Here is a 144,179-nt window from a genome sequence, read left to right on the forward strand (position 1 = left end):
AATGCTTGTTTAAAAATAATTTTTATAGGGACGCCTGGGTGGCTCAGTTGGTTGAGCGGCTGCCTTCAGCTCAGGTCATGATCCCAGTGTCCTGGGATCGAGTCCCACATCGGGCTCCTTGCTCGGCAGGGAACCTGCTTCTCTCTCTGCCTCTGCCTGCCTCTCTGTCTGCCTGTGCTCGCTCGCTCTCTCCCTCTGTCCCTGACAAATAAAAAAAAAATAATAATAATAATAATAATAATTTTTATATTCACTACCATTTTGCTGACCAACACAGGCACAAGTGCAATAATAAAGCAACTGTTTTCTTCTCCCACATTTCCGTGAAACCCGATTTGCGGATTTGTCCTTCTGGGGACCATGGATGAAATCTCAGGCAGTTCTCAGTATTTCTGGTCTCTTGCAGTCAGGTAGGCAGTCTTACTTTGAGAATTAAAACATCCAGTCCAATCTGAACTTCTCTCTACTCGAAGGGAGTCTTCTCCTTTAGGCTGAACTGCTCTGAGCTCAGAATCATGGAAGGGTTTCTTCTCAGAGTCGCTCCTCTTCCCTTTGCCTTTGACCCCTCCACGGTGGGGGGTGGGGTTAGGGAGGTGGAGCCTGGGGGAGGTTGGGGGAAGGGCAGCCTTCAATAGCAGGCAGAGTCCTGGACCATCATTGGCTCCTGTAGTTGGCCACACAGATCTTTGCAGCCTCTTTTATCTGACAGGTGCTTTTGCAGGCTGCTCCCAAGATTTTCTGTGGACAATGTTATCCCTCTCATAGCTGGAAGCTTCCCATTCTCTTCTCAGCCCATGTGGTCTCCAGCATTCTTCCTTATGCTGACTTTTTCCTTTGGGCCCTTTGTCCTCCCACTCAGGAGTCCTGCAGTGTGGTTCCCCTTTCCAGCAACCCAGGCCTGCTCCCTCCTCAGAGTCCTACAGCCTCTGGTAAAGGTTACACATCTTTGCCCTCCACTGAGGAGGGCAGTCCTTCTTTCTCCTTGTTGTTGGGCAGACTGAGGCACAGCTACAGTCTCTTACCTGTGGGCATCTCTTGGCAAAAGGCAGGCACCAATCCCCAAACTCAAGGAGGCACACATTCTCCCTGCTCTCTGACCTTCAAGGGTTGGAATTTGAACTTGAACCTTCAAGTTCCCTCACTTGCCTTGGAGTTAGGGACCACCCTCCTCTCCCGCTGGGAAGTGGCATGGGATCCAGTCCATCAACAACGTTCTTGGCAGAATTTTCTCTCACTGCTTTTCAGACCTCACTGTGAGACTAGAGGGGGGATTGCTCTAAGCTGGCAGAACCCGTTTCATAATCTCTCAGTTTACCCTGTGTCGGTTGAATAGAAGTCATAACACCTTAATTAGGATATTTGGGACATGGGGTCCTTGGCTACTTATTGTAGTATAATCGACTTTAGGGCTTCAGACAGAAGTGTGCACAAGGAGCCCCATTTTAACCTCCCGTGACATTCCTGCAGACATGCACATGTCTGAAGTTTTCACAGCAAAACCGTATCCATTATCTTTAGGTCATAGGGTTGTTTTCCTCTTTTGTGCTTATCAGTACTTTGTCTGTACCAGCACTGAACACATTAAAAAAAAAAAAACTCTTCTTAAAAGGAAAATATTCTTCCATGTGTGAAACAAAACAAAACAACCTAGACACAGATACCACACCCTTCACAAAAATAAACTCAAAATGGGTCACAGGTCTAAATGTGAAACACAAAACTGTAAAACTCCTAGAAGAAAACACAGGAGAGGATGTGGGTAGCCTTGGGGACTGTGATGATTTTTGGATACAACCCCAAAGCCATGATCAGTGAAAGAAATAACTGACAAGCTGGACTTCACTAAAATGAACACCGTCTGCTCTGCAAAAGACGACTTCAAGAGAATGAGAAGACCAGCCACAGAGAGAGAGAAAACAATGGCAAAAGACACCCCTGATAAAGGACTATTATCCAAAATACACAGAAAATTTTTAAAACTCAGTAAGAAAACAACTGATTAAAAAAATGGGCCAAAGACCTTAAGAGATACCTCATCTAAGAAGGTAGCAAAGAAGCATATGAAAAGATTCTCAACATCATAGGTCATCAGGAAATGCAAATTATTATTTTTTAAAGAGAATAGCAATTCACTTTTTTAAAAGATTTTATTTATTTATTTATTTGAGAACAAGAGAGAGAGCACGAGCAGGGGAGAGGAGAAGCAAGTTCCCTGCAGAGCAGGGAGCCCCACATGGGGCTCAATCCCAGGACCCAGGGATCATGACCTGCGGCTAAGGCAGCTGTTTAACTGACTGAGCCACCCAGGCACCCCAGGAAATGCAAATTAAATCACAGTAATACCAGCAGTCTTGGGCGAATGCCAGTGTGGATCTAGGGGCACCACCCTCTTCCGTGGTGGAGGCAGTTGCAGTCACCCTGACCCACGTGGCCATGCGGTGGCTGCTGGCTTGTGCCAGGGCACCATTCCTGTAAGCACCGCTGTCTGATCTGGGGGCAGCCCTGCCCACCAGCACTGGCCTAATGTCGCTGCTCCTGCTGCCAACTTTTGAGGATGCTTCCATTCCTCAAAAGCCCATGCTTAGATTTGTTGAAAGGGCACCACCGTGCCAAAAGGAAGACGAGAACCTCAATACTTGAGTGCCATTGGCAACCTTCTGCTAAAGCTCCTGAGTTCACAGAAGGCAGTTTTGCCATCTTGGCACTGGGTGTGGTTACCTCCACAGGGGACAGTTTGAAAGGCTGCACCTGACAGTCCACTGCTCTCTGGACACCGAGAACATGTTTGCCTGATAGAGAGTACCAGTACCTTTCAAGTTCATCACCTGCAAGGGTGTGGGGCAGCCCATGGTAGGGAGACCAAAGTGCCATTGGTCACTGCATGGCTCCCATGAAGAAAGGCTGGCAGTCTTACAGTAGAGATGGGTGGGGATGGTGAACTCAGAGATAACAATGTTTCCTCATCAAGCTTGTTGGCCTGCCTGGCAAGGGCCATGAACCATGAGACTCTAGAGAAGCTGCAAAAAGATTAAGAGAAATAAAAACAGAACAACCAAACCCCTGGACCTTTGTTTGAGTGGAGAGCCACTGCCAATACGCTGGGGATACAGAAATTCCCGAGCCCATATGACTTGACCCAGAAGAGGCAGGACAGGGGAAAGCCCTGGATGTCTACACATGGGTAGTGAGAACGTGAGAAATACATGTAAAGAGGCTACTGAGAAAGAATATACCTTTTTCTTCCCCTTGCCCTACCCTTAAAGTCTGCGGGTAGCTCTAAAAATCTAACCAAGGTGGTGGTTCAGTGGGTTAAAGCCTCTGCCTTCAGCTCGGGTCATGATCCCAGGGTCCTGGGATGGAAACCCCATTGGGTTCTGCACTCAAAAGGGAGTCTGCTTGAGGATTCTCTCCCTCTCTCTCCCTGCTTCTCCCCCAGCTCTCTCTCTCTCTCTCTCAATCAAATAAATAAATTGTAAAAAAAAAAAAAAAATCAATGTTACTGGGGGTCAGTGTGGAATAAAGGAATTATTAAGCAGACCACAGAGGATTTGGGGACAGTGAAGATACTCTGCATGATACTATCATGATGGATACATATTGTTATAAATTTGTCCAACCCTAGAGAATGTACAACTCCAAGAGTGATAATATAAACTACATATTTTGGGTGATTATGACCTGTTAGTGTAACTCATCAGTTCTCACAAATGTCCCACTCTGGGGGAATGTTGATGACAGGGGAAGCATGTGTAGGGACAGAGGGTATGTGGGAAGTCTCTGGCCCTTCCTCTCTATTTTGCTGTTAAACCTAAAACTGCTCTAAAAAATATTCTTCCAGAAAAAAAAAATGTTAATGTACACACATTTATTTTCTATATTCTTCTCTTTTTAAAAAAAGATTGTATTTATTCATTTGCCAGAGGGAGAGAGAGAGAACATACAAGTAGGCAGAGTAGGAGGCAGAGGGAGAGGAAAAATCAGACTTCTGGCTGAGCAGGGAGCCCAGTGTGGGGCTTGATCCCAGGACACTGGGATCATGACCTGAGCCAAAAGCAGATGCTTAACCATCTGAGCCACCCAGGGACCCCTTTCCGTTTTCTTCTTGAGTGAGTTTCAGTAATTCATGTCTCTCTAGGGAAGTTTCCATTTCATCTGGGTTAACTAATTTATTGGCATACTGTTGTTCAAGTATTTCCTTATAATTCTTTTCGTTTCTGTAAAGTTGGTAATAATGTTCCTATTTTATTCCTGATTTCAATAATTTGTGTCTTTTCTCTTTCTTTCTTCTCTTGGCCAGTCAAGCTATAAGTTTGTCTATTTTTTTAATCTTTTCAAAGAAACAATGTTCCATTTGTTACATTTTTCTATTGGATTTCTACTTTATTTCCACTCATATCTTTATGATTTCATCTTCTGCTTCCGTTGGGCTTAGTTCCTTTTTTTTCCCTTACTTTCTTAAAGTGAAAGTTCAGGTAATTGATTTGAGATCTTCCTTCTTATCTAATATAGGCATTTAGCTATAAATTTCCCCTTTGGGGGCGCCTGGATGGCTCAGTTGTTAAGTGTCTGTCTTTGCCTCATGTCACGATCCCAGGGTCCAGGAATCGAGCCCTGCATGGGACTCCCTGATCAGTGGGAAGCCTGCTTCTCCCTCTCCCACTCCCCTTGCTTCTGTTCCCTCTCTCACTATGTCTCTCTCTGTCCACAAAATAAATAAAACCTTAAACAAACAAACAAACAAACAAAAAAAACACATAGCTTTGGGCCCTGGGTGGCTCAGTGTAAAGATTAAGTCTCTGCCTTCAGCTCAGGTCATGATCTCAGGGGCCTGGGATCAAGCCTCACCTCGGGCTCTGCTCAGCAGGGAGCCTGCTTCGTCCCCTCTCTGTGCCTGCCTCTCTGCCTAGTTGTGATCTGTCTCTCTCTGTGTGTCAAATAAATAAATATAATCTTTAAAATAAATAAATAAATAAATTTCCCCTTTGGCAGTCCTACCCTGTCACGATATTTGGGTTGTCCAGGTTCCCCTTGGGATTGGTTTGAACATTGAGTGTTGCTTCACACCAAACCAAGTTAGACAATTTGTCAGTTGTTTTCCACATAATACTTTCTTTTGGCTATCCAAGGGTGAAAAGTTTCATTAGGTATTTTATAAGTAATCTCAACACTATACAGCTATACAAAGAACATCACATTCAGACTCATTCGGTACACCAATTCACAACAGTTAAATGCAAACAGGGGGGCACACGGACCAGGAAATGGGCCACTACATCACACTATGATAGTGCCGTGTCCACAGGCTAAGGAAGCACATGACAGGGACATGTACATAGAGTTCTGGGGTCAGAGAAGAAATAAAATCTCCTGAGATCTGAATGTTACTTGGAAGTCAGCCCCTGGAAGAGGCCAGGGCTGTGCAACACCCTCCCATGGCCACAAAAAGCATCATCCAGAGAACAAAGCTCTGTTCAGCAACTGGACTTGTCTAAGAAATATACAGGCCATTTGAGGAGGAGCAGGATGGCAGAGGAGTAGATCTAAATATCATCCGGTCCCAGGAGTTCAGCTAGTTATCAAACCATTCTGAACACTTAAAAACTGAAAAGGAGACAGAAGAGAAGAAGAGCAGCAATTCTAGGAACTGAAAAATTAACCAGTTTCCAGAAGGTAGGACATGCAAAGTAGTGAATCTGAAGCAATATACGGGAAGAGAGACCACGGGGGAGGTCTCCTTCCTATCTCTTGTTCCTGGCAAGTGATAGAGCAGCAGAGCACAAAATTGGAACTTTTAGCAGTCTGCTCCACTGAGGGACGTCACTCCAGAGGCTAAGTGGGGGGGGTGGTGGTGGTGGAGCACTCATGGGGACAGTGTGGCCTCAGGACCCATGGGGTCCCAGAAAGACCAGGGTTGTTGAGTGTGGCAGAGCTCCCAGGTATTGGAAGAGGGAAGCCACCTGCAGAGACAGAGCAGAGCAGTGGGCTCTCAGCTCAGGGTTACCTTAAACTGTGATATAAGGCACAGTCAGGACACTGCACTTTGAGCAGGGTCCCCACAAGTAGCAGATCTGGGGAGACTCACCTTCCTCATTGGGGAGGAGTGGTGCAGGAGTACGTGGTAGGAATCTGCTGGGCTTGGAGACTCCTAACGGGCCATGCAGCAGGGATAGAAATGCTCGGTCATAGGCTGGGTAAGCACGGAGTGCGGCTGGAGGTGAGGAAGACAGGAGGGATTAACTGCTTTTCTCTGATGGCTCTCTGAACAGTGGGGCACTGAACACTCCGTTCCTATGGAGCCGGAGATGGGGAGGCCACCATTTTCACTTCCATCCACAAAGCTCTACGGAAAGCGTTCAGGGAACAAAACTCCCGAGACCGAAACTGCACAGATTACTTAGACTTGCCCCAGGCAAAGATGGTGCAATTCCGCCTTGGACAAAGACAACTGAGAATCTCACAAACAAGCCCCTCCCCCAGAAGATCAGCAGGAACATCCAGCCAAGACCAAGTTAACCAATCAGTGAGAACTGCAGAACTCCAAAGCTAGGGGAAAGCAACATATAGAATTAATGGCTTTTTTCCCATAATCCATTAGTCTTTCAAAGTTAATTTTTTTAAATTTTTTTTTCCTTATTCCATTTTTAAAATTTTTCCTTTCCTATTTTGACATTTTTAAACTATTTCATCTTATCAATACCTTTTTAAAAAATCTTTTAAAATTTCAATTTTTATAGTCATATTTTATTCCTTCAGTGTATTTAACCTTATTTTTTTTAATATACATATAGGGTTGTTTTTTTTTCTTTAAAATTTTGGGATACGGGGGTGCCTGAGTGTCTCAGTCATTGAGTGTCTGCCTTTGGCTCAGGTCATCTTCCTGGGGTCCTGGGATTGAGCCCTGCATCGGACTTCCTGCTCCATGGGAAGTCTGCTTCTCCTTCTCCCACTCCCACTGCTTGTGCTCCCTCTCTCACTGTGTCTCTTTCTGTCAAATAAATAAATAAAATCTTTTAAAAAATAAATGAATAAATAAATAATAAAACTATTTTTTAAAAAATTTTGGGATACAATTTCTTCTAATAGATCAAAAATATACCCTAAATCTAGCACATGGCTTTGTTCTAGTCTCCAGCCTGATCACATTCTTTCCTCTCTCTCTTTTTTTTTCAACCAACTTCTTATCAATTCCTTTTTAAGAATCTTTTTAAGTTTCATCTTTACAGTCATACTTCATCCCTTCATCGTGTTTACCCTTATTTTTGTATATATGTAAGTTTTTCTTTCTTTAAAATTTTGGGAGGTAGTTTCTTCTAACAGACGAAAATACATCCAAAATCAAGTGTGTGGCTCTATTTTATTCACCAATCTAATATATATATATATATATATATTTTCTTTCCTTTTTTGTCCCCTATCTTCTCCCCCTGGTTTTGTGTCTCTTCTGATTTGGGTAGTATATATTTTTCTGGGATCATTGCTACCCTTTTAGTATTTTGTTCTCTCATTCATCTACTTTTATCTGGGTAAAATGACAAGGTAGAAAAACTCACCACAAAAAAAAAAAAAAAGAAGAAGAAAGAAAGAAAAAAAAGAACGAGAGGCAGTATCAACAGCTAGGGACCTAATCAATACGGACATTAGTAATATGCCAGAACTAGAGTTCAGAATGACAATTATCGAGGCACCTAGGTGGCTCAGAGGGTTAAAGCCTCTGCTTTCAGCTCGGGTCATGATCCCAGGGTCCTGGGATCGAGCCCTGCATAGGGCTCTCTGCTCAGCGGGGAGCCTGCTTCCCTTCTTCTCTCTCTGCCTGCCTCTCTGCCTACTTGTGATCTCTGTCAAATAAATAAATGAAATCTTAAAAAAAAATTCAGAATGACGATTATCAAGGTTCTAGCTGGGCTTGAAAAAAGCATGGAAGATATTAGAGAATCCCTTTCTGGAGAAATAAAATCCTTTTCTGGAGAACTAAAAGAACTAAAATCTAACCTCATTGAAATTTAAAAAAAAAAAGCTACTAATGAGGTTCAATTAAAAAATGGAGGCTCTTACTACTAGGATAAGTGAGGCAGAAGAGAGAATTAGTGATATAGAAGACCAAATGATGGAGAATAAAGAAGCTGAGAAAAAGAGAGACAACTACTGGACCACAAGGGGAGAATTCAAGAGATAAGTGATACCATAAGATGAAACAATATTAGAATAATTGGGATCCCAGAAGAAGAAGAAAGAGAGAGGGGGGGCAGAAGATATATTGGAGCAAATTATAGCAGAGAATTTCCTTAATTTGGCAAAGGGAACAAGCATCAAAATCCAGGAGGCACAGAGAATCCCCCTCAAAAATCAGTAAAAATAGGTCCACACCCCATCATCTAATAGTAAAACTTACAAGTCTCAGTGACAAAGAGAAAATCTTGAAAGCAGCTTGGAACAAGAGGTTTATAACATACAAGAGGTCTGTAACATATACTTCTATCCACAGAGACCTGGCAGGCCATAAAGGACTGGCATGATATATTCACAGCACCAAATGAGAAAAATATACAGCCAAGAATACTATATCCAGCTAGGCTGTCATTGAAAATAGAAGGAGAGATAAAAAACCTTCCAGGACAAACAAAAATTAAAAGAATTTGCAAACACCAAACCAGCCCTACAGGAAATGTCGAAAGGGGTCCTCTAAGCAAAGAGAGAGCCTCAAAGTAACAGACCTGAAAAGAACAGAGACAATATACGGTAACAGTCACCTTACAGGCAAAAAAAAAAAAAAAGGCAGCAAATTCATATCTTTGAATAGTTACCCTGAATGTAAATGGGCTAAAAAGCCCCAGTCAGAAGACACATGGTATCAGAATGGATCAAAAACAAAACAAAAACAAACAAACAAAAAAACTAAGACCCATTGATATGCTGTCTGCAAGAGACTCATTTTAGACCCAAAGATACCTCCAAATTTAACGTAAGGGGGTGGAAAACAATTTCCCATGCTAATGGACATCAAAAGAAAGCTAGGATCGCAATCCTTATATCAGATAAATTAGATTTTAAGCCAAAGACCATTGTAAGAGATGAGGAAGGACACTATATCATACTTAAAGGGTCTGTCCAACAAGAAGATCTAACAATTTTAAATATCTATGCCCATAACATGGGAGCAGCCAATATATAAACCAATTTATAGCAAAATGAAAGAAACACATCAACTATAATACAATAATGGTAGGGGACTTTAGCACCCCCACCCCCCCGAAATGGACAGATCATGTAAGCAAAAGATCAATAAGGGAATAAAGGTTTTAAATGACTGGACCAGATGGACATCACAGATATATTTAGAACATTCCATCCCAAAGCAACAGAATACACATTCTTCTCTAGTGCACATAGAACATTTTCCAGACTAGATTACATCCTCGGTCACAAATTAGGTCTCAACTGGTACCAAAATATTGGGATCATTCCATACATATTTTCAGACCACAATGGTCTGAAGCTAGAACTCAATCACAAGAGGAAAGTTGGAAAGAACTCAAATACATGGAGGTTAAAGAGCATCCTATTAAATAGTGGATGGGTCAGCCAGGAAATTAAAGAACTAAAAAAATTCATGGAAACAAATGAAAATGAAAGCACAACTGTTCAAAATCGTTGGGACACAGCAAAGACGGTACTGAGAGAAAAGCATATAGCAACATAAGACTTTCTCAAGAAACAAGACAGGTCTCAAGTACACAACCTAACCCTACACCTAAATTTAGGAGCTGGAAAAAGAACCGCAAAAAAAGCCTAAACCCAGCAGGAGAAGAGAAATAATTAAGATAAGAGCAGAAATCAATGAAATAGAAACCAAAAGAACAGTAGAAAAAATCAATGAAACTAGGAGCTGGTCCTTAGAAATAATTAATAAAGACTTATCAAAAAGTCTTTATTAATTAATAAAAATCATGAATCAAAGAGGAGAGATCACAAACAACACCAAAGAAATACAAACAATGATAAGAGCATATTATGAGCAACCATACACTAGCAAATTTGACAATCCTGAAGAAATGGATGCATTCTAGAGACATATAAACTACCAAAACTGAACCAGGATTAAATAGAAAACCTGAACAGACCCATAACCAGTAAGGAGATTGAAGCAGTCATCAAAAATCTACCAACAAACAAGAGCCCAGGGCCAGATGGCTTCCCAGGGAAAATCTACCAAACAGTTAAAGAATTAATACCTATTCTCCTGAAGCCATTCCAAAAAATAGAAATGGAAAGGAAACTTCCAAACTCATTTCATGAGGCCAGCATTACCTTGACCCCAAAACCAGACAAAGACCCCATCAAAAAGGAGAATTACAGACCAATAGGGTAGATGAACATGGACACAAAAATTCTCGCCAAAATGCTAGCCAATAATATCCAACAGTCCATTAAAAGGATTATTCACCACAACCAAGTGGCATTTATCCCTGGGCTGCAAGGTTGATTCAATATCTGCAAATCAATCAATATGATACAATACATTGATAAAAGAAAGAACAAGAACATATGATACTCTCAATAGATGTTGAAAAAGCATTTGACAAAGTGCAGCATCCTTCCTTGATCAAAACTCTTCAAAGTGTAGGGATAGAGGATACATACCTCAATATCATCAAAGCCATCTATGAAAACCCCACAGCAAATATCATTCTCAATGGGAAAAAACAGAGCTTTCCCCCTAAGGTCAGGAAATGGCGGGGATGTCCATCATCACCAATGCTTTTCAACATAGTACTACAAGTCCTAGCCTCAGCAATCAGACAACAAAAAGAAATAAAAGGCATCTGAATCAGCAAAGAAGAAGTCAAACTCTCCCTCTTTGCAGATGATATGATACTTTATGTGGAAAACCCAAAAGACTCCACTCCAAAACTGCTAGAACTCAGACAGGAATTCAGTAAAGTGTCAGGATATAAAATCAATGCACAGAAATCAGTTGCATTTCTACACACCAGCAACAAGACAGAAGAAAGAGAAATTAAGGAGTTGATCCCATTTACAATTGCACCCAAAACCATAAGATACCTAGGAATAAAACTAACCAAAGAGGCAAAGAATTTGTACTCAGAAAACTATAAGGTACTCGTGAGAGAAATTGAGGAAGACACAAAGAAATGGAAAAACATTCCATGCTCATGGATTGGAAGAACAAATATTGTGAAAATGTCTATGCTACCTAAAGCAATCTATACCTTTAACGCAATCCCTATCAAAATACCATCAATTTTTTTTCAAAGAAATGGAACAAATAATCCTAAAATGTATATGGAACAAGACCCCGAATAGGCAGAAGAATGTTGAAAACGAAAACCAAAGTTGGCAGCATCACAACGCTAGACTTTAAGCTCTGTCACAAAGCTGTCATCATCAAGACAGTATGGTACTGGCACAAAAACAGACACATAGATCAATGGAACAGAATAGAACCCAGGAATGGACCCTCAACTCTACGGTCAACTAATCTTCAACAAAGCAGGAAAGAATGTCCGATGGAAAAAAGATGGTCTCTTCAACAAATGGTGTTGGGAAAATTGGACAGCCACATGCAGAAGAAGGAAACTGGACCATTTCCTTACACCACACATACACAAATAGACCCAAAATGGATAACAGACCTCAATGTGAAAGAGGAATCCATCAAAATCCTTGAGAACACAAGCAGCAACCTATTTGACCTCAGCCGCAGCAACTTTTTCCTAGAAATATTGCCAAAAGCAAGGGAAGCAAGGGCAAAAATGAACGATTGGGACTTCATCAAGAGCTTTTGCACAGCAAAGGAAACAGTCAACAAACGCAAAAGACAACTGACAGAATGGGAGAAGGTATTCATGTATGACATCAGATAAAGGAATAGTATCCAAAATATATAAAGAACCTATCAAACTCCACACCCAAAGAACAAATAATCCAATCAAGAAATGGGCAGAAGATAGGAACAGACATTTCTGCAAAGGAGACATCCAAATGGCCAACAGACACATGAAAAAGTGCTCAATATCACTGGGCATCAGGGAAATACAAATCAAAACCACATTAAGATACCACCTCACTCCAGTCAGAATAGCTAAAATTAACCAGTCAGGAAATGACAGATATTGGCATGGATGCAGAGAAAGGGGAACCCTCCTATACTGTTGGTTGGAATGCAAGCTGGTGCAGCCACTCTGGAAAAAAGTATGGAGGTTTCTCAAAAAGTTGAAAATAGAGCTACCCTACGACCCAGCATTCACACTACTGGGTATTTACCCTAAAGATACAAAGCTAAAGATCACTCCTAGTGATCTGAAGGGGCACATGCACCTGAATGTTTATAGCAGCAATGTACACAATAGCCAACTATGGAAAGAACCATCCATCAACAGATGAATGGATAAAGAAGATGTTGTATATATATACAAGGGAATACTATGTAGCCATCAAAAGAAATGAAATCTTGGGGTGCCTGGGTGGCTCAATGAGTTAAAGCCTCTGCCTTTAGCTCAGGTCATGATCCCAGGGTCCTGGGATCAAGCCCCGCATGGGGCTTTCTGCTCATCAGGGAGCCTGCTTCCCTTCCTCTCTCTGCCTACTGGTGATCTATCAAATAAATAAAATCTTTAAAAAAAAAGAAAAGAAATGAAATCTTGCCATTTGCAACAACATGGATGGAACTAGAGGGTATTATGCTGAGTGAAATAAGTCAATCAGAGAAAGACAATTATCATATAATATCTCTGATATAAGGAATTTGAGAGGCAGTGCAGGGGGTCATGGGGAATAGGGAGGGAAAAAAATGAAACAAGATGGGATCAGGAGGGAGATAAACCATAAGAGACTCTTAATCTCATGAAACAAACTGAGGGTTGCTGGGGGTGGAGGGGTAGGGATAGGGTGGTTGGGGTATGGACATTGTGGAGGGTAGGTGCTATGGTGAGTGCTGTGAAATGTGTAAGCCTGATGATTCACACACCTGTACCCCTAGGGAAAATAATACATTATATGTTAAAAAAAGAAAGAAAGAAAGAAAGAAACATACAGGCCATTTGAGAACTCACATCATTTGATGCACTGAAATCCCTGACCTTGCAGGAATTCTATCTTTATCCTATAACCTCTGGAACTCCTGCCTACAGGTTCATTCCCACCATCTCCACTCTACGCTCCAGAACCAAGCATCCAAGGCCAAGGCATGATGACCAGGAGCCCTGGTCTGAGGCTGACTGATTCAGTGTGGAGCAGGCCTGGAAGCTTTCTCTTTTTTCATTTTATACTCCATGTTTTCTTGTGACCTAGTCCTTGTCTGATGAAGGCACAGCTCTTCAGCCCCAGCTCTGCCATAATCCCTTGTAAATCAAGCTTCTGATTCACCTTGGTGTGTTCCTCCTGATATTTTTTGTGCCCGGATTTTGGCGGATTGCTTGCCTGTTGATCCCCTACCAACCAACCACTGCTCCTGACTCAGCGAGGGTAGACTCTCAGTCCTCACCTGGACCTGCACCTCTTTGTGAGGATGAGTAAAGGGGGAGCATGGCCTTCAACAAAGTTAGTCCTCAGAGGACAATTTGGATGTTCCTTGTAGCTTATTAATTCTGCCTGTAAGTTAACTGATTACCGATCTCATTTGGGTGAATTGGCAGACACACCGCCATACATCTGTCCATCTCTCCACTAACTACCCCTTTGTGTTTGTCTTAGAATCCCAGTCTTTACCTTGCCTAATCTGACCCACCTTCCCAAACCCCTAACCCTGATCCTGACAGGTCCGGGGGCTTCCCAGAAGAGCCCATTTCACCACAGGTTAAAGTACTTAACTCAAGTACCGGTTGTGCGGCTTTATGTTCCAGGATTCTGACCACGGGGATCTGGTTGCAGGCTCAGCCAAAGCAGGGTACATTTTAAAAATAAGCAAACTCTGTCATTGAATCTTTTTGATCATCCTCTTAGCATCTCGATCTCACCTCTAAGTGCCTCGCTCCAAAGAGCTGGAGCCCCAGGACACCCCCATGCCCGGCTCCCCGGGCCTGCCCAATTCAAGTTGCCCATCCTTGTTACCACCTCTCACACCTCCACCCCAGCCCCCCATTCCTCCAGTGCACAGGATCCCTGCCCAGTTGCATGAGGGCATTGGTCTGCCTTTGGAGCCTCTCCACCTTCTCAAGGGTCTGCTGTGTGCTATTGTGGGGCTAGTCATGACAGACACAGCATTAACATGATGGTATCTGCCTGCCAGGAGCTCCCAGCAAACAGTGGGTGTGTTCCACTCAGCAGGACTGCTTCGACTTCCCGTGTGCTGCATCTGGCCAGTTTTGCAGGAGGTAAAGTAGCCTTGACCTTCTCTGAAGACAGCTGGTTCTGCTGGCCTTCTTTGCACAGCTTTTTTCCTCCTAAAGGCACAGATTTTCTAAGAGTTCAAAGTTCTTTCCCTGCTGTTGAGTGACAGATGGCCCCGGCCAGAAGGCCTTGTATATGATTAAGTTGTTCATTGGTTAGTTGCTTGTAAGGATGAGCCTGCTTATGGAGCAAACCAAAAATGCCATTCAACTAGCCTAGAGAATAGAACACCATTCTAGAGATGTCTTACTTCAGAAACAAGAAAAAACCTAAAAACAAAAAGAAAACCAAAGCTGGACTAGTCTTGAAACAATCTTTCTTTTTTTAAATATTTTATTTATTTATTTGTCAGAGAGAGCACAAGCAGGGGGAGCAGCCCACAGAGCAGACAGAAGCAGGCTTCCTGCTGAGCAAGGAGCCCAATTCAGGACTCGATCCCAGGACTCTGGGATCATGATCTGAGCCGAAGGCAGCCACCCAACTGACTGAACCACCCGGGCGTCCCTCTTTTTTTTTTTTTTTTTTTTTAAGATTTTATTTATTTGAGAGAGAGAGAGAGAACAAGCACTGGGGAGGGCCAGAGGGAGAGGGAGACAGAAGCAGACTCCCCGCTGAGCAGAGAGCTCAACCGTTGGACCCAGATCACAACTTGAGTGGAAGGCAGACGCTTAACCACTGAGCCACCCAGGTGCCCAGAAACAATATGTCCTTTTCCTTACTAAGTGGCAACTACTCTCATGCAAGCACTTGAGAGGTACGTGCATTTGTGGATTGTAACAGGGACAAGGTTTGGACCCAGCGCTTCTCAACAACTGTAAAAAGGCTTCTATGAGGTGCCTGGGGACATTTGAACACTGTCTAGATAATTGTCCTTATTTTTTAGATACACATAATGACGTTATTTATGGATAGAATAGGATGTATGCAATTCATTCAAAAATAATCCAGTGTGGGAGGGGGTGGTATATCTGAGAATGATGGGGGTATATCGGAGACAAGATTGGTATATGATGAGGGCCACCAGTTAAATGTCTAACTTGGCTCATGTCATGATCTCGGGGCTCTGGGACTGAGTCCCACATGAGGCTCCCCGCTCAGTGGCGAGTCTGCTTCTCCCTATTCCTCCCCTTGCTTGTGCTCTCTCTAATAAATAAAATCTTTAAAAAAAAAAAAAAGATTTGCCATATGTTGATAATTATTGAAGCTGGGTTATAAATATATGAAAATTCATTATCCTCTTTTTTTGTGACCTACTTTTGTGTTTGCTTGAAAATTTTTATTATGAAAAAAGTGAAGTAGAAGACCAGTGCTTTTTAAATTTCCACGTGTGTACCTCAGAACGCAAAGGAAAGCAACAGTACTCATGCCCTAGGAGAGAGAATTTGGAGGATATGGTGCAAAGGACCTCCAATACAATAAAGATATTTGAGTTTCCTGTTTTACTTCAAACATTCAGATGGATTTTATAGTTGGCTAAATTGACATTTATTTTAAATGAGAAAGTTGTAAATTACTTGGACAGGAGAGAAAACAAGTGTTGCGCAAGCTGACAAAGAGTTCCTCTCAGCCAGAGAGATCTGTCTTATCCTGGCATGCCCCTTCTTGGCACAGTATGGTTAAAAAGACAAGGCTCTTCTAGGGTAGCTGCATGGCCCCACGGGGACAGAGACATAGGAAAACTACTCTCCCAGAAAACTGGGCAGTAGGTTTGGGGCTTGGGAGCTTTTGAATTAAAGAGGAAAAAGAGAAGCACCTGGGTGGCTCAATCGGGTAAGCATCCAACTCTTGATTTGGGCTCAGGTCATAATCTCAGGGTTGTGAGATCGAGCCCCACGTCGGGCTCTCAGCAGGGTGTGGAGCCTGCTTATGATTCTCTCTCTCCCTCTGCCCATCCGCACCAGTGCACTCTCTTAAATAAATAAAGCTTTAAAAATAAAGAGGAAAAAGAGGATCAAGGAAGAAGAGAGGAAACCCCGAATCACAGAAGGACAAGCAAAAGTGATGAGATGTTCCACCGTCTTGAAAACAGGCCAATATGCATTTAAAGATAAGGCATTCTGCTGGAGAGGAAACATGGCCACAGCCGTGGGGGGCTCACACGTGGGTGCAGGGAAAAAGCTGAAAAATTCGCTGAAGAAGAAGAAGATGAAAATGGTAGCTAGGGCAGTAGCTTCGGAGTTGGAAGATGAGGGCAAAGACGCTACTGACAGTGGAGGTTCTGTAGGAAGTTGTGAATCAGAAAAGGATCACTTTTCTTCAGATGATGAATCAGTGGGAGCTGACAATGAAGATGAAGTTGAACCCTGTGGCAATGGAAATGAACATACAGCCGAAGTTAGAGTTGGAATTAACGTGGGCTGGGCGGATGCCATGGCTAAAATTCTTAAAAAGAAAACTCCTAAAAGTAAGTCTACTATTCTGGTCAAAAACAGAGAGCTGGAAAAGGAAAAAGAAAAGTTAAAGCAAGAGAGACTAGAGAAGAGAAAACAGCTTGGTAAGAAGCGGGAATGGGAAATGTGCAGAGTAAAGCCAGATGTTGTCAAAGACAAAGAAACAGAGAGAAATCTTCAGAGAATTGCAACAAGGGGTGTGGTACAGTTATTTAACGCCATGCAGAAGCACCAAAAGAACGTTGATGAAAAGGTTAAAGAAGCTGGAAGTTCTATTAGAAAACGTGCTAAGTTGATATCAACTGTTTCCAAGAAAGATTTCATCAGTGTTCTGAGAGGGATGGATACAAGTACAAATGAGAAAAGTTCGACTGGAAAGAACTTGAAAGCCAAACAGACTGAAGTGAAATCAGAAGAGGGCCCTGGATGGACAATCTTACATGATGATTTCATGATGGGAGCATCCATGAAAGACTGGGACAAAAAGAGTGATGACGCGGATAACCAGTGAGCCAGGGTCTGGGAGCGACTTGGATACATAAGGCCGTAGAGGAAACACAGCATACAGTCATTGTATTTTTCCTAGCGAAATGCTCTGTGCTCTCAGAGTTATGTGGCTGTGAAGCTATCATTTGTAAGAAAGCCCAAAGACTTTTACTATTACCAACTTGGGTGTTTTCTCTTTTCGTGAAAACTTCGTTAAATTAAGTTTTTCAAACCTTGTATGATTTTAAGCATTGTTTCTCAAACATGTAAAAAGGAGTATTTCTGCTTAACTAGCGAGATGCACATTTTGCCCAGATCATTATAAGTTTACGTATTGGTCATGGATATTGGTATTTTGTTCCGGTATCAGCAGTTTCTAGAAATGCAGTGCTTTTCATAATTAAAATGAACTCCCTGAAGTTAAAAAAAAAAAAAAAAAAGATAAGGCATTCTAATATTCAGCATTAAGTAGTTGTCTATACAACCCCTCCTTTGCTCCAAACTATTAAAAAAGACTTCTCTGGCCATTGCCTTGAGTCATAATAATATTTGGGAGAATGAAGGGGTTGGAAAGAAAATATCTAGCTGGGTCCCATGGTATATAAAATAGGGGACGGCTGTGGGAGGTAAAATGCAAAGTGGGGATCAAGAAAAGTCAGTAGAAATTTGGAGATGGATATTTCTAGCAACAAGAGCATTCCTTTACAACATATGATGGACTCAGCATCTCTGGAAATCTTTGCAAGGATGTTGCTTTCCCATCAGGTATTTCAGTAGAAGTGAGCCCAATTCTACTTCAGCACTAACAACTTTATTAAAATAAGATGATCTCAGAAAAACTGGGTGACTGAAGGACATCCGCACAGCCAGCACTGGGGTTACAATTACCACCTGGCAAGGGGAGGGGATCTGCACCCTGTCATTGGTTAATGGGCAAGATGCTGATGCAGGAAAGTTATTCATTTCGGAAATTCAGGAAAAACTGAGGATGTTCAACATGCAAGTAATTTTCCTTGATGCCATAATATGTTTTAAAGGCCAGACTCACAGAAATATATTAAATAGATTATTACAGATAAGAGGCATTTAGTCTTTGCTAGGGAAATGCTCAGAGTATCACTAAGGAAGTCATCCCGTCCCATACTTTCAGACTACTCTTGAGGTCTGTCTTAGAAAATGCATTTTTAGGGGTGCCTGGGTGGCTCAGTGGGTTAAGCCTCTGACTTTGGCTCAGGTCATCATCCTAGGGTCCTGGGATCAAGCCCCGCATTGGGCTCTCTGCTCAGCAGGGAGCCTGTTTCCTCTACTCTCTCTGCCTGCCTCTCTGCCTACTTGTGATCTCTGTCTGTCAAAAAAAAAGTGCATTTAAAAAAAAAAGAGTATTTATTTATTTATTTGACAAAGAGAGAGAGATCACGAGTAGCAGAGAGGCAGGCAGAGAGAGGGGGAAGCAGTTTCCTGCTGAGCAGAGAGCCCAGTACGGGGCTCCATCCCAGGACCCTGAGACCATGACCTGAGCCAAAGGCAGACGCTTTACCCACTGGGCCATCCAGGCACCCCTTAGAAAAATGCATTTTTGGGATGCCTGAGTGGTTCAGTTGGGTAAGTGTCTGCCTTGGGCTCAGGTCATGAATCCGTGGGTCCTGGGATCGAGCCCCATATCGAGCTCCCTGCTCTGAAAGGAGTCTGCTTCTCCCTCACACCTCTGCTGCTCACCCTACTTGTGCTCTTTCTCAAATAAATAAAATCTTAAAAAATGGAAAAAGAAAGAAAATGGCGTTTTCTTACCGATAGATCAAATAATCTATTATTATTCATTTCCATCACTATTACAACAAATTACCACAAATTTAATGACTTCACACCAATTTATTATCTGGTGGTTCGTAAGTTTAAAAGAGGTCTCCCTGGGCTGAAATCAAAGTATCCACACACAGAGCTGTTTACCTGCTGAAGGCTCTGGAGAGAGTCCCTTGCCTTGCCCTTTCCACCTTGGACAGACTGCTGCATTCCTTGGCTCACCGGCCCCCAGCCTTCTGTGAAGCCAACAACCAGCAAGCCCTTCTCCCATCACACCATTCTGATGCAGATTCTTCTGTCTTCCTCTTCCGTATAAAGACCTGGTAATTACACTCGGCCCACCTGGATAACCCAGGATAATCATAGTTTGAAGTCAGCTGATTAGCAAACTTAATTACCTTTTCTCATCTGATGGTAACAACAGGTTCCAGGGATCAGAACAGAGATGTCTTTGGGAAGGCATACACCTTCCTCATACACCTCATACACCTATGTTTCATGACAGACCCAAAGAGTTCCTGAATCCCTGGTTGGACTCTTTCATGTCTCTAGGAACAACTAACTGATCAATGAATTTTCTCCACAAGGAAAGACTGCTGACATTATTTTTTTAACTACTGTTTTCATAATTTCAATGGATACACATACTCTACAAATCTCATAACTCAATCCCAACAAGCAACCATGTTCATCCAGCTCTGAAAATTCATTGTTAGTGTAGCAAATTTCACATAGAGTAAAATAAGTCAATTTTGTTTTTTGGTTATTGTTTGCGATGATGCAACTGTAAACATACCTACAAAAGAAGTCCAACTTGCGAACCATTATTTTTGTTGTGTGTGTTAATAACCCTCAGCACTGTTCAGGGTTTTGTTGTAAGAAATAGAATCCATTCTAATGGCTGAAACAAAAAGAATGTATTACAGGGTATTAAATGACTTTAAAATAATTGGAAAACTGAAGAAACAGAAAGAAATTTCAGGAAGAACTTTGAGGATCACATCTCAGAATTGGGCCATCAGATGAGCTATTTCTTCTTCCTTTCTGTCCCTAAGAAGAAGAATCAAGAAAAGGAAGAGAAAAAGCAAGGGTATTGGTATAATGATAATAGTGGAAATTATAAAGTCAAAAGTTGTATTTGATCTCAAGGGGTAAGAGCAAGAAAGATAGGAACACTTTATCTAACACCTTTATTTATCTATTTATATATTCATGTGTTCATTTTTTACCGACTTGCCTACCTACCTACCTATCTACTTATCTATTTACAAAAGTGGTAATCTTGTGTTTACTTCTTTATACTCAGGGCAAAGTTCAAACAATACATAACTACATAAAGTAGCTTCTTGTCAATTAAACTCACACTTAAGAAATAACCTCTCACATTATTTTTAGGAATCCTTTAGACTTCTTTGAATGTATTTAAGCACACATATATAAACATAGTGGCTTAATTTACATTAAAAAAATAAGTGCTACACATTCTGTTCTGTAATCTCCTTTTTGCACTTAACAATAGACCACGGATGTTTTTCCATGACAATACATATATTTGATCCCTATCGAAAATCTCATAGTATTTTATTGTAATCAATATAATTGATCTTAACATTCCCAGTTGACAGCCATTAGAGTTATTTCCAAATTTCCTCAATTGTAAACTATGTCATAATGAACTTTTAAAAATACTTATACATCTTTGCACACTTATCCTATTATTTTCTTGGAATAAATTCCTTAAAATTCAATTTCCAGATTAAATAGGAACATTGAGTTGTAATGAGAGCTCTCCATAAATGTTATACCAATGTATATACCTATTAACACCAAGCCAACCTTGAGTTACATCAGCCTTGTAAATCTTTACCAGTTTTATTACTATTCTGAAGATTGATCTATGGCAGTTTCGTGACATTTTTTGCTGGTTTTGGTTTCGGGGCTTTATAACTTTGTAAAATAATTAAGACACTTTCTTTCCCTCCTTTCCCTATTGTTTGAAACAGCTGAAATAAGAAATTATCTGCTTCTTGAAAGACTGGTAAAATTCATCTGGTAAACCATCAGACTGGTACTCTTTTGAGGAATGGAGGTGAGGAGGTGTTCAATAAACTTTTCTATTAATTTCTGGTAAAATGGCCTTTTTGGATTTTCAATTTTTCTGTTAAATTCTTCATTTTATCTAAATATTCAGAATTTTTTTCTTTAAGTAGGCTCCATGCCCAGTGTGGGGCTTGAACTCACTACCCCAAGATCAAGAGTCATATGCTCTATTGACTGAATCAGCCAGGTGCCCCTCAAAATGTCCAGATTAACTGGTATAAAACTGCATGTATTCTTATGAAAAATTTGTTGTGCCTCTAGTTGTCTCCCTTTTATACTTCTAGTGTTTTATATTTGTGGTTTCACTTATTTCCATAATCAGACTTGCAAGAAGTTTCTGTTTCATTGACCTTCAAAGTAATAACTCTTGTTTTTATATTTTAAACCTATTTTTTATTTTTTCTAATAAATTAGATTCTGCTTTTATTTTTTATTAATTCTTACTTTTGCCTTCATATTATTTTGTTGTTCTTTCTACTTTCTTTATTTCAACATTTCATGTTTATTAATAAAGGCATTTAATCTTATGACTTTCCCCTGAATACATCTTTTACTGTGTATTTTCACATATTAATGTCTCAATTATCTATAATTTCAGTTTTGATTTCCTCTTTGATTTAAATTTGCATGAATAATTCTGAATAATATAATTTGATGTGAGGAAAGTTTTTTCTTAATAATTCTTGTTTTATTTTATTGTGGTCAGAAAATGACAGTCTAATTCTTACCTTTCAAATATCTACTTAATAAGGAAAAAGATTTTTGTTGCATATGAAGTCCTACATGTATCTATTAATTCAAGCTTTCTAACTATATATTAGCCAAACTTTATCTCAATTTTGTTCTTTCTATTATGTAAATCCAGAGTGATATTTATTAAAATTTTCATTATAGCTGTGATTTTGTCAAATTATATATTTCCACCAATTTTTACTTTGTCCACAAATACTTGCAACTATTGCAATTAAAACTGTATGTGTAACTATACATTCGTAAATATAAAATATCCCCCTTTATCTTACTTTTTTGCCTCAAACTCTATCTTATCTGATACTAATTTTGCCACTTTTTTCTTTCTTGTTCCCTATGTTTGTCCAGCTCTTTATTTTTATTTATTTTTAAGATTTTATTTATTTATTTGACAGAGAGAGACACAGCAAGAGAGTGAACACATACAGGGGAGCACAGGGGCTCTCTCAAGCAGAGAGCCCAAAGTGGAGCTCGATCCCAGAACCCTGGGATCATGAACTGAGCAGAAGGCAGATGCTTAACAACTGAGCCACCCAGGCACCCCCAGCTCTTTCTTTTTAGTTTGTGTGGTGTTTGTTTTTCACCGTGGAGCTTGAACTCATGATCCTGAGATAAAGACCTGAGCTGAAACCAAGAGTTGGATGCTCAACGGACTGAGCCACACAGAAACCCCAGTGTTTTTGTTTTTAAGGATGTTTTATTGGGACACCTGGTTGGCTCAGTCAGTAGAGCATGTGACTCTCAAACTCAGGGTTGTGAGTTCAAGCCCCACATTGGGCATGGAGCCTACATTAAAAAAAAAAAAAAATTCAGGGGTGCCTGGGTGGCTCAGTGGGTTAAAGCCTCTGCCTTCAGCTCAGGTCATGATCTTAGGGTCCTGGGATCGAGCCCCGCATCAGGCTCTCTGCTCAGTAGGGAGCCTGCTTCCTCCTCTCTCTCTGCCTGCTTGTGATCTCTGTCTGTCAAATAAATAAATAAAATCTTTTAAAAAAGTTCAAATTAAGGACGTCTCATTAACATACATAATTTTGCCCTTTTCAAAAAAATCATTTGAAAGTCTCCAATAAGGAATTTAATATGTTCACATTTACTGTGGTCACTGTTTCCATTACATTATATAGATCTCCCTATATGCAGAGCTCTTCCTTCTGGAAGGAGTAATAATGAATGCAGATGATTTTAGCTCATAGAATGCTGGCCTTCTGAGTTCATCTAATCCAATCTGCTCTAGGACAGATGAGGAAATAGACCAGTACAAGGTACACCATTTAGGAACAAGGCTCAATCCAGTAGCTAAATTTGAACGCAAGACTGTAATATCTAATATAATTACATGAAGGGTTTGTTAGAATCAGTTTAAATCAGCTGCAGTCAGCCCTGACTTTTCCCCTTTTGGGCAATCCACAGCATTGTTTAGTAGAGCTTCATTGTATTTAATGTCATTGCTCATCTAAAAACATGTAATATTTTCCAAAGAGTGCTACAATTATCACTGAAACCTTAATACAATTTTAGGTGGCACACAGATCAACATTTTTGTATTTTAATAGATGCATATTTATTTTATTCTTTTAATTATTTATTTAACATCTAAATTAGTCTCCTCATTGATCTAATTATAGGGAAATGGAAACCTGCCTATGATTTTAACTAGATATATTGACTAGTTAGTTATTTGGGTCTCGGTGTACTCAACTTCAAAATAAGTGTTGTACTAGATAACGTGGAAGGTTAAAAAATCTGATGTTTTTTTTTTTAAAAAGATTTTTATTTATTCATTTGACAGAGAAAGAGAGCACGAGAAGGGGAGAGAGGCAGAGGAGAAAGCAGACTCTCCCCTGAGCAGAGAGCCAGATGCGGGGCTCGATCCCAGGAACCTGGGATTACGACCCGGGCTGAAGGCAGATGCCCAACCATCTAAGCCATCCAGGCACCCGAGATGTCTGACAATTTTTAACATATATAATTCTCCTCTTGGATCCCCCCAGAAGTGAATACCATTAACTAATCAATTAATTAAACAATTAACTCATTCATGGGAAGATACATGTGCACCTACTACATGCCAAGCACTGTTAGAGAAAACATGGTACCCGATGTCCTTAAGAAGCTCTCTCAAAGTGTCTACTGTAGCTTTTATTCCAGTGACTTCTTCCTTCTAAAACTGGAAGACTGTGTATCCCACTCCCCTTCACCCATCTGGCCCATCGGTCCACCTCTGCCCCTCTGGCACAGGAATAAAAGGTACAGCATAGGGAGTATAGTCGAAAGTATTGTAATAGCGTTGTATGGTGACAGAAGGTAGCTAGATATTCTTGTGGGGAGCACGGCATAACGTATAGAGATGTTGAATCACGATGTTGTACACCTGAAACAAATGCAGCATTGTGCGTCGACTATCCTCAAGCAAAACCAAAAACAAAACACAAAAAGTGAAATAATAAACTATAATGCATCCCCTCAAACCAACCCAAAAACTGTGTACTAAGTCATTTATTATCTGGCTAAAGAAAAAATTAAAAGGATTTCTCTTCTTGAGGAAATCATTATACTACATAACTGTTGGGGTACAGAAAAAATGTTAAACTATTAGATCTTTCAAATCAATAAAAAATTAGCTTTATGAGAAAAATTCTAATTTTTTTCTCAAAACAAACCAAAAGCATCTGACGGAAATGATAGAAATCCAGTGTGGAAACAATACAACCGGGCCACACCTGGGTCTGTCCACACTTGTGCTAAGTTTTCTAACAGACTCAAGTGAAAGAGGACAGACAATCTTGCAGAACTTTCTGACTAGTTGGAAAAATAAGAGGTACTTGTAGCCACACCCCCACCCAAGAGCTCATCAGTAACCTTGTGCAAACTGGGAAAAGCAACCCCTCCCAGCAGACAAATTACAACATGGAGCCTCAAGGCAACACATTTGATAAAGGACCTTTCTGAAGACTGCTCGAATGCGGGTGCATCTTGGCGAATGGAGCACAGGCTGATTTCAGCTCCGCTCACTCCCCTGTGATATGACTTTGCACAGGGCACAGACTACAGGCCTGTGTGACAGCCCAGCATGCAGGGAACAATCGACTAACAGGTCCCAACATACTGAGGAGATAATCATGTATGTCTTAAACTGTAACCTCGTGAAAAGGAGATTGTAAACATATCTACATTTACCAATCTTGTCAAACTGAATAATGTCCTTGGTGTAAGTAGGAAGTATCCTCAAATTGCCTTTAGGAGCACAGCTTTAGAAAAAAGTGGTAGTATTCGTATTAGGCTTTTTGTCCACAGATTATTGCCACGCCGGCAACAGAAAGCCCTGACAGCGTGAGGGTTAAATGTTTTAGAATTCTCTTTCACCGAAGGCTGGATCTTGTTGCCTAGTGACTGCTACATTGCCTGCTGCTGTCACTCACCTTGTCTCCAGAGAGTTCTCCCCCACTCTCATAAGGAAGGTTATGATTGGACAAAGGTGACATCATAGCACATAGAGGAACGGCATCCCTTTGTCAAGACAGCACCAATAAGATGACTCCAGAGTTGATAGCAAAGTGTTGTGGTTCCTTTGTTTTGTTTCTTTAATATAGAGCTAACGCATTTAGGGAAACATTGTCTTCATTTCTTGCAGAGTCCCTTTTGCAAGGGTTAGTCGTGGATTTTTTGCCCATAAAAATATTCCTTGGTAATATGGATTATCCCCAAGTCCATTTAATCAACGGCCAGCCCAGCCAAAGCCTTTTCCCTCCTAGCACTTGGTGAGCACTTGAGAAGCTGAATAGATTACCGACAGAAAAAGACTATCCCGCAGCTCATTATCACACTGTGGGTTGCAGAGTGGAATTTCACACAGGGCAGATTCTTCTGGGTGCTTATCTGAGAATTACCTAGAGTGGTTCCAAAGCATCGGTTTTAAGGACAGCCCTCAAAGATTTCAGGGCACCTACATAAGGCATCAAAAGAGTTAAAAAAATTTTTTTGATTAAAGTTGAATGCACATCTACTTTTAAAATCGAGCAGTTGGAGAGATCTCACGCATTGTAGATAATAAACATAAGTTCTTTGATTACTTTTGAAATTCACATCTCACACATTTGCACGGTTTTGAAAAACAAGACTGATAGTCTTTATTTTATTTTTTTGCACTGACTTGAGCTACTTGTGTTCTCTTGACTATCTCAGCCACTGACAACATTAGCTATGGGTTTGAAGTGTCAGTTGCAGATTCATTATTCCAGGCTGCTATATTAAATCATCTGTTAAATGCGTTCTTTTCTTGGTAAATATTCAGTATACAGCATAGTCACAGCTGGTATAATTGGATAATTGCTTTCCATTAATGCTCTATTTTGAAAGCTACAACTCCATATAAAGCGGATAGTTGAGCTGTAACAAAGGCAATCCCCCCGGGAAACAGGAGAGAGCGAATTCCTTCCTGCAATTCTACTGGAAAGCAATTAGAGAGAGAGAGAGTACTAATAAATTATATATGGCCCTGCTTTTACCTCCACTGATAAGGAACCTGTAGTATGTCAGTTGAAATGTGTAAGTACACCACTGCCTCTCCCAAGAGCTGGCGGCAAATTTATATTGTAATTTCTCATTCGAATAACCAACATTGTTCTTAAAGTGAATTAAAGCTGACCGAACATTTCCTGGGGAAAATTCATCTAAAAGAAAGGAAAGATAGTATTGACACAGAAGTAAGTTACAAGGAAACACTTATTCTCAGAATAATCATCAAACACACTTAGGAAAAATCAATTTCATAAATAATTTCGTTTAAGAATTGAGATTGGTGTGCAAATGAAAGAAAGTGAGTGTGAGTTCTTTTAAATGAAATCTTGATACACGTGAGGGAAAGTTCTGCTGCTGGCATGGTTCTTGCTCATTTGAAAAGAAAGCAAACATCTGTGTTCTTCAAGTGCTTCATAGCAGTAAATTACGGTGATATAGAACTGACAGTACTATAATTTGATCAAGATTCAGTTTTATATTTTCTTTTTTCTTTTAAGATTTTATTTATTTATTCAAGAGAGAGAGCTCAAGTGAGAGAGAGGGTGAGCGGGGGTGGGGGGAGCAGAGAGAGAAACAGACTCCCCACTGAGCAGGGAGCCCAACACGTTGGGCTCCATCCCAGGACCCCTGGGATCGTGACCTGAGCCAAGGCAGACGCTTACCTGACTGAGCCAGCCAGGTGCCCTCACTGTTATCTTTTCTTTTACTCTACGTATTAAGAGATTTAATACTATAAACAAGATCTTAAAGGGAATGCTTGAATTACTTAATGAAACCTGTCAGAGGGCTAATTATAAAATTATTCTTCTCTATTCCCTTAATGCCCTAAAAAACATTTTAAAAAGTAACAAATATTTATTTTAGTAGACTTTTCAATAATGTAGGCTGATCTTTACACTAATAAAAAGCAGTAAGATGGGCGCCTGGGTGGCTCAGTGGGTTAAGCCGCTGCCTTCGGCTCGGGTCATGATCTCAGGGTCCTGGGATCGAGTCCCGCATCGGGCTCTCTGCTCAACAGGGAGCCTGCTTCCCTTCCTCTCTCTCTGCCTGCCTCTCTGCCTACTTGTGATCTCTGTCTGTCAAATAAATAAATAAAAAAAAATCTTTAAAAAAAAAAAAAAGCAGTAAGATTTTTATCCTCTGAAACACCTTGCTCGTATATGTATACCAGCTTAGAGAAAACGACCCCTTCTCTCTTAACTTCCTGGATTATCCACTTCTTGGGTTTGGAAGATTTTGGCTTGAAGGGTAACAGTATCTGGTTACAGGGGACAGTATTTTGTCTGAAGGTATTTGATTAAGAATGTGGATTTAAGATTTGCAGTGAACAATCTCCAAATCTCTAGGTGTAATGGTGATTCTTTGAATATGCACATAAGATTTGATTCCCCCCAGCCTTAGAAACTCATTTCCTACCTTGGCATTCACAGAGCTCTGTCCGGCAAGGCCCCTGCTCAGGTCATCTCCTGCAGCTTTTCCTTTGGGGCGATACTCCAGACACCTATCTATTCCTCTTGCTAAGGCTGTAAAAACATCCCAAGGCTGCAGCCTCTCCCTACTCCATAGCCGTCCCTGTTCCCAACCTGGACGGCCCTTCCTCAGGGTGGTGGTTTGTCTCCCTCCTGCGCATCACTCTAACCCCTGCTCAAAGCTACCTAGTTGAGTGATCTTTCCCATCCACCCTTTCTAAAATAGCAGCTGTCACCCTTCTCCTTCCCATTCCTCGCCTTGGTTCTTTTCATAGCACTTAACACTTCTGAAATTTAATTTCGAATTTTTTGTCTTGTCAGTCTCCTCGCACAAGAATGTAAGGTCCATGAGGGCAGAGACTTCCATCTGTTTTGTCCACTGCCAAACCACCAGGGCCTAGCCCAGTGATGGGCATCTCACAAGTGCTCAGTGAAGATTTGTGGAATCAAAGAATAAAAGGTCAAGCATTCTTGTGCCTGGATATTCCTGTAAACCAGAGCCAGTAACACCTGGTGACATAGGCAGACATTTAAGAATCAGACTTGGTTTTTTAACCATTTACTGGTGCATGTAAACACCAGCACTTTAAGATCCTTGGGTGTGGATTTTTTTCATCTACAAATTTACCTCATTAAGTTCAGAGAGTTCATGTCCAAATGCTTGGCTTAGTGCTCACCATGCGCTGAGCAGAAAACACTCAGTAAGTAATTGTTAGAATATTCCAGATCAGACCCATCACAGATTACTAAACCAGCTTCAGGTAGGTCTACATTTAATTTCATAAAAAGAGCCATTGAAATTCTAGCAGCTGGTCCCCACACCTACCCAAACCTCCCCAAAACTGTTTGATTTCTCTCTCCCCAGTGTGTCTCAGAGTCTATGTGGCAGCCATTGGTCTGACTTCAAGATTTTCGTTCATTTGCTTGTTTTTGTTTTCCAAAGATTTATTTGTTTATTTTTAGAGAGAGAGAGAGAACACAAGTGGGAGGGGCAGAGGGAGAGAGAATCCCAAACAGACTACACACTCAGTGTGGAGCCTGACGCAGAGTTCCATCCCAGGACCCCGAAATCACGACCTGAGCCAAAATCAAAGTTTTTTATTCAGGTCTGAGCTCTGACAGTAACAGAGCTGTCAAATGTATTTCACCTTCTCATCTGTTGCTTACTAACACTTTTTTATTATCTTCCTGATTCTGCCATTCAAAACAGGACACATTATTTTTGTTTCATGAAAAAGAAATTTGAATCCCAAGAAGCTTTATTCTTCTCTGTAGGTGGACAGTTCTTGGCCCTCACCTCTCTCCACACTCATACACCCCAGCCCTGGGCAGTAGATTGATCTGCTTTCTGTCTCTATAGATTCCATTTGTCTATTCTAAAATTCCAGGTAAATGGAATCCCATGGTGGGTATTCTTTTAAGACTGATTTTATTTACATTGTTACTAGCATCAGCAGTTTGTTTCTTTTTACTTCTGAATAGGGCTCTCTTCTCAGAATTCACCATAATGTATTTATTCCCCTGGAGATAGAAGTTACATTGTGTCCATTTTGGAGCCATCTTGAATATGGCTGCTGTGAACATTAAAGCACAAATCTTTCATTTCTCCCGGGTAAATACCTGAGAGTGGAATTTCTGGATGTGCTGGACTAATCTGTCTAGCCCCTCCCCCAAATTTGTATCTTGAAGGCATAACCCCCAGGATCTCAAAATGTGACTGTTTGTGGAGATAGGGCCTTCAAAGAGGAACTTAGGTCAAAATGAGGCCATTAAGAGTGGATCTTAATCCAATCTGACTGGTGTCCTTATGAGAAGAAAGAACTTGGACAGAAAAGAGGCACAAAAGAGATGCTGGGGTGCACAATCACAAAGGAAAGGCCACGTGAGGGCAGAGCTAGACAGCCTTCTTGAAGCCAAGAAACAGTGTCAGGAGAAACCCAAACCTTCCAGACACCTTGATCTTGGGCATCTAGCCTCTACAACTGTGAGAAAATAGATTCTTGGTTTCTAAGCCACCGGGTCAGTGGTATTTGCAGCCCCAGCAAACTAATGCATTGGGCTCTATGACAACTGCATGCTTAACTTCCTAAGAAACTGCCAAACTGTTTTCTAAAGTAATTGTGCCATTTTCCATTCTCACCAGCAATATATGAGATTCATGATTGCTCCACATTAAAAAAAAAATTGGTATTGACTTTTAATTGTCTTTTAACACTTAATTTCAGACTTACCCTTGGATGTGTAGAAGCTCCTCCTTGGGGTTTCAGTATGCCCTTCCCTGATGACTAATGGTGTTGAGCATCTTTCCATGCTCTTATTAGCCATTCATATAACTTCTTTTGTCAATGGTCTGTCTCAATTTTACTGTTTCTGTACTGGGTTTGTGTCTCTTTGATATTGAGATGTAGAAGCTCTTTATATGTTTGTATATACAACTGCTTATCAGAGATATGTGTTGTTTGCCTTTTCATTTTCTTAATGGTGTCTTTTAGAGAGTAGGAGTTTTTAATTTTGATGAAGATCACTTTGTAATTTTTTTCTCTTATGGATTATGCTTTGTGTATTCTAAGAAATCTTTGCTTACTCTGAGGTCAAAAAGATTTTCTTCTATGTTTTCTTTTAAAAGTCTTCCAATGTTAATTTTAACATTTAGGTCTATAATTAATTTCCAGTATATTTTTATGTATTCTGAGAGGTTAAAGTCAAGGTCTGTCATTCCCTACATGTATATCCAGCGGTTCCAACACCATTTGTTTAAAAAAAAAAATTAATTACCCTTAAATCCTTGAGTTAATGTGGGACATTTGGCAAAAATCAATTGCTCATGTATGTGTAGATTTTATTTCCCGACTATGTGTTTCATCCATCTTTATATTTAAACTTATGTTAAATACCATACTGTTTAATTAGTATAGCTGTATAATAAATTTTGAAATCAGGTAGCACAAGACATTCAACCTTTTTTTTTTTTTTAGCAATTATTTAGGCTATTCTAAGCCATTTGCATTTCCATATAAATTTTAGAAAAAGCCTGCCAATTTCCTCAAAGAAGCCTTTTATATTTTGGTTGGGACTGAACTGAATGTATAGATCAATCAGGAGAGAAGTGACATCTTAAAAATATTTAAGTCTTTGAATCCTCATACACAGTGTATCTGTTCATTTATTTAGATCTTCTTATATTCTTCAGCAATGTTTTATAGTTTTCATTGCACAGGTCTGGCACATATTTTGCAACAATTGGATTTTAAAATTTGGTCCTCTGTATTTCATTTTTTTGTATACTTCTGCAAATGGTATTCTTTTTTTAATTTCATGTTCCAAGCTTATTGTTAATATATTGAAGCACAAATGATTTTGAAAATATTGACTTAGTATCCTGAGGTCTTGATAAATTTATTAGTTTTAGTTGCCTTTTGTAGATTCTTTAGGGTTTTTTTTCTTATCGACACAGTCATGCTGTATATAAATAAAAGTGATTTCTTCCTTTCCAAGGAGTATGTCCTTTTGTTATCCCCCTTCTTCTCCTTCTCCTTCTCCTTCTTCTATTTTATTATTATTATTATAATTTTGGCCTTACTGAACTGGTTAGATAATACTAAATAGAAGTGGTGAGAAGGGATACCCTCGGTTTATTCATAATGGAGGTGTGGGGGGGGAGCAGTCAACCCCTCACCATTCAGTATGGCATTAGCTGTAGGGTTTCCATAAACACCTTTTTTTTAAGATTTATTTATTTATTTGTCAGAGAGAGAGGGAGAGAGAGAGATCACAAGTAGGCAGAGAGGCAGGCAGAGGCAGAGAGAGGAGCAGGCTCCTGCTGAGAAAGGAGCCCAGTGTGGGACTCGATCCCAGGACCCTGGGAGCATGACCTGAGCCAAAGGCAGACACTTAATGACTGAGCCACCCGGGCGACCCCATAGATACCTTTTATCAGACAGAAGAATGTCAAGAACTGTGAAGGATGTGAGCTTTTAATAGTACTTTTAATAAGTTAGTCTGCTACAGCTTCATGGATGCTTGCAGCAAACAAGAGACTCCTGGGTCAGAGACAAAGGAATTGATTGCTTACAGCACATCAAGCAACATGAGCTTCACAGTCGCATGAGTTCTCATTATGTCTGGGAGCTCTGCAGAGCAGCCCAGGTGGATGCTTCATGAGAAACCCAAATATTTTATAAAAGGTGTAAGCAAATATGTCTCACCCTTGCCAAAGCGAGCCATTTTCTTTATTATGCTGGACAGAAACCAAACCAGTTCTCTGCTCTTGAAGGAGACACACTCCCTATTCATCCATGGCTGTTCACCATACAATCAAACTTAAAAATGTAGTCAAGAAGAAAAGACTCTCAGTGGCCTGTTTGCAAGACATGAAAAAATGTGAGACACCCTACTTCACCTCCATTAGGATTTTACTATTATTATTAAAAGAAAAAAAGGAAAGAAAAGAACAAGTGTTGGAGAGGATACGGAAAATTTGGACCATTTGTGTGTTGCTGGTGGGAATGCAAAATGTGCAGCCACTGTATAAAATAATATGATGGTTATTTTAAATAAATAAATATTAAAGCTATGATTACCATCTGATCTAACAATTCTACTTCTAAGTATATACCCAAAAGAATTGACCACAGGGATTTAAAGAGATAGCTGTGCACCAATGTTCATAACATTGTCATTCCCAAGAACCCAAAGATGGAAAAAAACCCAAATGTTCATTAACAGGTGAATGAGTAAACAAAATATGGTATATAAATCATTGTATGGATATATACAAATATACACAATGCATATTATTCAAGCTTAAAAAGAAATGGAATTCTGATACATGCTTCCACATGTGAGAACCTAGAAAACATTACTCCAAGTTAAAATAAGTCAGATACAAGAAGACAAGTACTGTATGATTCCACTTTTAGGAGGCACCTAGAGTAGGCAAATTTGTGGAGACTGATTTTTGACAGTTGACGTTGACCAAGGCCACTGCACTAAAGTAGTGGTTGTCAGGCTTCTCCACTGCAAAGTTACCCACCTCCTCCCCTACTCCCAGTCCGGACCGTACTTGGACTTTGGAAGGAAGTATTTTGTGAAGCCCCCATTTAGGAAAAGGAAAAGTGAAGTTCCCCCTCCTTGTAGGTGGAGTATCTGCACCATTTATTGGGAATCCTTCTGTATGGGACATTTGTCTCTTTTCCCTCATTTATTAATTTATTCAATCATTATTTGTAACAATGTGTACTCATGGATATTTATTTTATATTTTGGGCTATAAACCAACACTATTTTGTGTACTTTGTTGCTTAAATGGTTCCAGTTTTGACCATTGGGAGCTCTTGCAGCTGGCAGTTATCTGGGGAGGGGGCTTGTTTTGTTTTTCTTTCACTCTGTTTTAAATTAATAGACTTTACTTTTTAGAGCAGTTTTAGGTTACAGAGAAATAGAGTAGAAAGTACAGAGAGTTCTGATATATTTGCTTCCAGCCCTATTTTTCCCTACCCCAAGTTTCTCCTACTATGAACCTCTTACATCAGTGTGGTACATTTGTGACAATGTCAATATTAATATGTTATTATTTTTTTTAAGATTTTTATTTATTTATTTGACAGACAGACAGCACAAGTAGGCAGAGAGGCAGGCTGAAACAGAGAGGGGAAGCAGGCTCCCCGCTGAGCAGAGAGCCTGATGCGGGGCTCGATCCCAAGACCCCAGGATCATGACCTGAGCCGAAGGCAGAGGCTTTAACCCACTGAGCCACCCAGGTGCCCCTTAATATGTTATTATTAACTGAAATTCATAGTTCACACTAGGGGGTCCCTCTTTATCTCGTACATTCTATGGGTTTCAGCACATGTATAATGACATGGATCCACTGTTACGGTAACAGTAGTTTCAATAAAATCCTAAAAATTCTCTGTGCTTCACCTATTCCCCTCTCTCTCCCTCTGAAGTCCCTGGCAACCACAAATCTTTTTACTGTCTCCATAATTTTGCTTTTCACGGGATGTCATAGAGTTAGAATCACAACATGTAGCTTTTTCAGATTGGCTTCTTTTGCTTAGCAATATGCATTTAATATTCTTCCATGTCTTTTTGTGGCTTGGTAGCTCATTTCTTTTTCTTCTTTGTTTCTAGTTGTGTTGAGTACAACTGATCGTGCAACTAATCTCTAGAATGTTTTTCATTTTGCAAAACTCAAACTCCATGCTCATTAGAAAACAGCTCCCCATTTCCCTTTTCCCACAGCCCCTGGCAACCACCCTTTCACTCTGTATCAATTAAATGACTCCAGGTACCTCACTGAGTGGAATCATATAGTGTCTTTTTGTGACTCGTTTATTTCACTTAAAATAATACCCTCAAGGTTCTTCTGTGTTACCTATCAAAATTTCCTTCCTTTTAAAGGCTGAATAATATTTCATTGTATGTATAATACCACATTTTGTTTAGCCATTCATCTGTCAGTGAACACCCGAGGTGCTTCCTTTATGTTATTGTGAATGGTGCTATGAAGATGGTATACATATACTTCTTTGAGACTTTGCTTTTACTTCTTTTGGGTATAGCCCTGCTTGTGCTCTCTGTCTCTGCCTCTCTCTCAAATGAAAAAATAAAAAAGAATCTTAAAACAAAAAATAAAACAACATTAAGATATCACTACAGGGGCGCCTGGGTGGCTCAGTGGGTTAAGCCTCTGCCTTCGGCTCAGGTCATGATCTCAGGGTCCTGGGATGGAATCCCGCGTCGGGCTCTCTGCTCAGCAGGGAGCCTGCTTCCCTCTCTCTCTCTCTGCCTGCCTCTCTGCTTGTGATCTTTCTCTGTCAAATCAATAAATAAAATCTTTAAAAAAAAAAAGATATCACTACACACCTACTAAAATGACTAAAATGCAAAATACTGACAACACCAAATGCTGACAAGAATGTGGAACAATAGGAACTCATTCATTTCTTCTGGGAATGCAAGACACTGCCACTTTGGAAGACAGGTCAGTGGCTTCCCACAAAATAATCACTTGTACTGTATGATCCAGCAATTATGCTCCATTTTATTTCCCCAAATGAGTTGCAAATATGTCCACAGAAAAACCTGCACACAATTCTTTTTTTTTTTTTTTAAGATTTTATTTATTTATCTGAGCAAGAGAGAAAGCACACAAGCAGTGGGTAGAGGGAGAAGCAGATTCCCCCACTGAGCTGGGAGCCCAACATGGAGCTCAATCCCAGGACCTGGAGATCATGACCTGAGCCAAAGGCAGATGCTTAACTGACTGAGCAACCCAGGTGCCCCTTAATTTTATTTTCATTTTCCTCATGACATGATGTTGAACTGTCTTTGCATATATTTATTTGCTATTTGTTTATCTTCTTTCATTAAGTGTCCAGATATTTTGCTTATTTTAAAAATAAATTTATTTATTTATTTATTTATTTGACAGGCAGAGAAGGCAGACAGAGAGAGACGGAGAAGCAGGCTCCCCACTGAGCAGAAAGCCTGATGCAGGGCTCGATCTCAGGACCCTGAGATCATGACTTGAGCCGAAGGCAGAGGCTTTAACCCACTGAGCCGTTCAGGAACCCCTATTTTGCTCATTTTTGAATTGTTTTCTTATTGTTGATTTTTAAGAGCATTTTATGTATTTTTGATACCAGTTCTTTATTATAAATGTTTTGCAAATACTTTCCCCCAGGCTGTAGCTTGTCTTTCCATTTTCCTTCTTTCTTCTTCTTCTTTTTTTTAAGATTTATTTGACACCGAGATATATATAGAGAGAGAGAACACAACCAGGTGGAGTGGGAGAGGGAGAAGCCAGCTTCCTGCAGAACAGGGAGCCCAATGTGGGGCTTGATCCCAGGACCCTGGGATCATGACCTGAGCTGAAAGCAGACCCTCAATGGCTGAGCCACCCAGGCACCCCGTCTTTCCATTTTCTTAACAGTAACTTTCACAGAACCTAAGTTTTTAATTTTAGTTAAGTCCAACTTACCAATTTTTTCTTTCATTGCTTGTGCTTTTGCTGCTGCATCTTGTTGTAAGGTTTTAATTACTAATAACTATTAATTCAATTACAGATAGGTACAAGATTATTTAGATTTCTATTTCTTCTTGATTTAAGTTTGGTAATTCATGTCTTTTAAGACATTTGTTAATTTCCTCTAAATTGTTGAATTTATTGGCATAAAGTTCTTAATAATGTTTTGTTGTACTTTTAACATCTATAGGATCTGTCCTTATGTCTCCTTTCATCTCTGATTTTGCTAATTTGGGTCCTCATTTTTTTCCATTAATTTATCACTCTTACTGATCTTGTCAGAAAATGTTTCATACTCCCCCCCTCCCCCCCATATAGGGTCTAATTTTCTGGTTGTTTACAGAGGAGCTTAAGTCTGGTCCTGTCAATTATGGATGCAAGTCAAAGTATGAGGATGATTTCTTAAGCTGCCTATCTCCTCAATGGTTTCCCTAAGGTTCTTATAACAGAAGCCCAGATCTTTTGACTCACATGGCTTTGGAAGACCTGGCACCAGCTCTTTTGTTGTGTGGCCACACCGTTAGCCTTTTAATTCACCCCAAATCTCCTGTTTTCTCCTATCCCAGGATCTCAGTGATTGCTGTTGTCCTTGCCCCAACAATAAGCTATGCTTTTAGTTCCAATACCTGTTTCTTTCAGATCGCAGCTTAAATCATTCTTCATGGTAGCCTCTCTTAAAACCCCAGATAAAGGGGCGCCTGGTGGCTCAGTGGTTAAAGCCTCTGCCTTCGGCTCAGGTCATGATCTCAGGGTCCTGGGATCGAGTCCTGCATCGGGCTCTCTGCTCAGCGGGGAGCCTGCCTCCTCCTCCTGTCTCTCTCTGCCTGCCTCTCTGCCTACTTGTGATCTGTCAAAAACAAAAACAAACAAACAAACAAAAAAACCCAGATAAAATATTATGTTTTCATAGCTCCCTATTCTTTTCTATCATGACAATCATCACAATTCATAATTGCATTTACATTTTTGGGGGAGAGGGATTGTCTATTTTTACTTCCTAGTGCACATTGGCTATCCAACAATTAAAGCTCAATGCTTGGGATTAGACATTGAAATACCTCATTGAAAAACTGCTCAGTAAACTGTTTCAAAAAATTGAAGTGGAAAGCAAACTTCCAGACTCTTTTTATGAAGCCAGCATTACCCTGATCGCCAAACCAGGAAAAGACCCCACCAAAAAGGAGAATTTCAGACCAATATCCCTGATGAATATGGATGCTAAGATTCTCAACAAGATCCTAGCAAATAGGATCCAACAGCACATTAAAAAGATTATCCACCATGACAAGCTGGGATTCATCCCTGGGTTTCAAGGATGGTTCAACATTCTCAAATCAATCAATGTGATAGAACAAATCAATAAGAGATGAGAGAAGAATCATATGGTCCTCTCAATTGATGCAGAAAAAGCATTTGACAAAATCCAGCATCCGTTCCTGATTAAAATGCTTCAAAGTATAGGGATAGAGGGAACATTCCTCAACTTCATAAAATCTATGAAAAACCCACAGCAAATATCCTCAATGGGAAAAAGCTCACAGACTTCCTGTTGAGATCAGGACCACGACAAGGATGCCCACTCTCACCACTCTTGTTCAACATAGTATTAGAAGTCCTAGCAACAGCAATCAGACAACAAAGAGAAATAAAAGGTATCCAATTTGGCAATGGAGAAGTCAAACTCTCTCTTTTTGCAGATGACATGATACTTTATATGGAAAACCCAAAAGACTCCACCCCCAAACTACTAGCACTCATACCCCAATTCAGTAATGTGGCAGGATACAAAGTCAAGGCACAGAAGGAAAAACAAAAAAAGGAAAGAAAAAGTGCTCAGTTTACCAAGGGTGTGGAATTTTTTCTCAACTCCTTTCCTGATATACGAGATTATCATATAAATTTAGTTACAATGCAGAGTCCTTTACGCCGGCTGCAGTTTCCACTTAAGAATTCTCAACAATTGGGGCGCCTGTATGCCTTAGTTAACTAACTGTTGGACTCTTGGTTTTGGCTCAGGTTGTGGGATGGAGTCTTGGACTGCACTGTTCTCAGCATGGATTCTCTCCCTCTGCCCAGCATCCCCCCCACCCTGCACTCTCTCAAATAAATAAATAAAATCTTAAAAAACAAACAAACAAACAAAAACTTAAAAAATTTTTTAAACCACTAGGGGCACCTGGGTGGCTCAATTGGAAGGCAGCTATGCTCACCACTATACCACCAATGCCTGGGTGGCTCAGTTGGTTGAGCCGACCAGCTTTTGGTTTTGGTTCAGGTCCATGGTCTTGGGGTCCTGGGATCAAGCCCTGCCTGGAGCCCTGCATGGAGCCCTATGCCCCTGCCCCTTCTACAGTAAATAAATCTTAAAAAAAAAAAAAAAAAAAAAAAAAAAGAACTCGTAAACCATTAGGTAATTATGCTTCAGGTTCTAAAATCTCCCATACGTTACTATTCTTTGCAGTGCCTCCTTTCTGTCCAATTCCTAGTTTCTGCTTTTATTACACTGTCCCCACAAGATTGATTTATAAGTATTTACTTGGACCAAAATCTCAAGGTTGAGGAAAGTTCTATAAGGAAGTAAATCACTTCTACAAAAATTTTGTATAAGAATCACTTTAGTTTAAAAAGGATTGTTTTTATCCGCTACATTATGAGGTAAATAAGGCTTCACGACTTGCCTTGAGTTCACTGAAAAATGCCTCCTCCATGAATATATTTGTAAACAAATTTTTGGAACACAAACTATCAAACACATGTGTAGCACATGGCTATTTCAATTTTTAGTTGACAGCTTTTAACAGTTCTCTATTTATCATTTCATGAAACATAGTAAGTTACTAAGATTAATAATTGTTTTCATTCTTAAAGATTTTCAACAGTTTCACATCTAAATTTTTGCACAATTTTTGAGACCTTTATTTCTAGTTTTGTTTTTTTAACCTGTCAAATCAGCATGTCCCAAAATTCTTGAGGTAAAGACTAGATGTTTTAACCCATTTTTAAGTAAGTTATTTTTCTAAAAATGGCATATATTTCTTTCCCCTTCAGAACTAGTATGAACTAGATGAATGCAATAGTGAGAATACTTTTTTTTAAAAGAATTTATTTATTTGACAGAGACACAGCGAGAGAGGGAACACAAGGAGGGGGAGTGGAAGAAGGAGAAGCAGGCTTCCCACGGAGCCCCCCCCCCCCCCCAAATGCGGGGCTTGATCCCAGGACCCTGGGATCATGACCTGAGCCAAAGGCAGACACTTAACAACTGAACCACCCAGGTGCCCCGAGAATAAAATTCTTAAGGAATAAATACATGAGTCCCGAATGCCTATGTTTGGTAAATAATTTTGTATAACAACAGATGCTTTGGAAGGAGGGCTTAGAGTGTGGTAGTTTTGAATCAATACAGAGGTCTCATTTGACTCATTAAATAAACAACTCCACATAGCTAATACCATTTAAATTACCAATACAGAATTTCAAAGGGAAGTAGGGGGTGGGGGGGGATTAAAATTAAGATGTTGGTTGTCCATTATTTCATTTTATAATGGATGCCCCAATTTTTAAACACACGGTAGTACTGGATATTGTTGAAGTAACAACACTACTATATTTAGAAATAATCTTAATTTCATTATCTGCACAATTTTTCTTATATTTCAAAATATCTCATATGTATATGAAAAAATATATATGAAAAGTTCATCTTCAGGAAGAGAATAATTTACACTTTTAGCTTTCAAAATTACTAAAATGGCCTATAAAAAACAGGAAAAACAATACTTAAAAAAAAGGCAAATATTCTGAAATTAAAACTTCATTTTTCATTTGTATGACTTCAACTTTGTAACACCAAAATGGAAATGGCATGTGTATGTATAAGTATGAGCCACTTATATCTACACTACCCACCCCAAAAGAACAGAGAAAGTACAACAATGTTATAAAACAAGGTTTATTCTGCAATACTTTATCATAATGAATTGCATCTCTTTGGTAAAAATAAACTTTATAAACATTTTAATAATCAGAGATTAGATACAAAAACTAAATATCTGTTAGGTTGCTTTTAATATAAGCGAAGACCGGCAACTGAGAAGTGGTTCACTTGTGACTGGTCATCTACTGGCAGTTGTAACTCAAACTCAGGGCAATTTTTATGCTACATTAGAAAAGAGGATAAGGAAACCAGTTTAATAACTCAAATTTCTTGAATCAGGAAGCATTACACTTTCATTTAAAAATAAATAATAGTTACAGTGAATTTGGCAATTATACATTTTTATACACTATATGATGGCAACATAATACTTTAAGCACTTACTTTAATAAGAAATGTACAACAATTTTAAAAACAAGTTTTGACAATGGCACTGGCAGTTAGATGCAAAAAAAAAATGTGCTTTAAGAAAAAAATGGCAGGTATAACATTAAAATACTCTACTTTGTCTTTCAATAAATATTTTGAGTACATCATTAACCTAGTGAAGTAAACTTTGTTTAAATCAAAGTTTACACATTTCAAACTAACAACAACAAAAAAACCTGTAAAGTATACGTAAATCAGAAAGCCTTTAATTAAATGCTATGGTCTTCACAAATGGTTGTTAAGTTACTGTAGTATTTAAGACAAAAGTCTTTATAGCTTTGTGAAGTATTCACATCTGTTGGTTAAATTGCTAGGAAAGGCCTCCTGGTCTATGGAGACACACACATTCCCTCAACGCTTTCTCTACCTTTGAATTCGTGCTTACATATATTTAACTGACCACCTAGTATGAACCCTTTACATAATGCCTCAGAAAGTAGCAAAAGAAAAAAAATATATATTCTAAACCTTATTATATACAGGGGAATCTATGTTAAGAGAAGTCATGCTGGCTCTAGGGAGAAAAGGAAAGGCTCAAAGGTGGAAAAAGGGAGGCAATCCACCAATAATTAGCTTTTCCATGAATACAAGTAATGTTTTCTTTCTCTGAATTTGAAAGGTAAAATAAAATATCAATTTAGTAATAATATTGCACAAATAAATTTCAAAAATCTATATTCAAGAAACACTGATTCTATTTGGGATGTGAAAGATGAAGATTAATTGTGCTGACTCAAAACTTTCACTAGATATCTATTATAAACTGGAATTGGCTGTAACAATTTGTATTGATGTAAGGCAAATTATGTTAGCTTAAATCACAGTCTTAAAATACGCTGGAACATATATAACCTCTCTGGGACTGCCAAACTGTTTCTATTACAGTATAATTTCTTGTTAATATATTATTAGAAATACAATTTCCAGTCCATAGGACTTGAAATGACTTTCCTTAATTGGGTGGTTATTAGCCATGTTTTTATCTCAACACACCTGAGGAATGGGATCATAATATCTACGGAAGTAATAATGGGGGAATCATAGTTAAAAAGCTACTTCCCCTTGAAAATAACTGCCTTGATAAATCAGCAAATGGAAAGTGATGCACTGAATTCTGTATAAGAATTGTGTAAAATATTATTATTTATATTAAATGAAAATAATTTTGAAGATCCCTCTTAAAGAGAGAACTCTCCCCCTCCTTATCTTAGAACATTTTCCTCTGCTTACGAAGAGTAATTATCTAATGGACAGGAACCAGAGAGAACATCTGTGGTACAGAATTTCAGTAGAACAAAATACACTGGAACCAGATCACTGAAACACACTTTTACTAAGGTCTATCCAAAGAGCCACTGTAAACAGCGTTAAGATATTGTTATTAAAGTGATTTTTATAATCTGTGTGCTGCTTTATAATCTGTGTGCTGGTATAAGCATTTTTTTGTGTGTGTTACAGTCACCGTCTACAGCAAAAGGTACTAACTTGGATTAGCCATTTTCTGTAGCAGATGTGACATGTATGAAGAAGGAAAAAAAAAAACCCCAAATACCTCATCCTGCATACTTAAGAACTATTTTTCATTATCAACAAATTTAAAAATTACTGTATTTCAACAGCACCGATACTATTAACATGGCTATCCAAGTTTAATTACAATGAACATGGAAACAGGACAGGTAATATTAATGTTGTTATCCCTGGCTTAAAGTTTTACCAATTGAAAAAGATGTTTTCCATTATGCTTCTCATTCAACAGTTTTGCTCAAATAAAATTTACAAATGAAAATAAAAGTATCTCTTAAAAAAAAATCCAAGAAAATGCTTTAGTCATAGAAACAGCTGAAGTAACCAACCCAAATCATGAGCCTATGTATCTATGTATGTATGTATGTATGTATATACGAAATTATCAGAAAAATGAAAACAAGGTCATTGTTATAAAACAGAATGTACCATAAGATAAGACTGAACTTTTGGAAAGTTGCTCCCACTACTGTAAAAATATATACATAATGAGTAAGTTTAGTTTTATTAGTATCCTGTGTTCTTTCTAAATAATAAAGTCAAACTATAAAAATGATATGGAAAAATGTCTCACAGAAGCAGATTTGTTCAAATACTTAAAAGCTTTAGTGCACCTTTGGAACAGCAATATAAAATCTTTTAGCATGGAATAAATGGCACATATATTATACTGCCTCCCCCAAAGCGTATACTGTATAAGATTTAATTGTATGTGAATTTTAAAACTCATGAAGGTACTTTGTCTCTATAGTTTTGTTAAATCCTTTTAAATTTAACTAGGAATACATACAGATTTAATTCATACAAACCTCGAACAGAAGCTTTTTCCTAAATGATCTATCTTTATTTAAAAGGACATAAGTAGTAACTATTCAAAATATTTCTATTAGATTACACTCCATTCCTACTACAAAATTCCCAGAATGCAGTCCATTTAACAACACATGAAAGATTCTCTTATTGCAAAAAGTGTGTCAAAATGGGTGCTAACCCTGTAACACACTTTATGGCTATATCCTCTCATTGGATTGTTTCCATTCAACAAAGACAGCTAGTGGCTAAAATTCAAACAATGGTTGCAAAGCACTTTGGGAACAAACAAAAGGCCCCAGTAAATGTTATGCAACATCTGGGAAGAAAAAAAAAATCAAAGATAATATTGTAATAGGAATTGGAGTGTTCTTAGATGAAATTTTACCATAAAACTGCCTTTTCTAAATTTTAGAACTCTTTGCTGTACTTCCTGCCTATGTAACCAAAAGGAGCTTTCTAGACATCTAGGACCTTTTCCAATTTATATTCAAGTATGTCCACGCTTCAACAAAAAATAATTAAAAACAAAAATTAAGACAAAATAAAAAATCCAAATCTCATTCTACTGGGTTGCATGTGTCCAGAGAGAAGTATGTGAGAAAGACATCAGCAACATTTTTGGCTGGATCAGCAACTATAGCTAATTACAAATGATTGGAAAAGAAAATGAGAAAAAGCTACAGAGTTGCCAATTCTTACACTTTAACATATTAATAATAAAAGATACTTCCTACAAGTTTTAAGACACAGGCTGTGGATTTTCCTATAAAAAATTTCCAAATTTTAAAGACACTTATCACAAAAATTATGCTTTTAGGGCTTGGCATCGTATCTATGGTTGGGCATGGTCCTAACAGCAATTATTTAATAAAGATTCAAACAAATGTTTTGAAATAAACAGGTAATTAGCACCCCTCCCCCACCCTAAACCAAAAGAAGTCCATTATGGCTTTGATATCCCTTGTAAAGAATTAAGTAGAAGAGTATTGCCACACTTGAAAATAATTTCACACTAATAAGTATTTCTATTTTTTCCGCTGCTTTTGATTTTGTGTCTTTGCAGTACTTATTAGGGAACCCAGACATGTACGGATTCCAGCAAGGTGGAGCAGAGATCCAGCTGCCTCTTTGAGCTCCTCATCAATTTCTTGACATAACTGTTTACGCATCTTTTTGCCTGGCTGCCCTTTTTCAGAGGTATCTGCACAAGCCTGTGATGCATAGCCACTGTCTCCAAGAGGATCATCTTCATAATCGACATCTGTATCTTCTTCACTGTGAAATCCTTCACTGCCATCACTTCCCACATGGCTGCTCTTTGGGATAAAATCATACGCCTCATCCACAGAGGACAGAGAAGACACGCTAGACCTGGATGCACAGCGCTGTGCTGCCATGCTACTTGCGCTGTAATTGTGGTCTTCTTTTGGATCAATGCTCGTGGCCAAAGAATCACTCTCTTGCAATCTCACAGTACTGGGATGATTAAATGCACTGCTGTGACTCCTCTTTTTTTGCATTGCTGTTTTAAGAGGAAGAGGCTTCTCACCTGTGGAAAAGAACACTTCCATCAATAGGTCAAATGCATTTGATTGCCAAGAATAGACCATTTAAACGAGTAGTGAGTGTTTTAGGGTTAGTAAAGTTCTGTAGGTTTTTGTTCACTTGTTTCTTTTTTTACTTAGACCATATGTATATGTATTAACTTGAAACATTTTAAAATCACTTAATGGTATGTCTTGACCTTTCCAGGAAAATTATAATTATTTTGAGCTGTTTGTAGAGAATGTCTCAATAAGAATGTACCACTGTTGAGCTAACCATTTTCTTATTGATATTTAGGTTTTCCCAAATTTTCACTATGAATAATATTGCAATGTGAATCCTTCTAGATGCCTCTTCTTACACATATGCAAATATTCTTCTAGAATAGCAAGAAACAGATTTATTAAGTAAAAGAATATATACATTTTAAATTGTAATTGGTATTATTTTTTAACAGAAGTATAGCTGACATACAATCTTACATTAGTTTTAGGAGTACAATATAGGGATTTGACGATTCTAAACATTATGTAAGTAAAGTCACCATACAAAGTTTTACAATATTATTGACTCTATTCCCTATGCTGTACTTTTCATCCCCCTGTGATTTATAACTGGAATTTTGTAACCTCTTAACTGCCTTCACTTATTTCACTTATACCTCCACCTTCCTTGCCCCTGGCAAGCACCAGTTTGTTCTCTTGTAAGTCTGTTTCTGTTCTTTCTTTCTTTCCTTCTTTCTTGATTTTACTTATTTGACAGAGCATGCACACACACACAAGTGTACAAACAGGAGTGGCAGGTTCCCCGCTGTGCAAAGAGCGTGACATGGGGCTCGATCCCAGGACTCTGGGATCATGCCCTGAGCCAAAGGTAGATGCTTAACTGACTGAGTCACCCAGGTGCCCATTTTTTTTGTTTTTAGGATTTTTATTAATTTGAGAGACAGAGAGGAGTGAGGGGAGGGGTGGAGGGGGAGGGAGAGGGACAAGCACACTCCACATGAGCATGGAGCCTACTCGGGGCTCAATCTAGGACCCCAAGATCATGACATGAGCTGAAACCAAGAGTCAGGCACGTAATGGACTGAGCCACCCAGGCATCTGCTTCTGTTTTTTGTTTGTTCATTTGTTTTGTTTTTTAGATTCCATATATGAGTGAAATCATATGCAGTTTGTCTTTCTCTGGCTTTCTTTCACTTGGCATAAAACTCTCTAGGTCCATTTATGTTGTCAAGAATGGCAAAATTTCATTCCTTTTTTATGGTGGAGTAATATTCCATTGTGTATATATATCACATTTTATCCATTCATCTATTGATGATGGACAGAGGTTGTTTGCTTCCATACCTTGGCTATGCAAATAACGCTGCAATAAACACAGCGGTGCAGGAATCCTTTCAAATTAAGTGTTTGTTTTTTCAGGTAAATACCCAGATGTGGAATTACAGGATGGTATGGTACTTCTATTTTCAGTTTTTTGAGGAATCTCCATCCTGTTTTTCATAGTGGCTGCACCTACTTGCATTCCCATCAATAGCAGGTTCCCTTTTTCTCTATGTTCTCATCAACACTTGTTATTTCTTATCTTTTTGATACTAGACATTCTAATTAGTAGGAGATTTCGCTGTGGTTGATTTGTATTTATAGCTGGTATTTTCAAATTGTGCTCCAAAATGGTTGTACTAAATTTACATCCTACAGTGTTCGACAATATCCAGTTCTCACAATTAAAACCTAGTATTGTCATTTTAATTTTTCATAATCTCATGGACAAAAAAAAGTAGTATCTCAATATTGTTTCATTTGGCATTTCCCTGTCTTCTAGAGAAGTTGCATATCTTTTCAAATGTGTGTTGTCCACTTTATTTCCTTCCCTGAGACTCGCCTAATTCATATATTGGCTTTTCTGAATATTTTTCTTATTTCTTACTTGTAGAGTCCTTTTACATATACTCAATATTAACCCTTTGTTTATCATATACATAGTAAAAAAAATGTTCTCTCAAGTGTTTTCCTTGTGTGACTTTTCTTAAGAATACCTTTTGTTGTGAGAACTACAGAATTTTGATGTTTAAATTTACCCATGTTTTCTTTTATGGATTTTGCACTTAGTATCTAAAGGTTTTCCAATTCCAAGGTTATAAATATACTTTCTTATATTTTGTTATTTATAACTTTCATTTTTACTTTTAAATTCTCAACTTTAATTTCTACACATGCTATTTATTTCCTTGTTTCCTGGTCCATGTAAAAATATCACAGTATTAACTTCAATCTCATAACTGCTCACATATATTAATGGAAATACAATAAAATGGAAACTAAGTAATTCAAATGAAAACACAATTTAGTTAGAAAAAACAATTCTGCCTATAACATTTAAATATTTTACATTCTAAATTACATTTGAAAAAGCACTCACAAAAATGTATTTTAGGAAGAATGGCATGATTGCTTACATTCTAAAATTCCTTGTTCTATAGAAGTATTTAAAAGCATCATTGCAGTGGCAGCATCAATATCAGATTCTGAAAAAGGAAGAGAGTAACAATATTAATGTTCTTTATAAAAGAGAGGCTATTATAAGTATTTGTAAAGGTAACCAGTGTTAAGATTTGGTTTATATTCTTTTACTTAAATACACACACACACACACACACACACACACACACAACAAAATGAGACATATTATTCTGCAATCTGTTTTTGTTCACTTAAAATTATGAATAGTTTTATGGGTTCATAAACTGGGTGGCTCAGTGCGTTAAGCCTCTGCCTTCGGCTCAGGTCATGATCTCAGGGTCCTGGGATTGAGCCCCGCATTGGGCTCTCTACTCTGCAGGGAGACTACTTCCCCCACCCCGCCCCTGCCTGTCTCTCTGGCTACTTGTGAGCTCTCTCTCTCTGTCAAATAAATAAATAAAAATCTTTAATAAAAAAATTATTAACAGTTTTGTGGATAGTATCGAATAAAGGAGAATTGAGAAGTACCAGATAATAAAATTTCTTATGATTTTCTTAGTAACATTTTTTTCTCTAGCTTACTTTAGTGTAAGAAAACAGTATGTTATTCATAAAACATACAAAATGTGTGTTCACAACTGTGTATGTCATCACTAAGGCTTCCAGTTAACAGTAGACTATTAATAGTTAAGTTTTTGGGGAATCAAGTTATACATGGATTTTCAACTGTATAGGGGAAGGAGGCAGGGGTTAGCACTCCTAACCCCTGCATTGTTCAGCACAGTTCAGTCAACTGTACTTGACTAAAAATGTACACTAAGGCATTATTACTTTTTAGAATTTTTACCTTTTAAGAAAAAGATTATTTGAGAGAGAATGAGACAGAAAAAGAGAGGGAAAGAGGGAGAGAGCGCAAGCAGGTGGAGGGACAGAGGGAGAGAATATCGAAGCAGACTTCCACTGGCAGGGCTCAATCCCACGGCCCATGAGATCAGGACCTGAGCCGAAACCAAAGGTCAGACATCCAACCAACTGAGCCACTGAGGTTCCCCTACCCTTTTTAGCATGTAAAAAAATCTTTATCTGTGCGTATCTGCAGTTGTGAAGTACTGCATTAATTTCATACTAATTATAGGAGTTAGAAATATGTATATTTGGTCAGTCTAGATCATGTGAATTTACAAATGCTAAATAAATAATTACTGCTGGCACAAAAGTATTAGTCATGTTTTTAATCATAATTATCTATGAGCCCACAAGTACTACAGACTTCGTAAGAGGTCAAACATAATTATGGATATTCCATAAGAAAAACAAACTTTAAAAGGCTGGTAAAATCAGCAGGTTCTACTCCAGATAAAGTTATTATGCTCTCATATCACTTTTCTGCTAGAAGTTCCTCTCCATCTTGGTGATTTATTATTCTGAATAACTGTAATTAAATAAAAGTAATATGGTATAACAGAATGTGAAGGGAAAGTTAGAAAATATTGAGAAATCTTAGATCATAAAGGATGTTTAAAATAAGATTATGAAACCTCCCATTTCTATCTCAAAGCTAGAAAATTTTTATTATCCTAATATTTTCCATTTTATTTGTAATACCTAATTATAAAGTTATTTTAGACAGCAAAGCCATAAAAATATTGACTTCTCTTCTCCCCAACTTGACCATAAACTCTGTGAAGACAGAAAAAGTTACTGTTACTGACTTTACCAAATAGACTTAAGTAAATCAGAAGATGGTTGTTATGAAGTACATAATACTACTACTCTTTCCCCTTCAATAAACTGTGACCTCATGAAACAAGAATCTCTATGAATGCCTTCCCAATTAAGGTAGGAACCTGTCTTATCTCCTATGTTCCACAATGCTTGGAACAATAGTGGGTCCTTGATAAATGTGTAAATAATAAAGTATATGACTTCCTTGCCCTCCTTTCCTTAGATTAAGCTAATTAGCACCAAATTACTGATGTTGGGTATCAATGGGCTTGGCATGTTCTGACTATTATTAACTCATCTAATCCTCACAACTTTATGATGTGGGTACTATTAGTATTTCCATCTTAAAAATGAAAAAAAAACAGACGGACAGGTCTTTAGGGGAGGCGGGACTTGAACCTCTCTATAGCCTACTTCTAGAACCTAGGCCTTCAATTTGTACTCTATCAATTATCAATCATTAATACTTGTATCCATGTATCCATGACTAGAGTAGGAAATTCTGCGGGATTTACAGAATATACTGGAAATTCTGTATTCTGTTACTCACTCAATAAAATGAGTATCCTCTTATGAGCTAGACATCATTCCAGGTTGTGGGAATACAGCAAAAAACAAAACAGGAAAACCCCTAACCTCTCAGAATACAAAGGAATAATTAAAACACAGTATGTTACAAGATGACAAATATAAGGGAGAGGAACTAAGTGGAAAGGGGGATAGAGAGTGTTGGGAAAGGGACTGCACTTTAAATACAGAGGTTAGAGAAGGCTTCAAGAAGCAAGTGTTGAGCACAGATTCAGGGAGATGAGAAAAAGAAGCCATGTAGTTATCTGAAGGAAAGTATTTCAAGGCAGGAAGAACAGTAAGTAAAAAGAATATGAATCACTGTTTCTCATGTCATGGCCAAGAAAAGATCTCTTTTAGAGATCTCTTCTTTTAGAATGAGACCTGACTATAATTTGATAGAGTTCAGTATTCCAACATGTCTTTGAAGAAGAAAAGGTGCAGACTCCAGCCCATATTGTAGCTCTGTGTGAACTGGAAAAAAGCAAGTCTGCCTCCAGGTGAATGCTTCCCTGTGTGAAGGCACACAGCTTGAAGACTGGAGCGTGGGCTGAATTTCAGACCCCACTCATTGCCTCAGCCAAGTGGCCTTGCACAGGGGACATCTTGCCTGGCGTTATGTAAAAGCCTTGACAGAGAGTTTCCTGTTCCAGGAAATAATTTGTCTTTTAATAAAAAAAAGGGCTACCTTGATACCAATTTCATTAAAGGAAAAAAAAGGAAGTGATGCTGAGGGAGAATCTAACTCTGAAAAGCATTATAATGAGGAAACAATTTCAAAAAATTTATAATCTTACAAATGAAGTACCTATAAAATCTTAACAAAAAGATTAGTGTATCTCTAGCTTAACTTCCTTTAGAAACTTCCATTAGAATTCAAGGAGTCATGTTTCTTAAAAATAAGATCTAAAACTAAAGAAAATTGGTGAGCCTTAACTGGACAACATAAAAAAGCTTCATGAACACCACTTCTCTTCTTAGTTTCCAAATATTTAATATGATAACACAATTAGATACTATTTTTGTAACAGTAGGAGGACAGGAAAAGTGTACCTTAAATGCATTTATTTCTTGTAATAGATTTATTATAACCAAATTAATTTGAACTCTCCCACATGAAATTAACTTTATGAAACCAAAAACTTCCCTGCAAAACGATTTGATCTATGTGTAATTTGTTTGGTTTCAAGCATTTTAAGGATGCTTCCCATAATGACTTGCCAATTAACTCTAGAAAAATGTCTTAACTGCAAGAAAAATGACCCCAAACACTCAGTAATCAAGAATACCTGATTACCAATTATTTGTCCAAGGTACAATCTTGAACATTTTAGAACAAAAAAAAAACAAAAACTCTCTGTATAGACTTTACAATTTTTATTTAGAGTACTCCATCTGTTTTGGTATTAAACTGAATACTTAGTTGTTTATTGTCACAATTGAAAATACTTCATGCTATTTTTTCACTGATAATACTTTAAGCTATTTAAAATGTAGCTCTGTGTTTTTAAAGACATACTATTACCTAGCATATCCAGTTCATAAAGAATAAAAATTTGGTTCTTTTATAAAGTCTTTTATAAACATTTTCTCTGACACTATTTAGGTTAAACAAATAATTCACTTCTAGTTGAAAGTCATTTGTCATTAAGATTCATGAGAGCCATCCAAATAGTGATTAAAAAAGCCGACTTAGCTCAAAGTCATATTATTTCTCTTTTTTCCTTCATAGTTCTGACTGGAGTTGAAAACATGCTACTGATTTAATATCTGATTCCAACAAATCTCTGTCATAAGTGTTAATTTGTATGTCCTGGTTTATAGTTTCTTAGCCTTGATGCTGGGAAATTACTAACAATAACTGAGAAAAAAATTCTAAGACACTAGGTTCACCTATGTGAAACTAAGGGTTATGACACAAACTGACAGGTCTCCATTACTGATTCTCAATCCATTTGCTTAAGGAATGATATGAGAACCATAGAGGCAGAATTTAAATGGTTATAAGCTCAGTAATAACTATAAGGACTTCCTAGCTCTATCAAAGCTAACATATACATTTATAAAGCATCCAAACAGAGAAGCTGTCTCGTGATTCTTTAATAGAGGAGAGCAATTTTGATAAACTGTCAATACTGTAAGCTGCTTGGACCACTGGTTTAGTTTCATTTCTATTAAGATAACAATTATGTTGGGGTGCCTGGGTGGCTCAGTGGGTTAAGTATCTGCCTTCGGCTCAGGTCATGGTCTCAGGGTCCTGGGATCGAGCCTGCTTCCCCTTCTCTCTGCCTGCCTGCCTTCTCTTTCTACCAAATAAATAAAAATAAAAATAGATTAAAATTATGCTAATTTAGAATCTTAAAATTGGAATCTAGATTTGCACTTAGCCCCTAACATCATCATTAACCATCTAAAGTTTATATTTATATATATAAATATGTATATTTCTATATATGTAAATATGCACACATTTATATATGTAGATATATATTTATATTTGCAGTATACTATGACTTCAGTATAAATACTACAATTCAGTAAAGTTCCATTTTTGTCATCTTTGTTAACTGATGTATCCTTGTGCCTAGCCCACAGGTATGCTCCATAAATATTTATTAAGCAGATGAATTTATTCTAAATCCAAACCAAACCAAAATACTGACAAAAAGATTTTGTTTTGCTATCTCAGTAAGAGATCCCTGTGCCTCCTGCCCTCTGTTATAAACTACTGTAACATATACATTGGCACATAAAATTTGTCATTGTAAGGTGAGCAAGAGAGACAACTAGACTTTAAACAAACTGCTATACCTACTTTGGGTGATAGTAACTATTTCTGGAGTTTCTACGCCTAAATAAGTTCTCCTGTTGCTCTTATGTGTTTAAACGTAGCTTTATTATAATGATTAGTAAAGATGAGTCTGTGAAGTGAGAGATAAATCTAATACTGGATTCTAATACTGGAACTCAATGACACCTAAGTGACCTTTACAAAACACAAAACTGACAATGTTGCCTCCTTCTTTAATGCGCTTCAGTAGCTCCCCCAGTGCCTCATACCTAGTAGGAGTACAGGTTCTGATATCAGAGTTTCTGCATTCCTTGTATGCTTTTTACTAGTGATGTGGCCTTGAGAAAGTTACTTAATCACTCCAATCTTCTCCAACTTTATTTGTAAAAGTAGGTAACAATACCTCAAAGAATTATAAGGATTAAATAAGATAATGCATTCAAAGCACCGTAGTAAGGAACTCAATGCTAACTAATGTTGTAATTATATAGAAGGAGTTCAACTCATAATGCTAAATAAGTTCTCCTTGACTTGACTAATGCTCGCTTAAACTTCTTCATTTGGCTTGCAACATGCTAAATGATCACATCTACAGTCAGTGGGCCAACGCTGCCAAATCCTCTTCTATAATCCTAGGCTACAACCATACTCACTGGCTTGCAGTTCCTAGCAAATACCCTCCAACAAGGTCAAGTATTTCCCCAACTTCTGAGGTCCAGCTCAAGCACCACTTTCTTTTCTAAGGGGCCTTTCCTGATCTACCTCTAAGCTTACTTTGCCAACTTACTTCCTTTTTTTTTTTTTAAGATTTTTATTTATTTATTAGACAGAGATCACAAGTAGGCAGAGAGAGAGGAAGGGAAGCAGGCTCCCTGCTGAGCAGAGAGCCCGTTGCGGGGCTCGATCCCAGGACCCTGGGATCATGACCTGAACCAAAGGCAGAGGTTTTAACCCACTGAGCCACCCAGGCGCCCCACCAACTTACTTTTTCCCCAAAGTACTCTGCATAACCTTGCCAACCTTTTTCAACTAAACTGTATGGTTTTTGAGAACAGGGCCCGGGTCACTTTTATCTCTGCATATCCCAAAGTACCCACACATTGTTCGGCACTATGTGGGAAGTCACCAATTACTTGTAGAATAAATAGTTGAATGTTTAGTCCATTTACCATTGTTTTTTCCCAAATTTTTCTCTAGAAATAACATTGAGAGAAGAAAAAGCAAATTTCCTCTTAAATCTAGGCCCTAAAGCAACCTGATTTAAATATAAAATTTTCTGAAGTTTTTGTGCAGTTTTGTATTTTCTGCTAAAATTCATGAGAACTGCATATTCTATTTCACAACAGGCCTGCATTTGTTTTAACCTGGGACTCCAAGCCCCCATGTCCCCAAGCTTAAGACTCACCAGTATAGAGATGGAGGGAAGTAAGCTATTAGCAGCACTGGAGAGGTGACGCACCATATGTCTAAGTCATTAGATGAAGGAGAAGGCTATGCTCTAGTTATAAAAAACTGCGGCTAAAACTAGCAGGAGAGGGGTGCCCGGGTGGCTCAGTCCCTTAAGCAGCTGCCTTTAGCTCAGATCTTGATCCTGATCCTGGAGTCTCAGGATCGAGCCCCGTTTCAGGGTCCCTGCTTGGTGGGGAGTCTGCTTGTCCCTCTCCCTCTACCCTAGCCCCCAGCTCTCTCTCTCTCTCTCTCAAATAAATAAATAAAATCTTTTTTAAAAAATTAAAAAAATAAAACTAGCAGGAGAAAAAATTGTAGAAGTGTCTGCTCACCAAAAGCAGCAGCAGAATCAGGATAGAATGGAGTAAGAGCAAGAACAGATTCTAAATAAACCCAGAATTCACAAAGAAAATGTTCTCAAAATCTGTGTATGAATGGAGCTTGAAAGACTAAAGGTCAGAACTTATTGAGATAATAAAAATATGTAGTTTCCGCATGCCTAAATGTAGAGAAACCACATCTACCCATGCAGGAAGGAGAAAATGGATAAATTCATTATGTTAAGCCAGAACATAATCTGAACATACGCTCAATACACTTAACTTCTTTGCAGAATTCTCTTCAGCTTTTTCACGCCCCTTCTCTCCCTCATTTTTACAGACCATCATCACACCGCTTCCTAGGCTTGGCTTTGTGTAGTTCCAAAGAGCCAAAATGTATCTGATATGCAGAAAAGACCTCTGGTCTGAGGATTTCTGTTTTTAAAGGTCACAGAAGTGTTTCTAGGCCCAAAAGCAAACAATGCTAGAAAACCTTATGTTACTACATCACTAACTTACAATATTAATTATGAGTAGGGGGAAAAAACTACTAATTCAGAATTTTTATATACTTCAGAAAAGTCACCTATGAAATTCTGAAAGTTAACTTGTTCCCTCCTTAAAGTTCTTTACACTTAACCTATAAAAGAAATACTCTAAACTATATTTTGATCCAAACTTCTTCTGTAAAGGGTCAGTAAGTATTTTAGGTTTTGTCAGAGAAGAGGCACAAACAAGTATACCATAGAGATCTCTGTTGCAACTACTTAACTCTGTTCTTACAGGGAATTTTCACATCCCTTGAGATATTATTTTTATTATTTTTCAACTATTTATAAGTATAAACTCACAGACCACATAAAAACACACGGCGGGCTAGATATAGCCCAAGGCATACTTTACCAATCTCTATTCTAGACTAAGACAGGCTTGAAAAGACAGCTCTATACTGACAGTATTACTAAGAAATAATTTCTTATTTTCAAGGAGAAATACACAAAAGGAAATTAAAAAACAGAATATACAACAGTATACACAGTATTAGCCTAGCATTTGGGAAAAAATGTGTGTGTGTTTATGTGTGTGCATGCAGGCAGACACATCTACTTATGTATAAGGTGTAAGAAGAATCAAAGTAACTAAAAACATGGACGATAATAAAGAGTAAGCTTTAGTTTCTTTTTTGGGGGGGTATTTAAATTCAAGTTAGTTAACATATAGTCTATCATTAATTTTGGGGTAGAATTTAGTGATTCATCACTTAACATTTAACACCCAGTGCTCATCGCATCAAGTGCCCTCCTTAATACCCATCAACTCCACTCCCCAACCGTCCACCTACCCTCAGTTTGTTCTCTAGATCTAAGAGTATCTTAAGGTTTGTCTCTCTGTTTTTAACCTTTTTATTTTTCCTTCCCTTCTCCTATGTTCATCAGTTTTGTTTCTTAAAATTTAGATTCTTTTCTATGTTTTTATTTTCCAAATCTTCTACAATGAACATGTAATACTTTTATAATTAGAAAAATATTAAATAGACCAAACGTCCTGATTTTTGACCTGAGCTGTTACAATTTAAAATAAAGTTTTTAGACACATACCTTTGAGGGTTCGCACCTGGTTCTGCTTGAGTACAGAGTTTAAGAAGTGAGGTGATAAAGAGCCACTGAAAAATAAAGACAAGATAAATATGCTTGTACAAATCTTTGTTTCACTTTTTATAGAACTTAGTCACAAATACAACCAATTTATACAATAAAAAACACAAACTATTTTTACCTTGTTTGCTTTGCTAATACTATTCAGTTTAGGAAGAGTCTGCCAAAGCAGAAAGAGCATTAGATCCAAGATTAAATCACAACTATTTGGACGTTCTTAGGCAAAATAATTAATTTCTTAGTTTCTTCATCTGTAAAATAGGAATAATTAAACCTCCCACATAGGGCTGCTGTGATGAATAATAATAATGCATTTAAAATGCCTGTAACAATAGACAATACATAATAGTTACTATTTGGTTTTGTATTGGATGCTTTTAAGTTTGATATGATATCATATAGGTCTTACCACAGAAATGAAAACGTTTATCAAAACAAGTATGTGAAGAGAATGTATGGTAATGATGCAAAACAGATAAAGTTCCTGATTTTATTAAGAAATATCAGTATCAAATTAAACTTGTTATAGTCATAAAGAGATTAGGACTTTAGGCTTTTTTTAAAAAAAGATTTTAGTTTTAAGCAATTTCTACACCCAGCATGGGGCTTGAACTCACAACCCTGAAATCAAGAGTCATATGCTCTTCTGACTGAGCTAGCCAGGTGTCCCGTTTTGGCTTTTTTTTTTTTTTCCATTCCAAAAATTAAATCATTTTTGGGACACACTACTTCTGTTCTTTGAAATTTGTGAAAGCATAAAAAATCTGTTTTGCTAACTAAATTATAAGTCTATTTTGCATTAATAGTTTTACAAATACTACATTTCATGCTTTTTCTCAATTTACCAATTATGACATGAAAGTGCTACACAAAGGTGTGTTAGATGGAACTATCATTTTGCCAAACAATGAAAAAGAGAAAATGTTTCCAGAAATATTAAGGCAATGTCTTAAAGTCAAAAATTATCTTTATCTGTCATTTATCTATCTATTTTTAAACCACAAAATCATTTTTATTTAACATATGATAAAGCTAAAAGATATAATCATGAAAATACAACTTATCAAAGGCACAGTGAAGTGCATATTTGATGGTATACAAGAGTGTCAATTCCCTCATTTAATCTTTAAAAAAAAGTATAGCTAAATAAAACACATAAATGACAATAAGCAGAACTTACCATTAGTTTCTAAATTTTTTTAAACTGTTTTTTAAACTAGGATATCTCACAAGCACCAACATTAACTGATAAAGAAGATACCAAGTTTCAAACAATGAAGATACAAACTCTGATAAGTTTTCTAGGTTTCATTTCATAAAGATAAACCACTCAATCATTCTTGTGACAATAATCCTTCCAATCTAACAGTAAACAAGCTTAAGATCTCACTGAGTAGATATATATTATTAATTTCAACTTTAGCCTAATTTATTGTATTTCAGCTACAGACACTCCACTTAAAGTTATTTAATAGCAACTTTATTATTATTATTAACTAAGTTATTTAATAATAGTTTAAGAAATTAAACACTGTATGGAAATATTAATAATTATTGCAGTTGAAGAGTTCGTTATAGTTTTCTCCCTCCTTTTGTGTATGTTTGAAATTCTCCATCTAGTATTCTATTTAAAAGCTTTTTAACCATTATAAGGCCACCCTCAAAAGTATCTCAACAAAATCTGGCATTTTCAAATGAATTTACATAAGAGGATTAAAAAAAAAAGATTCTGAAGGCTTTTTAGGAAATGGAAACAAAACCAGATTTGAAGTATTTTCAGCTTTCACTTAAAATGGGAAAGCTGTAAGATCAATAGGAGTCACTGAGTTTGAAAACAAGAGTTAAGGAAATACATTACAATATTTACCAGCAGAAACAAAACAAATAAAAAAGTCAAAGCATTATTTTACTTGTCAGACATTTTAAAATTTGAGACTGTGAACATAATTTTCAAATATTTAATGTGCTGTGAAAGAAAACCAACTTAAAATAGAAAAAGGAGGGCGCCTGGGTGGCTCAGTGGCTTAAGCCTCTGCCTTCAGCTCAGGTCATGATCTGAGTCCTGGGATCGAGGCTGGCATTGGGGCTCTCTGCTCAGCAGCGAGCCTGTTTCCCCTCTCTGTCTGTCTCCCTACTCGTGACCTCTCTCTGTCAAATAAATAAATAAAATCTTAAAAAAAAAAAAAAAAGAAAAAGGAATAAATACATACATAAAAATGTTATAAAGACAAACTTAATCATCTTATTTTAAAAAGTTCAAATATACTTTTAATTTCCCATTTCATTAGTCTGCATTAGTACTGTAGGCAATTAAAATAATTTAAACCTTTTGTACCGGAAATCATTATTATAACTTTCTTTAGGGTTTACTTATAATATACTCAGGAGTGACTATATTTCCCAAAATTTATGTTCTCACCTATCAAATATCCTGTTTCCTAATAACACAAGTTAAGACTATAAGTTAAAATGCCTTAGGCTAATTTCTTACCCATAAATTATTCTCAATGCAATAAACCCCTCCTCCCCCAAACCATACAACTTTGTTAGGTTTTTCCATGTCATACAATGAAATCCTTTAAGTCACCACTGACACTTATATAGAAGATCCTGTACCTTTGTGGAGATGCAGGAGGGGTGTAAAATGTCAATGCTGAGGAAAAAGGTTGCTTCTTCAGTGCCTGCATAAGGTTGGGTTTATATTCTGGATCAACACACCATAAGGAACCTTTCCCATTAACCTAAAATAAAATACACAAGAATTATTAACCTGCAACTTTAAGACATACACAATCAGTGCCTGAATGTTTTTACTAAATGTGTGTGGGGAAAAAAGAACCCTACAGTACCCTTTTGAGTACAATGCAAAGGTTGAATTAAGACTGCTGTAGGGGCGCCTGGGTGGCTCAGTGGTTTAAAGCCTCTGCCTTCGGCTCAGGTCGTGATCTCAGGGTCCTGGGATCAAGCCCTGCTTGGGGAATCTCTGCTCAGCAGGGAGCCTGCTTCCCCCCTCTCTCTCTGCCTACTTGTGAACTCTGTCAAATAACTAAGTAAAAATCTTTTTAAAAAAGGGGTGGGTGGGTGCCTGGGTGGCTCAGTCGGTTAAGCAGCTGCCTTCAGCTCATATCATGATCCCGGATTCCTGGGATCCTGGGATCCTGGGCTCGAGCCCCACATCAGGCTCCCTGTTCAGTGCACAGCCTGCTTCTCCCTCTCTCTCTGCCTGCTGCTCTGCCTACCTGTGCTCTCTGTGTCAAATAAATAAATAAAATCTTTAAAAAAAAAAAAAAAAAAAGACAGACTGCGGTAAATACATTGTAGTTCAAAGGCCCTGGAAGCAGCTACCTGGGTTCTTATCTCCAGCTCTGTTATTTACCTATTGTGTGATCTTGAAAGTTAATCAACCTCTATCTCTCCAGGCCATTACTCCTTCTTCTGGAAAGCAGGAATGATAACACTACCTATCTCACAGGGCTGTCATGTGGATTAAATTATGCCTAAAGCACTCTGCATGGTGCCTGGCACATAGGGCCACAGAACATGCCAACCACTTCATAGTCTGTGAGAATGGTACAACCTCAAGATGTACAGTGAACAGCATGGAGAGCTGTACAATGTGGTCTTCCACATAGTAAAATGTAACAAATACAGCCAATAGTGTTACTGTTATAGAAAAACCAGAAAGAAAAGGAAAAATTAAGCTTTCTATGCAGCAGCATTTCCCCTAAAGTGATAAGCAGTATGAGATCAAGCGATATACCAAAAAACAATTTTTTTTTTTAATGGCATTAACAGTACTGCTTAAGTTCTCATTTAAGGTTAAGTTTAATTTTCAAAAGCAAATGATTTCAAGGGCTCCTGGGTGACTCAGTAAGTTAAACAACCAACTCTTGATTTAAGCTTGGGTGTGGAACTCAGGGTTGTGGGACTGAGTCCAGCACCCAGCTCTGTACTAGGTGCAAGTCTGCTAGAGATTCTCTCCCTTTCCCCTCTGCCCCTCCCTGTGCTCAGTCGCTCATGCACTCTCTCTCTAAATGAATAAATAAACTCTTAAAAAAAAAGGCAAATGGTTTCATGAAAAGCATAGCAAACGTCTCAAAGAGGGGTAAATCAACAACTGAGGTATGGAAAAAGGCTCCTGTAAAAGATAACAAAGAGGAAGGAAGAATCTTTGTGTAAGATGATTAAGTTACAACATTTGAGAGACTTTTAGATAATATGGCAATGAGCACACAAACCCAGATTCCACTGAAATAATCAACAGAATCTAAAAATTATGGAATTTTTATGATTTTAGAAACTAGAGAAACCGTTAACGAAAGTGCCTGCTTGGGGTGCCTGGGTGGCTCAGGTGGATGAGTATCTGCCTTCGGCTCAGGTCCTGATCCTGTGGTCCTGGGATCCAGGCCCATGTCTGGCTCCCTGCCCAGTGGGGAGCCCGCTTCTCCCTCTCCTCCCAGCTCCTGGTCCCTCTTGCTATCCCTGTCTCTCCCCCCGCTCAACTAAATAAATAAAATCTTAAGTTAAAGAAAAAAAAAAAATGCCTGCTAAATTTCAAATGGAAGGGGCCTGAAAGAACGGCTTATGTGATCCACGGTTTCCTCACTAGGAAGGAACAGCAAGTGGACAAGATACATGGAAAACTTCACTAGTATTATCTAACACGCAGGGAAGAAGGCTAGGTTATGAGCTACTAACTCCTTCAAATAGGTTTGAAAAACGCTACACATTTTACTTCCCCTTCTTCTTAGAAGGTCACACTACCTACCAGCAGGTTAAGGGATCTAAATAGTCTTGCTATCATTATACCTGTTTTATATGGTTTCCTAAAGTTATCTGATCAGAACCTCCTTCTCCCAGGTAGTATTTGAGGAAGCTAGTGTTCTGTGGAACACTTATGAGAAAAACTGATGTAATTAATCAATTCTGGTAGAATATACTTTCCCAATATTAATGGAAAAAGCTACAAACATTGATTAGGCCATGAAGAAAAATAAATTCCCTCTTAAAGTTCACAATTTTAAGACTCCAGTGCAAAAAAAAACAAACAAACAAAAAACAAACCCCAACAACAAAATTCTATGACCACTTGGAAATTTATAATTCTCTTAGATTAAAAAGATATCCAAACTACAATTATAGATTATCTGGTAAATAAAGGGTATAAACAGTTATATGAAAACTAAGAGAATGTAGCCAAAGGCAAATTTATATCCACTTTCATTCATTTTTTAAAACTTATTTATTTGGGGGGGGGGGGTGCACACGTGTGCACGAGGGGGAGAGGGAGAGAGAATCTCAAGCAGACTCTATGCTGGGTGTGGAGCCCTCCTGGTGGCTCCATCTTACGACCCTGAGACTTTGACCTCAGCTGAAACCAAGAGTCAAGACACTTAAAAACTGAGCCACCCAGGTGTCCCTATCCATTTTCATTCTTAAACAACTGAAATATCTGAAATAAGCTTTTAGCATATCTGGAGAAGGGGAGAGAGAAAATTAGGGGGGAGAGAAAATTATATAATTTATATAATGTAAATATATCATATGAAAAATGATAAGTTGTTAAACTGGAAATCAGGTGGGGTGCCTGGGTGTCTCAGTGGGTTAAAGTCTCTGCCTTCGGCTCAGGCCATGATCTCAGGGTCCTGGGATCGAGCCCTGCTTGGGGCTCTCTGCTCAGCAGGGAGCCTGTTTCTCCCCCTCTCTCTGCCTGCCTCTCTGCCTACTTGTGATCTCTCTCTGTCAAATAAATAAATAAAATCTTAAAAAATAAATAAATAAACTGGAAATCAGGAAAAGAATGGAACTGAGAAATCAAGAGAGTATTCTTAAAAAAACCATCAATATGTTACACACCCTAGTTGAGGTAGTCAAAGGAAATGACTGAAGAACTTTAGGAGCTGTGATACCTATCACCTGCTAACTCTTTCTTCCTTCAGGATAAACCTTTTCTACTTCCTTAGCTGAACATCCTTAACTGCACATCTTGAAAAGAAGCTGGACTATAAGTATATCCTAGCACATGTACCACATCCATACACAGCCTACATACAGAACTCCACAGCCATGCAAGGAAATCCAAACTCAATCTCTTCTCACTTCTCCAGAGCTAAACACTACTTGTACAGTGGTTAAGAGGGTGAACCTAAAAGCATTTTTGCCTCCTTGGGAATCCTAGCTGTCACTTAAGAGCTGTGTAATCTTCAGAAAAATGTGTTTGTTTCCTACGTATTAGTATACTCAAAATAGAACTATATTAAAAATAGTACCTACTTCACTTTAAGAATTACTATATTATAAGAGTTAATTCACATAAAGTGCTTAGAGCACTGACAGACAATAAACACTCAATAAACATTGGCTGCTGCTGTTGATATATGTTCATTTTCTTTGTAGTTTCAAAAACAGTTCCTGTTTCCTCCAGTCTAATAGCATGCAAATTTGTTTTTCTGTTTCTATTCCACCAGATATTGGCATTACATTTTAACAAATATTTCTGAAGATTTTTTTTCTTTTTCTCTACAAATACTAAAAACCAACTATAAGGTATAACTTTCCTCCTCTCCCACCATGTGATGTACAAAACTTCCTCAGAACTCGTAAGATTAGTGAGATCCAAACTGTTAATTTTTGTTTTATATTATACTTTTTCTACTTCAAAAATCCTTTCTTAAAATTTTAATAACACTTCATGATTCATTAAGAATTACTTGGACAACAATAAAATTTATGTGTGTTCTATTTCTCTGGTTCCTTTTTGTTCATATAAAATTCTATGCGATGTAAAAGCTATTATGATGGCTTAAGTTTAACGTGATGAATTTGAGTGCTTCCATTTCCCAAACTCTTTTTCAAGGCAATATTATTCTATTACTGAGGCTCTTTTATCTTCTGAACATCATGTCATAGTTATTACAGCACAATGGCATAATATAAGAATATTTCCACTGGTATAAAAACAGGTCCTAATCATTGCTTATGTGATACTGGACAAATCATGTAATCTGTAAGAGTCAGTGTTCTTATTCATATTCTATTCGTAAAATTAAAAAAAAAAAGTCCACTTCATTGAGTTTTGATTAGATTCAAATAAGGTAATTCTGGACACCTGGGTGGCTCAGTCAGTTAAGTGCATGCCTTTGGTTCAGGTCATAATCCCAGGATCCCGGGATTCCAGGACCCTAGGATCACAGGATAGAGCCAAGCATTAGGCTTCTTGCTCAGCAGGGAACCTACTTCTTCCTCTCCTCCCTGCCACTCCCCCTGCTTGTGCACACTCTCTCTGTCAAATAAATAAATAAAATCTTTAAACAAGAACAACAAAAATAAGGTAATTTATGTGTAAGTGATATAGAGCTGCAAAATAAATGGATACTTGCCTATTTCTGGGGGTTATTCTGAAATTGGCATAAGGTTAGAGTTTACATGTTCTTTTTTTTAAGATTTTATTATTTGACAGAGAGAGAGAGTGAACAAGAGATTGAACACGAGCACAGAGAGAGAGAGAAGCAGGCTCCTGGATGAACAGGCAGCCTGACATGGGGCTCCATCCCAGGACCCAGGGATCATAACCTGAGCCAAAGGCAGACACTTAACCGACTGAGCCACCCAGGTCCCCGTTGTCGGTTTTTTGTTGTTGTTGTTTTGTAGTTTTTTGTTTTGTTTTGCTTTTTTTAAAGATTTATTCAGAGAGAGCTCAAGTGAGTAAGTGGGGAGGGGGCAGAGGAGAGAGAATCCTGAACATGACTTCCCACTGAGCGCCAAGGACCCTGAGCCAAAATCAAGAGTCAGCTGCTTAATGGACTGAGCCACCAATGTGCCCCAAGTTTATATGGTTTAGTAACAGCATATTCCTACTCCTTTACCTCTAAGATGGAACTTCGAAAAAATGAAAAATACGAAGAAAATCAATTAATTCTGAGTAAGAGATAAAAGGTAATAAAGAACAAGAAATAAACTAAATTTAGAAAGGAAAATAGCTCGTTTTAGAAAAAGTATGCTATCAGTGTAAGCAGTTTTTAACATCCTAGCAACCTAAATATATCAGAAAAGAAAAGCTATAGCTGTCATATTATGCTGTAATATAAGAAGAAACATACCATACTATTAGGTGAAACTTTTTTCTGGCCTTCAGCAGCAAAATATCATATGAACTATATACTAAGTAAGTATTTGAAATTTTGATTTGTTTTTTAAAGGAAGTTAAATTTTACAAATGTATTTTTGGATGAAATTACTTAAATTAGGTATGTTTTCTGTCAGTTGGCTTAAGAGATAAATGTATTTTTTAATGATAGGGAAATAAAACTTTAAAACATTACCAGCCACAACATCCTTTGCCCCAACCCACTTCAGTTTCATATAGAAAAGATATGTATGTATTATTTTTCATATATTGACTAAGACAATTATTTTAACAATTATTTAACAAGCCGTGTTCTATCTTAGTATTCCTGACATGACACTCCTAGAAACTGGTTAAATAGTCTACTTTTTAAATTCTATCGTGAGAATTACAAATTGTTTTGATCATAGTAGAATTGCTATTTCCTTGAAATAGTAAATTGGAAGAACTAGTACCGAAAACCTGCTGTTCAGGGCAGTTAAGTATCTTGAGTAAGGTCTCCAAATAACAGTCTGGTTATGTTACCATGGCAGCATTTCCTTTCACTTGGGTCTGTTCACAAACTATCAGTAACAAGAGATAAAATTATGTATTTGCTAACACTATGTTTTAGAGTCTTCAGCAAAGAGGAATTTATTTTAAACTCTCACTTAAAAACCTTGCCCCTTTATTATTGTGCTTAGATGACAGAACACAAATAATGAAGAGTTTTAGACATTAGGTATTGTTTTAAACTAAATTTGCCTAAAACAAAATAAATCTGTGCAATGGAAACAAGAAATGTGCACTCTCTCATTCACTATTTTGCATTTTGGAATTACAAGGCTTCTGGACTTACTTGGTAGAGAACCACTGAAGGTTTTTAAGAAACAAGGAATATACTAAGAAATGAACTTAAAAAGGTCTTAAGATTGGTTGTAAAGAACAGTTTAGGAGAAAAGGCAAATAATATTCACTATTCCTGAAATGTTTTTATGTATTTGCCCTATATATTTTAACAGTTTCTCCCCAACTATCTTTTCTGTGGTTTTTAGAATGACTGAATTAAAAAGAGTTAACTGATTAAAAAGGGCATTCATAAGTGCAGTTTACAGCTTAAAGCATGAACTTTTACAGTGGTCGGCGTGACTTCTTTTCCTGGAATATTCAGCTATTGAAGCAAGTCATCACTATGCAAATGTACAGACTAAAAACTGTACTAACCCAGGCAAAATTTCTAATTCTGTGTTTCCCAGCTCAAGTCTCACAGTTATAGTGTCTTGGTTTGGCTTTATAAAAATTAAGAGAAGTAGATATAAGACCTGGATGTTTAAATATTTAAAATATGAAACCCAAAGCAAAACAAACAAAAAAAGACAATGTCTAACTTTTATAATTTTAAAATACTGAGGTAGATAAATACCAAGCCAAGATTTTTAGATCTGTCTATTCAGAGTAATAACTACGGTATGGATGATAGGGGAGAAAATCTAATCAGCAGCTATCCAGCTGGCTGCGTATCATTATCACTTTGTAGTTTGACCCAGACCTTGCCATCTTGCCATTTTTTTTAGATTATCACCTATAGATAAGAGATATTCATCAGAAAAGTGCTGGCAAGGTTGCCAAATTCAATTCCAACATTTATTCAAAGTATAACTTACTTGCCTTCTGCAGATTACAAGAGAAGTACTATTATTCTGAAACACTGATTCTAGAAGTATTTCATAAACTAAAAAACAAACAAACAAACAAAAAAACGCACAACAAACCCACAAGCAACCCCAGTTCTACCTGAATGTATCATTTTCTGTCCAAACTTCAGACATTTAAGCAGAGTGGCTATTGATTCTGCCAATTTCTTTCCTCCTACCCTGACCTGTTGTAATTGCTGACTAATTTTTATCCCAATATATTACAATTTCTATATTTATCCTCATATATTTTATTCTCTCCTAAGATGATTTCTTTATCACACTCTCCCTGTACTCTGGACTGTATGCTTTCTTATTAGCTAGCTCTCACTTCTTTAATTTCTTTCTTTCTCTGAGCATTTAAAAATGCTCAGGTTAATTATGTAAATAATGCACACATTTAAAAATCAAGGATAAAAACAAATCCCTTTGATCACTACCACAAATTAAACTACACTGGACATATTATTCGCAATTTTTATTACAAACAATATCACAATGGATATATACCTCCTTGTATGCAAGTATGAATGTTACTCTAAGGGAGAAATCAGAATCTAATCCATTAGATCAAAAGATATGCACATTTCTAATTTTAATAATTGTAGCCAAGGTACCCTGAAAAATGGTCATACTAATTTACACTCTTATTAGTGGTATGAAAATGCTGGTATTATTTCTCCTATTCTTATCTAAATTGATATTATCAAGCATTTAAAATTTTTGCATTCTCATGGGGTACAACGATTTTTGTGGGTTCTTATAATTTGTATGTCCCTGATTTCTAGTGAGGATGAACATCTCTGCATGCTTATTGGCCATTTGTATTTCCTCCTCTGTTAACTGCCTGTTCATATTCTTATCCATTTTTTAAATAATTTTCTTTCTCTTATTGAATTAGATGAATTCTTTACACACAGTGTGTACTGCTCATTGTAAACATCTCCTATCAACTTCACATTTAATGATGGAATGCTAATAGTTTGAAACTGGCCATGATGAAATATTTATACTGTGAAAATCTATAAAAGCTGTATCCGCACCCCTACTTAATCCCTACCCCACATATACCAGCACACCATATTTTGAATCCTAATCTGTTGGCAGCTAGTTGTCTCAATCACTTCTTAACCAATCATTTTCAAGATTTCTGCAACATTTGATACTGTTGCTCATTCACACTTAAACTTACCCTCCTACAACTGAATTTTTCAGTTGTTTCAGTTGTTTAGTTCAATTTCAGATTTTTCAACTGAAAAATCAGTGCTGATGACTTCCAAACTTGGAGCTTTAATCTAACGTTACCACTATATACCGTATTTCTAAGTACCTAGTAGACAGTTCCAGTTCTAGGTCCCAACATAAGCATAAACACAATAGGTATAAAACTAGAAAATAAAGAAGTGATATAATTCAAAATAAGATCTAATAATACATGTTGGAAAGAACATGTCCAACATTCCTAAAACTTTTAGTCATCTGAAAGGAAAGTTTGAGGCTGGGGGAATCTGCTTCCAAGATGGCTTATTCACATGACTGTTGGCAGAAGGCCATATTTCCTTGACACATAAGCCTCTCCATAAGGCTGCTTAAACGTCCTTATGATATGGCATCTGGCTTCCCCTACAGCTAGTTATCTAAGAGCCCAAGATGGAAGCTATAGTGCTTTTTATGACCTCGCCTCAAAAGGCATGATGCATCATTTCCACAATATCCTCGTAGTTATACAGGTCAACCCTATTCATTACTGAAGGGAATTCTACAAGGGCAAGAATAGTGGAAGGTAGAGCTCATTTGGAGGCTTCTTGGAGGCTATGACAGAGATTGATCCTTTGACATTACTGAGGCTTTTTTAATGGCCTAACACTTAGTTGGTCTTCATAAATATCCCATGTGTAGTAGACAATGTGCTAGATAGCAATATGTTATGAAAGATAACTAATACAACCTCCTTTAAGTTAGCTGTAAGATGATGATGGATGATGATATATCCTAATGTCTTGCTACTTATGGACTAATGGCACCAGGATCAATGGGGCACCGGTTAGAAAAGAGAGCCTCATCTCCACTCTAGATTTCCTGAGTCGGAATCTGCATTTTAACAAGAGCCCCAGATATCAGTGTATACACTTAAACTTGAACAGCACTACCTTAGAAAAATCCTTCAGTCATTTAAAAACATAATTATTTGCTCATAATTTTTATTCAAAACAAGAATAGGAGAGTTCTGCTACCGCTTGGGGACAGAAAGCCATTAGAGAACATTGTTCCCAGCCTAACAAGAAAAAAACAAAATAATCCATAAAATCGTAATATTTTATGAGCTCATCTGAGAGCTAAGACCACAGACAACTGAAAGAACTAAATTCTAAAGTGTGACAGGCCCCTGTTAGGAGAGATGGAATACATGAATTGTTTTACCTCTGGAAGAGCATAGAAATAGTGGCTGTCATAAAATAAGGTTAAAAAAAAACAAAAAACAAAAAACATGGGGCACCTGAGTGGCTCAGTTGTTAAGCGTCTGCCTTCAGCTCAGGTCATGATACCAGGGTCCTGGGTTCAAGCCCCACATCGGGCTTCGGGCTCTCTGCTTGGCAGGAAGCCTGCTTCTCCCTCTCCCACTCCCCCTGCCTGTGTTCTCTCTCTTGCTGTCTTTCTCTCTCTCTCTCTCAAATAAATAAATAAAATTTCAAAAAAAAAAAAAAAAAAGACTTAAATTTTAACAAATCCTTTTTTTTTCCCCCCCCATTTTAACAAATTCTTAAAAGCAGGGTGCCTGGGTGGCTCAGTCAGGTAAGTGTCTGTCTTCAGCTCAGGTCATGGTCCCAGGGTCCCAGGATCAACCCCTGAGCTGGCTCCCTGCTCAGCAAGGAGCCCGCTTCTCCCTCTCCTCCCTGCTGGTGTTCTCTCTCACTATCTCTGCCATGATCTCTCTCTCAAGAATAAATAAATAAATAAAATGTTCAAACAACAACAAATTTTTAAAACCTAAGTGTGAGCTAGCAAGATAATTTAGCATCCTTGCCATTCCCATATAAAAAGGTCTGCATCTATTAGCCAGCATTTTTCTACAGGCCTCCATCCAGTGCTCCATAGGAAGACTTTAGACAGGACAAGAGACCTAACAGAGACACCCATGGAGATGGTGATGGATGTGCAGAACATACTAAGGTTTAAGGCTGAACAAGGATATCAGGCAAACCTCATCCATATTCTGGGCTTTACATGACCATAAGATGAGATCAGGTGTCACTGTGGGAGAGAAACACAATCTGCCTTACATACTGGACAAAGCTCTGCTATGAAGCAAAAGCTGCCTGCCACTCAGAGAGAGGCAAGACACTCTCCTCACCCCAGTCCCAGGTAAGGGATGGTTATTGCTGGAGAAAAATACAACACTCGACTATCCTCACACTTTAGTGACACTAGGCAATGGCCATCTGTCATAGGTAAGGGGCAAGAAATCCGCTCATGCCCAGATGATACAAAGCAGAGATCTGCTGCCCTGAGAAAGGGAATGGTAACTTACTTGTACCAGGACCTCTCATTGATACTAGGCAGAGTTTATTTACCTTGAAGGGAATGAGCAGGAAACTGGCCCGAGCTCTGGAGCAGTGCTGTCCAATAGGACTTTCTACAGTGAAAGGAGTATCATGTATCTGTACTGTCCAATATGCTAACCACTCGCCACATGAAGAAATCACCACTAGACTTCACTCTGAGTAGATGGGAGAGACCGTCTGCTCCAAGGGAAGGTAAGGAAAGTCCTACTTTTGAGACACAGGCATACAAAGCCTGCTTAATACTAAAACTAGAGCAGAAAAATCAAGAAACTCATGCTCCTACCCCAAGAGCCTCATACCAAGTAACAGCAATTGCTATGGGAGGGGCAAGAGCACAGAGCAAAATATGTAATTCCCTTCTTGCCCCCAAATGTATCACAAGCTGAAAGATCAAGGTAGGGCAGAAATGCTAAGAAAAATCATCTGGCACTCCAGGACTCACATTAAGCCCAAGTATTAGCAGTCCATCTCTGTATGAATTTGAAGCCTGTGGTACTCAGAAGGTTAACTATGACAATCACAAAAGCCAAACCCAGCCCAGTTATTACCGAAATTGACCTATACCTGTTTCACGCTAACAACCTGATAAAAGTAGAGGCATGTTTATTTCTGGACAGAAATATTATCTATCTCAGTCTCTACCATTCTTTTACAATGTTTGACATTTAATCCAAAATTATGAAACACACACAGAACAGGTTAAAACAGTCAGCAAAATCAGACCCAGAGATGGAGGAGATATTAAAATTATTAGACAGAAACCATATTTATAATTAAATATGTTTATGGATCTGGTGAGAAATTTTAGCAGAAAGATGGGAAACTACTTTTAAAAAGGCAAATGAAGGGCAACCCTCTTGAGTTCCCTCCCACTTTGGGACCTTTGTATTATCACTTTATTATCACTCAATAAACCTTGCTTTGCTGCCAAACAAAAAAAAGGCAAATGAAAATGCTACAGATGATAAATATGCAGAAGTCCTTTATCAGGTTTATCGACAGAATGAACATACGAGAGGGAAGACTAAACCAAAAAAGATTGAAAGAAATGATCCAAACTGAAACAAAGAGACAAAAGACTAGAAACTAGGGCAGAGCAACTAAGAGGTGAGACAATAGCAAATGGTCTAACATATTTTTACTTGGAGTCCCAGAAGTGGGAAGTGAGCCACAGAAATATCTGAATAGCTAGTGAGCAAAACTTTTCTAAATTAAATAAATGACCACAAATCACAGATCCAAGAACCTCCAAAAAACCAAAGCAGGATAAAAATAAAGAAACACACACCTCAGTGCACCACAGCCAAACTGCTGAAGTAATGACATAAAGAGAAAAGTCTTGGAAATCAGACAGAAAAAGAAGAAACATTACAGAGGAACAAAGATAAGAATGGCAGCAGACTTCTTATGAGACACTATTATATGCCAGAACACAAGACAGTACCATCTTTAAAATACTTCAAGAAAAAAAAAAAAATTTTTTTCTTAACATCCACAAAAAGATTCTTATAAATTCATTGCTAGATTTCAACTATAAGAAATATTACATATACTTATCCATGAAAAAGGAATTGATCCTGATAAACATCAGGATTAGCCAACTTTTTCTGTGTAAAGCCATATAATAAGTGGTATAATAGTATAATGATGAGGGGCGCCTGGGTGGCTCAGTGGGTTTTGCCTTCGGCTCAGGCCATGATCCCTGGGTCCTGGGATCGAGCCCCGCAACGGGCTCTCTGCTTGGCAGGGAGCCTGCTTCCCTTCCTCTCTCTCTGCCTGTCTCTCTGCCTACTTGTGATCTCTGTCTGTCAAAAAAGAAAAAAAAAAAAAAAAAAACCTATTAAAAAAATAGTATAATGATGATATTATTTGAAGATAGGCTGTGATAAATTAAAGATAAATACTGAAAAGTAGAGAGCAACCACCACCATCACCAGCAGCCCCCCAAAAGGGAAGAGCTGATAAGCCAATAGTAGAGATAAGAGTGAATCATAAAAAAAATACTCAATCCTTAAAAAGACAGGAAAAGTGGGGGAAAAGAATAGAGCAAACAAAAAATAGCACAATGACAGATTTAGAGCCAACCATATCCATTACATTAATGTAAATGGTCTACGTTCCAATTAGAAGTCTGAGACTGTCATACTGAATAAATAACATACTGAGAGTGGCAGAACACTATAGAAACTAAGCATAGAAAATTAGAACATTAGAAAACTAATTTATGTCCTATAGTAGACTGAAATTGTTAGATTTATATCAATATTTAAGAAATTTAAAAACATCTCAATGAAAGCAAGTGATGAATATAATTAGGCTCAAACTGAAGTAATTATGAGTTGACAATTTTTTGTCTTCCTTTAGTTTCCTCATATTTTAAGGTCTCGAAGTTAATTCTCCCCCACCCTCACTAAATACAGCAATGTTCATAAACACTGACCTTGCCATGGCTTCTTTCCACTTTCTGAAAACATTTATTCAGGGACAGATTATGTCGAACAGAATTCTTCCAGCCTGTTGGTGCAGTAGCAAAATATGGGAAGCGGTCCAAAATCCAGCTATAAATTTCTTTGACAGGCAAACATTTATTTGGAGAGTGTTCAATAGCCATGTAAATGAGAAGACTAAAGGAGTATGGGGGCTTTGCAGTTGCTGATTTTTTTTCTGGGTTCTGATAGCAAGATGGTCCTAAGGATGGCACATCATCTCCCTCTATGTCATACAATGGACTAACGATTGGAAGACCCTCACTTCCAAAGCTGAAGTTTGTTAGAAGATTAGTACTTTCATGAAGCCAGTTCAAGTTTGTGAGTTCATCATCTGCTGACTCACTGTCCACTACAGTGGCCTTTGGCCTGGCAGCATCAACAGCTTCAGGCAAGCTTCCCATTTTGTAAATCTGGCTTAATCCTGCAACCTTTTCAGCTCCTGGAGTTTCAGCTCTCTTTTCTGGAGTCATTCCAATTACTGGACCCATTTACTCTTACAGTTCTGCAATAAAGAAAACAATTGTCAATCAATATAATACTTAAGACTCGTAAGCTCACGGAAAATGAAAATACATATTTAAATATCACAAATCGGAAATTTTGCAATCAATTATCCCACATAATATTGAAGCACAACATTTGTACAACAAAGACATTAAAGGTTACATCCAAGGAAGAGAATTTATTTCATATTATTTGAAATGGCTGTAAATAAAATACAGCATTGTAACACCATATGTGAGTGGTATTAATACAAATAAATAATCTATTTTGAATACTTATTAAAGTCCCCAGCCTACAGTAACAGCCTCGTAATGGTTATTGTTATTAAAAATGAGCAGACTTTCTGGGACACCTGGGTGGCTCAGTGGGTTAAGCAGCTCCCTTCGGCTCAGGTCATGATCCCAGTGTCCTGGGATAGAGTCCCACATCTGGCTCCTTGCTCAGCAGGGAGCCTGCTTCTCCCTCTGCCTCTGCCTGCTGCTCTGTCTGCCTGTGCTCGCACTCTCTCTTTCTATCTCTAACAAATAAATAAATAAAATCTTTAAAAAAAAAAAATGAGCAGACTTTCTTTGAATTATAAGACTAGATAATCCATGCATTTTAAGGATATATGACCTTACTCGATATAGAAAATAACCAAATTTAAATTTAATACATTGAAATTCAAATAAATATTTATTTAATAAATTTAAATTCAATATTAAGCCAAATTTAAAATATTGCTTAAACAATAATTCCAAACAAACCCTTTCCTCAAATTGAAATATTTACTACAAAGAGATAAATAACTAATATTTTTATAGATTATACTAAAAAGATAACATTTCTTACTAAATTCACTATCAGCAAAATTATTACTATAAATGTATTACATTCAATATTTTATTATATATATTTAAATATATATAAATTTATATATGTAACATATAAAAATTTATATATAGCATATATAAATTTATATATATATATTTATATTAATTCTATACCATCTCATCAAGTATTGACAACGAAAGGCTGGCATTCTCTAAGTAAACTTTGAATTATCACCATAATTTTCCAGGAGAAGGGAAAAAAAGCTATTTCTAAACTATCCTTTTTCATTTCTATTTTCTTAAATGTCTTTTGTTTTGCCTTTGAAACATACTTCAAGGCAAAAAACCTATCATGGGAAAATAAGTGACCAAAGAGAAAAGTGATACAAGTAATGTACTATTAAATTCATTTTTAGTGGTTCATAAAAGTACCTCATTTATGAATTCAGTGAAAAACTTTCTATCTTCCATTATCTTATTCAATCTACTTATGCTTATATAACTGAAATAAGAGAAATACCCCCATAGTTTTATTTCACTTAGAACAAAGCTGGCAGGTTACTTCAAGAACTATGAAACCAGTCAATTTTACATGTGTAACAGTCTATCTGGATTCTGGTAGCTATTAATAGATGTAGTCTCAAAGCTCTTATTACCAACAGCATCAGCTAATATTTCTGGGGCCAGGCATTGTGCTAAACATTACAAACTATATCTCAATTAACCATCAATTAAACCCTATAAAGTAGGCACTATTATTAACCCAATTTTATAAATGAGGAAAATGACTCAGAGGTTAACCATCCTGTTTTAGCTTACCTGGTTAGTAATGGGAAACAACAGAATTTAAACCTGGGCAGACGGACTTCGGAACCACAACTACTACATTATCCTGGTAAGAATACAAACTCATCATTGTTGAATGCCAATGACCTAGTCCTATCTATTTTAAATCTTACTACTGTTCTCTCCACATCCAGTTCCTATTTTTCTTACTTAGACCTGTACTTATAACTTGACATACCAAGATACTTTAAGAAGGAAAAGATCAAACTGTAAAAATTTGGTTTGTATTTCAGGTATGAAAGCTACATATTCATAAACATGCACATGTGTGCATGCATATGCGCAAGTAATATATGTCAGAGATGACTTTCTGTCCTATGTAGAGGACCAAATTATTCACTTTACCACCAAAGTCTCTCTACCCATAGAGAATTTCAAAAAAATGTGTCAATGAAAATTCACTGAAGAATATCTTGCTTCCTTTAAAAAAAAACCCAAACACACATAGCAGTCAGTGTTCAAAGATGGGAATGACTAATTTCCAATGTTCTACTTTGCCTTTCACCTCTATCTCCACTGATCTTCAATCACATACAGAAATCAGAGAGTACCAAATACCAGTAGCTTACACTTACTGAGATTTTACTATATTATAGATACTATGCTATGGGCTTTAAAATCTCTACTTACTCTGTGCTGCTACTTAGTTCTGTGTATGGTCCTTTATTCACAGCCATGGATTCCATAACGTTTTAAGTATTTTATTTTTGTATTCCTAATGAATCTTAATATGTTGGGCACATGAGTAGGCATCCAAGTTATAATCATTTCAAACTAAAATGAACTTAAAATCAACATATATGTTTACTCTGTACCAAGTGCCGTGTCACCTGCCTTTAAGAATTACTTTATTTTAGAAGAAAATCCTTAATGCTAGAAAACATCCTAACTGGTAACAATCAGAAAATTGAAATTCCCTGTTATTAATAAGGAAATTGAAGCAAAAAAAGCCATTTGCCTAAAGTTATAAAACTAATTAACAGTAGAGCCAAAATTATAAATCGGACTGAGTTCAATATGCAAGTTCTTTGTCCATTAGAGTACACTCAATCTCTTAAGTAGCTGATATTTTTAGCAATACTAATTCAGACAGACATTGTTGACAGATATGAGAATAACATATATTCTCCTCAGAAACTAATTCAGATGGTTGCAAATACATATTATTTCTCTGAATTACAAGTTTAGAATAAAATCCATTACTTTAAGATGTAAAGCAGTATTATGGCAGCATACATGCCAAAGATTACACAAAGTGTACAGCCAAGCAAAGTTAAAAAAAAAAAAATCAAGTACTGACATTGATTGGGTGACATTCTCTTAGGAAGGTTTGAACTGTGACTGTATTTTCAAGGAGAGAAAAAGAGTTTAGTATACTAAACTATCCTTTTAGTATACTTTAGGACATCATCCACTTAGAATACTAAGTCCACCACAATAAACAGGCAAATCATCTTTTCTCAGAAATGAAGTAAGTATGTAAAAAGCAAACATATATTAGAAAATACCCAACTTCACTGATAATCAAAGAAACTCAAAGCAAAACACAAATGTGATATTAAATATGACAATGTATTTGGCACAATGCCTGGTATGCAGTAAGCACAAATATTAGTAATAAAAATAATATCTACTTTTGCCCAAATTAACAATGGTTTAAAAAATATTGTATTTAATACACAATTTTGGGCAAGGAGCTAGTGCCATTTTGGAATACTAACTGGCGATATGCACCAAGAATCATTAAAAATGTCATATTCTTTGACTCAATAATTCACAGATCAATGGAACAGAATTGAGAACCCAGAAATAAACCCACACACATATGGTCAATTAAGGTACAATGAAGGAGACAAGAATATAAAATGGGGAAAAGAGAGCCTCTTTGATAAATGGTGTTGGGAAAACTGGACAGCTACATTCCTAAGAATGAAACTAGACCACTTAAACCATATACAAAAATAAACTAAAAATAAATTAAAGACCTGGGGCTTGGGTGGCTCAGTTGTTAAGCGTTTGCCTTCGGCTCAGGTCATGATCCCAGGATCCTGGGATTGAGCCCCACATCGGGCTCCCTGTTCGCTGGGAAGCCTGCTTCTTCCTTTCCCATTCCCCTTGCTTGTGTTCCCTCTCTCACTGTCTGTCAAATAAATAAATAAATAAAATCTTTAAAAATAATAATAATAATACGTTAAAAAATAGATAAAAGATCTAAATATAAGACCCGAAACCAGGAGCACCTGGGTGGCTCAGTGGGTTAAAGCCTCTGCCTTCGGCTCAGGTAGTGATCTCAGGGTCCTGGAATCAAGCACGGCATCAGCATCGGCATCGGCATTGGCATCGGGCTCCCTGCTCGGCAGGGAGCCTGCTTTCTCCCCACCCCCGCCTGCCTCTCTGCCTACTTGTGATCTTTGTCTGTCAAATAAATAATAAAAATCTTTAAAAAAAAATTTAAAAAAGAAAGAAAAGAAAAGACCTGAAACCAGAAAACTCCTAAAAGAAAACAGTCACTGATCTCTTAGACATCAACTATAGCAATATTTTTCTGGATCTGTTTTCCCAGGCAAGGGAAACAAAAGCAAAAATAAACAATAGGGCTATATCAAACTAGAAAGTTTTTGCAAAGCAAAGGAAACCAGAAACGAGACAAAAGGTTTTCTCCACTGAATGGGTGAAAAGTTTTGTAAATGATATATATGTTAAGGGTTTAAATATCCAAAATATATAAAGAACTCATAGAACACCACCAAACCCCCTCTAAATAATCCAATTAAAAATGGGCAGAGGACCTAAATAGACATTTTCCCAAAGATACACCGGATGGACAACAGACACATGAAAAGATGCTCAACATCACTAACCATGTGGGAAATGCAAAAGCAGAACCAGAATGAGATGTCACCTTATACCAGGCAGAATGGCTACTATGAGAAATATAAGAAATAACAAGTATTGGTGAGGCCACAGAGAAAAGGGAACTCCCACAAACCACTAGTGAGATGGAAATTGGTACAGCCACTGTGGAAAACAGTATGGAGGTCCCTTGAAAAATTAAAAATAGGTACCATAGGATCTTGTAATTCCACTTATGAGTATTTATCCAAAGAAAACAAAAACATTAATTCAGAAAGATAGGAGCACCCCTATGTTTACAGCAACCAAGGTACAGACGCAACTTAAGTGTCCACTGTTACGAATGGATAAATAAGATATGGTATATATAAACAATGGAATATTAGTCATAAAAAGGAATGAAATCTTGTCACTTGTGACAACATGGATGGACCTAGAGGATATTATGCTAAGTGAAGTAAGTCAGACAGAAAGACAAAAACCGTATGATTTCACTTACATATGGAATCTAAAACACAAAACCAAACCAGTAATATCAATAAAGAAACAGACTCATAGGGGCACCTGGGTGGCTCAGTCGTTAAGTGTCTGCCTTCAGCTCGGGTCATGATCCCAGGGTCCTGGGATGAAGCCCCACATCGGGCTCCCTGCTCAGCAGGAAGCCTGCTTCTCCCTCTTCCACTCCCCCTACTCGTATTCCTGCTCTTGCTGTCTCTCTCTGTCAAATAAATAAATAAAATCTTTAAAAAAAAAAGGAAACAAACTCATAAATATGAAAAACAGGTGGTTACTAAAAGGAAGAGTATGGAGGGATGGGTAAAATGGGTGAAAGGGATTAAGAAATAGAAACTTCCATGTGTAAAATATGTAAGTCACGGGGATTAAAAGTATAAGACAGGGAATATAGTCAATAATATTGTAATGTACTGGGGTGCCTGGGTGGTTCAGGCAGTTAAGCGTCTGTTGATTTCAGCTCAGGTCATGATCTTGGGGGGGGAGTCCGCACTCAGTGGGGAGTCTACTTGAGGATGTTCCCCCTCTTCCTCTCCCCTCCTCATCTAAAATAAATATATAAATCTTCAAAAGAATAACAGTAATATTGCAATGCACTTACTGTGATGAGGATTTTGTAATGTATATAGCTGTTGAATCACTATGCTGTATACCCAAAACTAGTTTAATATGCTATGTCAACTATACTTCAAATTAAAAAAGTCATATTCTTTGACCCAATAATTCCACTTATGAATCACTTCGTGAAATAATCCTACACAGGAAAAATAGATTGTCTCTGTCTCCCTCGTCTTTTATACACACACACACTCATCCAAAAATTATTAAAGACAGTAGAAAAGTATAAACATCTTATACATTTTATTATAGAGAAACAGCTAATTAAACTGAAGTACATCAATTCAATCTAATATTTAGTCATTAAAAATAACTTTCTTGAAGACTGTGAAGTAAACAAAAAAGCTTATTATAAATTTGGTGAAAAAGTAAAAATATATAAAACACTAAAAGTGGTTTTTATTAACTTGATAATTTTTTCTTTGATCTCTTTACCATTTTTTCTTTAATGTGTTTATTATTTTTAGAATAAAAAACTAAAATACATTCAAGGGGAAGAGCTGTGCTGGATTATTTTTTAGTGTTTCCACTTAACAAAGAATCAAATCACAAAAAGATCAAGGACTTATCAATGATCTTAAGTAAAAAACAGAAGCCACCTCAGAAAAAAATACACACACAGAAAAAAAACAAAAGGAAAAAAACCCGAACAAAAGTCACCTCTTAAATTCAGTGCAGTCTATTTTGCTACCAAGCTTTTCTGTAACACAAATTAGCTCACTGGTAAATAGGGGAAAGATTTTAGTACAATGTGAAAATCACATTGGTTTGTAAGTGATTTTTACCAGCTTATGTTTTTGCAATACTAAGTAATAACAGCTGAACCCAAAATAGGCTAACGTAGTGGAAAGCTGCAAGCTGCTGAAAATACAGTATTGTACACAATTCTCATTCAACCCATGTTCTTCCTCTTGGCACAGCTTGGCCACATGCATTTTCTTGGAAGCGTTAATGAGCTCTTCTCTCCACAAATTTTTACACATTTTATCCTACCCTCCATAACCTTGCAGCTTCAACCCTTCCTTGCATTCCCTTCCATCAAGCTATTTTCACCTTTTTTTTTAAATTCCTAAATTGTATTTCTTTATTTGTAATAAATTTAATATATCTTTTAAAATATTCTAATATTCTTAAAACTTATTTTTGTTAGTGTTCTGGTTACAAAGCTTCATACTTTTAGGTGAGTTGACCTATCAGCTAGCACAATATTTTAATGTTTTCAGAAGTATGTAATATGTAATATTACACAAGAAAGACCTGTATATTTCACACCAAAAATTTTTTTAAAAAGCTTTTACTTTTGTTTGGAAAATTCTAGTTTTATACCAAAATAAAATCTAGTTTTATAAGAAACTTCTTTTTAAAATGAACAGAAACCACTCAGTAACAGGTCATTAATAATGTGCATGGAAGTTTGCTTCAAAGCAGAACAAGTAAAGAAATAAAAGGAAATCTGAGCTAGTGATGTAACATTTCCTTTTATTAATCTTTTAAGAACAATACCTCAACAAACCACACGTAATTGTTACACATAATAAATGTCACTCAAAATAAGCATTAGGGTCAAGAGACTGTGATGTGGGGTTTGAAAACTGTACTCTAATTTCCTAGAAGCATAACTAGCATAACCCAAGTAATGAATACATCCACTAATAAACCAATTCCTAAAACCAAGATAATGCTACAAAAAAAGTAGGTAAATGTACAAGACAATTTTGCAAAGTACACATTGGTGTTAAGACTCCCAAGTCTTCTACATTTCAGAAAAAATTGAATTTCTTTAGACAAGAATAATTTAAAAGTGGAGAGTTCAAACAAGCCCACTATAATCACTCTGCAACTCCTGCCTAGAGCTTCACTGTGTAAGGCCATAGCAGTATCTTGAGAAGAGGGCTCAGGATTAAAATGTAACATTTTTTCACATCTGTGCAGCCCATGCATCTATCAAAGATATTTAATAGAGATCTGCATATTTCCATACTACGTTCAATATTACAATGATAGTCTAGGACAAGAGAAATAAAATTCCATATTGGAATTCTTGGATCATTTCCCAAAAGGTTAGAGAAGAGCATTTTTGCTTAGGTCAGTATTAACAATGGTCTGAGAGGAAATGCTTGACAGAGCTGAGAGAAGGGAAACTAAGGTATAGAATTTTCAATATTACCCTGGTATTAGAGGTATTGTAAGAGCTATTATTGATAGCTCTTTTGCCCAAAATAACTAAGAAACCTTCTAAACACAAAATGTTGGTTATTGACACACAGTGTCTTTTTATTTATTTATCCATATTTTTAATTGACTGTATCAAAGACTAGGCAAACAAAAACATTTTTTCTTTATACTTCTATCATGTTAGGACCCGTAACCATTATTTTAGCTCCCCCCCCCCGCCTTTTTTTGAAGTTTATTTATTTATTTGACAGAGAGAGACACAGCAAGAGAGGGAACACAAGCAGGGGGAGTCAGAGAGGGAGAAGCAGGCCTCCCGCGGAGCAAGGAGCCTGATGTGGGGGCTTGATCCCAGAACCCTGGGATCATGACCTGAGCTGAAGGCAGACGCTTAAGGACTGAGCCACCCAGGTGCCCCACTCCCTTTGTTTTTTAAACATCATATAAAATTGAATTGTACTGAAACTTACTTTTCCCCCCACTAAATTTTTTAACATTATTGTAGCAATAATTCACTTTTAAAGATGACAACTATTCTTTCTACTTTATGAATATACCAAAATTTATTATACTCTTGTGGACAATTATTTATTTATGTTTGAGGCTGTTACAAGTAGCATTGTTATGGATATCCTTGTTCCTATCTCTTGGAATACAATTGCCAAGAACTTTAGTGGGGTACACAACTAAAAGCAGGATATATTGGGTAGAATTATTGGGTCACAGAGCATTCTTCTCTTCCACTTTAACTGGTCATGACAAATTGCTACCAGGAATATACGTGTATTCTGTTTACTCCATGTACTCATCAAAAACATTTTTTTGCCAACCTGATGACTATGAAATTTCATCTCCTTGTGTTTTACTTGGCATTTCCCAGATTAGTAATGGGGTTGAACATGCAGGTATTCCCCGCTTTTTGAAGTTATTATACTACTCTGCTTCTACAAAAGACCTACATTAGTACCTGTTGAAGATGATTTTCACTTTCAGGAAAAGGCACAAAATGAAAATAGGATTTAGGGTCTGTTCTGAAGCATGTGTGAACCCTGAGCAGGGAGAGTGGCATTGCCAAGCTCCTTCCCCAGAGGGTCTATACTCAGCCCCTTAGAGTCAAGCTGCCATAGCTTTGAATGGTACCTGTGGAATTCTGGGCTTTATCTTGATTTATCTTGTGTATCCCTTGGTAAGATGTGTCCTAAGGTACCAGAAAAGCCTATGGGAGATTCCTTTTTTTGGCTCTGGGAATGTTCCTATAAATTTCCATATAAATTAATGGTAATTTCTTCTTCACTTTACACCACTTGGGCTTCCTAAGGTTTTGTAGGAAGATTCTACTTTTGGATAGCAGGAGAAACCTGTACATAAGAATTATCTTCTGGGACACCTGAGTGGCTCAGTTGGTTAAGCACCTGACCTCAGGTCAGGACATGATCCCAGAATCCTGGGATGGAGTCCGATATCAGGCTCCTTGCTCAGCGGGGAGCCTGTTTCTCCCTCTATTGCTCTCCCTGCTTGTGCTCTCTGGCTCTCTGACAAACAAACAACAAATAAACAAATGAATAAATGAATAAATAATCTTTATTTTTAAAAAAATCTTCTATTAATTGTCTATTTAAGTCACTTGTACTGTTTGTACACTAATCCTTACATGTGATGCAAAGATCTTTCCCTAGTAGGTGGTTTGTCTTTTTAGTCTATTAGTTGTCTATGAATGAAAAAGTTAACCTTAATATGATGGGATTTATTAACCCTTTGCTTTATAGTTACTGTAGTTTATTTCTCATTTAACAATTCCTTCCCAGGGAGCCTGGGTGTCTCTACTGGTTAAGCGTCCAACTCGATTTCAGCTCAGGTCATGATCTCAGGGTCCTGGGATTGAGTCCTGTGTGGGCCTCCTCAACAGCTGGTAGTCTGCTTGGAGATTCTCTCTCTCCCTGTCCCTCTGTCCCTCTGCCAGGTCCTGCTCTCTGTCTCTATGTCTAAAATAAAATAAATCTTAAAAAAACTTGTATCCTTTCTGTTGCGGGAACCAATCTTGAGCATTGGCATCCTTGAACATTCTTGCTATATATGCCAAGAATGAAAAGCCTTCACTTGGGCTTTTTTTTCAGGGTTTTGTTTGCTGCAAGCAAACTTGAGGGATGACCTAACATCTCCTCCCAAAGAGCAGGTCAAGCTCTGTTAACATTTTTTCTTTCGTTCATGAGTTATTTAGAAGAATGCTTCTTAATTGCCATGTGATCTTTTTTTCTAACTGATTTCTAATATAAATGGTCCATAGGATACTAATCCTTTGAAATGTATTAAAACTTGTTTGGTCCTAGTGTGTAGTTGATTTTCATGATTCAGCTGATGTTTCCAGTGATTGGATGAAATATGTGTCCACTGAATTAAGCTTCTTAACTACATCATTTAAATTTTCTAGATTTGTACCAATTTGGGGGGTCTGTTTTCTTTATTAAATACTGAAGAAGATATATTACAATCTCCTACTATGCTGGTGAAATTAATCAGATTTTCCTGGTAGTTCTGTTAATTTTTGCTTTTTTTGTGGTTACAGTTATTAGTTGCATACAAATTTAAAGCTTCTAGTATTACTGGCAAAAATGAAGCATTTACCATTTTGTATCAATTCTTTTTCTGTAGTAATTCTACTAGTTTTAACATCTATTTCAAATGATATGCCAGATTTCTTTCCACTAATATTTGCCTTAAATATTTTTTTCCATCATTTTACTTTCAACATTTTTCCTCTTGTTTCCTTCCAGTCTCTGCTTTAAACCCCATTTTAAATATAAGGTATAGATGTGTTTATTTCTAACACTTTATTTGATATTCTACTCCATATTTCTTTCTCTTTTTTGGCCTTCTTTAGAATTCCTTTTCCCCGCTTTCATTTTTTATCATTTATTAGTTCGGAAGTTATATATTTATTTCTATTACTAAAGTGTTACCTTAAAATTTTTATCATGCATTCTTATCAAAATCTAAAAGTTACCTTTAATCTGAGTAATAAAAAGATCTTTTGAGGCACACCTGCGTGGCTCACTGGGTTAAAGCCTCTGCCTTCGGCTCAGGTCATGATCCCAGGGTCCTGGGATGGAGCCACGCATTGGGCTCTCTGCTTAGCAGGGAGCCTGCTTCCTCCTCTCTCTGCCGGCTCCTCTGTCTACTTGTGATCTCTCTCTCTGTCAAATAAACAAATAAAATCTTAAAAAAAAAAAAAGACCTTTTGAATACTAGTTCCAATCACCTCCTCCTGGTTTATAAAATAATGGGTATTAAGTAAACAACTATAATAACTGGTAATTTAGTTCTAGCTTTTACTATTCATGGTTAATAATAATATTACTTATAGTTAATTTTTATTAATTTACCGATATATTCACCACTCTGATTATTCCTTCTTGAATCTCATACTAGCTATGACCATTTTTCTTTCTACATAAAACAAGGACTGCTTTTGAACTTCCAGATTTTATTTACTTGAGCATATCTTTATTTTATCCTTTGTTTAGGAAAGACATTTCTGCTAGCTATAGAATTCTAGGTTGAACTAGGATAGGTCATAGTGGTTAAATTTCTTTCTACTGAGTATATAATTTCATGGTCGTCTACTTCCATTATTGTTACTGAGACCTGATATTCCTCTAAAGGTGTTCTGTTTTCTCTTACAATTTTCCCCTTTATTAGCCTCTTTTATATTTTCCATTTTCTTCTTTGTGTTGCATTCTGGATTTCTTCAGAGGACTATCTTTCATTGTATCAATTTTTCTTCAGTGGGGTCTATTTACTTTTATCTATCTTTTGAATTTTAATTTTAATTACTATATATTTTTATTTCTAGAACCTCTGATTCTTTATGAAATATCTCTTTTCCTTATTTTAAGTTGTCACTGAACATATTAAATGTATAATTTTTATATTTTATATCTAATAATTCCAAGATGTGAACTATTGGCAAGTCTGATTCTGCTGATTCTCTTATATTATGCCTTGTTTCCCTAGATAGTTTGTAATTTTTATTACAAATTACTCATTTTCTTTTTTTTTTTTTTTAAGATTTTATTTATTTCAGAGAAGGAGCACGCAAGTACAAGCAGGGAGAGGAGCAGAGGGAAAAGCAGACTCCCCTGCAGAATAGGGAGCCTGATGTGGGGCTCAATCCTAGGACTCTGGGATCATGACCTGAGCCGAAGGCAGATGCTTAAGCAACTGAGTCACCCAGGTGCCCCTAAGCTACTCATTTCATTAGAACTTTACTGAAAGCAACTCTTTGTTGGTGACATTTGTGTTGCTTCTGTTAAGTCCCAGGAGTAGTAACAATGAAGAAACATTTTGAATTCTTAGTGTAAATTCAAGTAAACCTGTGTGAAAGGCTAGTTTGTGGTTAAAAAAAATTTCAGTAGTGATTTTATTCTTCCTGTTAGCAGCAATATTCTTATAACTTTCTTTGTCTTCTCTAAGGACATGAAGAGAAAGAGTATCTAGATCACACATCTAGAAGTTATAGCCCTTTGGGGCTCCACAGTAATGGGGAAGACTATTTCCTGCTAGGTGTTTTACCTTGGCTGGGTCTGGGCTTTGCTTCCTGTTCCTGAGCCCCACAAGGCTAAGAAAACAGAAACTCACTTGATTTGGTAAATACCCTCAAGGCAAGAGCCAGCTTCAGTACTCAGCTTACTGCACTGGGTTCTCCCTGGGTTTGCAATTAGTGTTCAGTCTAAATATTCTTTACTTTTGTGCCAGAGCACTGATGCATTTTTACTGAATATTTTAGGTTGTTTTCAGCAGAAAGGCCATTTAGTTTGCCATGCTGCTAGAAACAGATATTTATATTAGTTCCTGATGGCACTATCACTAACCTGCATTATCCTGTATCTTAAAGCACTGTTTAAGTTTCTCCTGCTTCAACACACTTGAGAGATTTGACTCACTCCTCTATCAGTAAGAGTTGCTCATTGTGATAGTGATTCCCAAATAGAAGTAGGTACAGGACACTTCCCTGGAGGTGGAAGGTACTTATCAAAAATTGTGCACATTTTTCTAAATAGAGGTGGTTCTTCTCACCCCTTTAAAAATAAATCATATTCATTAAAGACATAAAGACATTTTAGCCCCTTTAAGTATGATTCAGGCTTGTCATTATAAACAGACTTGTAAGGTATATTTATATGGACTCCATACAGGAGTATTTGCCACTTTATAAGTGTTTCTCAAGTGAGGATGTCCCATTGATATACTCTGGGGGCCAAGAGTTTTGCAAACTTTCATTCTGTGCTTTTATTTCAGTAACAGCATAAAAATGTATTTTACTATTTTCAAAGAGAATAATGAAAGACTTATTAAAAACTTCAGGAACTAAAGTCAGTGATCCTTAAAATAGGACTTGAATTTTTTTTCTTTAAAAGGGATCCATGTATCATGATCTCACAGTCTTGGGATGGAGCCCCATGCTGGGCTCTTCACTCGGCAGTGAGTCTGCCTTCACCCTCTCCCAACTGTGATCTCTCTCTCTCAAATAAATAAATCTTTAAAAATAAATAGATAAGAGAGATCCATGTATCATTCAAGTTGAGAAATATTGCTCTACGCTAAAAGACTTCACCTTGCTATGCTTGAGTTACTGGATTAATCTTCTCAGTTCATTATATCCTAGTTTTCATTTGTACTGCACTCACTGTACCTGATTACACAGGTTTGTCATCCCTTATCTAAAATCCTTGAGGGCAGATATATTTGAGAATTCAGAATATTTTAGAGTTTAGAAAGGAACTACAATGCAAATATGATATGTTGTACAATATGTTGGTGAGGTTTGAGGCAGTAATCCCTAATAAACGTGTTTAATATTTCTGTAGCAAAATGTAGTTTCACACTAAGAAGAGAGTAAACAAAGACCATTAATAGTCTTACATCAGTTCAGATCATGTTTTGCTACTAAATATGCTAAGAAAAAACTTTGGTTTTCAGAGCATTTTGGATTTCTAAATCATTAACATCATATTATATTACCATTATCTGCTATAACTAGAAAGCCAAAAAATGTTTATTAAATTTCATATACGGGGACGCCTGGGTGGCTCAGTCGTTAAGCGTCTGCCTTTAGCTCAGGTCATGATCCCAGGGTCATGGGATGAGCCCCGCATCAGGCTCCCTGCTCAGCGGGAAGCCTGCTTCTCCCTCTCCCACTCCCCCTGTTTGTGTTTCCTCTCTCGCTGTGTCTCTCTCTGTCAAATAAATAAAATCTTAAAAAAAAAAAAAAAAAGAATTTCATAAAAGATCACAGTAAGATCAGTAAGTATAAAGAACTCACCTTTATACTTAGTTCTAAGTATTTTCACTTAGTATAATATTTAGTATAATACTAAGTATTTATACTTATATTCTAAGTTCTTTATACTTACTGATCTTACTGTGATCTTATATGAAAGTATATGAAGTATAGTATTGTACTGATATATAGTACATACTGGTATTGATATATAGTATTGATCTATACTTAGGGTGCATAAGTTTAATGCATAAACTTTGTAATTTTTTCCCCAACTATTTAGGAGTCCCTTTTTGTCCATTTGTGGTTTAATAGTTGAGGGTACAGAATAAGTAACTTCTGATCAACAGGAAATATATATTATGAATTCTAAAAATGTCAGAAGTACCTAAATGTATACAGAAATTTAAAATACATCCCAAAGCTAATGTATTAGCTATACTGAATTATGATTATATTATCTATACATCTTGCAATGTGAAGAAAAGGTAGAGAGAGAGAAGTATAACATATATATGACTCAGAATAACCTTTCTTGGCCTTATTCAAAGAAGCTTCCAAAAAAAAACACACCAAACCCTTTTACTCCTACTACATTCATGGCTCTATTGCCGTAACTGTATACTATTTTACCATAGAATCTAACAACTGTGTGTGTATGTATGTATGCACACTGTGAAATGAAAGGCTTCTTGAGAAAGGAATTAATACATGTAATACTAGGAAATACTTAACAGAAACTTGAGGGACAGTGTATCTTAAGTTAAAATTGTGAAGGATAAGCAATTTCATATTACAAAAAAATAGTAAAATCTAAATCACTATTCTTGATATTATAATCACATCTGGTGGCAGTAAAGCATGAGCAGTGAAGAGATATTGCCTGGGTTCAAATCCCAGCTCTGCCACTCAACAGATTATAAGACCTAATTTAGAATTTTAACAGTACTGATTTTCAAAAGACTGTTAATACAAATTAACATGAGAATATAAAGCACTTAGAAAAGTGGTAGAGAGTAATGGTACAATGAATACTAGCTAGAGATATGGTAATTATTGTTAGTTGTTAATTTTTTAAGTCATTTTTAGTTTCCTTCTTAAGGTAGATTTATAAATGATATAGCTTTTGAATACAAAAATTAGGGTACAAATCAGTAATAATACTTCATGTTCTGAAGTTTGAAATTTAAAAAAATCCTAACATTAAGGATGGGTCCCCTTTATGACCAATGACTGGCAAGGCAGCCACCTGAAATTAGGACTTCTCAGAAGAATGCTGCAATAAAAATTTCATCATTTTCTTTATGACGCGACTTTCACTTCCTTATTCTATTTGTTTCTATGCACTTTATATATCAGTATTTTACCAATCACACTACGTGACAGAACTCTTCAAATCTTTCTAATTTAAATGACTAAAAGAAATCAAATCATATAAACTTTTAGAACTTTTTAAATTTTGTTATTAAGGGACTCCGAAAACTCTTTTTTAAGTTCCTTTATTCATAGCTCTGCCTGATGTTAACATTCTCATATACACACACACAAGTAATTTATAAAAATATAAAGAAAATACATTACCTCTCAAGTAAAAAAAAAAAAATGTTGAGTTTTCACTAGTAATGACATCCTCAATAACAAAAAGAAAAATATAGTGGCAAATAGGAAGCTATAACCAAACAGAACAGGAATATAAATATCTACATATTATATAGTACATTCATTTATAGCCAACTAATTCAGAATCTACTATCCTGTTACAGAATTCCTATCAAGTTAGAATATTCAAGATAATAATCTCTTGTTTGAAGGTATTACTTATAGTTTTGTGATTTGAGCATAATATCTACAGTACTTTAAAAATATGGGTTCAGGGTACCTGGGTGGCTCAGTGGGTTAAGTCTCTGCCTTCGGATCAGGTCATGGTCTCAGGGTCTGGGACTGAGCCCCACATGGGGCTCTCTGCTCAGAGGGAAGCCTGCTTCCCCCTCTCTCTCTGCCTGCCTCTCTGCCTACATGTGATCTCTCTCTCTTGTTAAATAAATAAATAAAATCTTTTTTAAAAAAATATGGGTTCATAAAAAAATGCATTAATGAATATAAAATTTACTTAAAACCCCCCAAATCAGGCTCAGGCCAGCAAGTCTCATGTATATGAGACTTTTTTAGTGTATATTTTAGTAATATAGATCCATAGCAAATAAGGAATAATTGCAATTAACTCAGTTCTATTAATGATGTGTCTAATATTTCTAAGAAGTGCTTTTCAATATAACTAAATCTCCTGATTTACATTTTTCAATTTCAATTAAGTTTTTACTTTACCTATATTACAGCTCTTTAAGCCCTAACTCTAAGATACTATTCGTGAAATAATTTTTTAATCGTTAAAAATTTATTTTTAATTCATTACCTAGGAATTCTCATTAAGAAATTTTTTAAAAAGCACCAAAAAATACTCATCAAAATAAAATATGACAATCAATTCTTGATATCCCAAAGCAAATTTATTTCAATTTTTTCCTTGCATTCCCTTGCCAGCTAATCACTGAATATTTCTTTTCATACCTTATTTCCTAGATTAATGCAACAGCATATAAGATTATGATAAGCTCAACATAAACGATTTTAGCAGTTTACAAATAGTAATTATTTCCTAAATCTAGAGAGTTCCTCATTAAAAAAAAAAAAAGAATACCCCAAAAGGGTAATAAGGAAAATCAATTTTGCTGTTAAAAGCTTTTACTACACTAGAGTGAAAAGGAACCATGCCATCTGTTATGTTTTACTAGAACTGGGAAGCAGATGAAACCAACACTTGAGCAATTGTACAGAGAAACCCTGAAGAAGACTGCTGTCAGTCCTATGGTTAAAGCAAGGGATGATTAACCTTCAACAACATGGCAGCATCTAACCCACAAATAAAGCTATTTCTCACCATTTCACTCTTCTAGTCTAGCTTTCTACTTAATATCAGTCTCATTATAAATCCTTCAACATGTAAATTCATGAAGCATGTGGCAAATGAGTGTTATATTTAACTAAATGCATTTACAATTTCTATCTTTTTACATGGCCTTAAGACATTTGGAAACTTTATTTTAATTGACTTTCCTTCTTCCTTCCTACCAATAACTTAATGTCATGAGTAAATCAAACAATCCTGCAAATATAAAAGAGCAACCAAAGGGTAGGTCCCATCTTAGATTTACGGCTTACTCATCCTATCACTTTAAAGTAACCAATATAAAGAACTATTTGACTTAGGCTAAGACAAACCTAGCAAAGGGAAATAGTCTTTCACTTAGTTCATATCACTAAACAATGTTTGACATAGAAAAAAACAAATCTACATGGCATAATACAGAATTCCAAAATGTTTGTGATTTTAATAGCACAGACTGGCAATTATCTCAATTCTTTACCATAATTTAAAGCTTTCTCTGATGAAGATAAATTTATAAAAGAAATTTCCACTCAATTTTCCTCTCATTCCCTCACCTCCATTCTCCTTGGGAGTGAACAATTTTCATTGATTAATCATAATAAAATACCTTTTCTCAACCCTGGAAGCCAAGCACTATATTCCCAGGATTTATTCAACAGTATAAGAAACTTATCATAAGGTCAATATAAAATTATTTTAGCAGTTTACAGATACTAATTATTTTTTAAAATCCTAAGAGTTCTTCATTTTTTAAAAAAGAAAAAAAATTTATTCCTATTAATTTACCACACTGAGAAAAACAAAGTGTAACACTTATTGAGCACATACTATTTGCAAGGCACTATGTAACAAACCTAACACATACTGGAACTTTTATGATATTCCATTAACTCAAAATATCTGATAATGTTGGTAACCCTCAGGTAAGAAAAAATTTAGACACGTAAAAGGAAGGAACTCAATCTTTTCTACTGAGTAACAATAAAACTTTCATTTTGATTAAGATTCTCTATTATAAATACTGTCCACCCCATAAAATCCAATACTGAGATTAGAGGGTAGAGTCAAATACCAAATGTACTGCAAAAAGACGTGTGTTTGATTATAATGCTACATGATGTCATGTATCCAGGACAACTGAAGTATTATGGTCTCTTAGGGATAAAACTGCCTCTTGGTCATAGATTTAGGTGACAGAGCATGTGATCCATTGTCTCTACACAAAAAATGTGTGCAGCTGCATTTTCCAGTCAAGAAAGGGCGGGAAAGTGGGGAGGGGGGCAGAATACAAAAGGGTCAAAGATTTATCTCATAGGGAAACTGTTTTTCGAATGGGGGTAAAAAAAGAAATAAAACTGAGTGAAGGAAAAGACCTTTCTCCAACTCATGCTAAAAGCATCAAACACTAAAATCTGGGGAAAAATTCTGTTGTAACCTTCCACTGAATCCATTTTTCTCCACCCCTAACTTGCCCAGGTACTTACTGTAAACCATGATTTAAATGCCATTTCTATCTAAATAGTTTTGTGCTACCTGTACACAGTATATAGACTTCCCCCACACATTGTTGCAGCATTTGTCTTTTAAAAAAAAGTCTCAGTTTTTCATCAGTTTCTTGGGGAAGTTAAAATGAAGCAAAAGCTTTGTAAGTAGAAAAAATGAAACACATTTGCTTCTAACCAGTCAACAAACCTGGTATTTTCTTTATAAAGACCAAATACTTTTCCTCAAAATGAATGCTAGCAAATAACCCCACCTTTCACACACAGAAATACTTATTTAAAAGAATAGTACCACAAAAGATCTAAATGCAGTGAAAGCTGTTTTCTCTGATAAGGAAAATTACTAGTTCTAATAAATGTTTAAAAAAAGTTGATGACAAAATAACTTGAAAACTTCTATTACCATCTAAAAGATAGCATTAATTTACTTTACCTGTTATTAAATATGATAGGGGAAAAAAGCACTATTAGCTTTTAGAGTAAATCTAGCTTAGAAAAACCATCTTTTTTCAACCTTTGGGGCTGCAATCAATGTTGTGTACAAAGGAAAATATGTTAAAGGGTGGAAAACACTGACAACACAGAAATAAAAAAAATAAAAATAATTGCTAATGGAAGGAACTATCCATGCCATCTAGTATTAGAAGTAATATCACCATGCCACAAACCATACAGTAACCAGTTAACCAACCAGCCCTTTGGTTTTTTGACAGTCCTATGCCAACCACACTGGAAAAATGCTGAAAGGAACAAAGTTACAGAAACCTGAAAGTCAACAGATGTAATGTCCGAAACTATACAAGTAAATTTGGTTGGCATTTGAATACAAATGGTAAGTATTCCTTGTCATCAAAATTTACTTATATAGAAATTTTTTTTTTTTTTGTCCTGCAAAATCATTTTATTTTCTATTGCACAAACATCTTTCTCAGGTAATGTTACTAGAACAACCTGCTTATGAAGTTTTTATAGCTTGGGATAAATATAGTTTTTTTTTTAAACTTCTATTATATGGAGTTGTGATATAAAAATGATTTATAGGCTATATTTTTCAGAAAGCATTTAGCTAGACTGTAATCCAGCTGAGAAAACTTTCCCATTTAAGTCTATGATATGGAATGAAAAGATAGGATTAAGTCTTCTGATCAAGAAGCTTGCGATCATCAAAGTAATGTTAGTCTCCACAGAGAGCCACCAGGATTTTTTCATAATCTCCCTTGGTTTCATCCAGGATGGCTTGGCAGAGAGAGATAGCATACAGCTTCTGGTAGCATGCTTTGATATCATTCATGTCAATTTCAGAATGGGAAACCATGATTCTGATCAAGGTCTTATGGCGAGTTCCAGAACCCTTCATGGCCTGATGAAGCTTCTCGGCGAAGAACATCGGTTTGCTTGTGGCGCACTTCACGATAGTCATGAGGCATTTCTCAATGTCGCCTTTCATCTCCAGGTCCAGGACTTTGTTCATGTCGTGCTTACTGTACTTGCGGTACTTCTGGAACACTTGGCGAAGATGGGGATAGGCTCTGGTGGTAAGGATGGTAATGAACACATTCACATCTGTCCCTTTTCTCCTTTCTCCTGCTTCATATAAAGCCCTAGCATCTGTATCAGCCAAGTCGTCATTCAAGCCAAAATCCTCAGATCGGTCACCCTTAGCCAGAGAAAGCAGAGCATTCCGATAATCTCCAGATGTGTCTGAGATGGTATCTTTAGCCAGATCTCTCTTCAGTTCTTCTCTATAGACTGTTAATTTCTCTGATCTCTTGGTTAGTTCTTGATACCAAAATTTCATCCAGAGTTTCTTCATCAGTTCCAAGGCCCTTCATGGCAGCACGAAGTTCATCAGCGTCAAACTGGGCTGGAGTTTTTAATAGTGCCAAGACAACTTCCTCGAGGTGACCAGAAAGGGCTTTCTTCAGAGCTTCATCCAGGGGCTTTCCTTTTTCCTGGAGATATGCTGCTTTGATCTGCTGACGCTGTGCGTTGTTCCTCTTAGTTAGAATGTCAATGATGGTTGCTTCATCCACACCTTTAACTGTTATCGCGTTATGCAAGGCAGCAACATCCGAGGATGGATTGAAGCTAGGATAGGGGCTCACTGCTGAGCCAGGACCCCCTTTGGATCCTTTCACAGTTTTAATGTATTCCTGCTCTTCATTTTCAATAAACCAGGCCTGTTTGAGGAAGTCTGATACCATTGCCATTTTGAAAGAAGTATCCTTTTTTCCCGACTTCTTCCAAAGCAGTGAAGAGAGATTCGCCTGTGAACGTTTCCTACTAGAAGTCTAGAAATTATTTTTAATCCTTTGAAATAATCCATAATCAATCAGCCATGCAGTAAAATCCCCTACAGCCAATTAAATTTTTCCACTGAAAATAAGCATCTTTTAAAAGAACGTTCAAGATCGGAAATTACATTTAATAAAGGCAGAAAATGGTATCTTACCTTACTAATAGCCTTCTATATTAACTTTGGAAGCAAAAGTAAAACTTAGGACTCTATACCAGTTGATATAATATATATCACAAACACAAAATATGATTAATTAAAAGTATGATTAAAAGTAAGTACATTTTAAATTAAGACTCAACTAACTCTAATTACTGAAATAAAATACATTTATGCTAAAAATTATTAAAGATACTTATGTTATTAAATAGACTATCTCCAGCACATTGTAGAAAGTAAAACTTAACCTAATAACTAAGTTTCTAAATAAACATACTCAGAATATAACCGAAATCCTAAACAGCCAAATCAACTGTAGCTGTATGTAGCTAGGAGGTCTAGTTGTCACTACCAGTAGATAGGATCAGCCACCAAATGGATGTTGAGTTCCATTTAATAATACAGAGAATACTGACAGCAAAATGGCTGCTTTTCTTCTTGGAGGTAGATATTGCTCATCTAGACCCCTATAATAATAGTCTACATGAATGGTACCCATTATAATTGCTGTACAAACATATACAGTGGCTCTGACAATAGCTTTTTAATTAGTCTCCCTGCATCTATGTCTGATCTTCCCTTAATTTGTTCTCTAAAATATAATCTCATAAAATGCAAATCTGACAAGGTCCCTTTCTTTCTTAATCCAGCAAGGGGACCCTGAGGTCCAAATGTATAGTCCTTTACATGGTACATGAGACCCGGCATGACTTAGCCCCTAACTTCTCTGGCCACACCTTTTGCCACTCTTTTCCTGATTCTCCCCACTTTAGATGTCTGAATAGGCCATGCTTTCTCCTCCTCCAGGGCCTTTACAAATGTTACATCTTTTGCCTGACACACTCTTGATTTCACCTTGCCCTGGCTGCTATTTATCACTCACATCGCAGTTGTAAAATCTTAAAGGAAATCTTCTCTACAACCCAGAGTAGGCAGGGCCCTAAGTTCTGTCCTTCCATAATATCCTATATATATATATTTTTTAAGATTTTATTTATTTATTTGACAGAGAGAGAGATCACAAGCAGGCAGAGAGAGAGGGGGAACCAGGCTCCCTGTTGATCAGAGATCCCGATGTGGGGCTCGATCCCAGGACCCTGGGATCATGACCTGAGCCGAAGGCAGAGGCTTAACCCACTGAGCCACCCAGCCGCCCCTGTAAATAAGTATCTTTACCTTAAATAAATAATTTAAATCTTTGTTTTTCTAAACATCAAGAAACTACCCCATTAAGTCTTCCAATTATTTCATACTTCTGAATTTAATTACTATCTTATATAAAGTAAAATCAACAAGTTCTCAAAACTAACCAATTCTTTCTCCATAATTTAAGAATAGCCCTAGGTGCAAATAATGTAGGTTAGCTTTTAAATACTGGAAAGAGCTAAAGCATTAAATGTCACAGCGTTAACACTTGTTTATTTGCAACTGAAAGATAATCCCATGACCCTTTCAAAATTTCCCAAAGGATTTTAATAGACTTTTAAATGCTTGCTCAACTAAGAAGAAATAATCAGGGCCAAATAACAGATTCAGAGTGCTATGACATATAAAATCAATGGACAGCATTAAGTGGCAATAATTTTAGAAGAAATTAGTTTTTTTGCCAAGATTTAAGGGGGGGGGAGAGATATAACCACTCCCCAAATTAAAATTATCAGGAAGAGGATTATGGAAAATGGCAGCTTTGGTGGCAGCAAATTTTTGATTCCCTGTGAATCTTTACATAAAACAGAGCAATTAGAGAGCAAACCCAAAACCCATGGGTAACTTTTACAACAAAACTATTTGACAGTCTCACCACAAACCCCATAATACAAAGGACTGAAACAAACCACAAACAGGCAACCTTTTTTCCCCTCACTCCTCCCCCAACCTGTTTTCTATTGGTGTCTAAGTGAGAGAAAGCAGGGGGGAAACAATGAGATGTATGAAGAAGTACAAAACAGCCAAAAGGTATTCAGTGGAAAGCAGTGAGAGACAATTTGTGAGAAGCTAAAATCACTTCTGTAGTAAGTACAAGCAGTTCACAATAAGGCATACAGGCCTGGAGCAGACTGGTCCCCTTAGGTCACTTGAATCTGGCACTTGGGCTGTCTTCTAGGATAGAGCCTACACTTAAGAGTAAGTGCTGGGAATGAAAAGAAAATTGAGCAGGTTATGGACAAACAAGATACAGGAAAGAGAAGGTCCAAATAGAAGTGTCAGAGTAGAACAGAGCCAGGAAATTTCAGAAAGGCATCTCCGTTTTTTTAATGGTGCACAAAAACAACAAAAAAATCTGTGAAGTCAGAAGAGCTATCTGAACCAAGTTTCCTCCTACAAGTTCAAGAAAACTATTTTCATATAAAAAACAAGTCCAAGTATTGGGGCTGAATATCATACAAAGTTACAATAAGAAAAAAGAAACAGGAAGAGAGTCAAACTCATAGAAGCGAGGGGGGGGGGGAATGGGAGCTGTTCAATAGGTATAAAGTTTCCATTATGCCAGATGAGTAAATTCTAGAGATCTGCTGTATAATACAGTGCCTACAGTTAACAATATTATATTGTACACTTAAACATCTCACGTTAAATGTACTCAACACACACACACACACACACACACACAGAGTAATAAATTTTTTTTAAAAGGGTGGGGGTGGGATACAATAACATCCTACAGATAATAAAGCATGCCAGAAAGGGATGCTCATAGGAGAAATAAAAATGAGCTTCTATTTCAAAATGAACTTAAAAAAATTATACAAGACCTGAAAGAAAAACATTTATCAAAATAAAACCTCAGAAATAAATTGACAAGAGTTTAGGAAAGAATCTGGATTTATAAAAAGGAAAAAATCATTTCAGAAATGAGGACTTAAAAAGTAGAAGAAAAAGTAAATATACAAGATAAAGCCTTAAAAAAAGAAGGTGAAAAGGAAAGTCAAAAAGAAATGAAGAGGAAGGAAGTGTGCAAGCTTAATCCTAGTGTCTGGGGATATATACTTGGTAATAAAACAAAAAAGAAAATTAAGTGACTTTCAAAAAAAGTCAGGAATAGCAGTTATTTCTTGAGGGAAGGGAGTTATGTTTGGGAAAGAGGCAGATTTGGAAGGGCTTCTAAGGTAGCTGGCAAAATTCCATCCCTTAACCTGAAAGATGGTTGCATGGGTGTTGGTCTTATGGTAATTCACCAAGCTACACATTTGTTTTCTACATCTACATTTTATTTTACAGTAAAAAAGGGTAAAAAAGGAATTTAGGAAAATCAAAAACTACAGATAAATTAATTTAAAACTACTAGGTATCAAAGGAAAACAGGTGCAAAAAACTTTTGGAATAATCTTCAAACCAACTTCATAAAATGACGTGGCAAACAGAGACAAATTTTCTCACAATGTTTTGTCCTTATGTTTGGCAAACAGGATGGTGAATTAAAAGTCTAGTATCTCAATATAGAATACCTACCTGTTCTGTTTCTCACATGTAACACATACTTTAAAAAGTATCTGACATTGACTAATTCTTAGAATTAACTGCATACATAAAAAATACATAAAAGCGTTTTTTTTTAAGAGATACTCTAAAACTACCTGGAGAACTCATCTTTGCAACAAATATGGTGGTCTTCCAAATAAATAAAATTAAATTCAACAAACATTTATCCAGGATATATTATGTATGAAGTATTTATACTTCACTTGAAGAAATAAATAACACCTATAATAGAAAGCTATATATAGTGTGTGTTTTGAGAAAAGGTACAAAGTACTGCAGGTACAGAAGAAAGAAAGGGCTTTGCACCTGCCCTATTGCATTAATATTCTAACCAGACCCTTCTCATATTCCTCCAATCTATCCTTTCCAGTAATGGCAGAATGATCTTTCAAACACCAAAATCCCCTTTTAAAAACTCTTCACAATGTACAGTACACAGGCAATTTAAATGCCTTACAAGGACAAGGTAGGCAACAAATGAATGAAGCTGGTCTGGTGTTAGACAATAGAGAATGATGGAAACTGTCAAAAAGAAGGCAACTCCTTACTATAAGGGTTAGCCAACTGACACCGTGTAGGAACAGGAAACCATTGTTGCTACAATGTTCAATTTTTCCAGAGATGACAGAACTCTAGTCATTGCATGTGAAATGTACCAATATTTAAATGTTGGCAAATAATGCAAAATTTGGAAAAAAAAAAAAAAAAGTAACAAAAGTAACCCAAACAAAAAACAGCTGTAGGCAAAATCTGTGACCTCTGCCTTCTGAAATGGGTCTGACATTAATATCCCAATAGCTGGCCCAAGTGTCCTCAAAACTGCAAAAATGATTGTCTTTCTAATTCAAAGGAATAGTGAACAATTACAAAGTTTCTCTTAAAACATTAGCACCTGCGACCACTGGTCAGCTAGCAATGGCTAACAGATGACAAAACACAAGGAAAAGTAAAAGAGAAACATTTATTTGATAGCCACCTCAAAATTGCTTAACCAGTTTTTGGTTGTGATTGTTTTCATCAACAGTTATATTCATGGGCACCATTTTATACCTCATATATGTTATATGGTCAAATTTTCTTTTCTTTTCAAGATTTTATTTCTTTCTTTCTGAGAAAGAGCAAGAGAAAGCATGAGCTGGGGGAGGAGCAGGAGAGAGAGAAGCAGACACCTCACTGAGTAGGGAGCCTAATACGGGATTCGATTCCAGGTTCCTGGGTTCACAACCTCAGCCAATGAACTCAGCCACTCAGGCACCTCAGGTCAAATTGTCTTTTGCTAGGGGCGCCTGGGTGGCTCAGTGGGTTAAAGCCTCTGCCTTCTGCTCGGGTCGTGATTCCAGGGTCCTGGGATCGAGCCCCGCATCGGGCTCTCTGCTCGGCAGGGAGCCTGCTTCCTCCTCTCTCTCTCTCTCTGCTTCTCTGCCTACTTGTGATCTCTGTCTGTCAAAATAAATAAATAAAATCTTAAAAAAAAAAAAAATTGTCTTTTGCTAAAACTGCTTCTGGATTATATGATACAATCAATTATATACATGTATTTGTTCTTTAACAAAAGAATACCATGAGACTCTAGAAAATCAGGGGGTTAGTAAAATCTAAAATTTTTGGTACAGTAACCTATAAGCTCCTGGAAAACTCTGGCTCATGTATGCCAGTATTTCACACCACTTCAAGTTCCTGAATATACTACGCTCTTTTATTCCTTCAGGCTTTTAGATGTATTTTTTTTTTAATTTTTTTTTTTTTTACTTGAAATATCACAACATTTTTATTCCAGAATCTGAAAGTGTGTGACCAGCAAATACAAAATTATTCAGCCAAATTTTCAAGTATACCCAGGAGATTATCAATAAGTATTACTTATTGAGTACTTAAGTACAAGTATTATGATCCCATTTCACAGATGAGGTAATAAAACTATGGGGAGGTTAAATAATCCAAGGTCATACATCTTTTTGTTTGTTTGTTTTTAATTTTTTTTATAATTTTATTTTTTATAAACATATATATATATATATATTTTTTTTTTTTCCCCCAGGGGTACAGGTCTGTGAATCTCCACGTTTACAAACTTCACAGCACTCACCATAGCACATACCCTACCCAATGTCCATAACCTCCCCCCCCAACCCCCCTCTGCCCAGCAACCCTCAGTTTGTTTTGTGAGATTAAGAGTCACTTATGGTTTGTCTCCCTCCCAATCCCAACTTGTTTCATTTACTCTTCTCCTACCACATTAACCCCCCATGTTGCATCTCCTCTCCCTCATATCAGGGAGATCATATGATAGTTGTCTTTCTCTGATTGACTTATTTCGCTAAGCATGATACCCTCTAGTTCCATCCATGTCGTCGCAAATGGCAAGATTTCATTTCTTTTGATGGCTGCATAGTATTCCATTGTATATATATACCACATCTTCTTTATCCATTCGTCTGTTGATGGACATCTAGGTTCTTTCCATAGTTTGGCTATTGTAGACATTGCTGCTATAAACATTCGGGTGCACATGCCCCTTCGGATCACTATGTTTGTATCTTTAGGGTAAATACCCAGCAGTGCAATTGCTGGGTCATAGGGTAGTTCTATTTTCAACATTTTGAGGAACCTCCATGCTGTTTTCCAGAGTGGTTGCACCAGCTTGCATTCCCACCAACAGTGTAGGAGGGTTTTTTAGATGTATTTAAGGCTCTCTTCCCCATTTGTTACAACTGCTTAAAGTCATCTTCCAGCCCTCCTTGAATTATTTGCTTTTCCACCGTGCTTCCTTAGCATCCTAAACAGAAACCTATTATGGAACTTATTTGCTGTTTATGACATCCCTAGAGAACCATGATATACATATATAACTGATACAAAAGGAAACTACACTTTTACACTTACCATACACAATACATTGAAATTTTCTATTCGGGGGCGCCTGGGTGGCTCAGTGGGTTAAAGCCTCTGCCTTCAGCTCAGGTCATGATCCCAGGGTTCTGGGATCGAGCCCCACATCGGGATCTTTGCTCAGCAGAGAGCCCGCTTCCCTTCCTCTCTCTCTGGCTGCCTCTCTGCCTACTTGTGATCTCTCTCTGTCAAATAAATAAATAAAATAAAATAAAATAAAGAAATTTTCTATTCGATTTTTTTTTAAGAAATGCTGATTACAGTTTACTACATTGGTTCTATCATCGACTTAGGAAATACTGCACTAGACTATAACTCCTTGCAGTCAGAACTCAATATATTCATTTTTATGCTCTCATACAGACCATTTAGTAAGCAAATGTTTAAATAAATGAATAAATATAGCAGCATCCTGTACCAGAAAAGTCAAAGAGCAAGGCTTTGAGATCAAACAGACCCATCAGCCAATAAGCTTATACAATCTGAGAAGTGATTTAACCTCCTTGAGTCCCAAGGAGTTAACACCAGTTACTTAACTCATTATAACAATAAAGTAGTAGCACTCCTAGATGAGGCATTCTATAAATTAGGCATCAAATGAGTGAAAATGTCCTGGAAATTAGTATTAGTTTCCTCTCCCTACCCTGTATTTTTACCTACTCCTTCCTGGAGACAGATCAAGATGTTTCTCATCCTGGCAAATAACCCTTTTTTAAAGACTTCACGTCACGGTACATAGAATATGCATTTTTTCAAAGATTTATTTATTTATCTAAGACAAAGAGAGAGAGAGAGAGAGAGAGAGAGAGAAGGGAGAGGGAGGCAGAGGGAGAGAATCTTCAAGCTGATGCCCCATGGAGCATGGAGCCCATGTGGCTAGACCTCAGGACCCCTGAGATCATGACCTAAGTCAAAATCATGAGCCCGAAGCTCAACCAACTGAGCCACTCAGGTACCCCAGAAAATGCATTTTTAAAGACTGACACACTTGAATTCAAATACCCAGCAGTGCATTTATATAACTTTTCATTATCTTTTTCTTTATCAGTAAGAAAAAAAATATTTCCTGTAGGGTTTTTATAGGAAATTAATAAACTCTATATACTATATACTATGTATATAGTGTAATTCCATAAGACTACAGTAGGTGCTCAATAAAAGGTATTGATTGCTGCTATGATTATTAATAAATGTTGTTCAATAACTATATAAGAGGTAGCATTCAAACTGAACTTTTGAGGATGGAGGAGCTGGACAAAGGCAGGGGGCAAACAAAAGGAATAGAAAAATATTTACAAGAAATCACTTCTTTTTCTGTATTTCCTCGTTTAAGATAAACCACAAGGATATGAGTTTATCAATTTTCTCAATTCACTACCTCCAAGGTTACAAATAAAACTCAAAAATACGATATTAGCTCTGTGTCAAAATTCTAACTTAAATAATAAATTATGCTCAGTGGCTGTACAAATAGTGTGAAAGGTATAATGTATTAAAAACATTTTAGAAAGAACTTCAGTAAGAATTCAAAGTAAAAGAAAATTAACTGAAATTCTCATTCAACATGCCTTTAATCAAATTTTTGTCCAATAAAACCAGCACTGTTTTATTGATAATATTCTCAATAACACATTATTATAACACTACATTTATAACTGACAGTGAAATCAACACCTATGTAAGTGAGGGGATAAATTCTATGTTTTTTATCAGGCAGACTCCAGAAAAGTAGAAATGACATCTCCTGCTCACCACTATATTCTTAGCACTGAAATGCAGTAGATGCTCAAAAATTATCTATCCAAGTTTAAATGTTTATTTATGGAAAAGAAAATTAGGTTGAGGGGGGAAAATATATGAATCAAAATTAGGTTAGGCCTTGAGGATGGGCTATGCTTAGCAACTTGCTTCTAAAACAGTAAAATATGGAAGGTGGGGGTAAAATATGGCAAAGACCTCAAAGAGTGATCAAGATCATCATCAATTTTATCATATTGTTAGTATGTACCCTTGGAGTAATGTGATGAGAACGGCACTTCACCTCTGTTGTCTTCCTCCCTAAAACCCATGACCCCAGCCTAATCACGAAGAAAACACTGGACAAATCTTAATTGAGGGACCTTCTCTAATATTTCTGACTACTACTCCCCAAAACTGTCAGTCATAAAAACAAGAAAAGTCTGAGAATTTGGAATTCTGAAACAGAATAAGCATACTAGGAAAAACCTAGTGAAATCTGAATAAAGTATATGGTTTAGTTATTAGAAATGCACCAATTTTGTTTTCTTAGTTATAACAAATGTACCATAGTAATATAAGAAGTTAACAACGAAAATGAAATGGAAACTAAGTAAGGTATACTCATGTGTACTGTCTTGCAACTTTTCTGTAAATGTAAAACTAATCTAAAAAAGTTTATTTATATAAAAACAGAGTAAGGAAAATAAGGAATGAATCAAAATCTCTTGGAAGTAAATGATGATAAACATTCTTTTAGTCCCTTTATGTTTGGTGGTAAGACAAAGATAGCATTCTCCTATTGTGGAAATAAAGTTATTAATAAAACACACTGTAGGCATAGTATAAGTCTATAGTATTAATTATGAAGTTACATATGGCCAAAGCAAATGCCCTCTGAATTTTAGTTTCCCAAAGTATCATTCTTGATCCTCAACATTTCATTTCACTCTGTGACAAAAATTCATAACATTAGCTGTCATTCTGTATTGAATGGACTATCCCACATCTCTAATCTTTAGTCACTTTAAGGTCATTTCCTCCTTGCTATCTCCCACTCACCTTACACTCAACTAACTAAACTCCTCATCTTCTTGATAAAGCTCCTCTTCCAAACCTCCCTCTCAAAGTTATGCCTCTCCACCCCACAGTTTATAATCAGCAGTACACACTACTATCAAATGAATCTTCCTCAAACAAGGATTTTATCATAAACCCAGGCTCAAACACTTTCTTTTAACTAAACCATATTTAAATTCAGAAGTGATACTTTCAAGGCCATCCATAATTGCTTATGCTTTTTTGTACCTTCCCTTGTAAAGATCCTTGCATCCATCTCTCTACGTCATACCATAAGCCTTTCCTTTATTCAGAAAATAATTCAATACTCACTAAGCATATCACATATACACAAGAAAACAAGATTCTTCTGGGTGGTCAAAGACTTTATAATCTCCTTGGGGGTGATAAAACCTAAAAAAAAGACTAACAAAGAACACAGGAATTTTTCTCATTCAAAGCTGTAACTTCAGTTCCTATAACAGTGCCTGCCACATGTAAGGGCTCAAAAAGTATTCATTAAGTGAAAACAAGGCAGTATAGAATGCTACAGCCAAAAGAATTATATGCAATTTGAGAAGGTAAAGAATTTTCAGTTGGAGAAGTGAAAGCAGGTCTGTATTTCTGTGATTCTAAGGCTCTAAGGGCAGCCAAGACTCAAGATCAAGTATTTCTTGCGTGGTTAAGAGGATGTGTGCAGGTACATTTCCAACAGAAAAATGTTACACCAGCAAAGGTAAGAAGTAAAATTCTTTTACAACACTTAAGTAGTAATTAAAGAACAGTTCCTGAAGGTTACTGGAAAATAAGATAGGAGAAGACAGGGACCAAAGTTGGGAAAGTCCTGAGAAGAAATCTGGTATTCAGTTTGACATAAAGGGTGATACAATTCATGCTTGACATAAGAGTGGAATAACATAGGTTAGACTTAAGAAAGCAAGAGCCTTATTTCTTGAAGAAGCCTCCCCAATCACAACCCTGTAGGTTCCTTCTCCTTTTAAGCCTTACAGTACTTGCCTGCATTATAAAATTTAACTCCTAACTGTATCCTCTCACAATATAAATTCTTATTTTCACTGCTGTTAGTCTGTTCTCTTCAACTGAAGAACAAGGATCATATCATAGACCTCTGTTTTTTCCCTAGGAAATGAGAAAAGCATTGGGCCCCTGAAGCTTTATTTCGGGAGGACTTTTTGCATTTGTGCAAAACCCAGTTACCAAAATGACAACAATCTAAAAGCAACACACAACATACATACTATGAGTAGCTAAGCTACCATAAGAACAAGAGTTAAGTCCTCTTTGGATAGCACTTTTTAAAGTTTCATTCGATAGTTGAAGCCCATAACTAATAATGTGTCAGACAGCGTATGTTTTCAGTGCTTCCTGCTTTATATAAGTATTTCATCACCTCATTTACTTTTCTTTCTCAACTAAGCATTCCTCTCAGTGGTCAACATATAATACTAATTTCTCAATCACATTATCTTTTCTGCACTGAAGCCTCTCTAACCTTTTTATTTATTAACTTCATTGATTGAGAACCGTTGTTAAGGCGTAATTAAATTCTAATAAAGGGTGCTGCTGTAACTTCTGTACATAATTCTTTTACACATTCTAAATGTTTCCTGTGGCTTAGCACCCTTCAAGTAAAACTGATTCAAATAAAAACATATGTTACAGAAATAATTCAAATCCACCAAAGCTTTTACAAAATGAAACATGATGCGTTAGTGTCCAGGGATTACACCTAAATTCTAAAATTCGCCAACTCTCCAAAAGTTTGGATTTTTTCCATTTTTCAACCCTTTGACCCTCTGTTTTAAAATTAAATGTCATTCCTTAAAATAAAATATGTTCATGTTAACATTCATATTAACTATTAAAACTTTCCCCAAAAAAGCTTAAAGTGCACATACACAAATCAAACGGGTATTTATTTCATCCCTAAACAAGTATTTTCACTAATAATATATTTTTTCAGGTCAGAATTTTTATGTAAGAAGAAAAAAATAAGACTTTTATAAAACTCAAAAAGAAATATTCCACAACGTGATTATTTCTTATTGCATTAGAACCTCTCACTAACGCTTTTAAAATACAAACGACTTTTTTTCCAGAGTTGGGGAACTCCATAATGTTCTACTCTATTGCCCCACCACCTCTTAATGGTACCTAATACTGCTGAGATTTTAGAGATGAATCATCAAAACAGCATAGGAGGCTGTCAATATATACCCTTAGAAGGACCACGTCAATATATACCCTTAGAAGGACTGCAAGGTAACAGGTAAATCTTACAATTCGGATGGAACAGAGATAGACATGAACAGTCCAGCTTTTTCCACTTCCTCATCTCAGAAAACACCAAAATAAATGTGGATTTGAGGCTACATCAAGATTGCAAAGCCCCGGGTACCAGTGAAGCCTCACACCTAGTGGCGCTAGGGCACTCTATTACACTCAGCCGGCCACGTGGCTGTCACAATCAGAAGGAAGACCGGAGAAACAGCACAAACTAACCTGAAAACAAATAACCTTCCTCCTCCCTCCACCGCGGAGTTGGGGTAGAAGAAAGACCATGCCGTTTCTTTGCATGATAAGACTTTCTTTTTTCTGTAAGGTGAAAACGAAGTACAGGGGCTGCTTTAAAGAGACTAAATCAAAAAGCAGGTCCAAGAAGATCCCGAGTGTGCACCCCACTGAATTCGCTAAGCTCACTCCCGCGAGCCAAGATGGGAACAGAGGCATTTTGCAAAGGGGTAAAAGAGGTGGAGTTGAGTAACAGTGGAGGATGGAGGGTTATGCACTGGGGCCCGCTTTCTCCTGACTCCCACAGTCCTCCCGGGTTTCAGACTCGCTGCTGCTGCTGCTGCTGCTGCGGTGGGGCGAACCCAGCACACGGAGGGCCTAGCCTACGACCTCTCACCCTCCCAGACACAAGACAGAAGGGCAGAAGTAACCACGGGCTCAAGAGAGTTGGCGAACAGGAAGTGTCCATATTGCAGCGCAGAAAACCCCTAACTCGCACCCCACTAAGACAGCCACCCGGCGAGGCCCCCAGGGCGCCCGCTGGAGGAGGGGCCAGAGGGTGCCGGGGTCGGCCACCCCCACATCCGGGACCCGCCCCTGTACCCCCAACGCCCGGCAGCTCCCGGGCTTAACAAGTTCACTCCAGGCAGCGGCGGGCGCCTACCCGGGCACTACTTGGCCCGGCCCAGGCAGGCCGCCCGGGGCCGGACCAGGACTTCACGCCCGGCACGTCTCGCTCCACTTGGAGGCGGGGGGAGGGGGTGCTGCACACACTCCCGAGGGGCTTGAGGCACTTCCTCTAACAGCAGATTCGCCCCGAGTGGAGCCCTAAGCGTCCTCAGGGCCACTCCCCGAGTCTTGCCGGAGAGCCGGCACCCCTAGTCACGGATTCCGCCGCGCGGCACCCGCTACGGGGCAGTCATTACCTCTTACGAAAAACTCCTAACTCCTCACGGGGCCGCGCTCCCCTTAGTTCGACACCCCCGGGAGCCCACGCAGGACCCAAGCCAAGCGCAGGGGAGACCCCCATGCCGGCGCCAATTCCTCACAGGACAAAAATGTCCGGGCGCGTCACGGGACAGCCGCCTCCGCGCCCCACGCCGGGCGCCGACCGCACGCGCTGCCTCCGCGCCCGGGAACTGTGCGGCGGGCCGGGGCTGGGAGCGCGGCTGCCCGGCGGCGCCCGCCCAGGAGGGCGCCACTCCGCACGGGACTCACCGTCTGCTCGGCCGCCGCAGCGGGGAGGCGAGGGACGGGCAGGGGAAGACACAATATGGCAGAGCAGCTCAGCTGCTCCCGACGGCTCCCAGCAGCCGCCTCCGGGAAGACGCGGCAAAGAGCAGGCAGCGGCAGCTGCGGTGGCGGCCGCGGCAGCACCACATCCCCCTCCCGCTCGCTTCCTCCCCCTCCCTGCACCCTCCCCCGATGCCATGGCAACGCGGCGCCAAGGAGATTAGCCCCGCCCCTCCCTCTGGTCCCCGCCTCTTGCGACCACTCCGGAGGGGGCTCGGCCCGCCCCTCGGTGTCCCCTCCCACCTCCTACCTAAGGGCCGGCCCGGGACCTCGCCGGCGGCTCTGAACTGCTGGTGGGAAGGAAGGGTGATGCAGTGTCCGGAAGGGCGGGGTTCACACGGAAGGCAGGGAGGAGACGTTGTGGGCCAGTGCCGCTTTCGGGCTGAGGAGGGGCTGGGAAGGCGGGAAAAATGGAAAGGCCTCGCCTGTCCGGAAGGACCTATAGGAGGGCGGCGGGGCGCGGCACGGCCCCTGAGTGGCCGAAATGGTGTGGAGGCGGGGCTAGGGTGGCCTCCCCGGTCGGTCCGCCGGGGGAGCCTGGTTCTGGGACTACCCTGAAGACCTCCAATAGCCGGAGCTTCTGGGGGTTCCCCAAGAGCTTACCGCCATTGGCCAGGCTTTGAAAGCGCTGTAGGAACGGTAAAACATTAATATGAACTAAAAGTAGTTATTTGACTGAAATTTTAAGTGAAAACTGAGCTCAGCGTGTTTGTGGTGGAAAAAAAAAAGGACTTTGGAATCAGATCCAAAATTTAGTAAACATTGCATTTATTGAGCCCTCACCAAGTGCTAGGGACTGAGCTAAATTTTTGACATGCGTTGTAATAATCATAATGCTAAGATAGCGTTGCCAGATAAAACACAGCAGTGTCCCATTAAATCAGAATTTCAGAAAAATACAGAATCATATTTTTTAACAAGAGAATGTTCCATTTGGGGATACACTTCTGGTGGTTTGTTTTGTTTTTTGCTAAATCTGCAAACCCTATCCTAACTCTTACAAATTCCCACTTTACAGATAAGGAAGCCAAGGCTTAGAAAAATAACCTGACAAATATAAGGTAAGTGGCAGAACTAAGGCTCCATCTTACTAAGATTATGATTCTGATTACTAGATTTCTGAATATCTATATTTATATCTTCAAAAACTAGAGTAGTCATACCTATCTCACAAATGTGCTGAATGGATTGAAAGAAAAGGTGGAGAGACCTGCATAGTGACTGACGCATGGGAGGTTCACATTCTTCCTGAGCAATGAATGTTAACTGAATATTCACTATGTGCCAGGCTGTGAGTATAAAGTGAGCTGATTATGAAACAAGCTTCCTACTGATAATAAAACAAGTCAAGCTGTGGGGATGACAGAGACACCGAAGAATTACAGGCATCAGAATGTATAAAATCAAAAATGGAAGTGTTCAGTCCTCATTCCACAGAGGAGAATGCTGTGTCTGTATGATTTGTCCAAAATCACCTGCCAGTTCCATTTGGTTCTCATTACACTGTCCTGAAAGACCTCATAACTGTATTTAGAGTAAGAGGCCACAAGGTAAATATACAGTCAGCTTCAGTTAAAGCAAGAGTTGCTTCATTTTTTCCCTTTAGAGCAATCACTGTTGCCTCCTCATGTGGACAAACTGAAGGAAGTTCCCGGAGGGAGAAGGTAGTAGAAAGGGAGCAGAGGAACGAAGGGAAGATTGAGAGGAGGTAGCTTCTGGTGAGCCACGGCCTTCTCATACCTTAGTCCTTTGTTTTATCTCTGCTGCCCATGGTGATCCCTAATATAATATAGGTCTTCATCTCCTTACAGATTATTGTAATAGAATCTTATTTGATATATTGAACTTTAGTTTCTATTTTTCCTTCTATTTATTTATTTATTTATTTATTTATTTGACGGACAGAGATCACAAGTAGGCAGAGAGGCAGGCAGGGAGAGAAGAAGGGAAGCAGGCTCCCTGCCAAGCAGAGAGCCTGACACGGGGCTCGATCCCAGGACCCCAGGATCATGACCTGAGCTGAAAGCAGAGGCTTTAACCCACCGAGCCACCCAGGTGCCCCTCTAATCAATTTTAAACTCAGGTGACCAAACAGTCCTCCTCAACTCTAGAAGAATCACAGAATTTGAGATCTGGAATTAATATATACTTTAAAGATATGTCATCTAGGAGCCCAGTTTATCATGGATGCAAAAACAAATCCAGAACAGTTAAGTAACTTGTTCAAGGTCAAATAATAAATATACTGCATTGGCATCCACTAAGATCTCTCCGCTGGTCCTCTCTACTAATTCAGTAGAGAGGCTGGGAACACTTAAATAATCTCTGTGGGTAAAGCTCAGGTCCCTTAGGAAATCTGTCACACTTTAAGTTTAGAGTCCAGGGACACTTGTATACTTAAAGGCTATTTTAGAGGACTTTGGATACCTATCAAGGAAAAAGCTCTGATTAAAACTAATGATGATTCAGAGTGCGTAGCTTTTCCCAGGAGTTTACAAGAGTAAAAAGGCTATGAAGCCATAGTTTAACTCTTTTGGAAAAAGAGGATCCTGGCATTTAAGGTATCTTGCGAAGTTTGTATTCTTTGTTCTCCAAAATACTTTAAAGGAACATATTCAGTAATAAACCTCCCTGGAAGACAAATGCATTAGAAAATATATTGTTTGAAATGCCCTCATATTTAGGTTGAAATATGATATAAACTCGAATATACGTGTTTACATTTTAAATGTATTTATCATTGTATTACATATATTTAACAAAGACTTTAATCATGACTTGGTGATTCCAAAAATAACCAGCTTACCGATAACAATTGTAGGCTTCAGGCCCCTTGAAGTCAATGACCATATCTTTTTCATTCTTATAGTCTAATTTCTTGGAACAGTTTTTGGGACAGAGGTGATATATAATATATTATGTATATAATATATAATATATAACAATGATATTTGTTGATAAAAGTAGTAACTTTTCTCAAATTACGAGCTGCCAGGACTAGGATACAACAGTCCTAAGTACTGGTCTGCCACTTGGGCTAAAAAGATGGAATTGTTAATGAAGGTCTATTTTTTTTTCCTTTGAGAATCTTTTTCAATGTCCTTCCTAAGTGCAACTACCTGTATTTGATAGTACCTATGTTACTCTTTTTTAAAATCTTATTTATTTATAAAGATTTAGTTTGTTTATTTGAGAGAGAGTGAGCAAGAGAGAGCATAAGCCAGGGGAAGAGACAGAGGGAGAGGGAGAAGCAGACTCCATTTTGAACAGGGAGCCTGACTCAGGTCTCAACCCCCAGACTTTGGGATCGTAAACCTGAGCTGAAGGCAGACACTTAACCAACTGAACCACCCAGGTACCCAAGAACCTACATTTCTATAGATCCTGTTATTGGCAGTAATTTGGACCAAATTACTTGGGACTTAGTGTCTCACTAGTTTCTTACTAAGGACACTTACTAGGACTAGTGTCTTACTAAGGACACTGGAAAAACTTAGCAAAATACAAAAAAAAATCAGCTTGAATGTGTTAGATAGAAATTATTGTCCATGACCTGAGGGTTGATGGAGGCCCAGTGAATCCACTTACATATTCCATAGAAGGTTGCTGAGAGTATGAACAGGAATGGGGGATAGTGATTAGAATTCAAGATATGCAAAGGGGAAGGAGAATGACTGGGTTGAAGCCCCCTTGCTTTGGACAAGGCATCCAAGTGGTTATATCCTAGAAGTAAAGGGGAGATATCTCCATTTCAAATCATCTCACCCCTGAGATTGGATTAGAGTAATTCCTTTAAGCTAATGCCCAGAAGCCCTTGGCAGAAGCAAACTGAAATTTTCTCTGGAGTAAAGTAATATCATTTTAGGCCTCAAGTCCTTTGTACCATTTTACAAAAACTATGTCTAGTACACAATGAAAAATAATCAATCACACAAAGAAACAAACAAAAAACAACAGAAACAACAACAAAAACTGAACAAAAGGGATTCCGATAGTGAAATTATCAGACACAGATTTTAAAATAACAATGCTTTCTATGTATAAGTAAATAAAACATAAGAATAAAAATTTAGACAGATAACTGGAAACCTGAAAAAAAGAATCCGATGAAAATTTTAGAACCAAAATATTCACTAGCTGAAGATAAGAATTCAGTGCTGGGTATAACAGCATATTAGACACAGATAAGGATCGAATTTGTGAACTACAAGATAGTTGAGAAGAAACTATGCAGAATGAGGCATAAGAAAAAGGATGGAAAATACACAACATAGGGAAAGCACATAGAAGATATAGTTATAAAGCTTAATATGCATGTAGTTGGAATTCTGGAAGGAAAGGAAAAATAGTATTTGGCAGAAATAATATTTGAATTAATGAATCACCAGCAGGATACAGTTGGCATGTAGCTACATCATGGAAAAAATGCTAAAATCCAAAGACAAAGAGAAAAATCTAAAGAAGAACTAGGGAAAATAAGAGCTTATCTTTAAAGAAACAATAGATTTAGAACTGACTTTTTAAAGGAATAGTCTGAAGCTGGAAAATGATGGCACAAAAACTTTACAAAACTGAAAGCAAATGTAAAAAAATCAACAATTTTAGCATGAGATGTTAACATATTCTGCTACTGATAAAATAGACAGACAAAATATTCAGTGATAACATAGGTTTGAACAACAATTAGCAAAGTCTATTATAAAGACATATTGACTACTTTTCTATAGTCCTTTACATATGAATAAATTTATCAGTTTATATTATTTCTGTTTTGGCTCATGAAGCTGGAAGGGACAGCTGAGGATCTGGAGCCTTCAGGGTGGTTAGAACCTATCTTCTTACTATGTACCAGGCCCTGTACACAGCACAGGGATAAAAGTTGTAGTTATAACTACATAGAAGCAAATCAGAAAATGTAATGTGGCATTATGAGTGCAATGATAAAGCTTTACATAAGGAGCAGTGGGAACCAAGTCCTAATTCAGCCATAGGAGATAATGTCTGAGCAAAGTTTGCAGAAGGAAAAGAATATGGAGGAAAAGTGGCAATGTGGGGCGTGGGGAGTGGAACTACACCTAGCAAAGCCTCAGTTATGTGAGAGCATAACTGTTCAAGTCAGAGAACTGTCAGTCATTTAGAATATCTGGAGTGTAAAAGGTTGCTCGAGTTAAGGGTTATCTGGTTGCAAGAAACAGAAATTCTCACCAGCTGGCTAAAGTAAAGGAGGAACGAATATAAAAATAGGCAGGGATTTTGTGAGACAAAACTGTGGAAAGCAAAGCCAACATTACAAGAACTCTCCTTCCCCCTTTCTCTCTCTCAACTTCCAGTCTCTAATCTGAGCTTTTCTTTGTATGTCTGCTTCATTTCCTCTGCAGATGGGCTCCTCTGCTAAGTTGTGTGCTTGTATCCTACTATGGCAGTCCCAAATAGCGGCCCCTGCTCTCCACTTCTGGCCTCCACCCAGTTTGCCCAACTTTCCTGCTAAGCAACCCACATTTATTACTTAACTCCATTTCCCCGTGCCAGTTCCAAATTACCAAGAGCTGTACAATCTGACTAGTCCAGTTTCAACATGCATGTAGATCAGGGGTCAGCAAACTTAGGGCCTTGAGGGGTGGGAGGGTAGTTGGCAAATCTGGCCTGCCTTCTGCTTGTGTAAAGTTTTAATGGAACACAGCCACACACATTCATTTGCGTGTTGTCTTTGGCTGGTTTGACGTCACAAGAAAGAGTTGAGTAGTTGCAACAGAGAACCTATGGACCACAAAGCTGAAAATATTTACTATCTAGACCTTTGCAGAAGAAAATTGCTGACCCCTGGGTTGGATAGTTGGATGTGGAGACATAGGGCTGTATAGAGGCTCAGGGGGAGACAGTGCTGGGAATCAAAGCTTTGAGAAGTGGATAAACCCTTCCCCCTCTTTGCAGAAAAAGGATAATGTGGGGAAAAGGCAGCTGAGGAAGTATTTTGAGAAAGGAAATGTTTGAAGGCTCTAACACAGGAAAGAAAATAATCAGTCTCAAGTATGTGCTAAATTTTTCACACAAAGGGTGGAAGAGTGCAAGACAGTTACTCCTTAATCTGGAGAAGTTCATTAAGTTGCTAAATTTAGAAGAAAGTGTCACCATATCTACCTTTAAATAACTCACTTGTGGCAAATTTCGCAGACCCTCCATAGTTAGCTCTTGCTGAAAGGAACTGGCTGAGGCGCAACGTTCACGGTATGTAGAAAGATTTTTAAATGCATGTCCTAAAGGTTCAGTATCTACTTTTCAAAAGAGGAAGAAAAGAGAGGCATTGAAAGGATGAGATAGACAGTTGGAAAGACAAAGGAAGACAAAGACTTGGGGAGTAAGAGGAGATGAAATCTAAAATTTACAATTTTGGTAACCTGAGCTAAGAGTGTTCTAAGGAAAATTCCAAGGAAAGACTTTTCATTTGAGTAGAAAAACCATTAGAGTTTTTAAAGCTCTAGAGATCATTCTAGTGCTTGTTATATTCAAAGTGTAATCTGAGCACGCTCAGCAGCTTTGGCATCACCAGGAGTTTATTAGAAATGCAGAATCCCAGGCCTTAACCCAGACTCACTAAATAAGAATCGGCATTTTTAGAACTCCCCATGGGTGATTCATATAGACATTAAAGTATAAGGAGCACTTAATTAGAATGGCAGTTTTCATATTATTCAGAGTAGACTGATAGAGTTTTGTTTTCTTTGAAACCTTACATGGAATCCAACTCTATAAAACAGATCAGAGTGGACATGCTGTGGTTGAAAATGGGATGATACTGAAAGTTTGGGAAAGCCCAGGCATTTTCATCCAGTGTTCCTCCAGGAACACAATCTGAAAACCACTGATCTAGGGTGCCTGGGTGGCTCAGTGGGTTAAAGCCTCTGCCTTTGGTTTGAGTCATGATCCCAGGGTCCTGGATGAGTCCCGCATTGGGCTCTCTGCTCAGCAGGGAGCCTGCTTACCACCACCACCCCCCACCGTCTCTCTGCCTACTTGTCATCTCTGTCTGTCAAACAAATAAATAAAATCTTAAAAAAAAAAAAAAGAAAAGAAAAGAAAAGAAAAACCACTGTTCTAATGGATCTGGAGGAACTACTATCAAAATCTTTAGGGCCAAGTTCTGTCAAATTCCCAGGCACTCACTTACACACTCTCTCTCTTTTTAAATATTTATATTTTTGAGAGAGAGAGAGTATTTGGGCTTGGGGGTAGGGGCAGAATGAAGGGTGAGGGGGCAGAGGGTAAAAGAGAATCTTGAGAATCTCAGGCAGACTCCTCACTGAGTACAGAGTTCTTGCCAGGCTCCATCTCATGACTCTGAGATCATGGCCTGAGCTGGAGCCAAGAGTCAGAAGCTTAAACCTACTGAGCCACCCAGCTGCCCCTCCCAGGCTCTCTTCTACCTCATTGAGAACTTCTACAATGAATACCTGATAGTGATAGGATATGTACCTTGAGAGAGTTGAATTTTTTTTTTTTTTAAGATTTTACTAATTTATTAGAGAGAGAAAGAGAACACAAACAGGGGAAGCAGCAGGCGGAGGGAGAAGCAGGCTCCCCACTGAGCAAGGAGCCCCATGCAGGACTCATCCCAGGACCCTGGGATCATGACCTGAGCCAAAGGAAGACACCCAAGCAACTGAGCCACCCAAGAGTCCCAAGAGTTGAAATTTTTAAAGACCTAGAAATCACCAGTCTAGCTTCCTGTCTCAAAGATGGGGAAACTAAGGCTTAGAATGTGACCAATGAAACTCAATTAAAACTTAGGCACATTTAAAACTATACTAATCAATCACAGAAGAGGCTGCTATAGATTGAATATTGCCCCCTTCCCCTGCCAAAGTCATATGTGATTAGGTCTTGAGAGGGGAGATGGAATGGGATGAGTGCCTTCATGAGAGAGGCCCCACAGAACTCCCCTGCCCCTTCCATCATGGGAGGTTATGGTGAGAAGATGACCGGCCATGAACTAGGAATTGGGTTCTCACCAGACACCAAATGGTGGGACTTCCCAGGCTCTAGAATTGTGAGAAGTAGATGTATGTTGTTTATAAGCTATCCAATCTTTGGTATTGTATTATAGCAGCCCAAATAGACTAAGACAGAGGGAAACCTAAAGCTTCAATAATTCTTGGGGACAAAAAGTGCTGAAATTCTATATCCCTTCCCTGGTCCCTCCCTCCTTAGCAGTCAAGTAGAGAGACAATTTGTACAGTTCTTAAAAGCTATAGACTTAGACTCAGGTTAGAATCCTGGCTCTGCTGCTTACTAGCCCAGGCAAAATATTTCAACATTTTATGAACCTCTTTGTGTCTAAAATGAAGTTAGCAATTCCAGCCTCAAAGGGGTGCTATGAGGCCAATGTATGTGAAACAATGGAGCACATGACCTGGTGAATAATAAGTGCTCGGTAAATGCTAGCGGCCCTTGTCATTTTTTAAATGAACAACAACTAGAAAGTCAACCTACTGCAATTTTAGGAATTGTCCAAAAGAATTGCATAAGAGACGCTATAGAGGTCGGTTTCCTTTTCTACTGCTAGAAGAATAAAACAAATTATGTCTATAACAATTGGCTATCTAGTAAATAGAGTTTATTCAAAATTAAATATACAGTTGTGAAACTGACTTTTGACCAATGAGGTAATTGTTTAGGGAAGGCAGTATTAAAGAGATTTCAAATTATATTTTAGCAAATACAAATTTTTGTTCCCCAGTAGTATTCCATTTAGAGTTAGGCATTTTTAGTAACTGTGGTCAATTGCTTCACTCTGTCTCTTTGATTGTGCAAGCCCCAAACCTTGAAGTCACCTTTGGTTCCTCTCTTTCTCTTTAAAATATGTCTAAAATCTCACCCCATCTCCCTACCTCTACTGTCACCATCCTTCTCAAAGCCACAGTCCTCTCTCAGCTGAATGACTTTTTTAATACTTCCTAATTCTTGGCTTCTCCTCTTGCGCCTAGGTAATATTTCCTTACCATAGCAGCCGAAGTGATCCTCATAAAATCTGTGGGTTCATGTAACGCCTCATCTCATAACTACTCCGTGGCTTCCTCATTCATTCAGAATAATGCCAAAGCCCTTATTATAGCCCACCATGTTTTACATGCTCTAACCCTACCACCGCCACCATTGGCCTCCCTGCTCTTTCTTGACGCTGTCAGGCACACCCAGCCCTGTGACCTTTGCTTTCTGCCTGGAATGTTCTTCTTCCTGATACTTGCTTAGCTAACTCTCTCACTTCCTTTAAGTCTGCGCTTAAATTTTACTTTCACAATGAGGCTTGCCTTGGCCTCCTTAGTTAATACTGCAAATTATCCCCAACCAAGTCCCAAGAATCCTAATCCCCTTTCCCTATTGTACCTTTTCTTTCCCATAGCAATCATCATCTTCCCACACACTGGATGGTTTATTTATTATGTTTTCGTTAAGTCTGGCTCCCTGACTAAAATGTAAGCTTCCCAGGGACAAGTCTTTCTTCTGTCCTCTGATATAGTCTAATTACCTTGAACACTGCTTGGCATACAGTAGACAATTAAACAAATATTTGTTGAATTAACTTATTAGTTTTGTGGTTAGTTTGTGTGTGTTTGTTGCACTATCTTATTCAAAGATTAAACAAATGGATAATAATTTAACAAAGCCAATTGTTACATCGTGGGGGTTTTTCATTTTCTTTCGACTTCTCTTTGTTTTCACTTTCTTCTTCATGCCATGCTGAAACCCCCAAATGTCCTGAATATGACTCTACTTTAAGCTGATGTGCACATTTTCTCACCTAAGAATTAGTGCTGCCTGTGTTGCCCTTCCCACTCCCCTTCTAGTACTCAACCATACGCAATCTGTTCATAGAGCACAACTTTTATGTCTAAATAGCCATTATTTCTGGGACTGCCTGGTCTTACGTATTGGCTAAGGGGCAGTCATTTTCAAGCCAATAGTTCAGGTTAGGACTAAGGCAGTAAAGAAGAGAGAGAATAGTAGTGGTGCACTGAGGAAGATTTGAAAGTTGGATCATCTAGGGGAAAATGATGAATCTTTGTTACTCCCTGCATGGGACAAGAGAAGGAGGACAAATTGGAGGAGGGCATTAATAAAGTTGTGTGCTATTCACTGTGGTTTGTGAAATCCTCCCCTGGCTCACTTAGAAAATCCTCAGCAGAATCTGCATCACCTATAAATATTTGATGGATGGATTTTCTTTTGAGGGGATCTGAATATGTTCTGGTTCCTACTTCAAGGTTGACATTGGGTGAAAGTGGAGACTTTCCATGGCAGAGCTATGCAAGACACATTTTAGGTGTGGAGACTGCAGTCTTCTGGGGCTGCCTGTCTGCCATGGGTTAGGGTGATGGGCCATGCCAAGGAAGGCTGACTTCCTGTCCCTTCCAGGGCACAGCATGTAAGTCCCACAGCTATAGAGAGGTAAAGCTGGCAGCTAGGGGATGGTGAGTGTATACAGTCATGCGATGGGGCCCTCAGGTGCCAATGAGCAGCTGCCCTCATCTTGAAAGTATCCCTGTGCAAGACATTAAGTAATGTATTAAAAAACAGCAAGATGAGTTGAGATAGAGGAGAAGAAGAAAGAAAAACATTTTGTATTTTAGTACCTTTAGCACTGCAGCACATTGGCACTTTTTCTGCTTTTTTGAACAAGGTGCCATATTTTCGTATTTCACTGGGCTGTACAAATAATGTGGCCGGTCCAGTCTCTAGGCATTCTACTTCTTTTTCCTTTCCAAGTCACAGATTATAACATCTGAGTGGTGATGTGTCTTCCATTAGTGAAAATAAGCCAATTTTTACAACATATAGTATTATTAATCTTCAATTACCTTTGATGGGTTTAGCAAAGGGGAAGCAATTTTTTCCTAGACCCATAAGAATCATTCTATCATTAAATTCACTTTATTATATGATTTAAAATGAATAAGCATGGGAAGAAAATTTAGTACTTGTCAGTAAAATTCCATTTTAAATTGCTGTAATTTCTTTTCTGAATGTCCTTGATATCCAGCAATCATGATATAAAATGTTGCTTATGTATAGATATTATATTACATAGGAGAATTTATTTTCAGTTCTGTGGCAGTCAAGTCTTCTAAGAATAAAATAAGCATTAAAAATAATTGAAACTTTGAAATATGCATTTCTTACTGATACGATTGCTGTCTCTTCTCATGTCAGGGAAGTGGTACCGCTTGGTAGAAAGAACCCAGAATTCTGAATTAGAAGAAGAAAATGGGCAAATTGTTTATTCTTTTTAGCTCCCAATTTTATCTTTGTTAATAAATAAAGACCTGTATTGAACCTCACTCATTGTTGCTCTGCATTGGGCTTTTGCTCTAAGTAGCAAATTTCTCAGTTTTCTTCCAACCCTGGAATTTATGATATTTGAATCATGCTTTAAACACATACACACATACTCTATTTTTTTCTAACGAATACTACTATTATTAAACTATTTTGAATAACTATGGGTCTTAGAACATGTTTGCATGAACGTAATAGAGACCTATTGAATTTGCTCAAGTAAAAATTCTTTTTTCCTTTTTTAAAAGATTTTATTTATTTGAGAAAGAGAGCATGGGGTTGCAGAGTGAGAAGGAGAAGCAGACTCCACACTGAGCAGGGAGCTCAATATGATGCTTGATCCCAGGACTCCAGGATCATGACTTGAGCCAAAAGCAGATGCTTAACCAACTGACCCACCCAGGCACCACTAATATGTTATTTTAAAAGTAGTTACATTATAAAAATACTTTCATAGTCCACAAAGGAACAGAGAATGATTAAGTCACAGGAAAGATGGGAATCAATACATTTCAGGACTCTCAGTATCAAGATTTTAGAGATCTTTGCTCTAGTGCTCCATCATTAATGTGCCTCAGCTACCAAAGTATGGGGATAGAAAACCTAATTTGCTGAAATGGCTTGTTTCTCCTTGGTCAGATGTCTACCTTTGATCCAATCAGCTGTGGCTCAGGAGAATGCAAATGGGATAGAAACAGGGCAGCCAGACTACTCAGCCAGGATTTGTTCAAAGGTCACATACTGTTCAGGTAATAGCTGGATACAATACATCAGGCAGCTAATGATGGTGTCACTTTGAAGAAGTCTGAACTACCACTGGACTTATTTTCTCATAAGCAGATACTGCATTTCATATTCTTTTGGAAAATATCTTCAGATCGTTAAGAAAAAAAAAATGCCAACTTTAATTCAGTTAATCTGGCAAGTAAAATTTCTCCTTTTATTTACTTCAGTGTCTGTTTCCAACTTGATGGAGAAATGTATTGAACCTCACTCATTGCTGCTCTACACTGGGCTTCTGCTCTGGCCAGGTCCATAGAATCCTTTCCCAAACCAATTAAGAAGCTCAAATGCTGCACGTTCAATAACAAACATGATAGAACAAATGCGTTCTTCTTGTATTTACCACATTATTTTAAACATAAATGTGTATCAAAGATGCGGGTCATTGATTCCATCCATCCTCCCCTCCGAAAGATTCTGACTTGCCTCCATCACAACAGAGCCCCTCTGGCCTATTTGTACTGTGTAACGTCACTTCTCCCCCGGACTCAGGCAAGTAAGTCATGTGTAGACAGTTGGCTGGCACAAGAGGATGCACCCCATTGCACAGCTAAATCAATCAGATTTTCCTTTTTGAACATTTGAAAGAGGAGACAGAGACCTAGGGAGTGGGTAGCTACATCACTTTTATAGGGGAGCTGGAGAGAGTGACAGTCCTGTTCTTACCCTTGCCTTTTCCTTGAATTCTGTAAGATTATTACTTTTTAGAGTATAGATCAAGAGTATAATAAACCATGGGCTAATTTGAGTAGGTTACTTGAAATAAAACTTGGTCTAAAGCAAATAGAAAAAAATATAAAATACCAATATTGTTTTCCTTTAAAAAAAATTTTTAAAAAACCTATTATTTCCTAAATCTAGTAGTTCTCTAACTTGAGCATGCATCAGAATCAGCTGGGGGCTTGTAAAGTGCAGATTGCTGGGTCCCATTCCAGACTTTCTGATTCAGTGTGTCCAGGATGGGACAGAGGGCATTATATTTCACATTTCTTTATTTTTTTTTAAGATTTTATTTATTTACTTGACAGACAAAGAGAGAGAGATCACAAGTAGGCAGAGAGGCAGGCAGAGAGAGAGGAGTCAGGCTCCCTGCTGAGCAGAGAGCCCAATACGGGGCTCAATCCTAGGACCCCGGGACCACGACCCCAGCCGAAGGCAGAGGCCCTAACCCACCAAGCCACCCAGACACCCCATATTTCACTTTTCTAACAAGCTCCCTGGTGATGTTGATCTTTCCGGTCCAAGGATCACTCCTTGAGAAACAGTGCTCTAGAAATAATTATCTAAAATGACCATATAAAAAAATAAAATGACCATACCTAACATAACTTTTTTTTAAAACCCTGAATTAAGATTCTTCAAAAGAGTATAGTGTCTAAGAGAGTTCATGCCCTGGTAGAAGCCAGATAACCTAGATGCAGGTCCTAGCTCAGCTACTTACAAAGCCGCTTGGACAAGATACTTAACATTTCTGTGCCTCTTCATCTGTTGAGTAGAGAATATAATAGACAATGCTAACAAGCAGGCTGGCACTGTATAACTGCAGGCATTCATATAGACCCCAACATATGAATGGCATCCCCTAGAAATGTGTGAAGGGACCATCAGGAATACCTACTTGAGGGAGTTGTAACAGTTAAGATCATTATAAGGATTAAATAAAGTATAATGCATATGAAAGGTTTAGAATAATACCTGGCACATGGTAAGGACTCATTAGATGCCAACTATTAGAATTTGGTCCATATCTTAGCTATGCAAAGAAAATCTTGAAAACATAGTCATGGTGACTGTATTCTTAGTCAAGAATTAAAGGAATGCAGGGTGCCTCAGTGGCTCAGTTGGTTAAGCATCTGCCTTTGGCTCAGGTCACCATCCCAGGGTCCTGGATTGAGCCCCACATCAGGCTCCCTGCTCAGCAGGAAGCCTGCTTCTTCCTCTCCCACTCCTCCTGCTTGTGTTCCCTCTCTAGCTGTGTCTGTCTCTGTTAAATAAATAAATAAAATCTTTAAAAATAAGCAAATAAAATAAATAAAACCTTTAAAAAATAGATAAAATCTTAAAAAAAAACAAAAACAAAAAAAAACAAAAGGAATGCAGTTACCACTGTACAGGCATACTAGATTAAAGATGTTTTTTCTAAGAGATATATTCTTTGGAGAGCAAGGAAGCCGAAAAAGAAAATATGACCTTAATTCTCCCAGGACACAAAACTACCCTTTACACATATCCAGTATAAAATTAAGCACATAACCACTGCTGTCCCCAAATAGTTTTTTAATATCCTGAACTATTAATACTCTGGCTATCAAGAAGTAGTTAGTGCTCTGTATAGTTTGGAGCCTAATGATTTTTAAAACTAAGTCAATTTCCTTCTCTAACATACAGTGTCCTGATTTAAAATATTACCTAGAGATAGGTGGTAGATTGCACAATTTTATTTGACAAGATAAGAAAGTGCTTTAAGGGGCACCTGGGTGGCTCAGTGGGTTAAAGCCTCTGCCTTCGGCTCAAGTCACGATCTCAGGGTCCTGGAATCAAGCCCTGCATCAGGCTTTCTGCTCAGTGGGGAGCCTACTTCCTCCTCTCTCTCTCTCTGCCTGCTTCTCTGCCTACTTGTGATCTCTGTCTGTCAAATAAATAAATAAAATCTTAAAAAAAAAAAAGAAAGAAAGTGCTTTAAGCACAGAAATAGTTAAAAAACCCAAGTGGTAAATGTAACTATAGGAATAGTAGAAGCCAAGAGAGCTTGATGCCATAAGAAAAGTCCTTTGAGACATGTATGTGAATGTTCATAGCAATATGACATAAGAGCCCAAACCCAGAAACAATCCAACTGTCCATCAACTAGTAAATGAAGAAATAAAATGTGATATATTAGTTATGTATTACTATGTCCAAATCACCGCCCCCCCCAAGAGGTAATGACTAAAAAAAGTGTTTATTTTATCACTGTTCCTGTGGGTTTGGAATCTGGACCTTGCTTAGTTGGGTAACTCTAGTCTCTTTTAAGATTGCAGTCAAGGTGCTATTCAGGGTTGCATCTCATCTGAAGTCCACGCTCACTGATGTGGTGTTCATAGGCCTCCGGTTCTCGTTCGTTCTGACCAGAAACATCAGTTCCTTTGCCATGAGGGATCTCTCCATAAGGCTGCTTACGACATGGCTGCTCAGAGCAAGGGATTCATGAGAGAGAGAGAGAGAGAGAGAGAGAGAGCCCTAAGAGGAAAGCTATAGTCTCTTTATAACGTAATCTTAGGAATGACGTCCCACCAAATTCAGTTCATTAGGAGCAAGTTGCTAGGTCCAGCCCACTCTCAATGGAAAGGAACTACACAAGGGCATGAATACCAGAAGGCAGGAGTCATCTAAGACGATCTTAGAATTTGCCCACTTCTATGTAAAATCCATACAACAGTACTATTTGGCAAAAAATCAGGAACAAACTACCAAGATTATGCTGCAAATGGGTGAACCACAAAAACATTAGGCTAAATGAAAGAAGTCAGACTTAAAAGATAGAATACAGTTCTGTATAATTCTATTACTTGACATTCTGAAAAGGCCAAACTATCAAAACAGAAAGAAAACCAGTTGTTACTTAGGGCTGGGGGATTGAGTGGGGAAAGCAGAATTTGGGGGAATGATGGACATGTTCTGAACTGGATTATAGTGATAGCTGCACATCTCTGTGTATTTACCAGAAATCATTAAACTGTACACTTAAAAGAAAAATGGCATGGGATACAAAACAACCTGCCAGTTCTTTTAAAAAAACTCTCAGTTTCGTGAAAGGCAGAAGAATTATGTCAGAATAAAAGAAATGAAACGATACGCCACCAACTGCAATTCATGATCCTGGATTGGATCCTGATTGTTGGGGGGAGGAGATGGTGGCATGCCATATGGATATTATTGAAAAACTGGAGAAGTTACATATGGACTATTGATTAGATAATACTATTGTAAAAGGTTAAATTTGCCAAATAATTGTCCTGTAGGTATGTAGGAGAATGCCCTTGTTCTTCATAAATACGTGTTCTTTCATGGTAAAGTTCCATGTTTTCTGCAACTACCTTTTGACTAGTTCAGGAAAAAAAAATTATACGTGTACAGAGAATGTGGAGGAGAGATAGAGTAAATGTATTTCATTGTTAACAGCTGGTAAATCTGGTTGAAGGGTATATAGGAATTCTGTGTATTATTCTTGCAACTCTTTTGTATGTTTAAGATAATTTCAAAATAAAAAGTTTAAAAAAGTAAAACAAATCTTTGAATGAATTCTCCCTCTTGGCTTCCAGCTAGGATCAAGCACAGCTATCAGCACAAAGAGAAAAACCAACCACAGAGAAATGAAAACAAGTACTTTTGACTACTACTTGTCAGGTACTGTTTTTCTTTGTTCGAACTAATTCCTATAACACCCTTAGAGCACTAGTTCTTCATCCCATTACATTATACAGCCCATTACAACAACATAGGGAGTTTTAAAATTCCCTATGCCTTTGCAACAGCCATATAGAAAAAATTTAGAAGCTCTGGGAGTAGGACCCAGTCAGCAGTGTTTCTAAAGTTCTCCAGGTGATTCCCCTGTGCAGCCAAGGTTGGGACCACCACCTTGGACCTAAAGCTTTATTATGTGTCTTTTCCAGTTGTCAAAGTTGAGGCCCAGGGAGATTCGATAACTTGCCCATGGTGATACGGCTTGTGAAAGTGCAGGGGTTAGAGCTGGACATGCACGCACAGAAAACGGAGTGTGTGGGGGGTGTCTATGTGACTCCATTTTCAGGCTCTCTCCACCACACTTCCTGGACATCTGGAGTCTTCCCTGGGCTTTCCCCAGCCTGCCCTGCAGGCAAGGAGCCGAGCTGGATGCTGCAAAATATGAGCAGACTTGCTTTGGATTTTAAGGAAAATGAACATGAATATATAAAAGATAATGAATATTTGTAGAAAAACTCTGTAGAAGCACATAGCTGTTTTGTGACCGGGTGAAATCTAGTGATGGAAGTAGGTTCAATCAAGAAAGTCTTCTTTGATAAGTTGTCAGAAAAGAGAAATTGACATCTCTAAACATTCTTTCTCATGAAAACCTTTACCTCCTTTCAATGTTTTTTTACTCGAGTATTTTCCTCCTTGGCTTCTCCTGAAATTTCCTTCGGCTAGACAAAACAGACCTAATTTTTTAAAATTGTAAAACAAAGAATTTTGAAAAGACTTCCCTCCAAATTTAGAATAATTAAATATGTTTCCTTGAAGCCATGTTTCCCATTAACTTGCAAATCATTAGAAAGAATTATGTCTCATTTTAGTTTAGTCCTATTAATTTTTCATATTGCTGAACAGATAACATTCATGTTATAAACCTTAATTGTTGCTGTTCCTAGGTTTTCCGAACATTTAGAAATAAACCTCTTCAAGTGCTATTTAAGCTGAGGAAGGAGAAATTTGACCCGCAGTTTATCACCTAGCTCATTAGCATACTAATATGACTATAATTTGCATTTGACTGGGGGTTGTGCTTTCACCCTGTACTCTTGTTGGTGGAATATCACAGTTTTGGGTTGATTTTTAAGACAAATTGTATATCTACACTGGGGAAATAAGGTGGTGTTAATACAAGAAGCTTGGAAGTGAATTAATTGCTTTGAAACAATCCCATGTTGGTTTAGCCCCTTAGGTGGTGTTATTTGCACAGCTCTCGCAAATGCTAATGATCAATTCACATTGGCATTTAAACAAAATCAACCCTAAGACATTTCTCACACTTCCTAATGAATGATTCCTTTTTTCTTAGCCTCAGAGTTACCTAGGTCCTGCAGTGATCTAGAGTAGCTCCATTTTGATAAGAGAAAGTGTGACCGGGAGACTTTCTAATAGCTTTTTCAGATAACTAGTTCAGATAACTAGCTCCTAGTTAAGAACGACCCAGCTTTAAAAAAAAAAAAAAAAAAGGAATGACCTAGCTCTTTCCTAGCCATGGATGCAAAACTTTTACCTTGCTGTGGATACCCATGGGAAGGAAAATAATATGGGCCTGTACTGATGGCAATCTTGCTGGTAATTGATATTTTTATTATTAAAAAAAGTAATTAAATGTTTTAAGTAAGGGCGCCTGGGTGGGTCAGTGGGTTAAGCCTCTACCCTCGGCTCAGGTCATGATCTCAGGGTCCTGGGATGAGCCCTGCATCAGGCTCGCTGTGCTTTCCCCCCTCCCTCTCTCTGCCTGCTTCTCTGCCTACTTGTGATTTCTCTGTCAAATAAATAAATAAAATCTTCAAAAAAAAAATATATATATATAATGTAAAGTAATAACATGTTATTCTAAAATATTCTGAAAATATGTTAGAAGTCTGCAGTAAAATGCACACTTAATGCATAGAGAGGCAGGATATTTCTGTTACAGTAACACCATTGTTTTCTGAATGTGCTATAGACTGAATGTTTTATTTTCCCCCCAAATTCATATGCTGAAACCTGATCCCCAAGGGATGGTATTTCAGAGGTGGAGCCTATGGGAGGGGATTGGGTGATGAGGGCTCATGGGATAAATGACTTTATAGAAGAAACCCGAGAGGTGCTGGGTGGCACAGTCAATTAAGCGTCTGACTCTTGGTTTCAGCTCAGGTTGTGGTCTTGGGGTTGTGGGATCAAGCCCTGTGTCAAGCTCTGCGCTGGGCACAGAGTCTGCTTGTCCCTCCCTCTCTGCTCCTCCCTGCCACATGCTCCCTCTTTCTCTCTAATCAATCAATCAATCAATCAAATCTTTTTAAAAATTAAAAACCAGAGTACATTACAGAGACATGCTATATTGCAAAGACCTAGAACAGTAACTGGCTTATATTAAAATCTCAGTAAATATATACTGAGTGAATGGACGGATGGATGGGTGAATAAATGAGACCTTAGCAATACAAACCAGCAGGGAGGAAAAGAAAGCTAGGATTGGTACAGGCAGGCTAGCACCTGAGGCAGATAATCCCATCTGGTACAAGATACAGTGACCATATTCCTGTTTCTAAAGAGTAGAACAAGTTGGGTATAATCACGTTCATTTTGGCAGGTAGGGTTGGGCAGAGGCAGAAATGTTATTAACCTGATCACTATTCTCCACCCTCAGCTAATGTATTCCTTCCTTCTCTGTCCCACTTATATGTGTTGCTAAGATTCCATCATTCGTAGCACCTAAGCCTGCCCATTACCATCTATAGGACAAGCAGAAATATCTATCATCTATCTATCTATCTATCTATCTATCTATCTATCTATCTATCTATCTATCTATCGCACCCATGATCTGAATGGCTGTCCTAAGTAACCTGGGCTGTGTCTAGACATGGAATAGGTAAAAGCTAGTAATATGCACCAGTATCGTCTTAGTTCAGGCTGCTATAACAAGCACCACAGACCAGATGGCTTATAAACAAAAGAAATTTATTTCTCACAGTTCTGGAGACAGGAACTCCAAGATCAGGGTTTCAGTATGGTTAGGTTCTGGGGAGAGCCCACTTCTGGGTTGCAGACTGCTGACTTCTCGTTTTATCCTCACATCAGAAAAAGAGGGTGAAAGATCTCTCTGGAGTCCCTCTTATAGGAGCACTAAACCCATTCATAAGGGTTCTACCCTCATGATCTAATTATCTCCAAAGGGCCCCACCTCCTAATACCATCACACTTAGGGGGTAAGATTTCAATATATGAATTTTGGGGGGGGGGACACAAACATTCAGTTCATCATAAGTATTAAACCCTAGAAACACCATCTCAAACATTTCAGAAAGCTAGGGCTGAGGCACCATATGCCAATTACATAGATTCAGTAATACATTCGTTTGCTTTATGTGAATCCATATTTGTATTTATACCAAAGTTCTTATACACCCAAGAAGAATTATATACCATTTGGTAATATTCTGCTTATTAAACTGGCTAACAAGGTAATTCTTTGGGCCTAGGTGATTTGAGGAAGATACAACAAGAATTTGCGCAGAAAATAGCAGTAATCTTCTAAATACAGCCAAGTCAATTGTATCTGTTGTGCGCTAACAGAAAGACTCCTGGGCTATAGTAGATAGCCCGCTATGTAATCATCCTCGCTGAATAGCCTCAGATACTTTGTTTTGAAGGGAGTGCAGAAATCCTGCAGGCTTAATTGCCAATAAATCAGCATGACCTCCACTCCCTGGCAGTCCTTTTTTACAATGATCTTTTCAACCAGAAAATGAAGAGATGGATTTTACAGTGTGCGCATACTGCCTAGGGTGAGATAACAGAATTACACTTGCTGTGTTCTCCATTACAGCCCATGCTAGATAATGAAGGACTCTATTAATGACATGTTCTGTTTGCTTTTAGGTTATTTTCATCTTGTATTATAGTTATTTCTTTTTGTTATTATGGAGAGCTGTCTTTCCTTTCTAAAAAAAAAAAAAAAAGCCTTCCATCATTTGTTAATTCAATATTTTATCATCACCGGAGATTTCAGTCCCTAGTTAATTCACAAAAATTTGCATTAAAATATTCTGGCTTACTCAAAAAGCTATTCACAAACTGATTGAATTGGATGTTACTCTTAGCTGATTTTCAGATTTGTCTTAAAAAGTAGCTCCTTTGAATTAATATTTCTTTCATGACTATAACTAATACAGAAATGTTAACACCCATCCATACACAGATGTAACATAGCCTGCTGTTTGTACTTCTGAACTGTTTGCATGTTCAAGTTTAATTTGAGTAAGCAATATTTTGTGGTATGTGTGTGTATATATATATATATATATATATACATATATATATATTTAGATTTTACTGTATGAACACTTAAGAAAATCATAGAATTTAAAACTGCTAAATAATAGGTTCCACATCCTGCTTAATTCTGAAGTACCATTGCTATCTGTTCTGAATTTAGGGTGATGCTTCTTTTAGCTGAAAGCAGGGAACTGGTCCAGATGATTTCTTGGAGCTCTGTCTAGCATTAAGATCTTTGATGCAACCTGCCTGGTCAGGAGGCCATCTTCCTGTGTGTGGGCTGTGTGCTGGACAATACTGTTGTGCTGACTATATACATTAAAAAAAAAAATGTTTTAGGATTGGGAAGATTCTAGGATGATGGCAGCCAGGACATAGTATTTTAATCTCTCCAAATCCCTGCATAACAAAACACAGAGCCACTAGATAGCAAGACCGATAACATTTATAGTGAAATTAGGTGATAGAGTATCCTTCTAAAACCCACAATACAAGCAAATGAAAATGAGCCACAAAAACCTGCAAGTCCTACCACTTGTGTGGTAAAAAGCAGAGGAAAGCAATAGAGCCTCTAAGTGAACTTGAAAACAGAGCACAAAAAATGGCCAACAGCTATCTACTGGAAAGTATAGAAGACCGATTTGAGAATAGCAGCTGAAATTGGGAGGTAGTTCAAATGACAGCTGAATGCAAGAGGTCTCCAGTAAGGATGGAAGGCACTAGAACAGTTTGGTCCCAATGAACTCATGCAGCTAGCCAGTCTGTTCCCTTCCAGTATAGATCCTGACCTAGACTCCTGAGAGCAAAATCAAATTGATCAGGATGAAAATAATAGAAACAAAGGAAAGAGAAGAGCCATAGCCAGGAAATCTCAGAAAGTAAGGAGTTATTTTTTAAATACTTTATGGAAATAAAAGAGGGAGCTCTGTGAAGTTAGCCAAGCTACCCTGAACCATGCCACCTTCTAAACATTCAGAAAATCTTTTTTCACTTAAAAACGGGCAACATATCACTTACTATATGAAAAGAAAGAAAATAAAGAGCACAATGGCATCAGACAGTGAAAGCACATCAGAAACATGTTCATGGCATATGTCAAGATTATAACCTTTAATTTCAAAATAATCTAGAAGGTATTAAGAAAAATAATCTAAACGATATCAAGAGATAAAAAGAAAAACCATAAAATCAGATCTTATTATAAATTCAGAAATGGGATGCTAGAACTCAGAGAATTAAAAATAAAAGAAAAATCACTTCAGAAATGGAGTCTTAAAAGAACACTAGAGAACATAAAAACAATATCTTTTCTTTTTTTTTCTTAAGTAAGCTCTATGCCCATTGTAGGCACTGAACTCATGATCCTGAGGTCAAGAGTCACATGCTCTACCAACTGAGCCAGCCAGGTGCCCTGACAAATAGTATGTTAAGCAAGAGCTGAAAAGAATAAGAATTTTCAAAATGAAAAAGAAGTTAACAAAGATAGACACAATTCAAGAGAAAGTGACAAATTTAAGGCAAAGAATATCTAACATATAGATGATAGGAAGTCCTCAAGAAAGAGAAATCACGTTGAGGGAACAAAACAAACACTAAAAAACATTAATTCAAGAAAACTTTCCTAAAACAAAAAGAAAAAAAAAATTTAATTGCATATGGAATGAGTACACTATGTATCTGAGACTCTTCACTCAGAACAACCAACATCAAGACATAATTTAGTAAAATTATTAGGTTTTTTTTTTAAGATTTCACTTATTTATTTGAGAGGGAGGGAGGGGGAGAGAGAGAGAGAGAGAGAGAGATGCAGTGGGGGGAGGGGCAGAGAGAGAGGGGGAGAGAGAATCCCAAGTAGACTCCCTGCTGAGTGTGGAGCCTGACACAGAGCTCAATTTCATGACCCCAAAGTGATCACCTGAGCCAAAACCAAAAGTCAGACAATTAACTGAGCCACCAAGGCACCCCAAGTTATTGGACTTCAAAGAAAAAGGGATAAAAAGTCTTTAGACATCTAGGCAAAAGGAATGTGTGATTTATATGACAAACACAATTATATTATCATCAGTCTTGTCAACACTTTAATGCCAGACATAAATGAGGTAACATATTTAATCACTCAAAGAAATCAAATGTGAACCAAGGCTATATTTAGCAAAACTGACCATCAGGTATCAAAAGCACAAACAAATGTTTATCAACATTCAGGAATTTAGGGAATAGTACCCTCATTTTTCTCTTTGAGAAATCTACTAGTGATCAGGCTTTAGAGAACCAAAATAACTAGAGAGACATTGACATAAGACCTGCTCATGAGCATTAAACAAATAATTACGTATAGGACTCAGACTAAATAAGGGCTAAAAGGGAGAGTATGGTATGTAATGGCTCTCTGACAATGGAGTTACCATACAACTATTAAAACTGAGAGAAGAAAAAAAAACAAACTGAGAGGAGAATGGGAGAGGAACACATGAAAAACTTCTATCTTTCCTCAGTAATTGTATTTTTCTGTGCCTATGATGTATATAACATGGGATCATGTAAATGGAAATTCTGGGATATTCAAATTGTCTATCACCCTCTGCCCTTGAAAACCCAGATTTTCCTGTGTGGAAGACTAAATGCAGGCAGGCTTAAACACAAAACCTGTAATCCTGAATTTGACTTGGAAATATCAGTATTAACTCAGAGGTATTTTATGTTTAAAATGCATATTTCGGGGCACTTGGGTGGCTCAGTGGGTTAAGCCTCTGCCTTTAGCTCAGGTCATGATCTCAGGGTCCTGGAATCGAGCCCCGCATCAGGCTCTCTGCTCAGGAGGGAGCCTGCTTCTCTCCCTCTCTCTGCCTGTCTCTCTGCCTACTTGTGATCTCTCTCTCTGTGTCAAATTAAAAAAAAAAAAAATCTTTAAAATGCATATTTCTCTGTATCTGTGTATTGTTTAATATGAAAACTTTTTTACAAGGAGGGTTTCTTTTTTTTTCTTATTCCAAAGATTTTATTTATTTATTTGAGAGAGAGAGAGAGTGAGAGAGAGCACAAGTGGCAGGGAGGGGCAGAATCAGACTCCCCACTGATCAGGGAGCCAGATTCAGGGCTTGATCCCAGGACCCTGGGATCATGACCTGAGCTGAACACAGACACTTAACCGACTGAGGCATCCAGGTGCCCCAAGGAGGTTTTCATTTTAAACTTTCTTATCTCTGTCCACTGTAGAACCCTAGAAACAATGACCAATCCTGTGGCCATGAGCATCCTTAGCAGCCAGCTTGTGGACTTGAAATACCATGATGCCATTTCTCTCTAAAAGAAATCTGAGGGGCACCTGGGTGGCTCATTTAAACGACTGCCTTTAGCTCATGTCATGATCCCAGGGGATCCCAGGCTCCCTGGGGATCCTGCTTCTCCCTCTCCCTCTACTACTCTGCCTGCTTGTGCTCTTTAGCTCTCTCTGTCAAATAAATAAAATCTTAAAAAAGAAATAAAAGAAATCTGAACTTCTTGAGGAAATGGCTGATTTCAGGTTTGGGGCAGTGTATTGGTTTGCTAGAGCTTCTGTAGCAAAATAGCATAAATGGAAGAAATTTATTGTCTCACAGTTCTGCAGGCTAGAAATCCAAAATCAAGGTATTGACAGGGTTGGCTCCTTCTGAGGGTCTGAGGGAAGGCTCTATTTCATGCCTTTTTTCTTAGCTTATAGATGGCCATTTTTGCCTTATGCTTCTTCACAATGTCTTCTTTCTATATGTATTTTTGTAGTCCCTTTTCTTTATAAGGACATCAATTAGATTACGGACCACTGTAACTACCTCAGTTTAATTAATTACCTCTGCAAAGACCCTATCTCCAAATAAGGTCACATTCTGAGATACTGGGGGTTAAGACTTCAACATATGCATTGGGACTATAATTCAACCAATAACAGGTAGTAAATATATAAAATGAACTTTAAACACCTTGTTATACTAAATAGTGAGGAAGTTCATTAAGATTATCAGGATCAGGCACCTGGATGGTTCATTCAGTTAAGCGTCTGCCTTTGGCTCAGGTCATGAGTCCAGGGTCCTGAGATTGAACCCCGAGTTGGGCTCCCTGCTCAGTGAGAAGTCTGCTTCTGCCTCTCTCTCTCTCTGCCCTTCCCCTCCACTCAGGTGCTCTCTCTCTCTCTCTCCTTCTCTCTCAAATAAATAAATTAAATCTTAAAAAAAAATTTAATTAAATCTTAAAAAAAAAAATCAGGGTCATGTCCAAAGGCCAAGGAGCCAACCTAAAGAGGCTCCCACTGGCCAAAGAAAAGGTGGGAAAATTACAATTTGAGCTTCAAAGCTGATTTTATACATATATATATAACATATTTCATATATTAATTATGCATATTATTGCATATTGTTAATATGTTATATATTTTTATATGTAATAAATTGGTTTCCTTTTGAGGATTGACAGGGAAATAATTCATTATGAGAACTGAATATAAAAGAATTAACTAGTTATTTATTTCCTATATGAACAATGCCATTGTGTTACTAAATAGTAAACAAGGGAAAGCATCTTTTAATAGAAGTATTCCAACTAATAATTGAAAAAGAAATGATGGGGGTGCCAGGCTGGGTCAGTTGGTAGAGCATGCGACTTGCTCTCAGAATCATGAGGTTAAGCCCCACGTTGGGTGTGGAGCCTTCTTAAAAAAAGAGAGAAAGAAAGAAAAAAGAAGGGTGCCTGGATGCCTGTCAGTTTAGGGTCCAACTCTTGTTTTTTGTTCACGTTGTGATCTTGGGTTGATGAGATTGAGCCCCCCATTGGGCTCCATACTTAGCTCAGAGTCTGCTAGAGACTCTCTCCCTCTCCTTTTCCCTCTCCTTCTGCTCCTACTCTCTCTCTCTCTCTCTCTCTCAAAATAAATACATATTTTTTTTTTAAAGAAAAGAATTGATAGAATTAGAGTAGCACTATTTTCCAATTCTTAGCAAATTAATGGATAGGCACTGAGCATTAGGAATCTGCTGACATCGCAAAAAGGGAGGCAACCCAACATGTGGCTCCAGCGAAAGAAACCATCTTTCCATTCCAGTTACTCTAACAAAATGGCACAGACTGGGTGGCTTAAAACAGCAAAAATGTATTGCTCACCGGTATGGAGGCTGAGATCAGGGTGTCAGCATAGTTGGGTGAGGGCCCTCATCTGGGTCACAGACTTATCATTGTATCTTCATATGGTGGAAGGGTTGGGGGAGTTCTGTGGGATCTTTTATAAGAACATGAATCCCATTCATGAGGACTCCTCTCTCATGACCTAATAATCTCCCAGAGGCCTCACCTATTAATACCATCACCTTTGGGGGTTAGGATTTCAAAACATGAATTTAGAGGGGACACAAACATTCAGTCCATACCACATAATCTTCCCTAAGGAACCAAACATGAACCTGAGCATACCTCTGGGTCCAGCTGCCAATGTGCAGGAAATGAAGAAGATGAAGAAACTTGTTGAACTGCTGTATGGGTGCATAGTCAACAACATTTGGATTATAATTAAATAAATAAAACTAAATAAAATAAAAATAAAGTTTTATATCCACCCCCCCGATTAGAGTGTAAGAGAGTACATGGATTAAGTGGTCTGGGTTCTTCAATAGATAAGATGTGAAGAAAAGAATTGGAGGAGAAACCTATGCATTAAGAGACTTGCAATAGATCACTAAACAGTATCCCTGGGATGCACACTTGGATATCTTATTATACTTGGGTAATATAAACATAAAGCAAGGATTGCTTTAATCTTCAGAATAGCAGTTACTTTTGTCAACATAGGAGTTATCACTGGAATGGGTATATGGAGGGGCTTCTGGGTAGGGGCTGGGGTTGGCAGAGTAATATTTCCTGGCCTGGGTAGTGTTTATAAAGATGTTTGCCTTATAATGACTCATTAAGCTATATGTTTTGTGTGTTTTTCTGTACCTGTTTTGTTTCTCAGTAAAAAAGTTTGTCTACTTTGTGTTTTTGTTTTGTTTGGGTTTAAGAGCTGAGCAAAACAAAGAGCTTTAGAAGAGCTCCATGCCATATGCTGCTTTCATTCCAGGATACTTGTCAGTGTCTTCCAGAAGTGCTACTGTGACCCCATTTCCCATTAAATTCAGCAAAGCCTGTTCTTGGGATAATAGGCAAACTCATTTCTGTCTACAGCCTGGTTTACAGGCTGGGTAGGAAGAAAAGCAAGTGAGAGATCTGCAAAGTAGAAAAGAAATATGTTTTGCCATCCAAGCATATTCCTGAAAAAAAAAAAAAAAATATATATATATATATATGGCAAAACTGGGAAAGCCCAGGTATAGAAATGGCAGCATTTAGTATAGTAGTATCATACCAGCTCTCTGAGAAACTACAGAATCCCTCACTCTCTGTTGAGGTTTATAGCTTCACTTCTTTCACAAATTAGACAAAGTGGCTTCCACCCATTTGATCCATTGATCTTTTTTATTTTTTTTATTTTTTTAGATTTTTTATTTATTTATTTGACAGACAGAGATTACAAGTAGGCAGAGAGGCAGGCAGAGAGAGAGGAGGAAGCAGGCTCCCTGCTGAGCAGAGAGCCCGATATGGGGCTCGATCCCAGGACTCTGAGATCATGACCTGAGCCGAAGGCAGAGGCTTTAACCCACTGAGCCACCCAGGCGCCCCCATTGATCTTTTTTAAAGCTGCAGAGTCTACCTGGAGATCAGTTTGCATCCCAAGTCAATCTTTAAGTTATCAGCAAGATCTCTCTGAAAGCTAACTTTCCTGAAGTACTCATTAAAACAAAGAGCCGGAGTCCACTGTGTGAGCAATAACACATTCCCTGCAATGAGCGAAGAGAGGGCTGTGAGCTCTGGATCAGACAACCTGCAAGTATTTATTGAGCACGGATTTTTCTATAAAGTCTTAATTTCAAATATGGGGTTGGACCCCCAAATATATGGTCACCATACTTATTTTATAAAATCATTCTTTCCCTTTCTTCTTCCACTGTTAATGAAAACACTGCTGCCCTTGTAGGTAGATCTGACAGATGGACTTAACTTTTTCTTAAATTTTTAAATTTTTAGAACGGGTCCAGGAGGTTCCAAGGATATGCCCAGAACCCCCAAGGTGCCATTTAGAAAAGAAGGTTAAACAGGTAGTTATTTAAATCCCGCCAGTTATTTAAGGGCCAGCTCAGCATCATCTCTCTGTTCTTCAAGTCCCTTGAAAGCTTTTTAAACGGAACTGCGTAACCTAGTCTTTGTTATTGCTGGTATTGTACATTGCTCTTCGACTGCTTTATGCTTATTAACATTGTGTCCTTATATGGTTACAAAGCTTCCTGAAGGCAGCAGTGATGTTTTAGGCTTTCTTGCACTCTTCATTGCATATAGAAAACACTCAGTACTGGGGTGCCTGGGTGGCTCAGTTGATTAAGTGTCTGCCTTAAGCTCGGGTCATGATCCCAGGTTCCTGGGATTGAGCCCTGTGTTAGACTTCCTTGCCCCTCCCCCTGCTTGTGCTTTCTCTCTCTCTCTCTCTCTCTCTCTCTCAAATAAGTAAATAAAAATCTTTAAAGAAGAAGTTAAAAAACAAACACTCAGTACTCACTGATTTCATTGACTGATCCTTTAATACTTCCATGTATTCAGTCAACAGTATTTACCGAAGACCCACTATACGCTGCAGTTATATAGCTATGAGCAAGCATGTGCTCTTGTGAAACTTCCATTTTAATAGTTGGAATAAGGGAAAAATCCCAGGATTCGTCTTTTCCCCCCAAACTATGTACTCTGAAATTACTAACTTTCCCACAGTAGCAGGCGCTAAACCACCCTTCGTCCAAAAAGAATTCCCAGCCCATTCTGCTGCTTAGTAGCAGGCAAATTAAAAGAAAAAACAAAACAGGTTCAGCAGGTATGAATTCTTTCTGATCTCTCTCCCTTTCAGGGAGGTACATTCTTCAGAAAGTCAAGGAGAACCTTTCAAAATCCTGGGGTGGAAGGGGCTTCACACAGTTTCCCTTTGACTACTGTACTTCTCCCCAGTACTTCCCCCAGACATATACTGATGGTTATATATCTGTACGTTTGTATATATGCATCTCTCTCTCTTCTGGGGAGATTGTTATTTTTAAATCAGTAGTCACCTTAGTACCCTTTGCCCTCTAGAGAGATTTATCAAAGGCAGGAGGGTGCCAAAGCTGTAAACCTCTGCCTTTGTGATTCTCTTTTTGATGTTGGAGCTCTCTCACCACCTGCTCCTTTGGTCTAAGCAATTCCCAAGCTTCCACAAGCCTGGGAATTTGGCTACTTCTTAACCACAGTTTTTTATTTCATCAATTGTGTCAAAGTGGCAAATTTTATAGTCCTGGGACCACACTGATTTCTCAAAGTAAGTGTTTCCCTGATTTCATTTGTTTTGACAAAATAATCTTTGATAGGAAAACTAAATACATTTCTGCCAAACTGCCCCAGATTTATTATACATATAGTATAAAAATGATAAAACTCTGTACTTAAAAAAATTATAGTGCAAATTGATACAATTGGTCCTGTTGGGCTCCCTGCTCAGCAAGGAGCCTGCCTCTCCCTCTCCCTCTGCTGCTCCCCCTGCCTGTGCTGTCTCACTCTCGATCTCTCTCAAATAAATAAATAAAATATTTTTTAAAAATCACCCAGGTTTGCTAATAGGCCAAAAACATGCAGTAAGTACAATAATACTTGTTGAATGAATGAATTAAATTCTCTTATTTTATCCACCACTCCCAGATACCTCATATCTAAAGGATGGATTATCTGTGAAGATAAGGAAACATGCTACTAACATAAATAATAGGATTATAACAAATCATGCATCATTGAAAAATATTGCTATGATCAAAATTTAGTGCTTTAAGCAAAGGCTTGTAAATAATTGTTCACCCGTTTTTTTGTACATCATTTGAGTAATCCAATTATAGACAGATGGGAAGATAAAAGTTTCCCAGAAAGGAATAAGGATCTCTTTCTAGTGGAAATGCACAGATTCTAAGTACAAATCCAAAGTTTGTTCTAGGTGATCCATTCTTAATACCCAAAGAATTGCTGTCAGAGGTAGTATGTAGTATGTTGTGAGGTGAGGCTGAGTGTCTTTGAGGTAATGTGAATTCACGGGTTTTCGTGTGGGGTGATTGTTTTTATTTGTCCAAGTAGAAAGGGCACGTGGGAAGCAGATGGCTGTTAATCTGGCACAGAATAGCTCCAGATGATTGTACTTTTCCCAAGTTGAGCTCTGAGGAAGCTCAAACTAAGTTGGCTGTGGACAGACAATTGGTGAAACTTGTGGGGAACTGTGGAAAGTGTTTCCTACGTGTCCTCTGACCTGAACTTTATGCTGTAGGATCCCCTTGTCTAGATTTGTTTACCTCACAGGAGACTTTTGAAATGATACAATCCTCCAGGATTAAAGAATTCTAGTCAGATAAAGTTGATGTCTCTTTTCCATACCAGAAATGACAGAGAAAATATTGAAATTCTTTAGGTTTCCTCTTTATCCATACAAGTGGATAAACAGTAACACAGTGGCCCTGTAGAGCCTTTATGTTAAGGTAAACAGCTGGTCTTACCAAAGCAGTTTCTCTAAGAGTGGATCATTTGTGTGTGGGGGCGGGGGGGGGGGGGTTGTGCTGGGGACTAGGGCATAAGTTAAACAACCAGTTGAGTATTTCTACCTCTTGAAGAACTGATAACTTACAACCCTCAAAGGAGGCATAGGGCAATTAATTCTGGGCTAATATGTTGCTACTAACCTATGAATTCAAGCTAGAATTTTCTCATATAACATATATGAAACAGTCAGCTTGCCTATTTCCACAATCCACAGAGCTATAGTATTCTTTCTAACTTGTCTAATAAATGAATGGAGCTCAAAGTTTGAGGACAGGAAGAATTTGAAACCTCGCCAAATCTTCAGATGGGATACATACTACTTATTGACTACTGAGATAATTGGAGATCAGTAAAAAACCAATGTGAATCAAAAGTGAGTAAGTTAAGAAATAAGTCCTATGTTTATGTAAATAATAGATCTCTATGTACCCGTTCTTCTTGACCTATGTTGAGTCACATCTTCATTCATTTATTTAACAAATATTTACGAAGTTCCTACTATGTGACAGGCTCTGATAAGCACTGGGAACATGATAGTGATTGAAACAGATAAAAATTATGAGGCTTACACCCCAGTGTATTTTTTTACATACTGCTTTAGTCATTTAAAGGCCAGTCAAAGGGAATGTCTCTCCTCTGACCTATTCCTCCTGCTCTCATGGAAGGGAGCCCTGGCTGCAGCAGCTAGAGGCCTAATCCCTAAGAGCTATTAGGAGTGGAAGGAAGTGCCTTAGGATTTCCTTCCCTGCCCCCTTGACTCTAAGTCTTCATTCACTGTGCTATGCCCTAAGCCTCCCAGTTTCCAAAATCTGGGGCAACCACCCACAAGCCTGTGTTTCTGCAGGATAGTGGTAACTAGCATTGGTTGACTACTTACCATGAGCTAGACTCACACTAAGTAGTTTACACACATTATCATGCTCAAACCTCCCAACCTGATGAGATAGGCACTGTTACTACCACACAGTAAGCTCTGAGTGGATATTTCTTGGAGGCAGGAAAACAGCACAGAGTTTTTGTTCTTGGGTCTAGGTTCAAGAGAGAGAAAGCATTTTTATATTGGTTATGTATTACTGTATATACTCCCCAAGGTTACCCCAGATTTAGCAGCTGAAAACAATAAACTGTTACTATCTCATAGTTTCTGAAGGTCAGGAACTTGGGAGCAGCTTAGCTGTATGGCTCTGGCTCAGGGTCTCATAAGGTTGTCTAGTGTTAGCGAGAGATGCAGTCATCTGAAGGCTTGACCAGACTATTGGATCTGTTTCCAAGATGGCTGACACATGCAGCTCTTGACACAAGCCTCAGTTCCTCACTGGCTGTTAGCAGAAGACCTCAGTTCCTTGCATCATCTATCTCTTACATGGCTGCCTCAAGCCATGGTAGCTGGCATCCTCCAGAAAGACTAATCCAAGAGAGAGCATGGCAGAAGCCACAGTGTCTTTTAGTAACCTAGCCTCAGAAGTAAGATTCTGTCACTTCTGCCATGTTCTATCCATCACATAGACCAACTCTGATATAATGTAGGAGAGAACTCCACCAGGGCATGCCTTCCTGGAGGTGTGGATTATTGGAAGACCATCTCATGTTCCATTTGGGGATTATTAAAACCAATTGGGGATTATTATATCAGTTGTTATTTTAGTAGAAATTAGGTTGGTACCACTGTCAGACTGGCATGCTAAGGTTTTTTGATTTTCATTTTATAGATGTTAGGAACTTAGACATTTGTTCAAGGTAATACTACTATTAGTAGGAGAGAAGGATTCTGATGCCAGATGGCAGAGGTCAGTCTCCCAACCAGAACTCTATAAGGCCCTACCCTCCAAAGGCAGACCATACTCTCATAGTGCCTTCTAGCCACCAGTCTGAAGCCAAGGAATAAGGAGAGGGGGAATCAAGGCCAGAAATGGGGTATAGCCTGAGTCCTACTCAAGATTCCCATGAGGATGTATATGATAGAGCATCCTAGAAAACAGGAAGGTAGATATATGGTTAGATCAGAAGAACACTCAGGACCAGAGATAGAGTGAGACAGTTAAAGAAAGAGATCTCCTCCTTCCTATGGGGTGATTGAGGTCTTCATTTCCTAATATGTGTGAAAGTGACATGAGAAATCTGGTATTGGTACAAAGTACTGCAAGGGTGCTTTTCCTTAATGCCGAATAATTAACCCAATAAAAGGAAAAGATACAGACACTTGCCTTGGCAAGGTAAAAGAAACACAAATTACAGTCATTAATGTGAACCATTTGCCATTTGTGTCTGGCTAATATAACCACATCCAGGAATAAATGCAAGGAAATCATGGATTCTGAAGTACAGGTAGGAGACTCTGAAAAGTTCTTTTACTGGATATTTTTCTTGGGACTGGCTCTGCCCTACATTCTCCTTCCAAAAATTAAATAGAAAGTACCTATTCCTCTTGAAAAATGATCTTTGCCCTAGAGATCCCATGGATAATGACCCAGAAGGGTACAGTCATACAAGAAATCTGTTAGAGGGGTACCTGGGTAGCTCAGTTGGTTAAGTGCCTGCCTTAGGCTCAGGTCGTGATCTCTGGGTCCTGGAATTGAGTCCTGAGTTGGGCTCCTTGCTTAGCGGGGAGTCTGCTTCTCCCCCTCCAGCTCCCCCTGCTCATTCCCTCTATCTCTGTCAAATAAATCAATAGGGAGTCTGTTCCTCCTTCTGCCTTTCATCCCACTTGTGCTCTCTCTCTCTCTCTCTCAAACAAATAAATGATCTTTTAAAAAGTAAATTCTGTTAGACATGATGCCAAATTAAGAAGCTTATGTGTGTCTTCCTCCTCTGCAAAACCTTCCTCGATGTTGCTGTGGTGGTCCAGATACTGTCTCTACCTTTTTTGCCCAAATGGGAGTTTGGATTAAGTGTGAAGAAGGAAAAGTTAGTTATTTGAAACCATGGAGGACTAGGGGAGAACAGACACTGTGGGGGAGGAATGTTGTACTGCCCTAAGGGTTGTTGTGGAACTCTTCCCAGTTATCCTCAGTGACCTGACTCCTTACCCTCTTTTCTCCTTTCTACAGGTCTAAAAAATTCAGCTTTTTTCTTTTTCTTTCTGATCTGTTAATACCTACTATACTTCTTGGTTCTCATTTTCTTCCAAGAGTGGTTGTGGAGTAGTATGTATCCCTTCCTTGCTGGGCACCAAAATAAGTACGTAGGCCCTTTCAATCCTAAGGACTTTTTGAGGGGGGCAACATGGGGAAACAGAGGGTCTACAAAAATAACAACATGAAGAAGTTATGAAGTCTCCAAAAACCTTACACAGCATTTAACTTTATCCTTATCTGGTACCCAGAAGTGTAGATGGCTCGTTTCTGCCCCTGAGGGTGGAGCTCTCATCAGAGCTCCTCCTTTCTGCACCTCTTCCCTCCCTTATCTTGTTCCCACAGACCCCTTCCTCCTTCCCTGGTGGCCTCACTTTCAAGATGTGTACAGTTTGTGTGTAGACACGAAGATACTCAAATACTCCCATATCCAAAGAATCATTTACTGTCAGAGTCCCTCTAAGACCTCTCTCTCAATGCCTCTCTCATGCTACCTCAGACCTTTTATGCTCTCAGTAGAGCATAAAAAACTGCAGTTGAGGAGAAGGGGACATCGGGAGTGGCAAAACTACAGACTTTGGGAAGACACTAAAGATAACATCATACTTACTTTGCCATTTTGCTGAGGGCCCTTCATAACTGGTCTGAGTGCTTCTGGCCATGATCTCTAGGTGAAGCATCTCATAGACTGCTCTAGATGGGTGTTGTCTGAAACTGTGAATGTGAGTCTGGACACTGCAGATACTGAGTGTGAATCAGAGGAACCCAGTCTGGCATAACCAGGAAGCTACTATGGGACAGACCAGTTACCCGCCAGGATGTGGTAATATCACACACAAGGATAAAACTTGATAGCCTTGGTTTGCTAAATGGGCATTAAAAAATAGTCATTTTGGGGGGTGCCTGGATAGCTCAGTCAGTTAAATGTCTGCCTTGGGCTCAAGTCCTGATCCTGGGGTCCTGGGATCAAGCCCCAGGTTCGGCTGCCTGCTCAGCTGGGAGTCTGCTTCTCCCTCTCTCTCTGCCCCTCCCCCTGGTTACACTCTCTCACTCTCTCTGTCTCAAATAAATAAATAAAAATTTTTTTAAAATACTAGTCATTTTCTTATAGTGGAAGGGCGAGTACATCCAAAGTCAACTTATAAAAATGTCTCCAATTCTTGGTGTGCTTAAAGCATTCAACAAAAAGAGGTTCAACAAAGGATAGAAACTGGAAGCTGAATATTGGTATTATCTCAAAGGACTCAGAAATAGTTGAGTAACTCAGGTATAGCTTATTAATAGTTCAGGCTTTAGTGGTATGAAATACGCTTTATGGGACACATCTCTTGAAGGTCACTCGTACAGCTTAATTTCTCATTTATATTTAAACAACATGGTCCTAGTGCTGAGTGCCTCTCGGCATCATCAGTGATAACTGAGCCTGGTCTCCTTAGTACCCTTGATTTCTTGCCCCTCTCCATAGGAGCAGTTATATTCTACACCCAGTCCCAGGAGAGGAAACAAATGCAGGTTCGGGGACCAAAAGTATTCATGATAATAGATAAACTACTTGGAGGCATTTTACAGAGGTAATTATGTATCCTTAAAACTATTTAATTTGGGGCATATTTTTATGAGATAAGATTTCTGTATGGTATGTATACTTAAGTTAAAAATTGACCTTAAACTTGAAAAATAAAAGAACTCTACATTGGAGAAGGCAGCTGATAACATAATAGTTTGAAGAAGTTAAAAAAAAAGAAAAACAGGTCAAAAAAGAAAACACAGGGGTGCCTGTTTGGCTTATTGGTAGAGCGTGCAACTCTTGATCTTGGGGTTGTGTGTTCAAGCCCCATTTTGGGTGTAGAGACTACTTAAAAATAAGATCTTAAAAAGAAAAGAAAAAAAAGACAAGAAAACCCACTGGAGAATTTTGAGAAACTCCAGATGGATTTGAACTTGTTGATGGAAGCAGGGAGCAATATGACAGATTAGGTCTGACTCGAGTATCCATAATTTTCAAAAGGAACTTAGGAATTCTCAGATAAGCTAAATTGCTGAAAGAAGGAAGGACCCCTAGAATTTATGATTCTCTGCGCATGAGTTTTGAAGAACGATTTATAAGTGTGGAACAGCCCAATGGGTAAAATGGGGGCAATGAACTTGTTGCTCTGTGCAAGATAGCTGGACTTCTGTTCTTATCCAGCCACATGGAAATGGTTATGGTTCCCTGAATACTCCGTGTTGTGGATCCCACCCCCTGCATCCCCATCCCATTGTTATCGACCCTGTTGGTTTCTCATAGCATTGTATGAGCATTGTATCCTTCTGTGGTAGTTAACACAGTTTAAAATTAATTTATTTGCTTGAAAATTTGATTGTCTCACTTCATCGTACTACAAATTTCAAAAACAGGGACTAAGACTGTTTCATTTAGAATTGTGTTTCCAGGGGCACCTGGGTGGCTCAGTGGGTTAAAGCCTCTGCCTTCAGCTCAGGTCATGATCCCAGGGTCCTGGGATCCAGCCCGGCATCTTGCTCTCTGCTCTGCAGGGGGCCTGCTTCCTCTTCTCTCTCTCTGCCTACCTGTGATCTCTCTCTGTCAAATAAATAAATAAAGTCTTTAAAAAAAAAGAAAAAGGAATTGTGTCTCCATTGCCTACCAAGTACAAGGTATCTAGTAGTAATCAGTAAATATTTTTGAACAAATGAGCCTTGGCATATGTTTTATTTTTTGTTTTTGTTTTTTTCTTTTGTCTGCTTTGAATGTCTTTCCAGTTCCTTTTTGGCTGATGATCTGATATTTATGTTTTCCAAAACCTAGCTTATATTACTACTCCAAAATACTGCTCCTTTAGAGGTAATTATGGCCTCATTTCTCTGTACATCTTCTAGGCATCTGGATTGCTATACTCACAATACTGTGCTGCAATTGTTTGTTTACATGGCTCTCTTAACTGTGAGCTGTATGGTACAGTGACTGGGTCTTCTTCTTTTTATTCCCAGTACCCAGTGGCATTAGTAGATATTCATAGATATTTGGAAATTGAAGTAATAAGTGAAGCTTATGTTTTCTGACCACTTCAATAAAGGAGAAGTCCTTTTAAGGACAGTGGCGAGCTGTATGTCCATAGCTCTGTGAAGGTACAGGACACCAACAATGCTCCCAGGTAACATAGGTGTGGCTTCCCCTTACTTTAGAAACTTGCTGCTTTTCTCCCTCACTCTTGTGGTCCAAATGGAGTTTCCCAGGCCACTGTCTATGATACAAGTCAAGAGAGTCCATACATCTCTCTCGGGCAGCGGGGAGGAAAGGGTGCCTGAGTGGCTCAGTCAGTTAAGCATCTGACTCTTGATTTCTGCTCAGGTCATGATCTCAGGGTCCTGGGATCCAGCCCCCTGTCGGCTCCCCACTCAATGTGGAGTCTGCTTGGGATTCTCTCTCTCCCTCTCCCTTGCCCACCTACCCCCACTCTCACACACTCTATCTTTCTCTAAAATGAATTTTTAAAATCCTTAAAGAAAAAAAAAGGATCTCTGTAGGTTTTCTCCCTCCAATAGCTGAGTAATGGATAGCAGTTCTTTCCTCTCTGTTAGTATTAATGTCAAGGCATGAGCACAAGTTATTCCCCACTACTTGGAGAATATAGCCATCTCTAGAGAGTCCTGAGAGTCCTGTCAGAGTCCTGACAGGTGTCTACATCTAGTAAGATCCAGCCATCCCTGCCCTCTCAGGGGTTTGGTTTTATAAGCAAGTACATTCCCTTTTGGATTAAACTTGTGAAGTTGTAAGACTTACTAGCAGGCAGAGGTTCAGCTTTCTACCACTGTTGGTCTTCTTTCCCCATTCTTCTCCCAGCCACTATTCTAAAAACTTCTTGAACAAATAATAAAGAATATCTGTGAGATATTACTGCCCCAATTCCCAGCACAGAGTTCCTAAAACCCTTGTAATTTAAAACTAAGTGATAAGAGTAGTAAGAGCACCCTTTGTTCTAATATTTGGTCTTTGACCCCCATTCTTGACAAAGAATTCCTAAATCCCTTGGAATTTCCTTGGTGACAGCAGTAACTCTTGGTGGGCTACTGGATCCAGGCTGGCCACCAAAAATACCAAGCAATGATAAGAAGTTTGGAATCTTTAGCTGCACCTCCCATTCTCCAGAGAAGGGAGAGGGCCTGGAAAGAAGTTAATAATTGATCATGCCTAAGTGATGAAGCCTCTGTAAAAATCCCAAAAGTATGGGATTCTGAAAGCTTCCAGGTCAGTGAACACATCCATGTATGGGGAGGGTGACACACCCCGATTCCACAGGGACAGCAGCTCCTGCTCTGAGGATCCTCCTAGACCTTGCCCTATGTATCTTGTCATCTGGCTGTTCATCTGTATCTTTTATTATATCTTTTAGTAATCAGGTAAACCTAAGTAAGTGTTTTCCTGAGTTCTGTGAGCTGCTCTACCAAATTATTGAATCCAGTGGGAAGAGGCCATGGGATTCTCCAATTTGTAGCCAAGTCAGACAGAAGTTGTGGGCAACCTAGGGACCCACTTGTGTTTGGCATCTGAAGCAGGGACAGTCTTGTGGGACTGATCCCTCTACATGTGGGATTGGAGGCTATCTCTGGTAGATAGTGTCAGAATGCAATTAAACTGTAGGTCACTCAGCTGATGTCACACAATTGCTTGGTGAGGGAAAACACACCCTGCACATCTGGCATCAGAAGTGCTCTGAGTATGGGGGAGTGCCTGGCTGGCTCAGTTGGTAGAGTGTGTGACTCTTGATCTCAAGGTTGTAATGTAGGTTTGAGCCCCACAATGGGTGTAGAGATTACTTAAAAATAAAATCGTAAAAAAAAGAGAAGTGTTTTGAGTGTGGTAGTGGTGTGAGAGTAAAGAAGAAACATAGGAAGAAAGACTGGTTGTTTTTTTAAAAAACAACATCCATTGGAAGACTTCTGGTTTTCAGATGACCAAATAAAGATGGTTCTGCCTCCCAAGAGTTGCCTTTAAACAATAAGGAAAACAAACAAACAAACAAGAAACACAGATTTTATCTTTAATAAAACTGAGAGACAGTTGTGACTTTGAACCAAAGAGGAAGATGGTCAAAGTAAAGTCCCGGTGCCAGACCATCTTGATCAGAAGGAGCTGATTCATTTGACCCA

The 144,179-nt window shown here is 38.1% G+C and overlaps 3 protein-coding genes and 1 pseudogene across 6 annotated transcripts; 2 read left to right on the forward strand and 2 right to left on the reverse strand.

The window, feature by feature from the left end:
• Nucleotides 1–2,433: 2,433 nt before the first annotated feature.
• Nucleotides 2,434–3,185, forward strand: LOC116879463 (annotated as a pseudogene).
• A 13,233-nt stretch (nt 3,186–16,418) lies between these two features.
• On the forward strand, nt 16,419–17,258 carry LOC116879472 (RRP15-like protein). Its single transcript, XM_032877708.1, has one exon. It carries the CDS (start codon nt 16,420–16,422, stop codon nt 17,245–17,247), a length of 828 nt encoding a protein of 275 aa, XP_032733599.1. The 5' UTR covers nt 16,419; the 3' UTR covers nt 17,248–17,258.
• Nucleotides 17,259–41,817: 24,559 nt separating this feature from the next.
• FOXN2 (forkhead box N2) lies at nt 41,818–105,795 on the reverse strand. Of its 4 annotated transcripts, none has more exons than XM_032877839.1 (6): nt 105,698–105,795; nt 70,910–71,460; nt 57,725–57,849; nt 55,052–55,116; nt 46,598–46,666; nt 41,818–44,140 (listed from the first exon to the last, which is right to left on the reverse strand). In XM_032877839.1, exons 2-6 carry the CDS (start codon nt 71,444–71,446, stop codon nt 43,617–43,619), a joined length of 1,320 nt encoding a protein of 439 aa, XP_032733730.1. In that variant the 5' UTR covers nt 71,447–71,460; nt 105,698–105,795; the 3' UTR covers nt 41,818–43,616. The 4 variants fall into 4 exon arrangements, with proteins under 4 accessions (XP_032733730.1, XP_032733729.1, XP_032733731.1 ...); XM_032877838.1 differs by lacking the exon at nt 105,698–105,795 and adding an exon at nt 105,373–105,542; XM_032877840.1 differs by lacking the exon at nt 105,698–105,795 and adding an exon at nt 104,146–104,215.
• On the reverse strand, nt 91,125–92,274 carry LOC116879526 (annexin A1-like). Its single transcript, XM_032877842.1, is given in 2 exon segments — nt 91,125–91,753; nt 91,755–92,274. Coding segments are annotated over 2 exon segments (1,035 nt in total). The 5' UTR covers nt 92,213–92,274; the 3' UTR covers nt 91,125–91,176.
• Nucleotides 105,796–144,179: the final 38,384 nt, after the last annotated feature.

This window comes from Lontra canadensis, unplaced genomic scaffold, assembly GCF_010015895.1.
Source record: "Lontra canadensis isolate GAN:19392208 unplaced genomic scaffold, GSC_riverotter_1.0 scaffold61, whole genome shotgun sequence".
Classification (NCBI taxonomy): Eukaryota; Metazoa; Chordata; class Mammalia; order Carnivora; family Mustelidae; genus Lontra; species Lontra canadensis.

What these genes read in the sequence shown, in the direction of transcription:
- LOC116879472 (XM_032877708.1), top strand. Translation starts at nt 16,420, where the DNA reads ATGGCCACAGCCGTGGGGGGCTCACACGTGGGTGCAGGGAAAAAGCTG.
- FOXN2 (XM_032877839.1), bottom strand. Translation starts at nt 71,446, where the DNA reads ATGGGTCCAGTAATTGGAATGACTCCAGAAAAGAGAGCTGAAACTCCA. An exon ending in TGGAAAGAAGCCATGGCAAG is followed by an intron (nt 57,850 to 70,909) that starts GTCAGTGTTTAT and finishes ATTTTATTTTAG; the next exon opens with GTTAATGGGAAAGGTTCCTT. An exon ending in CCAGGTGCGAACCCTCAAAG is followed by an intron (nt 46,667 to 55,051) that starts GTATGTGTCTAA and finishes TTCCTTTTTCAG; the next exon opens with AATCTGATATTGATGCTGCC.